The 106,563-nt window shown below is 34.7% G+C and overlaps 6 protein-coding genes and 1 long non-coding RNA gene across 12 annotated transcripts; 5 read left to right on the forward strand and 2 right to left on the reverse strand.

The window, feature by feature from the left end:
* The first annotated feature begins 4,303 nt into the window (after window positions 1-4,303).
* LOC141662038 (uncharacterized) lies at window positions 4,304-5,291 on the forward strand. Its single transcript, XR_012550227.1, has 3 exons — window positions 4,304-4,858; window positions 4,929-5,051; window positions 5,152-5,291. It is a non-coding gene; the product is annotated as an uncharacterized LOC141662038 (long non-coding RNA).
* A 7,202-nt stretch (window positions 5,292-12,493) lies between these two features.
* LOC141723642 (phosphoglycerate mutase-like protein 4) lies at window positions 12,494-16,059 on the forward strand. 2 transcript variants are annotated; one of them, XM_074525502.1, is made up of 7 exons: window positions 12,494-12,613; window positions 12,682-12,775; window positions 14,618-14,668; window positions 14,744-14,854; window positions 15,130-15,261; window positions 15,640-15,661; window positions 15,732-16,059. In XM_074525502.1, the coding sequence occupies exons 1-7, from the start codon at window positions 12,591-12,593 to the stop codon at window positions 15,914-15,916; spliced, it is 618 nt and encodes a 205-aa protein (XP_074381603.1). In that variant the 5' UTR covers window positions 12,494-12,590; the 3' UTR covers window positions 15,917-16,059. The 2 variants fall into 2 exon arrangements, with proteins under 2 accessions (XP_074381603.1, XP_074381602.1); XM_074525501.1 differs by having other exon boundaries at window positions 12,496-12,613; window positions 15,586-15,661.
* Window positions 16,060-18,556: 2,497 nt separating this feature from the next.
* Window positions 18,557-22,705, forward strand: LOC141662040 (phosphoglycerate mutase-like protein 4). 4 transcript variants are annotated; one of them, XM_074469089.1, is made up of 7 exons: window positions 18,557-18,771; window positions 18,860-18,953; window positions 19,810-19,860; window positions 19,954-20,064; window positions 20,803-20,958; window positions 21,987-22,062; window positions 22,147-22,705. In XM_074469089.1, exons 1-7 carry the CDS (start codon window positions 18,569-18,571, stop codon window positions 22,365-22,367), a joined length of 912 nt encoding a protein of 303 aa, XP_074325190.1. In that variant the 5' UTR covers window positions 18,557-18,568; the 3' UTR covers window positions 22,368-22,705. The 4 variants fall into 4 exon arrangements, with proteins under 4 accessions (XP_074325190.1, XP_074325192.1, XP_074325193.1 ...); XM_074469091.1 differs by having other exon boundaries at window positions 22,152-22,705; XM_074469092.1 differs by having other exon boundaries at window positions 20,803-20,934; window positions 22,152-22,705.
* A 3,997-nt stretch (window positions 22,706-26,702) lies between these two features.
* Window positions 26,703-40,437, forward strand: LOC141662041 (CDPK-related protein kinase). 2 transcript variants are annotated; one of them, XM_074469093.1, is made up of 11 exons: window positions 26,718-27,584; window positions 28,762-28,892; window positions 29,432-29,473; window positions 29,611-29,719; window positions 30,295-30,373; window positions 30,452-30,748; window positions 38,314-38,426; window positions 39,457-39,564; window positions 39,642-39,704; window positions 39,849-40,016; window positions 40,127-40,437. In XM_074469093.1, exons 1-11 carry the CDS (start codon window positions 27,015-27,017, stop codon window positions 40,265-40,267), a joined length of 1,821 nt encoding a protein of 606 aa, XP_074325194.1. In that variant the 5' UTR covers window positions 26,718-27,014; the 3' UTR covers window positions 40,268-40,437. The 2 variants fall into 2 exon arrangements, with proteins under 2 accessions (XP_074325195.1, XP_074325194.1); XM_074469094.1 differs by lacking the exon at window positions 30,452-30,748 and having other exon boundaries at window positions 26,703-27,584.
* A 171-nt stretch (window positions 40,438-40,608) lies between these two features.
* Window positions 40,609-44,496, reverse strand: LOC141662042 (uncharacterized). The gene is made up of 10 exons (XM_074469095.1): window positions 44,242-44,496; window positions 43,802-43,894; window positions 43,579-43,695; window positions 42,647-43,165; window positions 42,180-42,529; window positions 41,920-42,019; window positions 41,734-41,793; window positions 41,542-41,625; window positions 41,292-41,408; window positions 40,609-41,176 (listed from the first exon to the last, which is right to left on the reverse strand). Exons 1-10 carry the CDS (start codon window positions 44,281-44,283, stop codon window positions 40,874-40,876), a joined length of 1,785 nt encoding a protein of 594 aa, XP_074325196.1. The 5' UTR covers window positions 44,284-44,496; the 3' UTR covers window positions 40,609-40,873.
* Window positions 44,497-53,680: 9,184 nt separating this feature from the next.
* On the reverse strand, window positions 53,681-59,256 carry LOC141662043 (uncharacterized). The gene is made up of 3 exons (XM_074469096.1): window positions 59,074-59,256; window positions 56,520-58,323; window positions 53,681-55,786 (listed from the first exon to the last, which is right to left on the reverse strand). Exons 2-3 carry the CDS (start codon window positions 58,314-58,316, stop codon window positions 53,699-53,701), a joined length of 3,885 nt encoding a protein of 1,294 aa, XP_074325197.1. The 5' UTR covers window positions 58,317-58,323; window positions 59,074-59,256; the 3' UTR covers window positions 53,681-53,698.
* Window positions 59,257-64,054: 4,798 nt separating this feature from the next.
* On the forward strand, window positions 64,055-64,588 carry LOC141659677 (uncharacterized). The gene has a single exon (XM_074466601.1). It carries the CDS (start codon window positions 64,055-64,057, stop codon window positions 64,586-64,588), a length of 534 nt encoding a protein of 177 aa, XP_074322702.1.
* The last annotated feature ends 41,975 nt before the right edge of the window (window positions 64,589-106,563 follow it).

Here is a 106,563-nt window from a genome sequence, read left to right on the forward strand (position 1 = left end):
GGTTACTAAAAATTTTAAAATCATAGGTTTCCTAAAAGCATGTGTTTGGTTTATAACTATGTAATTGGTAGTTAATTTTTTAAAACTATCAAATTTTAATAATATTAGTATTTTCCTTACATATATAAATACTATTTGAAAATTATTATTGGGTATTAAACAAAAAACTAAAATAAAAGTATATAAATTTATTATTTAAAAATTTAATCCATTATTAACTATTATAATGATAATTGTAAAATTATTATAAACTATAATAGATATAACTAAACATTAATTATATATATTAGAGCCAAAAAATCACATTGATAGAAAATAAATTAAAGATAAAAAATTAACTACAAATTATTTTGAATATCAATAAAATGTATCAAATTTTTTATCTAGTAAATATATACCATATTTTAGAAATAGAATTTAAAGAGAGATAATAATTAAACATACAAATTGAATCACTGTGTAACTTCAAAAAACCACGGTCTCACTAGGTAACTAAGTTCCCCCGTTTTGTTGTAACTCATTATACCTTGGAAGTGTGGGTTCCCTCATTTATATTAAACCAAACGCTATAATTTACCTAAATTCCCAGGAACTTAGAGTGACTGAGCTGGGTTACAGGCAACCAAACGAGGCCTTACTGGGTATTCATTTCCCATTACTTGTTTGATTAAACCAGTCTACTTCTAATCTAATATATATACAACGACTACCATATCCTTGTGCACATGACTGTATATTGTTGGCTTTTTTACATTGTGATATCTTTTGTGCCACTATAATATCCTCTTGACACTACATATGGCTGCTTAACACTAAAAAGCATTCACGAACAAAAAATTGAATATATCCAAAATGGTCTCCGGAGAGACTCTGCACACCATTCATATTCATCAATTTCATATCTTGGAGATTAACAAGTTAATTTAAACAATATCACTTAGGTGTATTTATTGTAATGTTCTACATTTTTTCTTGTTCATGGTATTCTATATTGTGTCCAGAGATGAATATATTGACGCTAATATTTTTCTCAATTCTCAGAATGAGACTTAGAAGGGAACTAACAATACAGAGTGTGTGGGATCATATTTGAACCACCCATCATAAAAGAATGATAAGCACGATCAAACGCCTGAATACAATTTTACAAAATTTGTATTATAAGATCAGTCCTTACAAACATACATATCCCTGAACCTTGTTCTCATCTCACTAGTCGCCGGTTTCTATTCTCAATATAGATAGCTAAATCCGGCCAATTAATTTTATTACATAACAACTTTTCAGGTCACAATGGTAACACTAATCTCAGTACTTTTTATTCCTCTTTAATAAATTTCTCAGACTTGCAGCTAGCCTGTACAAATTCATCTAAAAAATAATCTCATGTATAGCTTTATTCCTCCTGAAATTTCAAAACTTTTCAACCTCACACTTCTTAACTTGTATGATAACTACATAAATGAACTATTTCAAATGAAAATACTTCTGAACTGAGCTAATGATTCTCAGATTAGGAGGGGGTGACGAGAACAATATTATCTTCACAATAAACGTCCAAACACATCGATCGGGCCTCAGAAACTTTTTCTATTGATTTTCAAAATCCAAGTGGGGCTTTGAAAATTTATATTTTAATAATTTCCGACGGGTAGCCTTCCTCCAGTCCCGCGTTAATTTGACAGAGCCAAATTGGCTTGGAGTGAAACTGAAATTGTGTTCTCTGCTTCAGTGTATGAAGTAACTATGGGCCTAATAGCGTATTAGGGGGAGCATGCATAGTTATGGCTCGGAGCTTGCTTCAAGGTCGTCCAGTTTTCAGAAATATTTTCTTACCATGGAGAAGTCTGACAGCGATAAAAACAGGTTTTGTTGTGTAGTTTAAGATCCTGGTGATCCTGTGAGTTGGTGATTTAATTAAATTTAAGGCAAAAATGTGTGGATTAAAAAAAAGATTTCCTACAATTGATGAAGCAGGAGACACAACTTTAAATTAAAAGCAATCATAAAAACTTCAAATAAATAGTGTTTAATCCATGTATTGGATACTAACACCAAAAGCAGAAGGTCACAACTTCAAAATGAGCAACTTAAATATTCTTACACCTCATCAAGCAGTAAGATAATTATTTATCTTCTTCATCCGGGATTAATAAACCTTGCACATAAGTATATTTGTAATCATCCGGAAGACTGAAAAAGAAGTCAACTTCAAGAGGATTTAGAGCAATTTTTTCCGATACCATCAATACTTGAGGATCACTTAGCCCTTGAATTTTCATTACTTCAGATGTTACCTGCATTCTTCTTTCTGCAGAATCAGACTCATGCTGAAAGAAGCTGGCAAGTCGTCTGATATGTTCACTAGCAGTCTCCATAACGCCACTCATTTTTTCAAGCTTGCTGGAAAAATCTTTTAAAACTTTAATTATTTCAGTCCTAGCCTTTTTTGTCCTAACAGAGAAAGATGTGCTTGAACCCCATTTGACGATTCTGTTTATTAGAAGTATGACTATCATATGCGAAACTGGGTACTTGTTCATCTTCTGCATCCCTTATTTCGTCCTCAAGCTCTTCAAGTGCATCCATTGCATTTGCAGACTCATTTTCTACAGCCCGGTCTTTCCCAAGTATTTTGCTAAGCTCATCAAATAACGGGAAAGGCTTATTCCTTAGACTTCCAGCATTTGGGTGACTCTATAATGCACAATCGACACACTTTTTACATGTTGTGATATTGAAAATATCAAATAAACATAATGTCAGCCATGTTTATTGTAGTTTTTTAATAATTACCTTTACCCAATCATCCCAAACAGATTTTGGACATGTGACAAACTTTCCTTCATCATTTCAGCCAAAACCATTAGCACTTGGACCTAACATCTCTGCAATAACATCATATTGTTTTCTTAATAGCTTAATTTTATATTCGATATGAGGCTTGACTTTTTATCACAACCAGGTAATTTTTGTTGCATAATAGCCTCAATTTTAGCCCAAGCACCACTTTTAACACTACGCCATAGATTGCATACTGCAACCCTTCATCATAGGGTTGCAAAGAAAAGTGTAATAGTAGCCTTCTAAATAACTGTCTATCGCAACCTCTCTCTTTTGATGTTGCGGTATAGGTATAATATGTTACCAAAATAACACATATATAAAGATGATTTTCTTTTTAATTTACTTAATTAATAATTATTTAGATATAAATGAAATAATAATTGAAATAAATATTTTATTTATTTTTGAAAGGTAATAATATTAGTGTAGTGATTTACAATATTATATTGATAAATTGAACGCTTTATAAAACTTAAAAAGCCATTAACATTTAGTTGATATATATATATATATATTGATCATTTTAAAATATTAACATATTGTTTAATTTGTTTGTTTCGGTTATTAAATGTTAAACTAATATTTATTAAAAAAGAGAAATTAATGATTAATATTGTAATATATTTAATAGGGTATTAATAGAGATATTTATGATATTTTTATAATATAATAATTTTTTAATTATTTGAAAAGGATTAAAATATTAAAAAAGTAACATATACTTTCTATAAAGGAAACAATTAATTTTGATTTCTAAAATTTAGCTATTCGTTAAATGAGCGATTTATGATAGTATTTATAAAATATTTTGTAATTTAAAATTTAAAACTTAAATGATAAAATTTATAAAAGTAATTAATAATTTTAATACCAAAATATATTTTTATCGAAAAAAATGCCAAAAAGACTTCAGAGGAAGGCCTGCCAAAAAAATTCAAAAAATCCGATATTCGTCCGAAAAATCCGCATCTGTATCCGAGAAAAAGCGGATAGTATCCTTATTCGAGAAAAAACGGAAATTATCTGTATCCGAATTCGGGATATTCGAATCCGAAACTAAATACATGTATGATATTTAAATTATATAAATATAAAATTATATATAATTTAAAATTTATTTTTTTAGTTTATAGTGTGTGTAAATGTATTAAATAATACGTTTATACAAATTTTATATAATTGTAAACATACTTTATACATATATAAATATATTATATGTATTTAATCGTAGAAAATGTTCTATAATCATCGTCAAAACGGTAGGGGCAACAACAAAATTCAAAAAATCCGGTATTTGTCCGAAATATCCGCATCCGTATCCGAAATAAAACGAATATTATCCGTATCCGAAATAAAGCGGATATTATCCGTATTCGAATCCGATGATTGCGGATGAGGATACGGTGTTTGACAGCCAGCGCCAAACTTGCTGCGTTGTAACTTTTACAACATAATTGAAAAGTCATTTCCTAGGACATTAAGAAGAATAATACTCTCGTTTTGATTTCCCCTTTTCTTAACCCGAATGAAACCCTAATTTGTAATCAAAAATTCAGGTCAAATCCTTGTTTGTTGATACAAATCGATCATGAATTCTTATATCCCTGCTTTTCTCTCTCGATTCATATACATAAATTAATATTTCTAGTTCAGAATCACTCTATCTCTCAAACCCTAATTTGTTCTTCATAGATGCTCTCTCTCTCTCTCATTATTCAATCAAATCTATGTGTCTTCTCAGTGATATAGTGTTAAACACGATGTTAAAACACTTATTATTTCACTAGTCCGAACTTCAAGTCAATCATTCGGTCATCGTTTCGAAGCTCTTCAGTTCATCAATGGCGATTTTGCATCTCTGGTGACGATTCTTGTTCTAATTGGAGTATACAGATTGAGCTCAGCATGGTTTATGGGTTTTTGTTCTCTTCTGCAGAATGTTGGATTTATTTGGGCTTTTAGCTAATTCATCTCCTCTCTCTCCTTCTCTCTCCCCTCTCTCTCTTTTAAGGTAAAGTTTGCTGCTTTTTTCAATCTTGTTCTTGATTTTTACTAAAATTTGATTCTTTATTGCTGTTTAGATCATTTTGTGCCTGTGATTGAAGTTATTAGGGAAGTTATGGTAGTGGTGGTAGTAGTTGCAAGAGTCGGGGAAGGAGTTCTTGGCTTGTCAGAACTCATTGTATAACCTTACGCTTGATGAGGTTCAGCCATCTCTTTCTCTGGGTTCAAATCCAATTTTGGATGCATATAATGAGACTCAAATGACTATTTCACCTTCCCCTTTAATGGGTACACTTTCAGATACCCAAATACCTGGGAGGAAAAGGAATGCTTCGGGAGATGTTGTTGAAAAAAATGTTGAAAGGAGGCAGAAGAGGATGATTAAGAAAAGAGAATCTGCTGCTAGGTCACGAGCTTATTATGTCATTTTACAGGCTTACACTCACGAGCTTGAGAACAAGGTGCAACGGCTAGAAGAGGAAAATGAAAGGCTCAAGAGACAACATGTATCTTTTAGTTTTGCTGTATGTTTTTCTTTTCCTAGTTTGTATTCAGCAGACCTTTTAATTTCACTAGTTGGGTTTCTTTGCTATATGTTTGTATGTGCGACAAAATTTATGCTGGACAATCATGTCTGAAATGCTTTAAAAATACAAAATCTTTTAATAACGGTTGCTTTTGCGTAAACATGTATATGGTACAATATATTCTGTATACTCCAATTTAATTAAGCAAAGCAAAAGTTGCATCTCGTTAAGATACAAGCTTTCAGAAATGAGTTTGTAGTTTATAGTTTATTCTGTTACTTTAATTAATTGGTCAACTTGGCATTTTAGTTGAGTTTTTAGTAAGTTTTTTCTATGTACGTAACTTGACAAAGATCACTGAATAATGCCTTCAAATTCCCAACCGTTTGAAATTTATACCAGCTATAACCACAATTGCCTACAAAGTACTAAGAATTTTAACCACCTGTAAAGAATAGAAAGATCAAAGACTATTAGCTCTTCCTATAAGGCTGAAGTGGCCAGAACCCAAACAAAGTCTAGACTGGAGATGTGCATTTTCTTTTTATGACTATAAAATATTATTGTTTAACTTTTTTTCTTTTTTGTGTACATGGTAGGATTGTGAATGGTTTTATCAGTAGATTTTAAAGGGTCAAATGATTCTCCAGGATGAAAGAAAACCAGTGCATCATATTCTATTACTGCACTATGAGGTCGGTGTAACCGTGTAAGCATAAATATTACTTTTTCTTCATTTTAGATAATATGTGCAAATAACCAAATTAGTTGCTGCTATTTCACATGTTATATGTTGTTGCAATTTCCTGAAATAGCTAGTTGAATGTTAATGTTGATTTACTCTCATTGTTTGGGTGCATTACTATCTGCTTGGCCAATCCTAGTCTAATGTTGTATTATCAGTGTGTGCATTTTGGTCTCCTGGTGCTATTTCTTCATCTTTGTCACACCAAGTCCCTGTTTTGAATGGGTGTGTGATTTAGTTCATTTTTACTGCTTTCATAATTGTTTTTGGCGTGCAACTCAAGTCTACAACCTTAATAGGCTACACAGCTCGTTCTGTCCATGCACATATAGTTATGGCTTAATATCCTTTGCAAACAGATGAGATAGTCCCGGACAATTTCTTTAATCATACTTAAAATATGTACGAAATAGTAAAATACTGCCCTGTTCACAATAAATTAGTTTCCAACAATGCTTTACAGAGAACTGATTATAATCCTTAAGCTCTTTCTTATAGCTCAATCATGTGCTATGCAAATGAAGCTTGCTACTTATTTTACTAATTAGTAGTTGGTAATACTCAGAGATATTAATATTAAAGATAATACTAGCAATGTACAACTAATTTTGCTAGAATTGTGACTAAAAGCTAAACTGGGTACTGAAAGAATTCTAGTAAGTGAGAGACATCGGGACTGATTGCCAGCAGTGAACTACATCGTCCCTTGGTATGTAAGTCGAACAATAACAGTCCAAAGGTAATGTGTTTATACTGATTGAATAATGTACTTGTTTATGTTTATACTGATTGAATGAGTAGAATATGATGATTCTCTCCTCTGGGTGCTTGTGTTATTAACTTACTATGCTACTGTGTACTATATCTTCACTATCTTAATGGTCCCTTTCACAACCAGAGCCTCAATGTGTCATATTTTCAGTATTCAAGTGAAATATTGGCTATTAATTTTGCAGGTGCGAATTATTAGTTTGTTTAGGAAGTATGGGGCATTGGTCCAACAGCTGCTTTAAAACTGTATGAAAAAGGTTGTCGAATGTTAGATGATCTTTTTACCCTGATTGCTTCTGTAGGTTCAAGAGATGGAGCTGCTTATACAAAAAGCTGAAGAGAATGTTCTACCTAGTCATAAGCGTTCTAGCAGCATTATCGTTCTACTTTGCTTTTCTCAGTACTACGTTGTTTATATTTTGAAGTGTGTAACTTTAACTTGTTAAAACTTTCGCTTTTATTTTATGGTTGGTTGACAATTGGTGGTATAAGGATGGTAGTATGTTGATGGTGAAGGTAGTGGTGTTTATTTGGGATAACTGATGTTATGGTTGGTAGATTGGTTGATTGTGTTGGTTTTAAGACTATGGTATTATTTATGGGAATGCCAATTTACAAACAGTTCCTTGTATTTTTTTTGTAAAAGCGTTGCAATAGGTCTTTTTAGTGTTGCTAATAATCAGTGTAAAATATTGCAAAAAATACTAAAAAACGTTACAAAAAATATTAAAAAACGTTGCAAAAGGGTTGCATCAATACCCCATATGTGGGGCCCACAATATTATACTGATAGACCAAACTCTATTGTAACACTTTTCAAGTCCTATTGCAACCCCATTGGTGTTGCAATATCATGTTTCTGTAACGGATAACCAAGGGTTGCAATAGGGTGTCCCCGGGGTTGCAAAAAACTCTATTGCAACGCCTAAAATTGCAACCCCGAAAAAGAGTCGCAATAACCTTTTTTTTAGCCTTTAGCAACGCTTTTTTGGCCTTTAGTAACGGTTTCTTGGGGTTGCAGAATCCAATGTATGGCGTAGTGTAAATTGACTATTGTCTCCTTTCTGGCCACCCAGTTCCAGTAAATCATTAATTGCATTAACAAGTGCACGATCCTCTACAGCTGTCTATCTCGAGCATTTTTGAGTACTATTGCTTTCATTTCCCTGTGAGTTTCTCGTCATCACTGAAAATTAAGATGAAACTACATAGATAAAAATACGATTTAAGTTTTAAGAAGCTAAACATAGAAAAGTAACAATGGAAATATGATAACACTGAGTGACCAGTTAAATCAAAATCACTCACATAACTGATTCACCAGTGAGTACTATTGTTTTGTCACGAAAAATCCATATTTACTATTTAAATTCAGATGACATAAATAAGTATACCAGGGAACGGGGGATGAGAATGACAGTAATAACCTGACTATAGCTACCTTTGCATCATATAGATCCATGTAATGGTAACCAAATGCATAAAATATCACAGACTGAATTTCACAGTACTACTAGTACTCTAAAACTAGAGTTTAATTAAGAAAACAAAAGCAAAACATCACAGTTAGGCCAATCAATTTTTTTCTAATAAACAAATTACAAAGCAAAATATTAAGTATACACTACAGAGACATTGTATCCAAATCAATCCAACCAGAAATATTGGTATAAATGATCAATCCAATTTCCTAGTTGAAACAAAGCAACAGAAAATAAAGTTCCTTAAAACTACTGCTGGTCTTTTTTTTGCGAAAATTATAACTGCTGGAGATGCGCGTCATACATTTCATGTGCTAAATTATTTCTAAAAGTAGACCATGCATTACTACTTTCCATATGTCTAATAAAGTTTTCATCCAAATCTTCCGTGTTATTTCTAAGCAAATGCTCCAAAGTGTCTGAATTCATGTATGTACGAATAAAATTATGCATCAGCGCGCATGCCAAAATAATTCTAACCACGGTCTTCCTAGAGTACCAAGTAATGTTTCTTAAAATCACCCACCGTATTTTAAGTAAACTAAAACATCTTTCAATTACATTCCTGGCTTGAGTATACCTCATGTTAAAATATTCTCCGCCGATTTCGGTTGAGCACCATCCTTCGACACACTCAAATGATATATTTGGGCTCTATACGGGGTCAAAAATTCGTCGCAGTTCATATATCCAGCATCACATAAGTAGTAATATCCTAGAATATCAAGTACAAAAACTTATTAACTCTTTTAATTAGATAAAATGAATTATATCAATTATGTAAAAAATACCACTAAACACATTATCCTGTGGAACTTTTAAACAATTCTTTCTAGAAAGTGCATCACAGAGTACTCTATTATCATGTGTTGAACCCTCCCAACCAGGTAAAATATAGGTAAATTGCATGTCACGAGAGCACGCGACATTAGTGGTGAGTTCTCCTATCTGTTCCTGAATCTAGCTTGGTCTTTATCGCCAACCCGAACTTTTATATGATTTCCATCCAATGCACCTAAGCAATTATGTGTACTCATAAAGAAAACATTTATATAAATTTACAACTTTGCACAAAAAAAATAAAACTAAAAGTACTTTAATATTCCATTTACCTTAAACCACATCCATCTCTCATCTTAGCAAACTTCTGTCACCGGTTGGGGCCTTTTTAGGAAAAGATGATTACATCTAATAATAGCCCGTAGTACAGAATTAAAATATCTGGATACTGTCTCACCACTTCTTCTAAAATGCAGCCGAACCCTTTGATTTTTTGTATCATGAGCAAGTATATACAAAAATATTGCAACCACTTCCTCTAAACTCGAATTCTTACTCCCACACAGTCCTCCAACATCTCCAATCATATCACATAACTTATAGAAACATGCTCCATCCATTCTCAAATTATATAAGTAAGCTACATCGCTATCTTGAATTATTGGTATAAGATTTAAATGTCTAGCCAACAATCTCTCTTGAGTGCAATTATCAAACACATATGTTATTGGCGTAGGAATTTTAATATTTAAAACAACAATTAAATGAACCAACTCAGCTATAGTTTCCATGAGCATAACCATAATATGTTTATAAGTCACAACACACGCAGCCAGAATTTCTTTACGATTACTCAAAGGTGGGCGCACCATTACTGTATAACAAAAATTCACATAAACGAATAAACTGAGATAAGAGGAAAAAATAATCACAAAATAAACTAAATTCCTATCAATATCATCACACGTCTTTTATTGATCTTGTAATCTAATAAAATCGAACAATTTGTATACAAATACACACATAAAATACGTGAATTATATGTTAATAAAACTACTTGTAAATCGAGTATGAAGAAGAAAATAATGACATGCCAATTTTCTTTGGGAAGATGTGAATGTGGACAGAGAATTGAGATGACAGTTGAGAAGATGCATGTGAATATATGCATATAAACACACCTATAAACCCGAAAGAACGCGCTCTATTTTTCTATAAACTACGCGCCTTTTATATTTTTTAGGAATAATGATATTTTTTTATCATTTTATCTACACAGGAAGTTTGAACACCCGTGAGGGGTGTGGGTTAGCCACTTCCTTGGTTGGTGGGTAATAGAACTTACCAAGTAATTTGTACTTCTTTTAGTTTTAACAACCAAACAACTCCATTGTTTGCACTTCCGGGAACTTCAAATACATGGGTAAAATAATGTTAACCAAATAAGCTCTAAGTCATAAGTTAAGTTGACTTAAAAGTTGCCCTTTGTTTGGTTAGCAAAAGACCAGATACTACTGTTAATAGGATTGTTCACGAACAGAGCTGTTCGCGAACAAACTCGAGCTCGGCTCGGTAAGGGTTTCGGTTCGATAATAACTCGAGCTCGAACACCAAAATGTGTTTGTTAACAAAATGAGCTCGAGCCGAGTTTTAACATGTTCGGCTCGGGCTCGGCTCGAGCTTGACTCGAATTCGTTCGGCTCAAGTTCGGCTCGTTAAAACTCGAAAAAAATAAAATATTTTCAGAATATTTTTAATAATTATAGATGAAGAAGATCCCCGACTCTTACCCGTGATAAAGAAGATGAAGAACAAAGATGATTCATACATACAGAAGTGATAAGAATTAGAAAGCCTTTTACACAGGGAGTCATGGCTGCTAAGTGCTAATGCTAAACCAGAGGTATCATATACATACAAAATCCACACAACACATCACAAAATACCCACCAAAATTGAACCAGCAAGAATCCAAAATCAGGTCTCCAAAATCAAGTATTTCACAAATCACATACAAAACGTACTAGGAAAATTATGAAAGAAACATTACAATGATTCAATTTGAAAGCATGTAGACATACAAGAGCAGATTAGTTAAGATAATACTTTACTAAATATAATGTGATTTAGGGATTTAGGAATTCAGGGGGATACGAGAGGTGGATCAATAGATAAGGAGGGAGAGAATAGGGTTAAGATTTTTACAAATTGAAATTTTGATAATTGGGCTGGGTTTAAATCAGGTGGGTTGGGCCAATAAAAGTTATTATTTTTAATCTGTTAACGAGCTGTTCGGTTACGGCTCGAGCTCGACTCAACTCGTTTTTGTTCGTGAACAAACTCGTGTCCGGCTCGTTAGTTAACGAGCTCGAGCTCGAACATGATTTTCTATTCGATAAGAAAGCTCGGCTCGGCTCCATTCGTTAGGGAAAAAAATGGCTCAATTCGATCAAAATTCGGCTCGGCTTCAGCTTCGTCTCGGTTCGTGAACAGCTGACTGAACCGACTAGCTGAGCTACCTATGAAGCTACCGTCTCTGCTGCTGGTGCTGGTGTAGTAACCTTACTAGAGAGGATCTCTTTAACATAATATATTATTTCATGCTACGGAGCCCGTAAGGGAGTTGTAGATACTGCTGTATAAAAGTATGCTTAGGCAGTTCTTTCGCTGAGCACAACAGAATGAAGAGGAGTCATGCCATCCCATCTTGTGAGGGGATCTTTTTTCTTTCCTCTTTCGGATAGGTCTAAGGGGGGAGGAAAGGACAATTGCTATTTCATCCGGTGCTTACTTTATCTTTGCAAGAAGGTTTGATGGAGGAATGCCGGGAATGGGAGATGGGGTACTGGGACTGGAGCTAGTGGTTAACTATTCATATTTATCTTCCTCTCCCTTGACGGGAGTGAGTGCAAAGAGAAGGAGGCGGAGTAGGAATATGAATTCGAAATATACTTTTTGAAAGAACGACGTAACCGACAGCTATTGAATAAGCCTTCCCTTCTTCCTTGACTGGTGATGTGGAATACCTGGTGTGCAAATGAATTAATTACCGAGCCTTGCTTTGGTCTCTGCTTTGATGGTTGTACGTGCTATTTTTTATCATTACTTTATAAATATAAAGTGATTTAATATTTAATTGAATAATAATAATTAAATTTTGTATTTTCGTTAGTTTAAGAAAAAATTTAGTTAATAACTAAATTCGCTTTTTTATGAGCAAGTAGGTCATATCATTTGCCCAATTGTAACTTCTTTATTTTAATATTTAAAGTATTTTGGAAAGACCCAGATAATATATAAAATTCGAACTTTAACTTCAAGTGGGCTCCCCAGTTCTGTTCTATTTTAAAATAGTTGATACGACGTCGTCGCTCAATCCAATTCCCAAACTTACCGTCCCCTAAATTATTTTGCCAAATTATACTTCATACTTCAATGGCCACCGCTTCCATTTCCAGGTCAGCAATACTCTTCAATTCTACTAGTTATTTGTTGCTTTATGTATTGAGTTTTTGTATGCAATTAGTGACGGTGATGTGGAGAGTGCTGGTTTCAATTATGCGGAGATTATTGTAATTCGTCATGGTGAGACGGAGTGGAATGCTAATGGCAGAATTCAGGTTTATTTCGTTTTCCTTCTTTTTTTTAATCTCGATAAATGAATACACCGGAAAATTTTACATACGGTTTTTCTAGCGTATGCACTTCTAAGAATCCGTGTTTGATAACTTCAAAATTTTATCGGTGAAGATTTATATGCATACAGAGTTCATCATTATTAATAAGTTTTTCACCAATAAAATCTTGACAATTTATCAAACACGGATTCTTAACATTTGACTTTGGGCACACACTAGAAAATTCGTTTTACTTATACTTACTATTAATCTTAGTACACTGTCTTTATTATGTTGGGACCGGGAAAAAATATGTGTTAGATGCCACTAAAATGTATGTTAGTATTGGTTGGGATTGTTGTATTACTAGGTTATGTACTAGTTAGGCACTTGAAGCATTGTAAGTGAGGTTTGTTCGATTGACAAATTTGTGATTTACTTACTATCGGTTAATTATGTGCATCATATTATGCGTTTTGTATTTACAAATTGTATAATGCATTCTAATTTCAACGCAAATTGTGCTTGATCATATTACTATCTTAAAAACATAACAGCATGTCCAATATTGTGCTAAATATGGTGCTATATCTATATTTTGACACCAACAACAAAATTTTTACCGGTTCGATGATATGCTAAACTTTTAGCACAATGTTGTCGTTGGGTTATATATTGAACAAAATATAGATGCTGCTATATTTGCCACACGGCTCGCATCACCAAAAAAATTGTAAAAAAAGAGAGAGGAGATAAATAAAACGAAAAAATTCTTGAGGGTGCAACTTTTGTACCTTCCTACTCGCAATTAACTCGCAGATGTTCTCACCGAAGTCTTACCTTCTCAGCAAATGCAAGATTTGTGTTCCAAGTTAGGAATCTTCATCGATCCTAACTTGAGGGGGGATATTGAGACTATTAATGCCACTTCATCTAAGACTAGTAGAATAAGTTAAAATAGTTACTTATTTTCCAGCTGTCTTCTAGATAGTTAGTTCCCGCCTAGTTTCATTTCAAGTTGATCAGTTGTATATAAGGTAGGCTACACCTTCTTGTACAGATAGACTGTTTCTCTTCTCACCGTTCTATAAACTGTTTCTTTAACAAAACTATCACGAGGTAAACTTATAGCCCATGTTTGTTTCATTGGATTATAATCCCGAGATAATAATCCGGGCATAATCAATCCCATCAAAATTAGTCCTATAGATTAAATAATTTTATCCTATGTTTGTTTGGAAGGATTAAGTGTAGGATTTGACTATAATTCTTAAAAATTTTATCCTATGTTTGTTTTGAGTGATAGTCCTTGGGATTGGAATATAATCCTTTAAACTTTTCAATATTATTTGTGTTTCACATGTGATTATAATGAGGGGATTATAATCCTTTAAAAAATGACTTGTAATGGATTATAGTAATTTTTCTCCTACCAAGTATTAGAGAGGATTATAGTAATATTCTCTACTCCAACAAAACAAACATGTGATAGGATAATTTAACGGATTATAATCTGTGGATAACCCTTTACTAATTTTTTACAAAACAAACTTGGGATTGGAAAATTTAAAGGATTACAATCCTATCCTCTGCTTAATACCATGAAACAAACAGTTATCCGAATCATAAATGATCTTCATATAAAATCAAAATGTTGCATGTTAAAGTTATACTGAATAAGATCCGATAATCGTAGAATATGTGCATTAGTTTTGGGCAGTATGCGTTACATTTGATATTGTAAGGTAAACAGATAGGGTTATCCGAATCATAGATGATCTTTATGTTTGATAATTTGCCGATACAATTTTTAAATGGACTTTAATACACTCTTGTTTACCCCAGGGACATCTTGAAGTTGGCCTAAATGATAATGGTAGACTTCAATCAGCAGCAGTAAGTTGTGGAACCATGGGTTTATTATGGTTTTCCATTTATGTTTTCTTATAAAAAGTTTTTTTCCCCTAAAAGGTTGCGGAAAGACTATCGAAGGAGCCTAAAGTTTCTGCAATCTACTCCTCTGACTTGAGAAGAGCTCTTGATACAGCAGAGATAATTGCAACCAGTTGTGGTGGACTTGAGGTATTCATCGGTTACTACTGTTTTACTCATTGACCCTCTCATTGAAATACGAATTATGTGTTATATATTAATGGTCAGCCATTGATGACATTAAAGCTCAAGGTGACGAATCACTGCCCACTTCCTGATAACTAAAGCTTTTCGCTTAACAGTACAACACCAGTCACCAGTGTGAAGTGAACCTCAGAACCTGTTATTTTGAAGCTAGCTAATTGACTAATTATTAGTTCTTTATGTCTTTTTCCTAATGCATTATATGCATGCATTTGTTTAAGGTTATAAAGGATCCTGCCCTTCGAGAAAGACATTCCGGAGATCTTCAAGGTATTGTACGTCATGAGGCAGCCATGATCAACCCGAAGGCACATAAAGCTTCACTGTCTCGTTGTAAAGATCAAGAGATTCCAGTATGTACTTCTGAATTTACCAGAGATTTTCTGATTAATTAATTTTTTGCTTATGTTTGCTGGATCTGTGGAGAAAATAATACTCAGTGAATATTTTTTTGAAAATTGAATAGGTTTGTCTTTCTCGGCCCATTTTGTTAATGAAGTTAGTCATATTGCCAGAGTAACTCTTTAATGGTTAATTTAACATGACAAGACGGCCTATTTAAGAATGTTGTATATTAGAAATGAACTACTTTAACTTATTCCAGTTTTCTTAGCAATCTGCAATAGCACTAGATTTAGAAAAAAAAAATTAGTGCTTGCAATTCATTTTACCCTCAGGGTGGCGGAGAAAGTATCAATCAGCTTAATCAGCGTTGTACCTCTTGTTTGCAGAGTATCGGAGATAAACACAGAGGTAAAGGTAGAGTCATTGCCATATCAGTAACTTGTCATGAGATGTGTAACCAAATTGATTATTTCTGCAGGAGAGCGAGTTGTTGTTGTCACTCATGGTGGTGTCATGAGAGCACTTCACAAGCGAGCGTACCCACATGAACATGCTAAGAAGGTATGGACTACATCTGTGAGTGTTTTTCACTTGTCTGATGATGATGAGTGGAACATTAAATTGTGGGGGGATGTTAGTCATTTCAAAAAATCAGCAGTTTGAGAATCAGGCTATGGTGAGGATGATACATCTGGGCAACATTATAAATTTGCTATCAGTTTTTTTTTTATGAAATTTGTATCCTATTAAAGCTATAGGGAGGTTTATTTCCACTCCTATAATTGAGTTCCAGTATTACACTCGTATCCCGCTGATGGCATTTTTCCAATGTAAATATGTTTGATTGCATATTTACGGAATATATTTTGTTCCTCTAGCATTTTCGCCTTTATCACCACAGATTTATTAAGCCCTCATGTACGTTCATACTTCAGTGTCGGTCTGTTTTTAAAAAAAATCGCACATCACAATAATAATAAATTTATTGTATTTATATAAAATAAGAGTTAAACACATCAACATATATTTTGATAGAAGAATTACAATTCAATTAAAGAAACAAAACCAAAAACTAGCAAGGGTATGAGCAAGATTTGGTACCCAAAACAGAAAATTAGACGTGCAATATACTTTGAAACAAAAATAATATAATACTAGTCTGTGACCCGTGCGATACACGGATTGTTTTTAACACTTTAATAATTTTTAATAATATAATTATATCTTAAAATTATTATATTTTGATATATATTTTCAATAGTTGAAAAATGAATTGAAGAACATAATAAGTTCTAATAATAAATGTTGTGTGATAATTTGAGATTTAACTGAAAATAAATAATATAATATAATATGTTATTCATGGGACTCAAGTCCTAAACCTATGTAAATTGTTAAAATAAAGAATATAAAAGTTTAAATATAATAAGTTGTTGACGGAGTTCGATCCATGAGAGCAGTTTAAATATTAATATAATATTATTTTATTATTGCATCAAACGGTTCCCATCTTTCTGACTTTAGATTTGACAGTTGTTATTTGTCGTATCAAACGACTGTACCGAACAACTGACTATCAAATAGAGGATGTTTTGTGATAATTTGAGACTTGACTGAAAATAAATAATATAATATAATATGTTGTTCACGAGACTCAAGCTCTGAACCTATAGAAATTGTTAAAATAAAGAAAATAAAAGTTTTAATATAATAAGCTATTCACGGGGTTCGGACCCTGATTCCATGGGAGCAGTTTAACATTAATATAATAATATTTATTATTGTATCCAACGATTCTCATCTATCTGACTTTATATCTGACGGTTGTTATTTGTCGTATCAAACAACTATACCTAGTAATCGACTACCAAATAGAGGGTGTTCTGCTTATAATAGTATAGTATACAATGATAGATTAATATATGCCAAAAAAAGTGTTGGAGCAGGTTGAGCCTTGTGAGAGGTTATTCTCTGCGTACGGGTAATCAATATGCAAAAAAAACCCAATTATATTTCATCCGTTCCCAAAAATTAGTCATTTGACTCATTTTCAAATATTTGTCCAATAATATAATGTAATCTATTTTTTTAAAAAATAAATTATAAATAATTTTAAAATTTATCTAATACATTTAAATTTAGTAAAATAATATCCGATAAAATAATAATTTAATTAAAATAATAATTTAATTAAAATAATATTTTTTCCGATTAATTTTACTCTCACAAACGCTTAATATTTTTTCTCCAGCCCAACCTTAGAGCGGTTCAACCGTAATTACATTTTGATAAAATAGGCGGCTAAACTAGTCTTGATTGTTGACTCTTGCGGTCTTGCCCTGTTTGTTACAATAATAACTAGGGCCGTTAAATGATTCGGGTAAAATTGGACACCGTGCTCAAATATCGTATCGTTTTATTTTTAGTGTGTTCAGATTGGGATTCGGTATTATATTATTCGGATATAAATTGATCCCGGGTATATGAGAAGCGGAGTCAAAACGAATATGAGGCGATACCGTATTTTCATTTTCTAACCGGGTAGTTTATGATCCACCGGATACGAGTCAAATATGATCCACTAACATTAAGTATCATTTGTTTTATAGAAAACATTAAGTATCATTTTTATTTCAACTATTTAGGTGATTATTGGTATAAATTAATATAATACTATAAAAATAATAACTATAAAAGTCATACTTTATAGAAAATTAAAATTTATATAAGATATAAAAAATTATAAAATTATTATTTAGTTACAAATATAATGGATTGAAAATATATTCTACATATGGGGTCGAATCGAATATGAGCCATGGATCATATTTGGATGTTCGGACAAAGATTAATTTTTAGAAAATAATATGAGACCTAATTTGAGCGGGCATATGAATGCTTATATCCAAAATCATATTTTATCCGAGCTTAATTTTCCGCCAGATTTGGATCGTTTATAAAACGGATATGAGACATGTATCATATTTTTGAGTCGGAAGCTCTAGTAATAACTACTCCCTCCATCCCGTTAAATTCTGTACGTTTGATTTGGTTACGGAGTTTAAGAAAATGTGGAATGTTGTGGAAAAAAGTTGAAAAGTGAGTAAAATGCTGAGATCAATCAATATTTGATGTAAAAATTTGGTGTTATTGGAAAAAAACTAGTGGATATAAGTAGGTGTAGTTAATTTTTATATTATAAAATATATATAGAACTGAATGAAACAGTAAAATAAAAAGGATATCACAAAAAGAAAAACCAAAAAGAAAATGGTATAAAAATAAACGACAAAAGTCTAGAAAAGACTAGAAATCATGCCTTGTTCGGTTAGCAAAAGATTAGAATGTACTGTTAACATCAGGTGGGCCGCCCAGTCCTCTTCTCCATCAAAACTGTTGAAACGGCGGCGTCTCTCTATCAAATTCCGAAACTTACAGTCCCCTAAATTAACTTGCCAAATTCAATTTTTAATTCCGTCGGAACTTCACACTTCAATGGCCGCCGCTTCAATTTCCAGGTCAGCAATACTCTTCTTCAATTGCACTAATTATTTCTATCTTTTAAGTATTGTGTTTTCGTATTAACTGTTGATTGCTTGCAATTAGTGACGGCGATGTGGAGAGTGCTGGTTTCGATTATGCGGAGATTATTGTAATTCGTCATGGTGAGACGGAGTGGAATGCTGATGGCAGAATTCAGGTTTATTTCGTTTACCTGCTTTTTTTTAATCTCGATAAATGAATACACTCGGGACCGGATAATTTTATTTGTTTATCGGATAATTTTATTTGTTTATCGGAGTACACTGTCTTTATTATGTTGGGACCGATAAAAAATATGTGTTAGATGTTACTAAAATAAAGTGTGTTATTATTGGTTGGGATTATGTACTACTAGGTTGTTCACTAGTTAGGCACTTGCTTAGCATTGTAATTGTGGTTTGTTCGATTGACTAATTTGTGATTTACTTACTATCAGTTATTTATGTGCATCATATTATGTGTTTTGTATTTACGACTTGTGTAATGCAATCTAATTTCGACGCAAGTTGTGCTTGATCATATTACTATATTAAAAACATAAGAGTATGTCCAATATTGTGCTAAATATGGTGCTATATCTATATTTTGACACCAAAACAAAATTTTATCTGTTCAATGATACGAGAAAGTTTTAGCACAACGTTGTAGTTGGTGCTATATATTGAACAAAATGTAGATGGTGCTATATTTGCCACATGGCTCGCATCACCAAAAAAGTGTAGAAAAAAAGAGAGGAAATAGATAGAATGAAATAAGTAAACAAAATTTGTAGGCATATAAGTGTTAGCTAGTTGAAAAAGTTTTAAATTTGAAATAATTTAGTTAAATTTAGCACTATGCATTGGTACCATGTTGCAATTTTAGGGTATCTAATATCTTTATGCATCAAGTAGAACTTATGAAATTAGGCAGATTAAGCACTATGCTTATCGTACTTAGATAATGTTCTTCCGTTGGTATTTGCCAGAATGATTTTTCACGTGGACTCTGATACTCATTTCTTTCTTGGCTAGGGACATCTTGATGTCGACTTAAATGAGGTTGGAAGACAACAAGCGGAGACAGTGAGTTGTGAATTGTGCAACTATCATGTTTCTTCTGTAACGATTATCTTGTTTTTAATGTTTTTCTGAAATGTTTTATGTTTCCTCACAAAGGTGGCTGCAAGACTATCCAAGGAACCTAAAATTTCTGCAGTTTACTCCTCCGACTTGAAAAGAGCTCATGAGACAGCAGAGATAATTGCAAGAACTTGTGGTGGACTTGAGGTATGCATCAAAGATTAATATTTCGTGGAAAATAGTTAACGTATACATCATGGGTTAATGTTTTTTACTGCTTCTAGTCGAGTATGTTAGAGATTGAGTGCATGGAGGCATCTAGAACTGTATAAGTTGATGAATCAGTTGGAACTATGTTCCAAAATAAAGTTGTTGTCCCTACTTTTTACCACATAGGAATGTAGGTTGTTTCTGATAACATCTGATTGAAATCAAATCGTTGTATTTAGATCAAACAGCTTGTCCAAATCTGCTTTAAATTTTCAAAGATGGATTGAGCTTATGAGCCGGGAGCTGCAGTTTTGGATTTATTTAAGCTAGGATTACTTGGGACCAATATTATGTACTACCTACATTTAAAAGAAAACCTTTTCCAAATAGTAAGAATCAATAAGAGATAAGAGACTTTTTTTCTTTTGGTTCCACTTTGAGGCTTTGCCTTCATTCTATCATCTACTTTTAAAATCATGTAACTCTGCAGTGGTCTTCCTTTTGGTATATTTTTATTATGTTCCCTTTCCTCCCCTTTGGTGCTCCACCTGCCTTCTTTGCTTGATCTTTAAAATGCTCTTGGATGGTACTTTAGAAAATATTTTTCTTGATACCACGTGTTCTTGAGTTTTAAAATTATCCGTGTGCGGCAAGGATCTGATAATTGGTTGACATTATCCACTATCCAATAACAAAAATTAGCTCCAAAGTATTTTATTTTGTGCATTGCTTCAGGTCATTAAAGATCGTGACCTTCGGGAAAGACATCTAGGAGCACTTCAAGGTGTTGAATATCATGAGATAGCAAAGATTAACCCAGAGGCACACAAAGCTTTTGTGTCTAAAAGTTTGGATGAAGAAATTCCGGTGTGTACGTGCAAAATAACCAGTGTTAGTTTGATAATGTTTTATTCATGTTTCTGGGCTTTGGGTCGACAATTATGCATATAAGTGTTTTTATAGTATTGGCCAGATTTGTCTTTGCTGGCCCAACTTCGGTGATTGTTCTTGCTTTAAGGAACAAAAAACTTTTATACCTCTGACAATTTAGTATTTTAAATTTCCCCAATACATGAACAAACCCCCGTTCCATCCCTAAGCAAAGGCTAGTTGTCATGGAAAGGAAATTACTTGTATTTTGGCTATAGGCTGGAGTTGACTAGATATGGTCTATTTAGATAGCAACTGGCATATGTAATAACAACACACACTCATAAGCAGTAAAGAGCTTCATATAGTCAAAAACTTTGTACCGCACCCATACTGAATGTGTAAGTGGTGTACCTGTAACTTTGATCTGTCAACTACGTAAATTCAAGTCTCCGAATTTAATAAGAATTACATAACGGTCCTTTAAAGAGAAGTTACAATCCGACACCCTAAACTACCTCCCATTTGCTCATTTTTGCTGTCAACAATTCAACATTAAGAAGAAAAAAAAAGGTAACTGAAATGTATATAATATATTCCTAAAGCAAGGTATACAGCAAGCATCGAGAAGCCTTAGATAACATGTCTTTGTGTTATCGTATGAAGCCAGCTGACTATTCTAAACTGAGATCGGGTTGCTATTTATGGTCAAACCTTGTTTACTTGATACTAGCTTATACATGTTCTATAACCTTCAGAAGCTTCTTCTTTATTTTGTGCAATCTCGAAAAGATGTAAACAATTGCTTTACCTATATTATGTGTGTTTTTGTTATTAACCAATAATCTTTTAGTACTTTTTAAATATGACGGTTTAATATTTTCAGCTATTGAGCTTGCAAGAATGGTGCTCTTTGCAATGACACCTTTTTCTTCTCTTTTGCAGTCATGCTAGAGTCATGGTATTTGTAATTAAGCTATTGTGTTAGCTTGAACTTAAAGTACACTAGAGTTCTTAATCCCCATTTTACTACTTTATTCCATAAACAGGGTGGCGGGGAAAGTCTTAATCAACTTTATCTACGTGCTACGTCTTGTTTGCAGAAGATTGGAGAAAAACACAAAGGTATAGGTGGATTCATACTTGCGCACTCACACTTGTAATAGGATGTGTATGTTCTACGATACATCATTAATTTTGCAATTGTAGGGCAGCGGGTTGTTGTAGTCACTCATGGCGGTCTCATCAGAGCACTTCACAGGCGAGCCACAACACATCACCGAGTGGGTAAGGTAGTGAATACATCTGTCAATGTATTTCACTTGTCTGATGGGGGTAAATGGACCATTAAAACCTGGGGTGATGTTAGTCATTTAAGCAAAACAGGATTCCTGAAATCCGGTTTTGGTGGTGATAGCAATTCTGGATAGCTTCCTCAAATTAATATACAAAGGGGAATTTAATTTGAAGAGCTATTTGAAACCTCCCAAGGCAGACGAATTGATACGGCCTAATTTATGTTCTGCGTTTCGATCTTAGATTTTACATAATAATGAATAATTAATATTCTCATACTTGATCGATGCAAGTTCCCCAGATAATTATCATTGCACACAACTTGTCGAAGAGGTATTGGTACCCCAATGTAATTTTAATGCTCTTGGGATTGCAAGATATAATAGTTCTGCCCTAAAAACAAGGTAGAAGATGTTTCTGTTGCATGGCCATGTGCAACAGCAAAGGCTTCATAATTGACATTTATTTATCATGACCCTGTACATGCTCATTGTTTATCTTGTTTCCTGAAATTAATCAATACCTCTGGAAGTTGGGTGATTTTGACCAACTGCTGGCTTGGATATTACGGCAATGTTTATAAAAAAATGTCACTAGTATATGAACTCTTAAACACTAAGATTACTGCAATTGATAGTGCCAGCAGTCCTTGCTTCAACTAAAGGTGTATGCGTAGTGCATACATATTTATTGTTTTTGTTTCTTAGTTTTAGGTCTTTCTAAGCAAACTCTTCCATAGTTTAATGTTTGTTGAACTGGAAGTCTGGAATGCTTAAAAATGAAAATGTGGTCCTTGCTGGAATAGCTGTTATCCTGTTGTCCATAACTATGTTACGTTATTCGACTGAATGTTGTGAATTACAATGCTGGCTTTGCCTGCTACAAAATCATCACCACTATTACGTTTTCTGCATTTGCTCGAAAACTATGTTGCTGAAATGATCAATGCAATTTTTAACGGCAAGGTGCTGAATGTATGACATGTATCAGACCATTGGGGGGGGGGGGGGGGACAAAAATCTACAAGTGGGACGTAAGAGCTGATTTTGCATAGAGATTAATGTACTTGACAACTAGGTGGATGGGAGATATATCCGTATTTGGTCCACGAAATTGTTACTATGAATCATTTCACTTTCTTTTTGTTCGACTGTGACACGGTTTTTAAACTTCTGGAAATCAACGAGAACTAGAACTACATCAAATTTTGAAAAAGTAATGAAAAAATGAGTTCAAGAATAATGCCTTGGCCTTAGAAGAGAGTGCTCGCAAGGTAAGTCTATGTAGAAAGCTCTTGCTAGACAAACCCTTCTTCGAGTTTTCTAGGGTTTGCCATGTGCACAAATTAGATAAACCCTTCTTAAATCTTGATATAAACTGTCTAGTTTACCGCTAAGAAATGAATTTATGCATTGGGTTCATGCAATTGTGAAGAATTTCCCAAAGTTCCTAAACCAACGCTTTCACCTTTCGAAAGTGGGGGATATTTTGATTATGAGGCTTAGAGTGGGATATCAATTGATTTGAAATGATTCGACAAATGTGATGGGCATAAGGGCATTAAGCTTCTTTATGGTTGAGAATGAGATGGGACATGTTTCATCCAATTTTATCTCTAATTTTAATGCGCAAATAAATAGCCTTTCACGTCAAAATTAAATGAACAATTAAAATAATTGAAACGGGAATGAGGAATAACGGTCTTAGAACTGTATAGGGAAGTATGATGAGCATTTTAGAGGGCTTTTGATAAAAGGTATTCAATAAAGGAAAAGGCAAAGAATTAGGCTCATTCCCTTTGTTGATGTTTGTTTAGTAAAAACAATCATTCCATTTCCCTTTTTTTAGTTGTAGGTTTATCCTTTATTCCTCAAACTCCATTCCCCACCTCCCATTATAATTTAAATTTTGGACCAAAAAAATACATCAACATGCAAAATTAATTTTAAAAATTAAAAATAATTTATAATTTATTTTTTATAAATTTAAAATAATTTTAATATAAATTTATATGTTAATTTATTAAAAAAGTTACTAATGCTATTAAATAATTAAATTTGTTTATTTATTATAATATTAATATATTATACAGTTATAATATAAATATATTTGACTATATTGAGATTGCTTAATATTAAAAAATCAAAAATAAATGTAATTATGTAAATTTTCATTCCATTTCTGGATCTGAACCAAACACGTAAAACAATTATGGGTCTTTCCTTCCCTTTCTCATCCTTTCCCTTTCTCGATTCCATTCCGTTTCCCCGAGATGAACCAAACGCCCCCTTAGTATATTATTGATAAATATAATAAAAACATTGATTTAGACCACTACAAGGAGAATACAACTTTAACAACACTTTTATATATGCTCATTATTAGTAATATAATATTAAATTTTTTAAAAGAGAGAAAAATAAAGGATTATAAAGAAAGAAAAATGAATATTTTATTCATAAAATGAAATAGAGATGAGATGAGATTTGATTTTTTCAAATAAGATAAAAGAGAATCATGTTAAATTTTCAAGGTACACTTGATTAATCTCTTCAAGTGACATTTAATACCAAATTTCCTATATTTTAAATGGGTTAAATCTCAAAATAGTCACTAAGAACACAGCATAAATCTAGTTAACCGTTAGTTATGGTTTATTGACTTGATCGGAAGTTGTTTTTTTATTAACATCATTTACAGGATCAACTTGTAACATCTCAGATGTCACGTGGAATTCAAATAAGCTAACCCAATATACTAACCCATATATACATACATATATTAGCAAATTAAGTTTAAGTTTACAGAGAAGAAGAAGATGATAAAAATTCTTTTCTAAAACTTCACATCCCAGACTATGATGCTCTGACCAAGGATGAAACATCCATAACTCTCACTTGTGGTCTGGCATGTCTCGATTTTGCAATTGTTATTATAGAAGCCAGCAACTTGAGTATGCATGCTACATGTTTAATTTTGAGTTTGAATTTTTTATTTTATTTTCATTTTTAGATTAAATTAAATGTACTTCTCATTTTTTTAAAACTTCATTAAAATATTTTAGTTCTTTTCATAATTTATTTGACAATTTTAATGAAATTTTTATAATAAAGTAAATGACTAAGATTTAAAATAAAAACTAAATGTTAATTTAGAAAAATATATTTTCTATAAATTTTAAAAGAAGCACTAAAATTTTGTAATTTAAATTTAAATTTTGAAGAATATGTTTCTAATTATTTTTTAATCATTTTGTTATGTCATTTAACAAAATTCACACTAATATTAAAAAATTGAATTCTTCCAAGATAGTTATTATAATTTTCAATAAATTTTAAAAGAGATTTATATTTAAAAAATAAACCTTCTCCTTTTAATTTAAAATTTAAACATTTTACTAATTTAAGAGAACATTTGTTTTACAATGATTCTATTTAGCAAAATTAATGTCTGGTTTTAGAAAATTAGAAAGAAAGATTTTAGATTTTAAAATCAAGAAACTTGTTTGAAAAACTAAAAACTGTTTTGTATTGCAAACAACCATCCATGTGGAGGTGTTACAGGTTGTTTCCAACTATAACTTCCGTCAAGGTCAACACATCTTCCGTTAAATCAACTGTGCTATTAACGGGGTTGTCATTATTATCTACTAAAATGATGCATATGAGTCTCCGATAACTTAAAGTGTGTTTTTTGATACATGACCTTCACTTCAATGACCATTTGAGATTTAACCCAATCTTAAATTTAAAGATTAACTTAGCTAGATTATTTGAGATACTCTTAATTTAGTTTCCAAAAAAGATTGCGAGTCCACAATGAAATTTAATTTTTAAAACAATAGTTTTCGAAAAAGATTATGAGTCCAAATATTTTTTTTTTTATTATAGGTAACCGCATTTAAGTGACAGACTCTGGCTTATACATTCTCCTCCTGTGGGATATTTTCCTCCCGTGCGATTCGAATCTTGTAACCAAGAGGATAGTTATTTTAAAAAAAATATATTCATAAGATTTACCTCAGGCTGAGGTGTTTTAATGGGTCATATTTGCAAATTTTTACTCAGATGTATGATTATAAATACGTTCTTTATGTCTTTATACATAAAATATTTATAATCTTCCATTACCTGAAAACGAACCCCATAATTTTTATCAAGTATAAATGAAATATTCATTCTTAAAATATAAATCCGTAATATATAATAAAGAAATTTTATAGTACCCACAATCGTTCACGAAATCGTTTCTCAATGATTGATTTATCATTATGTTATTGGATTGAATTTTTACTCATTGATGAAATAGACACGAGGTATAGTAATATTTTTTGGATAAATTCTAAATACCTAGCATTACTCGTATTACCACGAATAAAATATCGCTGCCCCAATAAAATATTGTCTCTGCCACATTTAACTTAAAAATAATTATTTTTTCAACCAACCGGATAAATTAAATAATGTTGAACACTTCCACAGATCCCCATTTATCCGTTATCTCACTCCCTCCTGTCAGTCTGTCACAACTCACACATAAACACGCACTCTCCCTGTTTTCAAATTTAATGAAACCCTACACCACCACCCCAATGTAATGTTCAACCGAACACCACACCCATTCCCCATTTCAAATCCCCTCTGACACCCCCATTATTCTCCCTCTAATTTTCCACAACCAATTCTCGTAAAAAAAATCGGTCAAAAATCGGGCAATACGAGACGGGTTAAGTCGGACACCTCCCTCGGGCATTTTAAAATGACTGCCTAAACAAATACACCATGGGGATTTGTGTTTCCAAACCCTCAACTGATCCTGATAACTCTATTCCACCTCGGCATAACACTATTCCACCTCAGCAAAACAGTGTTCCACATCAGCACAATACTATTCCACCTCAGCATAACAACACTATTCCAGGTAAAAACAGTGTTGAACCAGGTAAAAAATCTCCGTTTTTACCGTTTTACAGTCCCAGCCCTGCGCACTTTCTCTTCTCGAAGAAATCGCCGGCGGTTGGATCTCCGGTGACCGGAAGTTCGAATTCGACGCCGAGGCGGTTGTTTCCGTTTCCGCCGCCGTCGCCGGCGAAGCATATTAAGGCGGCGTGGGCGAGGCGGAGGGGATTGGTGAAGCCGAATGAGTCGGTATCGGCGATACAGGAGAATGATGAGGTGGATGGCGGTGCTAGATTGGATAAGAGTTTCGGGTTTTCGAAGAATTTTGGGAGTACTTTTGAGATTGGGGATGAGGTTGGGAGAGGGCATTTTGGGTATACTTGTCGAGCTAAGTTTAAGAAAGGGGAATTTAAGGGACTGGATGTTGCTGTTAAGGTCATTCCGAAAGCTAAGGTATCGATATTTTAGCTGGATTTTATTTTATCGCGTTTGTTTGATTGTGGAATTTTAATTATAATCGTGTGATTTGAGTACATTTTAATTGTTTAGCTGAATTTTATTGTATCGTGTTTATTTGATTAAGGAATTTTAATTATAATTGTGTGTAATTTTAGTACATTGTACTTGTTTAGCTGAAGCTTGGGTGTAGAGATTAGATCTGATTTTACTTTAGTTTAATTACGGTAGAATTAAGTGGTGTTTGTTCTGTTCATATATGAGGTTGTTAGGTTTGACTAATTTGGGGGAAGCTGATACAAGGTTCCGTGAAAGTATAGCACCTTATCTTGTTATGCAGTTATTTTGTGGAGAGAAGGTTAAAATGTTAGTAGAAGTTTTATTTCTCGTGTGAGATGTTATTGCTTAAATCGTACTCGTGGTTGGAGTTGAAGTGTCTTCATCTATACGTCTATACCTTGTTAGTTATAGCGGGTTTGTCTAAAAGGATAGACGAAGACAGTCGCTATGCATGGCGGAAGGCTGCATATATTTGCCAAATTAGTCAAAGTGTCTTTGTCTTTATCTAATGAATTTTGGTGGGTTTGTTTTGAAGAATGATTGAACATGGTCACTTTGCACAGCGGTAGGCTGGGTAAATTTAGCTATCAAGTCGCGCTGAAAGAGACTGTAGTCAGCTAACTTGTTACCCGTTTCCTGCTGTTACTACAATTGTATTACATTACAGATTTATTGCAAATTTGTTTAGGATTTATAAAATCAAAGCACAGGGAAACAATTTCCATGATTTGAAATTACTGGGCATAAATAACTGGGTGGCAGCTTTGACCGTAGCTTGATTTGACAGTTGTGGCTTGTGAATTCTTAACCTAAAAGATATTTTAAGGAAAAGAATAAACTTATCTTTCCTTTGGATTGAGCAGATGTATCCTTTAACATCTCTATGGCTATTATGAAATAGTCTGAATATTTTTATTTAATATATGAGAGAATAATATAATATTTATGTGCTTATCATGTGGATTCTTGATCAGATGTAAAATATAGAATCGTTACGGAAACATGTTTCCTTGTATGTTAAATTGTCTGACATAACCTCATTTATTTATGTCTATTTGGCAGCATATTGTTTATCCTTGTAAAAATTGTTCTCTAATTAATTTTTCCCCTCTAGATGACCACTTCCATAGCCATTGAGGATGTCAGAAGGGAGGTGAAAATCTTGAGAGCTTTGACAGGACATAACAATCTAGTACAGTTTTACGATGCATACGAAGATCATGCTAACGTTTATGTTGTGATGGAGTAAGATTTCCTACATCATTAACTGGTCTTAAAATATAGGGTAATTGTAAGTTATTAATATTGGAATATTCTTTGTTTATCTTGGACATCATTTGGACCTTTTTGTGTCAAGAAAACTATTAAATAGAGAAGGAAATTCTCCCTTACCTCACTCTAGAAAAAAATTGGGAAAAAGTAGAAGTAAAAGGATTATATGAAATATGTAACAAAATGCTGAAGATTGCATTAAGTATATTTCCCACACAAACGGAGTAACTGACAAGGCCATCTTTCCTTTGTGAACCATAACTTTTACATGAGACAGATTTTATAGTTATTTAAACCTTAAAACATCAATTTCAAGGACAAACTTTTGTAAAGCCAACTTTTTGAGAACAGGCGCTGAACAGCTTGAAAGTACTTTAATGCATAGAACTTTTATTTTTTTAGTTAAATATGCATAGAATTGTGTCAATTTGTGCTACTAGTATCAATTTTAAAAATCTGTGAGAAGCAAGTTTAAGTATTCAACACAATTTTTTCATCATCTCTATTTTCAGGCTATGTGAAGGTGGTGAGCTTTTGGATAGAATTCTTGCAAGGTATTTCTGTCACTGTAAGCTAAATTCATAAAGTTTGTGTTCTATATGTGGAACAAAAGTAATTGTAAGAGAAATATGAATTGCTCAGCAATTTAGGTCATATGAAAGAGTCAGCGAGCTGTATCTTTGTTGTGCAGAGGCGGAAAATACACAGAAGATGATGCCAAGGCTGTAATGATACAGATATTGAATGTCGTTGCATTTTGTCATTTGCAAGGTGTGGTGCACCGAGATCTTAAGCCAGAGGTGAGATATCTTGTTTAAACCACTTACACTTGCATTAAAAAATTACTGGCTGGGACACTGCTGCAGTAATTCATCTTTTTCCAAGCACATGCAGATATTCTACTTTACGATTCTTGATTGCCAAAATTGTGTTTTCTTCTTGTTAAAACTTCAGTATGGCCCTATAAACAACAAATGCTAGTACAACACCTTGCATCTGAAGTACCACAAGAAGAATCTGACTGCTGTATTATAAGCTCTATAGATCGGTTTAGACCTCTGCACTTGTCCTGGTTAAGTAGATTCTATTTATAAATGTCAAATTGACGTCAGTGTAATTTTGAAATGGTTATGGAGCGACATAGACTTTTAGTTTTTTTTTTCTTCTTCCGAGGATCCATTGATAGCCTTGCCTCAAGGCTCCTTCTGAATAATGCGTAATATATTATTGTTCATGGGAGGTTTTCACTTCTAAATACTGTCGGTGCAGAATTTGCAATTATTAAAATTTTCTTATAATTGTAATCCATCTGTTGCTTCCCTTTATATATCCACTTTGTGTGCATGGATATATGATTAGCTAATTTTTGGAACAGAATTTCTTGTTTAAATCAAAGGATGAGGACTCACAATTGAAGGCGATTGATTTTGGATTGTCAGACTATGTGAAGACAGGTTCGCCACGGATTCCCTCTTTTGTGTTAAACACTTAAACTTGAAAATCAGTTTTTCAGTATCGCCAGTGGCTTGCAGATGAAAGGCTAAATGATATTGTTGGTAGCGCATACTATGTGGCTCCAGAAGTTTTACATAGATCTTACAGTACTGAGGCTGATGTCTGGAGTATTGGTGTGATATCATATATCCTATTATGTGGCAGCCGTCCATTTTGGGCTCAAACTGAGTCTGGGATCTTTCGAGCTGTTCTAAAAGCTAATATTAGTTTCGATGAACCACCCTGGCCTTCTGTATCTTCTGAGGCCAAAGACTTTGTCAAGCGTCTATTGAATAAAGATCCAAGAAAAAGAATGACCGCTGCTCAAGCCTTGTGTAAGTCTCATAGTTTACTGACTAAGTTCTTGTTGGATATCTCACTAACAAGTATAGCAACATAGAGGCAAGTGTATAAAGAATTTAACAAGTTTAGGCCAAGACCACAGTTAACAAAACAAAACATGCAGGTAAACAAAATCAGTAACTGAAATAACGAAGAGAGAAAGTAAGATGTACCCGAAACCATAGCTTTCAACCGTGACTGAAACAAAGGTTTACAGATACAAAATGCCAAGAAAATGATCACAGCTGAGTCACCAGGCCTTGCTCGAAGTCCTGGCTGCTCTTGAAGAGATTATTGCCCCCTACCTGCTGCGTTTGGGATGTGCGCAATATCTCCACCAGGATAAAACAGCTCGGAGTTTATGTTAACAGCAGCAACAAAAGCTCCACTTCGACCAACACCTCAGTCGCCGGAAAAATATCAGCACTTCAGGACTTATGGGAGAGAAATGCAGAGAGGTTGAAGAGAAGAGATGAGAATGTAGTGTATCTTATATCATAATATTCATTCAGTTTAGCCTCTATTTATAGGAGAGGAAAAATGAAACTGTCCACACACTTAATGTCTGAATTAAACTGCTCCATTAATGAAAAAATCAAAACTGATCAGATTTTGAATTCATAAATGAAAAAATCAAAACTGAACAGCTTTTGAATTTAAATTATTTGTAACAGCTTTTCACATTAACACCCACATTATAATCAGAACTTAAGTTAAGTTCTGATTTGATTCATCAGTACTTAAGTTCTGATTCTGATATCAGAACTTGTTAAGTTCTGATTTTATTCATCAGTTCTTAAGTTCTGATTCTGATATCAGAACTTGTTAAGTTCTGATTTTATTCATCAGTTCTTAAGTTCTGATTCTGATTTCAGAACTTGTTACAGATCAGATTATTTGCAGGACTTAGCCTATTTCAGTACCCAGCCCAATAATCCAATCACCGATAAATAAATTCGAATTAAAATAATTCTCAAATAAATAAAATCCTCGCCCAGGTCGCCTCGCGTACGCGAGACGCCGAGACATTCGCCCAAATCGCCCTTCGACCCGGTCCGGTCCGGTGCGGTGCGGTGCGGTGCGGTGCGTGGCGGGGCGGGGCGCGCGTGTGTGTGTGTGCGCGTGAAGCACACAACAACACAATGGACCATCACACACCTTAGTAGTTGTATACTACTCATGTGGGTAATACCATATAAAACACACACCCTCCTTTATTTATTTCAATGTGGGACAAACATTCTCAAATTTTTCCAAGCTTTTCCAAGCTACTTTCAACTCTCATTTCATATGGATTTCATTAAGAAAATTCTTAAAACCATACATGAAAATTTAAGTTCAAATATCATTGAACAATTTCCAATCATTAGATTTTAGGATTAACATCAAGAACATAATTAAATTAAGCTCTAAAATCCTAATTTTCTAACAATCCCCCACAAATCCATACAGAAATGTGATCAATTTCCCATCATGACTTGTTTTTCAGAGTCGGTACCCTTCCGGGTTTGAACCCTCCTAATTCCTCTACTTCAATGGCTATCGGACTCAGATGGAATGTTTCACCTTGAATCTTAATCCGTTTAGTATAACCATATTCCATAGACGACGACAAGTCAAAGGTTATGGTGCCAATCTACGGCTTTGAGACATTAATGGTCATGTCTCGATCCTGTTCGTCGAATGCTTCAAGGATTAACCCAATCCTCTAATTGCGACCACACAATTACATTCGCTTAGCTGGGCATCTCCAGAGATATACTGCCTCTATCTCGTCAAATGACTTGATCCCATTCAGAGTTTCAACACTCTTGCTTTTCTGGCAGTGTCAGTACCTTCTAGGTTTACAGGGGATAGATTCAGATACTGTAGTATCATCTATGTAGCAAAGGTACTACCAACTCATCCTTACAGCTTGTTATTACCCATTGAATACACTTCAAGGGATCTCCTCTCATGTGTATTGGGTTCCCACTGTTGATGAATTATGATGGGTTGACAATCCCATCCCCAACCTTGACTTAAGGACCACTGCAGGTTCCAGTCCTTTAGTAAGAGGATCAGCTATATTATTCTGAGTTCCTATGAACTCTATAGCTATGATCCTATCAGTCACTAAACCCCTTATAGACTTGAGTCTAACTTGGATGTGTCTCTTAGTTTTAGCATTATGCTTTTTACTGCTAATCTTGTCGATAGTTGTTCGACTATCACAGTGAATAGCAATAGCAGGAAGCGGTCTGCTTACTACAGGTATTGCAGACAAAAGTCCGTGTAACCATTCAGCCTCCGTCCCTGTGGCATCAAGTGCACACAACTCAGCCTCAAAAGTAGACCGAGTAACAATAGTCTGTCTGCTTGACTTCCAGGATATTGCTCCACCAGCCAAGGTGAACACGTATCCAGTCACTCCATTGGAACCAGACTTCTTAGCTATCCAACTTGCATCACTGTACCCTTCAAGCACACCAGGAAATCTCCTGTAGTGTAAACTAAGGTACATTGTGCCTTTTAGATATCTAAGTACTCTATCAAGAGCATCCCAATGACTTCTGTTTGGACAGCTTGTATATCTCGCCAATTTAGACACAGAATATGAAATATCTGGTCTAGTACAGTTAGCAAGATACTGCAAGCTCCCAATAATCTGAGAATACCTTAACTGAGAAACAGGCACTCCTGAAGTATTCTTGACAAGGGCAACTTTCGAATCATAAGGTGTACTAGCGATTCTACACTGTGAATAACCATATTTCTCAAGTATAGATTTCTCTATATAATGAGATTGAGTCAAGGTTATTCCTTCAGTGGACTGAATCAATTTGATTCCAAGAATCACACTTGCCTCACCCATATCCTTCATTTCAAAATGCCTTTTCAAGAATTCTTTAGTCTCGTTAATAATCTCAATATTGGTTCCAAACAGTAAAATGTCATCCACATATAGGCACAAAATAACACACTCATTACCTTTAACTTTAGAGTAGACACACTTATCACTTTCATTAATCTTATAACTGAAAGGCAATATAGTTTCATCAAACTTTTTATGCCAATCCCTGGGAGCTTGTTTCAAGCCATAGATGGACTTGATCAACTTACATACTTTCCTTTCATTGCCTGTTGCAACAAATCCATCAGGCTGATCCATATAAATCTCTTCTTCAAGTTCACCATGAAGAAAAGCCGTCTTTACATCCATCTGATGGATGATAAGACCATGGACTGAAGCCAATGCTATAAGCATTCGGATTGTTACCATTCTTGCAACCGGAGAGTATGTATCAAAATAATCAATTCCTTCCTTTTGCTTAAAACCCTTAGCTACCAGTCTAGCTTTGTACTTATCTATTGAGCCGTCAGGGTTCAACTTCCTTTTAAAGACCCATTTGCACCCAATAGTAGAACACCCAGGAGGGAGATCAACCAACTCCCATGTTCCATTGGAAACAATAGAGTCAATTTCACTCTTGACAGCGCCCTTCCAGTGCCTTGACTCAGAAGAATCCATAGCTTGCCGGAAAGTTAAAGGTTCGTCCTCGATATTGTAAGTGATGAAATCACCTCCAAAATCCTTGACTACCTTTGCACGCTTACTCCTCCTTGGTTCCTCTAATTCCTTAGGAATAGAGCTACTACTAGGTTCCGCCCCCACATTTGTCATCTTTTCCACATGATCAGGAATAGAACTTGATGTGTGAGTAAGATCTTCCTCAGAAGTCGTTTCAGGTATTCCAGTCTTCATAGGGTAGACATCCTCAAAGAATGTCGCATCTCGAAATTCAACTATCGTGTTTGCCACTATACCATCTATGTCAGATTTTAACACTAAAAATCTCATAGCTGTAGTGGTTTCAAGATAGCCCAGAAAGATACAGTCAACAGTCTTTGGACCTAGTTTCTTTCTCTTGTGTTCAGGTACAAGCACCTTAGCAAGGCACCCCCACACACGAAGATACTTAAGACTAGTCATCCTGCCTTTCCATAACTCCAAGGGTGTTTTATCCATGTGTTTCAGAGGGACTCTATTCAAAATATGGCAAGCCGTATTTAGAGCCTCTCCCCACATGTATTTAGGCAATCCAGAGTTAATAAGCATACTATTAATCATATCTTTAAATGTTCTGTTCTTTCGCTCAGCAACCCCATTAGACTCAGGTGTGTATGGTGGAGTAACTTCATGAACTATACCATTATTTGCACAAAATTCATTAAAAGTATTACTCGTATACTCACCACCTCTATCAGATCTCAACCTTTTAAGTAACTTACTAGTTTGTTTTTCTACTTCAGTTTTATATATAATGAATTTAGTAAGTGCTTCATCCTTATGTCTAAGTAAATAAACATAACAGTATCTACTACTATCATCTATAAAAGTAATGAAGTATCTAAACTGGTCCTTGGTCAACACACCACCAAATTCACAAATATCAGTGTGTACTAGATCCAACAAGTCTGAATCCCTAACAACGTTATGAAAAGGTTTCCTTATCTGTTTAGCAGACACACATACTTGACATTTAGAATTCTTTTCTATGGTATATTTTGGAATCAACTCTAAGTTCATCATGTTCTTAAGAGCACCAAAGTTCAAATGACCTAGTCTAGCATGCCATATATTTGAGGATTCAATACAATTAACAGTAGGAATAACATTATTATTCAAACTTCCCAAAACGGGATTCGCATTAATAACAAATAAACCATTTGACAAGTAACCCTTGCCAAAGAATGTACCAGTGTGAATAAGAACTACTTTATTACACTTGAACGAAATTTCAAAACCACTAGAAACTAAACAGCTTCCACTTATTATATTTCTACGCATGTCGGGAACATGATGCACTCTCGTCAGAGATAGAATACGTCCTGAAGGGAACTTCAGATCCACGTTTCCAACTCCATGTACTTGAGCAGCACTAGCATTCCCCATCTTCACAGTCAAGCTATGACTCTGTTGATAAGATACAAATAAACTAATATCAGCACAAATATGTACATTAGCTCCAGTATCTATCAACCATTCATTTGACAGATAGGTAGAAAATATCACAGGGTTGTAGGATACATACCGGTCAACGTTGGTTTCAGAAGCCGTAGCCTCACCAACAACCATGTTCACTACAGGCCCACTTGCGGTTCCAAGCACAACATTCGCTTGCGCTACCTCGGTTTTCTTCGCTTTCTTCGTAGGGCAGTCCTTACTCTAGTGCCCAACCTGCCCACAAGACCAGCATGGTTTGTTTGCCTTGGGTTTCTTGGCCTTGTCCTTGTCACTCTTAGGTTTATTACTATTAGCTTTCTTAGCAAAAGCCTTCCTCTTTTGTCCTACAGTTGCTATGTTTACCTTCGAGGTACCGTGCTCAGTTGGCATCACATGTCCCTGTTTGGACTTGTGTTGTTCTTGCACAGAGATGTCCAGCATAAGGTTGGTCCAGGTGATCTCTCCTTTCTGTCTTTTCAGGGAGAGAGAGAACTCTTCCCAAGACTTCGGGAGTTTTTCAATCACACTCATCACCTTGAACTTCTCCGGGAGATTCATTCCAGACTCCTTCAAAGCATGCACTATCATCTCGAACTCATGCACCTGCTCAGTCATGGACTTATTGTCCACCAGCTTGAACTCGAGGAACCTTGCCACAGAATACTTTTCTAGACCTTGTGAGTCAGTATTATGTGTCTGGTCCAGCTTCTCCCATAAGAGTTTTGCAGAGTAGGCATCAGAAGAATAGACATCAAACAAAGTGTTTGTTAGTGCCGCCAGAATGGCCGCTCTAGCCACTCCATCCTTCTCAGCCCACTTCGCAAAAGCCTTAACTGTTTCAGCCTTCTCTTGATCCACTACTGGTTTCTCATATTCCACAACCGGCCACAGACCCTTTATAGTCAACCACAACTTCATCCTTTTCTGCCAGCGAGAAAAGCCAATGCCACCGTTGAATTTCTCCGGTAAACCGGTTAGTTCAACAGCTTGTGGGAAACTATAGGTGGTCCAATCAATGGCCCCAGCAGTTGCACCCGAACTGCTACCACCACCAACGATAACCTCACTTTCGTTAACCATTATGTTAAATTCTAAATAACTAATAATCTCTTCAAGAATGTTGGATATCTCACTAACAAGTATAGCAACATAGAGGCAAGTGTATAAAGAATTTAACAAGTTTAGGCCAAGACCACAGTTAACAAAACAAAACATGCAGGTAAACAAAATCAGTAACTGAAATAACGAAGAGAGAAAGTAAGATGTACCCGAAACCATAGCTTTCAACCGTGACTGACACAAAGGTTTACAGATACAAAATGCCAAGAAAATGATCACAGCTGAGTCACCAGGCCTTGCTCGAAGTCCTGGCTGCTCTTGAAAAGATTATTGCCCCCTACCTGCTGCGTTTGGGATGTGCGCAATATCTCCACCAGGATAAAACAGCTCGGAGTTTATGTTAACAGCAGCAACAAAAGCTCCACTTCGACCAGCACCTCAGTCGCCGGAAAAATATCAGCACTTCAGGACTTATGGGAGAGAAATGCAGAGAGGTTGAAGAGAAGAGATGAGAATGTAGTGTATCTTATATCATAATATTCATTCAGTTTAGCCTCTATTTATAGGAGAGGAAAAATGAAACTGTCCACACACTTAATGTCTGAATTAAACTGCTCCATTAATGAAAAAATCAAAACTGATCAGATTTTGAATTCATAAATGAAAAAATCAAAACTGAACAGCTTTTGAATTTAAATTATTTGTAACAGCTTTTCACATTAACACCCACATTATAATCAGAACTTAAGTTAAGTTCTGATTTGATTCATCAGTACTTAAGTTCTGATTCTGATATCAGAACTTGTTAAGTTCTGATTTTATTCATCAGTTCTTAAGTTCTGATTCTGATATCACAACTTGTTAAGTTCTGATTTTATTCATCAGTTCTTAAGTTCTGATTTCAGAACTTGTTACAGATCAGATTATTTGCAGGACTTAGCCTATTTCAGTACCCAGCCCAATAATCCAATCACCGATAAATAAATTCGAATTAAAATAATTCTCAAATAAATAAAATCCTCGCCCAGGTCGCCTCGCGTACGCGAGACGCCGAGACATTCGCCCAAATCGCCCTTCGACCCGGTCCGTTCCGGTCCGGTCCGTTCCGGTGCGGTGCGTGGCGGAGCGCGCGTGTGTGTGTGTGCGCGTGAAGCACACAACAACACAATGGACCATCACACACCTTAGTAGTTGTATACTACTCATGTGGGTAATACCATATAAAGCACACACCCTCCTTTATTTATTTCAATGTGGGACAAACATTCTCAAATTTTTCCAAGCTTTTCCAAGCTACTTTCAACTCTCATTTCATATGGATTTCATTAAGAAAATTCTTAAAACCATACATGAAAATTTAAGTTCAAATATCATTGAACAATTTCCAATCATTAGATTTTAGGATTAACATCAAGAACATAATTAAATTAAGCTCTAAAATCCTAATTTTCTAACAGTTCTTATCCTTCTGTTGTCAATGTTTCTGGAGTGCTCTAAAAGTTTTTTTTGCAGGTCATTCATGGATCAGGGATAGTAATGATATAAAGTTCCCACTGGACATATTGGTGTTTAAACTTATGAAAGTCTATATGTGTTCATCTCCTCTTCGAAAAGCGGCTTTACGGGTGTGTTTATGTTGCTATTTTGTGGAAATCAATTTCTTGTAACATGTATATGTTTTTCCCTCTTTCAGAAAAGTATTTCAAATATCTTAGGAGTCGGGACAAATTTTTGTTCTACATGCTTTAAGATTTGAGAGAATAGTTATACGAGTGTCTTTCCAAGCCAAAATTAATTATTTTCCATTTTTTCATAAATAAACATCTTTCATTTTTCCTAGAAATTTGCATTTAAGGCTCGTCGGTAGAAATTTACATTCTATTATGTTTTTTTTTCAAGTGTTTGTAAAATAACTTAAAATGAAATTCTTGCACTTCTGGAAGTGTAATAACGTCTGTCCAGGGATAAGCTTGCTCATTTTTAACCTTTTTGTGGCATAAAGTATTAAACTTCCTATTCAGAAAAAATAAAGTACAAACTTTTGTATTTTGTTGAAATTGTTTGATCTTATTGCTAAAAGAGCATGTGATGGAAGCATTTTTCTGCTCGTCTTATATTTACCAATTTGGTAAAGTGGCAAACCTATATAAAAAATAGCTCAGATACTATATGTTTTAAGTATTACCATGTTTAATGTGCGTTTATTTGGAAACCATGTATTGTCTCTTGATCAGCTATGGTTATTTTAACTAGACAATATCAGCTTATAGAAAAGTTAATGAATAATAGGAGAAAAATTACAACTTAGTAACAGTCTGGCCTCGGACTCTTTATTTTACCTTCGAGTACCCGTATCGGACACTCGACGCTCGGACTTGGACACTTATTTTATGCCAAAAACATGTATATTTTTCAAAATGTTGCCGAGTCCGATACTTGGACACGTGTCACTTGTCCATGTCGGACACTTCTAGACGAGTCCGAGTAACATACTCCGGCTGACTGTCACAACTTCTGGAATACATGTTTATTACTTGCTTATTTCTTAGTCCATGTGCTTGATAACAAAATTTACCTAATTTATTGGCACATTTTGGCAGGCACATTCTATCACTAAAATAATCTTAAATTTCCTCCCTTTTCGAAAATTGGCAGGCATTATCGAAGACATTGACAGTTGATGAGCTATTTTATTTGAAGGAGCAATTTGTATTGTTGGAACCAAACAAAAATGGAAGTATAAGCTTGGAAAACATCAAACAGGTCAGTTCATTGCACTATATTGAAATTTTGTTATGACCTTGGGTTAAATGTTTCTTATATCCTCTACAAATGACCAGGCCTTGATGAGAAATTCAACGGATGCCATGAAAGATTCTCGTGTGCATGATCTTTTAATATCAGTATGTCTTTCATTATTCCGTGGATATGCTTTCATCATTTTTGTAGGAAGTACCATGTATGAGATCAAATTTGTTGGAGTATCTACTATCTGCTATATATTTTCTTGCAAAAAACTTGAAACTCCTGCTTCACTATCTTATCAGCTCAATGCGCTTCAATATAGAAGGATGGATTTTGAGGAATTCTGTGCAGCAGCTTTGAGTGTCCATCAGCTTGAGGCACTGGACCGGTGGGAGCAACATGCTCGTTGCGCCTATGAACTATTCGAGAAAGATGGTAACAGGGCTATTATGATTGAGGAGTTGGCCTCCGTAAGTGCATTCCTTCTAGGCATTTAGACAGTGCACTATTACGATCCATTTGGATGTCAGAAGAGTTTATCACTAGCCTGGTGTACATTATTTTCAAATTTTGTTTTCAGGAACTAGGCCTGGGCCCGTCTATCCCTGTTCATGCCGTACTGCATGACTGGATCAGGCACACCGATGGAAAGCTTAGTTTTCTTGGTTACGTGAAACTGTTACACGGTGCGTCTACTCGAGCCATTGCCAAAGCTCGATAACAACGGGGCTTACCAATTGTTGACAGAGCTATATTCAAGACCCCCACTAATCTCTCTATTATTTTTCCTCTTGGTTAGTACATATGTAACATTTGAAAATTATAATTGCAATCTAACAAGTTAAACCTCTAAAATTTGTACATGTTTTGATATGCAAGGACATTCGTATATATACTTCCCCTTGTCATTTTACTCCATTCCAGCTAATGTATCACATCCGCTGAAGAGAAAAATGTTTAAATGTTCATACAGTTCTAACAGTCACATTAGGTTGATACTTGATAGCACATTATGTTGCTATTTCTCACTAAACAGTCACCACAAATACAGTTCTAACAAGCTGTCACCGAAAACTCGAAACATAAACAAAGTTAATGAAATACAAAATTTTCATTATTGTATATTTCCCCCCTAAAACCCAATCTGAATAAACCAATCACCAAGCCTCAAACTTATTTGCAGGAGAAAATTATTTCAACCTGCACATCCTAATGGACCACATTAAGTATATACACTTCTTTATTTATCTCAGCCAAACAAATCTGTCATCCCACAGTCCAGAGAACCCTGCAGCAGACTGAAGGTTCTAAATCGAAAAAACGACTCTCATTGGTGTATGAGGTACCTGAAGCTGAAATCATACGGCGTTACTTGAACCAAATGTGAAAGAGGCTCTCTTCCTTTCCTCTCGAGACATTTAACTGTTTCATTCCTAAGATCATCAGGTAGCTGGAGGCATACCCAATCCAGCATAGATTCCAAGTCCTTCGCGAAGTCAAGTAGATACCAGTCCAGTAGCTTAGGGATTATAATTTTGCTCTTTGTTGATATTCCAATAGCCGCCTGCAAGTAATCTCTCTTGGCTATTTCCAACTCCTGATCAACTTGAGATGCAGTATAGACTCTCACCTTCATTTAAAAAACATCGTCTCTTAGATGTTAGAACGTAAACAAATGTTACATTTCTTATCAACTTAATAACTTAAGACACTTAACAAATGTTAGAAAGGAGCTAACAACTTACAGCAGGAGAAGACCAGCTCCCACAAGAGAGGGCAAATGTAACCAAGGGCTCGGACCAGTCAAATCCAAATATGCTACGTGCCTTCATCTCTTCGCTTCTTTCAGATTTTGCAGAATTCTGCAAGGAACCATAACGAACTGAGCAATGAGCATTTGTGACCCGGAATGAAGAAAAACATGAAGACTCCTAAACATGTGTTTAATTTCCTTAAAAGAAGTGACTATGAAAATAGGAGGAGGATTATACTTACATATTTCAAGTGGTAAGGCAGCCTCAAGATGAAATGCTCAATCGTGATTGCATTTAGCAAATGTCCACCAACTTTAAGCGTTGCCTGAAGGAAACACTCGTGAAGCTTAGTTATGGGAAGTGCTTGTTTCTCTAATATATCAGATATACAGCTTACTAAAAATATCTTGTAAAACGAGGAATCACGACTTGCCTTTTGCATCAGTGCTACAACCATTTCAGGAGTCCTAGGTATCCCGTGCTCCAAAAATGCCTGAAGGTTAATGATTTAGGTACTAGGAGTTAGTTCAGATAACTAGAGGCAAATGAACTTATCAGCCATAACACGCAGAAATAATGAAATGCTTCTTGTGCAGTTTTTCTAAAAAAAACATCTTACATTCATCATGCATGAATTATAGGCATTAATCCAGAAAGCAAGCTTCTGCTGATGGTTTAGACCCTCTAAACTAACAGAGGCGAGCTTACTAAGAAGGATCCTGAGAATCAAATGAAGAATAGGATAAGATGACTTGAAATACAGATACAGATACAGACCTATATATGTCGATCAAGGACAGAATTAAATGAAGAATAGGATAAGAAGACTTAAACTACATATACAGACACAGAATCATATATGTCGATCAAGAATCTTACTTTAGTCTGTTGATGAGAAATGAAGCATTTGTTTTCCGTTTCAGGTCTACAGAGCAAGCTTCAATAACAGAAAGGCCTTTATATGGCCCGATATCTCTTCTTGATTCTGAGCATATATGATATGGATCCCGGAACTCATTATCACCTATAAAAGCCAAAGAAATTACAGATGACAATAGTTCTGATTCCATTGTTTTACCCTTCGACTTGCTTAACCTCAGAAATATGCTAGACAAACACTTCACAACATCCTCGGATATCTTGTTTGCTGGACTGCTTTCAGTTTCCAGACTCCTATCTGAAGAACCAGAAGAGCTCTCTTGTGCTATTTCCTGATCCACTAATCTGCACTGTACCAGGATAAATACAAGTATGATCAATTCAATTTACTGGTAAAATTCTGCAACACTGACTGTTTTGTAAAGTTAAATTGTTTAAGCACATTTACTTATTGGTAATTTATTTACCTGCTGCTTCTGAAAATCAACACATTTTTCAGCTGATTTAGATTTGCTTGGAGGCCTCTTCCCTGGGGTTCTTGCCATTGCACTACCATTCTCGAGGAATTGCTTAACCTTTGTACTATTCGTACATAATTGATTTTCTTTTCCTAACCCATTTTCCAAAGAGTTATCAAGCTTCTGCAAAAATTGTTTCCCATTTACTTGTATATCAGAGGAATTCTCATCTTGATCACGTACAGGGTCAGATGACAACAGTCTCCTCCTCGTGGTAGTCCTCGAACTAGATGGTGAAGGCCTTGCTGGGGGAGAAGCTTCGACATTGACTTCACTGTGTGAAAAAGATCTAGAGTGCTTTCCTCTAGAACTGGCCATCGAGACAGAAGTAGTAGACTTTTCTGGAGTCTTTCTGGAGGAGGTGTAAAGAGCTTCCTGATATAGTCCTTGTCTGAAATCCACAACTTGTTCTTCTAACCGAACAACCTCTTCCTCCAGTACAGCTACTTCAGCAAGAAGCTCTAGTGTCTGCATTTCCAAATATCACATTGCAAATAACAATATTAATTATCGGTCAACCTATATAAAATATCTAGATCAAGAATTGGAATGCTGACAAGGATCCAATAGCGAAAAGTCTTTAGTAAAATGCTATCACAATCAATTATAGTGGTACAAGTACCAATTCATTCACATTCTTGATAAATATTTAGAAACAAATCCAGCCCGTTTGGGAAACCGGATTTTATTTGAAATTCTGGATTTGATCAAATAAACTGTTTGGTAATTTGGAATGAAATCCAAGACATTCAAATATTAGTATAAACATGAGAATTTAAGATGACAACTCAAATCCTGTCATTTGAAATCTCTCATTTGAAATGAAATTCAAGTTTCCAAACGCCCTCTGAACGGAATTACGAATAATTAAGTAGACTAACATGCTGAGGTAGATAAGGAGGAAGACGAGGTAAAGCTCCTAAAGGTCTGCTAAAAGCCCTCTCCAATGCTCTGTGCACATTCTCTTCATGTCTCAACTTTCTTTTCAAATTATCAACCTGTCAATTAACATACAAAAATCAAATTTTCGCAAAAAAAAATAAAATCTCTAGAAATCAAAACAAAACAAAGACACAACATATAGTATTGGCACAGATTGAATACATCTTGAAGCAATGCCATCTTTCTATCTCTGCTTGATGCCCGTCTACTCGCGACGACATTGCGATGAGTCCCCTGCATTTCCATTTTCTTGTCCTGGTTTCACAATTCAAATTGTGAGACAGTACAAAACTACAATATGTAAAAATCAAGATTGTGCTAAAAGAAAGTGAACCACATATTCTTTGCTTGAAAAAGAGAAAAATATACACATGTTCTTCTAGATTTGGATCAAAAGTACACTAAAATATTCCCACTCCTTCACTTAACAATCAATCTCCACAGAACATAATCAAGATTAGTACAATTTAACTACAATGTCATTACAATAACAACTGTCTTAATCATATAAAACAGTAGTGCATATAATTCATAAGCAAGTAAGATCTATGTAGTAATCTTGCAAAGCAAGTGAAGCTGAAGAATAAAAGTAAAATACTTGCCTTTTTTTGAGGATGAAGTGAAGTTGTTCTTGTATTATTCATGTTGTAGTAAGTTTTGTTGGAACAACAAACAACATAAACAAAAAGCTTATGAGATTGGCATCAAAATGGTGAGTACAGAGGGAGCGGGAAAAAGGTAATAATAATAATGGAAGCAAGCAGCAGCAGAGTATATATAATCAACTGAGCACTCAGTCCCTTGTTCTTCTTTTTCCCAACTATCAAGTCAGTAGTGATTTTTATATACAAACCTGCTGCCGTATATATACTACAGGGAATGTGCTCCCTTTTTAACAGGGACTAAATAAATGTTGACGTTCGGTTCGTTTATAAATTTTGACAACTGAATGAAAATCTTTAAGAATGTAATGATATTATTATAATTTTTTCGTGTTTGAAATTAGATTTTTGATACGTGACTGAAACGTGATTTAACCCTCTTAAAAATTATAGATTAGATATTTTTGGTGCTAAGCTAAAATGTACTACTAACAACTATTTCAGAGTCATAATTATCTTTATTTTGATTGAACTATTATTTCTATATAGGTTTTCAGTAGGGATGGAAATTTTCTCCGCTCCGCTCCGCCCCGCCCGATCCTGATCCAATCCCTGTCGTAAATGAGACGGGAAATCGGGAATTTTTTCTGATACTGAGTGAGAATCGAGGAGATATTTGTGAAAAATTCGGGGTCGGGGCGGGGTCGGGGATCAGTGTCTCTCCGTCCCGATCCATGACCCCAAATTGTATTTTAAATAAAAATAATATTATATATAAATAACTCAAATAAATATTGAAATATATACAATATATTATTATTATTATTATTATTATTATTATTATGATTATCAATTTCTTATCGTGGTATTATTTCACTATAATATTATTATTTTTGTTTATTACTGATACTATAAACAAATATTAATTCAAATTAGGAATAAAAATTAATATTAAATTTTAAAGAAAATCGATATATTTGATTTGCTATGTGAATATTTATTGAAAATATTATTTACAATTTAAATTTAATAAATGAAAAAAATAAAGAAATTTCCCGAATTCTCCCTGGGATCCCCGTTTGGGAAGGGAATCGGAGAGTAAAATAATTTTCGTTCGGGAATCGGGGCGGGTTCGGAGATCGATTTTTAGTTCAGGGATCGGGGATAAAACTCTTGGACCACAAAATGACCCAATAGACATCCTTAATTCTCAATAAGGCGGGTTCGAGATAAGAATTGTAATTTTAAATCCGCCCCGTATTAAAAAATTATGTCCCAGATTCGACACATTTCCAATCCTCATCCCCGCTCCCCGGGGAATAACTTAGTCACCACCCCCGTCATGTCGCCGCGTTTAATAATTAAAGCTTAAAAGAAAATGGATAAAATATTATTTTATATAAATATTATATAATATTAAAGTAGATGCATACTTAACTTTAAATAAATTATTCAACATTTTTATTATAATATATATAACTGAGATAAATTTATTATATATAAATTTTGCATTACAAATATTATATTATATTAAAATAAATATATATTATAATAATATATTATATTCGGGGTGAGTCGGATTTTTCTTGCGGATATCATGTAAGTATTATATCCGCCCTATATTTTAATAAATACAATGTCGATTCATTTCCGTGACCCCTTTCTCATTTAAGCGGGACAGATTGGATTGAGACAACTGGCAAGTTCTTCATTTTTCCCGTCCCATTCAGGATCTGGACGAATCGGATTGGGACGGATTCTTCATTTTCCCTGTCCCATTGAGAAGCCTATTCCTATAGTTATTTATGGACGAATATTTTCCAAATATTCTAAAAATTTGAAAAAAGAATCTATATAAAAAAATAGAATGTATATTAGGTAAAATCAGTTGGGAGTGAGGTAAATTATAAAACTTGCAGAAGTCACCCACTACCCCCAACATGTGCAACCGAAACGTGGAAAAGTAATTGATATTTTGCAGAGGGTGGTGTAACATTCTAATATTAGAAACAACAAACTTTCTTACATACCTAACACTATCTACCCATTTTAATCACATGTCCGTTCCGTTACTTTCAATATTTTTCTTTTTATATTTTTTTTCTTTAAATTGGGAAATAAATTGTCGCGGGAGAATAATAAGAGTTATACCGATTAATTAAAAGTTCTAATTGGGTGAAGTGGCAAGAGTATAAAATTATGTAAAAGACTTTAGTGGAAATCAATAGGAAGAATAAGGATATACGTGTGTAAATATACTACTAGTATATGGGCAGCACCTCAGCCATGAATGTATTTAGGCATCACATTTAACTGAAAGCAAGCAAGACATATTATTACAACAAAATTTTCTTAAATTAGAAGTACACCATATTTATGATATTTTTAAGACATTTATTAGGTCGGTGTTTAAAAAACTTGGGAATATCGAGTGATTAAAATTTTTGAGTTTAATATCGATTAATTTTTCGAGGTACTCGAAATATAATTAATTATCTTTTATATTATTTATTTATAAAATATTTTAGGATACATACATACTAAATTTAAAAATTAATATTTTTCTTGTTCAAGTTTTTTACCGAATAATTTTTCTTCGAGTACTCATTATTCGATATTTTCGTGAGTTAAATCGAGTATCGATTTTTGGAAGGTACATTGTTGGGCCTGTCTCAGAGCTGCTCTTACCATGTCATTGCGGTTCAACACCAAGTGGGACCTCCATGGGAGCGTTGCAATTAGAGTTCCCAGCTATTATTGTAACATATTTATTAGATGAGTTACTACGCAGCAACTGATGTTACGATGGAGTATTTTAATTATCGTTCGTATTACTCATTAGATTAAAATCCAAATGAACTAGTACTGCTGCTACATACTCCTTTTGTCTCATTAAATTTTATACGTTATTTTTCGACATACTTTTCAATATTCATTTAAAATATAACTCCACGATATTTTTTTAAATTTTTTTTCCTAAATAAAATTTTATATTTAAATTTTTATTAAAAAAAAATTATAAAATTATATTTTATAAAAATATCAAAATAAGTGCAAATAATGAGAGGATAAGATCAGCACAAAACTGCCCCGAAAAGAACCAAAACAAAGAAACATCACATCAAATCAAACTAAACTGCCGTCGTGATGTTGAGTTAACAAAAATGTAGCTAAACTAGTGCAGAGAGGTAGACTCATGACTAAGATTGCGCAATATTTTAGGTAATAAAATATAATAAAATTAAACTTATAGAGTATTATTTTGCTTGGTCGTATTAAATAAGTGGTGTATAATAACAATAGGAAGGATAGAAAAATTAAATGGGGTAGGCATCAGCGTACTCAACAAACTGCTCCATCTACCACAAGTCCAGGAGGGGATTTTTATTTTAAGCTGTCACTTGTTTAATCTCTATCAAAGTTTCATTAAGAGAGGATCATGTTTATGTATGCATATATATATATAGTGAGAATTCATATAGGGCTCCCGGTCTGTAAAATTATTATTTAAGTGAGAACATAATATATACCGAAACAATGCCCAAAATACATAATTTTTCACCTTCAACGGCCCAAAATGTCCAGATGTAGGCGGACCGTCCAAAATACTCACGAAATACGTATTTCAGGAATGCGTATTCAGTCTTCTAAAATATAATAAAGACTACGCATGTCCAACATGCGTATTAACTTTTTATTTTTTTGGGAATACGGATGTTGAACATGCGTATTCTTTATAAAATGCGTATTCTTTATAAAATACGTATTCTTTGTTAAAATTTAAAAATCTGAATCCGCATCCCCCACATACGTATTCAATAGGTAAAAAAGGCGGAGCATCCCGTCAATAGGTATTTTGGGCAGATTTACTCAAATGGTGGGTATTTTGGTTTTTCACTTATGGAAGATAACACAGATATAAAGAAAATATTATTGTAAAATGACCCCCCTCTTAAACTTACGTAAATTAAACAAATAATAGTAGATTTTAATTTCAATTACTTAGCAAAAAGAGAAAAATTTAATTTCAATCTATTTATTTCAGCAGAAACGATTAAGGAGTTGATGCGTACACAACTTTAATTTATAATTTATAGGTACACACTCTTACATCCAGAATAACATACACATGGGCCACATTCGATTTTGAAACCATTTTTATTCATTTTTCTAATAATAGTTTGGTCTCTTGATATCAACAAAAAGTGTGCATCTACAAATTAAGTGTTGCACGTACTAGCTCTCATTATTTTATTATAATTTATTATAAATAATTTAATATATGTCAATATATTACTTTTGGGCATATGATATTTAATATACGTCAATATATATTATTAAATATTAATTATTATTTTGAATTTTATTTTTTTATATTTTTTTAGTTAACTCCACATTTTGATCAAATTGACCGATTTTTTTAAAAAAAAACACTTTAACTTGATTTTCGATTAATCGAGACGGACATGTCCGAACTCCCATTAATCAGTTAATCGTCCAATTTTTAGATCATTAATATATATATATATAATAAAATAAAAGCAGGTACAAAATTATACAACAAGTTGGTTAGCTGAAAATTGTTTATAAATTCCACTATTCCAGGACCGTACGCCGGGAAAAAGAGAAAAATGAAGCACGTCTGGGATACGATAGTTTAATACAGGATCCTCTTTACTCCCTCGGTCCCAATATACGTTTCCTCTTTTAACTTTCGGTATTATTCACGGTAAGCGATTGCCTACTAATTTACGTCTAATCTATAATATCAAACATAGTCATGAGTGATCTCGTTGGATTCGTATTTATCAATACTTTAATACAGTGAAATTTTTATATTTAATACTAATACAAATTTAAAGATATTAACGATCAAAAGTGTGCATTGACAAACGTGTCCAACACAAAGAGGAAACGTTTTTAGGGACGGAGGGAGTATTATTTTTCATTCGGTATTTATTCATATATTAATATTGCAGAGGTAGCTTTAAGAAGACTTTTGACACATTCCCGATGCCAACGAAATATAAAAATAAAGATCAAAAGAGAGGATTAGGTGCATAATGCATGGATGTAATCATCATAAAACCACGTGACCACCTTCCATCCTTCATACATATAAAGAATATTTAAAAATATAAAAGTCTCTGTAATAATCATAATAATAATGTAAATCTATGCTCCTTTTACTCGTCCTACCTATCACACCTCACTCACTTTATACATTGCGATCATGAGGTGCTTGTGCTGCATTTTGTCGGGCCAAATATTGTGGTGATTCAATCACCCAACAACACATAATATATCCATCCCTTTCATGATTTACTCCCTGTATAATTTTCTAGCTAGTATTTGATTGATATGCAGTTCAAACGTGAAGTTGAATCATTATCGTGTTTCCGGCTATGTTACTCGGCCACTTCTTCATTTTACCTTCAAGGATCCGTGTCGGACACACGATACTTGGACATTGATACTCGAACTCGAATACTTATTTTAGGTCAAAAACATATATTTTTTAAAATGTTGCCGAGTCTAATACTTTGACACGTGTTCATGTCGCACACTTCTAACCGATTCCGAGTAACATAAATTTCCGGAAGTATCATAGTAATCTAATATCCCTCTTCCGATTAGTCGAGTTGCCGAAAACTGGCCCCGGCAACAGGGAAAAACCCTTTTTCTATAACTAATTCAGCATGAACATGTTCACTCCATTTCATGGAAAGTGAAATACAATTGAATTATGAGGAAGTGAAAGGTTTTTGGATGCATAAAATTGTGCACTAGCTATCTCCATTCCATGGAAAATGTAAAAAAATGTCATGGACTTTGACACATTGTGGTTCATTGGTTGGGTGAACTGGTCCATGCGTCATATCATATATATGTACACACACATGTAGACACCGCATACTCGAGTTATGGTTTGTAGGCAAGATATTGATTGAGCACCGTTAGAAGCGTGAAAAAGGGCTCAATCACAGCCCCACGCTTAAATTGTAATAGTGTGCGTTCTCTTTAGGTCCCTCCAATCGACCCTCATGAAACTGACATTTCAGTTGGGTTACTCCTCCAGACAAAAATTGTATTTCACTTCATTGTCAAGTTACATGTCATAGTGTACATGCATAAACCTTCAACCAAACATACACATCTTCACGTACCAATCATTTTGGTTCTAAAATTTAACAGGCCACTACTTGGGTTCCAAATCAAGAGATTTCCGTCAAGTCAAGTCCCGGAGTTTAGGAAAAACAAGGAAACAAATGAATGCGAAAAAAACACCTAAAGGATAGTTCTACTGGTTGAGGCCGATAATTAACTTACAATCTCAACATCATGGATTCGATTTTAAGTTATGTTCAGATTTAAGTTTGGAATCATGATGATAATATTGTAAAGTAACCGGTCGCACTAAAATCTCAAAGTTCTCAAATCTTAAGGTAGCAGAGAAAGTCCCGAATATGATCTTGTACTCTTTAAGACTCTTCCTTAATTGTACGATATTGGTAGTAGAGAAAGTTATGAACATGATCTTATACTCTTTAAGACTCTTTCTTAATCATACGATATTTTTTGCTACGATTGAGAATGACAAATACTTTTCGTTATGATTGACAACAACAAATACAACCAATACCAATATTAATATAACAAACAATATTTGAATTAAATAAATGCGGGTGGAAGGATTCAAACCCGAGTTTCTCCCTAAATCAAACTCAATTACATATTAAGTATTCCGTCACAATAAATCTTAACATAATAGAAAAAGTTTCGAGCATGATATATTTTTTAACAAATATATGCTAGCACTCTTCAGAATTAATGTCGAAGGGAGAGGTCGATACAATATACCCAACCAAAAAAAGGAGGCAGGAAGGATTAAACGAGACGTATGAACGTAATGGTCCAGGGAAAGAGGGGGAGATAAAATAAAAGCACCCATATGAAAGTTTAGCACTAGTCGCTCTCTTTATTTGCTGGTGGTGGTCCACTTTTTTACCATAACCCCAGGGACCAACTCCTCGCATGTCCTTTTTCTTTAGGGGGTAAATAAAAAAGATAGCAGAAGAATTTTAAAAGTTGTTTCTTTTTTGTCTAAACATATTGAATTAATTTCATGTTCATGTACAGTGAAAGCTCATTCTTAATTTTAGCAGTGCAACTCTGGAGAATTGAGGGTAGATAGATTCTGCTTTTGGATTTACTACCGAAATATAACTAGAGGTTATTCAATTTTATACCTTAAAAAAGTTATTAAAAATAGTAAATTTTTACTCCCTCCGTCTCATAATATTCTTCCCATTTTGACTTTTCGTACTGTTCATGGTAAGCGATTGACTGGTAATTTACGTATAATTTATAAGATCAAAGATATTTATCAGTGATTTTCTTGGATTCATATTTATGAGTATTTTAATACTATGAAGTTTTTGTATTTAATACTAATACGAAATTAAAGATATTAACAATCAAAAGCGTGTATTGACAAATTTGTCCAACACAAATAGAAAACGTTTTTAGGACGGAGGGAGTATAATATAAAAATTAACTACCGTCACAGTTTTTTTACATTACATCCATCTTATACATTAAATATTAGTTGATCTCACTATTTTACCCATTTTTCATATTTTTTCTCATTAAATTTCAATTTTTCTTGGCCTCAATGTCCATTTCATCTTAATTTTCATGTTCATTTCATTCGTATAGAATTTAATGGGACGGAAAGAATATACCGATTATCTCAGCCCAACTCAGTCCAAGACATAAGAAATTATTCAGCAATTAATGAGTAGAAGGTACACAGTCATGTCGCACCAGGAGTGGAGAGAAACGTTACTGAGAGTGAAAGTACTGATCCAAATTGAGTGATCCAACGTTCGTCGAACATGTTGATTTAGTTTAAATTACCACATTTCTTAATTACGTTGCTTTTTATAATAATATCATTATTAAAAGAAAAATTTACATCCTAACAAATTAGGGAATTGGGATCGAATTTACTCTTGTCTAGCTCTTTAATGGTCAGAATTAAAATTTGTAATATTATATTTAAATATATATTTTTTTTCAAAATGGTGACCAAGGAGTATACTCTTTTCAATAGAACAACTACATTATTTATTTATTTGCTAAAAAATGATCATCAACCACCTTTTAGAATACTAAAACCCATCTTTGGCTATCATACCGTAATTATGAAATCTGTAGCCATTACTTTTTTTTTACAAATATGATTTATAATCTTACAATTGAGTGAATATATTATAATAATTCTTGGACCGAGCAAGAATCGAATTCAACACTTATAATGACAGAGGATCAAACTCTTAATCACTCGCGTCATCGTTTCTTTTTAAAGACAAAATCATATACAAATTTATTGGAATTATTAGACCAGGTTCACCATAATTTACAGAGAATATTATCAAATAACGGAGTAAACAAAGAGAATAATAATAAAACATAATAACAATAGATAGGCCCAGCCCAGGTGATTGATGATCAAATGATAGTAACAATTAATATGCCGAAACTAAACGGATCTGCACACCCGAATCTAAACATCAGTCTTTTTCTGCGACGAGAAATGTTAGATTTCCCAAAAAATTTCTTCAATTTTTTTTAATATGTTGATATGTCATGTAATAGATAGTAACCTTTCTTAAAATATTATCAAACCACGTATGTGTTCACAAATAAAAATTTGATAAAATGTTAAAACTTTCGGGAAAGATGTTTGGGTAACATAGCATTACTCGAGCTTCTAAGACTCGCACTTTAATTCTTCAATCTTTACACCTTCTCTCTTGGAAGCCTACAATTGTGCTTAATGGCCGGTTTGGGAAACTTGATTTATCAGGATTTGATCAAATAAGTTGTTTGAGAATTTGTATTTGGATTTCATTTGAAATTTAGAACATTCAAATATTAGTATAAACATGAGAATTTGAAATGACAACTCAAATTCTATCATTTGAAATGAAAGTTTCCTAACGCCCTCTAAAGTCTTTTGGCTCTAATGAACATATATTTTTAGTTTTAAAAAAAATTGAATGTCAAAGATTTGCTTTTTTCAACTTGTTCCACAAACTTTTTTAAGAAAAAAAAAAAGCAGAAACGAACCTCTGAAGATTTGAAAAAAAAAAATTCTTATATATTTGTCTCCGAAAATTTCTTCCCTATTTTTTTTTGAAACGCGACTCTTCCCACTTTTGGAAAGATTTAGAGAAAAACAGTAATATGAGACCAGAAAATACTTGAAAAATCGAGGATCATTTTACTTGCATTATTCTGAAACTAGTCAGGCAATTCTGGAGATGTTCCATAGCCTCAATTTCTAATAAAAAATAAATAAATTATTTATCCCTTGTCGTTTTTAAATTAAATAATGCATAGTTATCGTATTAATGGAAACCAGACGCGTAAATATTTTAATAAACTTGTATTAACCTTTTTTATTAGTACCAAGAGGACCCCTTACAAAGAAACTATTAGAGTCGGATTTCGAAGCAAATCCAGACTCGGAAGCTGAAGCAAACCTAGTTTCGGATGTAGTAGCAAACCTGGACTTGGTATAAACTTCTCCCGGTTTCTGCATTCGTTGGAGACCGAAGAGATGGTCACCCCAGATATCGTATCTAAAGCTATCGTCGCTTATGTTCTCATTCCTTGTTCCGACTGATTTCTGATCACCAAGCTTTGAACCAGGTGCCCGAGCATGTGGAGCAATAGGAGATGTTGAAGCGAGAGGCGGGGGAGCACTAAACATACTAGGGGAAGACTTGCCAATAGAAGGAAATGTTGCTGAAGGTAACAGAACCGGTGTAGCTATCCGTCTTGGTGTAGGAGACTTCACTTTACTATTTGAACTAGAACTGTTGTTACCATACTTTACAGAACCTATGGGGTCTAACATGTTTAACTTCGAACTCTTTTCCGTGCATGGATTCTTCTTGTCTCTCACATTGGCAAATGGACTCCTGACCTCGGGAGAAGGAACCACATCAGGGGATTTGGAACATGATTTTCTGGAATTGGAAGATATAACCGGGGACAAGGGGGATGAAGGTGTAGAATTGCCACTTTGACTACTCGAAACTTCAGTTTGACCTGTTAATCCTGCAGTAGAACTCTTTTTCTTCCTTCGACGTTTTCCTTTATCTTTTCCAACTTTAACTGTGAGTTTTTCAGGCTCGGATACATCTTGCATAGCTGCATTTTCAAGTGCGACAGACTTGGACAAAGAGGACAACCGCAATGTAGTTTCTTTCTGAGGATTTACTAATAAACATCTCTTCTGATTTAGATTACTCGAAGCCAAATTGACATCAACAGTTTTCCCCTGCTCCGGCTCATTAAATTGACCTTCAGAACATCTCGCACCAGATTCTGACACCAATGCTTCTCTGCTGAACCTTAAAAATCCACTGAATGTAGCAAGCAATGTAAACTTGTTACTCTCTCTGCCATTACAATGCCAAAAGGAAAATTCTCCTTGATGACTTGAAGTGGCAATTGAGCATTTTCTTCCACTAAATAGAAGGTTCTGGGGGTAAAAGGATAAAACCCGGGGACAGATGCGGGAAATTAGTACAAAAGTCAAGGAAGAAGCAAAGATAACCAGAAGCCATGATTTCTTCACCCTCATCCATAAAAGTGATTTTCTACAAACATTGAGCATTGACAGAGGGAAGCTTGCTTTCATAGGTATCACGAGAATACCAGTCGGCAAAGCAAGTTGAAGATCCCTCTGTACAATAGGTGCAGAGAAATCAGTCTGATGTGATATAATAAGTTTCTTGGACTCATTAGGCTGAAGAGCAAAACCTTTACAAGTATGTACAAGGAAACCATCCAACTCGCATCGGGCCCCTGAAATTTCAATTTTGCTCACCTCCACAAGCAAGTCTCCTGTGTTCTTTGCATAGAATTCTTTCACATATGGCTGTGGACAAGTGCTGTTGTTTTTTGTGTTTATCATGTCTGGAGATGAACGATTGAGTGATAAGGGTATGTTGAAATCAAATTCTATTCTATGCACTGGATTAGATCCTTCAAACAAAGCGAGTGACAGCGACCCCCCAAAACCTTGCAGAGATAGCCACTCAACACCAGAAAGATTGTTTCTAACTAGAGCCGAACTTTTCCACCAGCACCGACTTGACGGTTGAAATAGTATTGGACCAAATGTTGCCCTACCATATGGATGGACATAGGCCTCTGTTACTGCACTATCTGCTATCGAGAAGCCATACCTTGTTGGTGTAATGTCTTTATTGTGAACCAGAGAAGGCTGTAAGATCCCATTTGAGTCCCTGCACTCGTCAATAATCTCCCCAGAGTTCAGGATAAGCTGCATTACAACTGGTAGGTGGCTGGGATTTTTGACAGTGATCCATTGCGAATGATGAGTTCCGATTTCAACCATTGGAAATAGGACCTCATGCTCCTCGAGAACAGACATGTCCCTAAATCTGCCTTGAGATCTCCAATTTAGCAGTACTAGCTCATCAGCTTGTGCAATCTCCAATGCCTGCAAATAATATTAAACAAGAAAAAACGTTATTTAGAGCATAGTTCTTCCCAATGTTTTATCATCCACAAGTAACATGGGGGCACAATGGTTGTTGCTTATATTATTTACCACAAATACATGATTCAACAAGTACCACGATGGGAAGTAGAAAACCCACCAGGCAATGTGTCTTGAGAGAAGGAGTATCACAAGGTCAAGGAGTTTAAACAATAGAAAGTTAGCTTTCCCTACTGTGAACTAATTCTACCTACATCTGGCAGGTCGTCTACACAATTCTCAGTCATTCCAAGAGTAAGAGTCAGTGACAGTAAAAAAAACAAATCTTTCACTTTTCCTTCCATTTATAAAGCCGCAAATTAAGTTTGTATTTCCTATCTGACAGAAAAGCATTATATTGCAAGACCAAGTTGCCTAGTAGAAACCTTTCAAATTAGGAACTTTAAATCTATTACTAAATTTAAGGATTTTACACCGTTGCAAAATTTACTTTAAGAATAAGAATATCAACCTCAAGAATAATCGACTGCATGAGACACTGAGCAGCTGTATAAGTCATTGCCTCATTGCAGCTCCTAGAAGTAGAGTAAATGTTACTGTTATTTAAGCAGTTAACATATATCTCATTATAGACACCCTGAAAACTGGGGTTAATAATAACATTTGCAGTTCAGCACACAAAGCAGTAATACTGAAGTGATTAAGGATACATAATGAGAAAAAATGGAAGTACCTTGACTTGTGAACGCGACTGGATATCATTGTCAGTACTCACATCTTCGGAGAGATAATCAGAACTATGGCTTGAACAAATATGGATTATATCACTGCAAGGAACCTCAATCTGGGGATTGATCGAGTCATTTGTCGTCACCAAAACATTACAGTTCATGCTGATACTGGGAACATCAGACTCTGACTTGTGTGATTGATCAACAAAAGGAGCATAACTGACAGTAGCTACCTGAGTAACAGTGCCAGGAAATATTATGAGCCCTTCTACATATTTGAACTGTAAAGATTGAGCATTTTCTCCAGATGCAATGATTTTGACAACTTTTAGCAGATAGGGAACATCATATCTCAAAGACAAGGCTGCAAGAACTGTTCCACTATGATCACATGGCAGAAGCGCTTCAAGGGACACTGAAACGGGATCTGTAAGGTCACTGTAACTTGATGTGATGCTGACTTCAGCTTCAATAGGAACCATAATAATATCAGCCTTCTCTACTGAAGACCTCAGAACCTGAATGCACAAAGCACCAAAGATTTTTCCCTGACAATGCTGGAAGTCTAAATCTACAATGAGTTCAGTACTCTGAGGAGCAACCTCCCATTTCCTATGGGGTCTCATCACTATTCCTGGCATATCAACTTGACTAAGTTTCTTTCCAACCCACGTTTGCACACTAGGGTCACTAATTTCAGCATGGTCCTGTAAACTATTAATACTACAAATAGCCTGAGCCAAATGGGAAGTACTTCCTATGGAAAATGATACCCAAGCAATTACTTCTTCTACATAAAGGGTTTCGTCAAAGGGATTGAAAAAGGACAAATTTTTCCTCAACTTTCTCCCAGTAGGATCATCCAAATCAACCAAAGGTTCTATACCGTAAGGTGACTCGTTAGCAAAGCCTCTAGCCTGGATTATGAAACCGCCAAAACTTGTCTGTAAAATTAACTGGGCAGAGGACATGCCTAAATTTGTAGGTAGAAACACAAAACAAACTAAAGCAGCCTCACCAGGTTCCAAAGTCATTTCACTAAAATTGAAAGGATAAAACTGTGAACTGGTGCTATAAGGTTCATAAACATTCATACTGTTGTCACTATGTGTATTTTTCACTGTTAAGAAGGCTAACGAAGGTTTGTATAAATGATTTTCCCCCCAGTCAAGCAGTGGGGGGCTTATTTCTACCTGGAGAGAACCACCATCAGAAATATCAGATTCAATTTTGGCAGAGATCTCAATTCCTGGGGCTTTCCAATCAAGTAAAGTGCCTCTACAAGAAGTGACATCATCTTGGCCAAACAAATTGCTTTGGTGACATGAACCATCATGAGCACCCACAAGTGAGTTTAACGAGCAAGAAACAAACCTCCCATTTAATAACTTAAAGCTATCAAAGCTGGATGCCCATGTTGCATTGCCTTTACCATGAGTCGATGCTATTGACAATGTGTCATCTGACTCGACTTTAAAATCCTTTAGATCAGCCGAGTCGGCAATTTTCTCTTCTGACAAAAACCCGGGCAAAGTTGAAGGAAAGCAGAACAAATTTAAATTAGAACACACATTCTCAATACTTAGCTGAGCCACTGAATTACCCGAGAGGATTTGAGTATTAACCCCAGCTGCAAAATCATCATCATAATGCACTTTGAAATTTTCATTGTAAGGCCCACATGCATCACATTTCACTAAATTCTTCTCCTTACTTGTGGCACATGGTCCAGCATTTACAATACAGAACAGGGTGAATAGTAGTCTAAACACTCTGTGAACCGGTTTAACATGTCCCATGAAACCCCTTCATAGAAAAATTAATAAGGTAAATTAGCAAGCTGCAAGGTACTAAATAACTACAAAATTAGGCACCACATATACACCGTCACGCATGAATATATTGTACTACTACTTAATTCAATTCCGGAAAAAGAAAAACAAAGGTTATCAAATCCTAAGCCTCATAAAATCATTCAAACCACCACATTTTCTAAAAACAAGAAAAATACAATAAATCCTGCTCAATCAAATAATAACAACCCTTCAATGCATTTACAAATTTCTCAGCCTCACCGAATTAAATCCCTAAGCTCATTCAATCTAGCTGTTCTTCCGAAAAAGGAAAAACACCCCTTCATTTGATAGTACTAAAAACCCAATGCTTTAAATTCGAAAAATAAATTTCACCATCAATCCATCTATTCTTACTATAAACACTTATAGCCTAAAAACCCAAAACAATAACCATCTGCCACATAAAACTAAACCAAATGAAGCAATAAAATCAACAAAATCTAGTAAACACAAATTAGTACTATCTTCCATTTATTACACAATCATCTTCAACTGAAAAAAAACACAATACATGAAACCAACTAAAAAATGTGTACTAAAACAATAAATAAACTCTACTCTACAAGTACATAAATAGAAAACATGAAAAAGACTGAAGTACATATAAAAAACACAAACAAAAATATGGGTTTTTCAGACAACTATAAAAACAGACAAGGTACGATGTTAAGACAAGAAGTGAAGGAAGTGGAGGAGTTACCGATGATGGTCGGAAGAGTAGTAAAGTTTCAAACTTTAACGATTTAAAAGATGAAAAATGGCATTTAAGTAAATATGATGATGAAATTAATTAGGGTTTGTGATTATGGTGAAAATGGTTGTGTGTATAGGTGTATGTATACACAGAAGGGGGAGACACAAAGCGCTGATAACAGTGAATGAATGGTCTTGGAGAACGAGAGAGAATAAAGAAAGTGACATAGTACGTGAATTTACTATTTTGCCCCTGCTTTGGACTCTGCTCAACTTTATTCCAAATTTACAGCCTTTTTTATTTTGTATAGTTTGTACTGATATTGAGATGAATACAAAATTTAAAATTCCTTACCAAAAATTAATAAGATTAATTTAAATATATTTTAATATAAAAATTTTCGTTTGTAGATTTTTTATACTTTTTAATTCAATAAAAAGTTTAATTTGTTCTACAAATAATATTATGATAACCGGAGCAAGTTGTATATGTAGTTTTTAAAGAAGAATGCTTACTTCATCTAATATTTAACAATGCACTTATGTAGTAGTCCAGTAAGATTATTATTATTATGGCACTAGTAGTATTATAATAATGGAGTCTCACCTAGAATTCTGCATAAACTTCATTGGCAATAGTTTAAATTATATTAATTTTAGATTAAAAACATATTTTTTAAATAAAATTCATAACTGATTAATGTCATAAAAACACAGTTTTTTTCAGAATTCAAATAAAAATACCGAAGAAAATGACCAAAAGAATCACAATTTACGAAACAATATTAAATAAAATTGTGTCATAAAATATATAGTTTAGTAAAATTAATAAAATTATTATAGCTACCTCCTCGGAGAAAATACAAACTTTAAATTTCACCATATTGATATATGCATGCTGGGGCCAAAGAGCTGACACGGGAAGAAGAGAAGCTAAAATAAAAAATGACCAATTTAAAAATATTTTTTCAACGCTAAATATCCCAAAACATGAATTTTTAGTTTTGACTATTTTGATTTCAATTGTGTTTTAAAATAAATTTATTGAGTGATTTTTCTATTTCTAAATCAACCCTATCTCACAATATATGTTATAATCATCTAGTTTGTATTTCAAAATGAATCCACATGTGATTTTTCTATTCCTATTTGATTGAATTAGTACGAGCTCGTCATTTCTATTATATTAATAACTTGGTTTCAATTATTTATCACAAAATTGGATTGCCCTTTAATAAAGACAGCATCACAAAAATATAAAACAACATATATAATTAAAAATGTAAACAATGTCACTTACTTGGATAGAAGAGTACTTGATACAGCACACATGTACGTAACTGAAACCCTTGTGGAGTAATTAAGTAATGTGAAATATGAAGAAGTTAAAGAAAAGGTGTATTGTAAAATATATTAGTAAGCCACTTTATAGAGAAAAGAGTGTCTATTCATAAGAAGTCGTGACTACTGAGGGTATGGGTACAATTATCTTTTACCTTTTTTGTGCGTATAATTTATAAGAAAGTATTTAAATGAAAGAATAATATGACAATGTATCATTATTGTAAAAGTATTTTGACAATTTTTAGGAAAAAGAAGAAAACACTTTGCATATCATATTATTTTGTATACTCACATAAAACCATGGAGATATCTTAACTTATTGGAATGTCCATTTTTAATTTCTTTTGAAAAAGATATGTATAAATTTTAATAAATAATTAAGATGATCAAAAAGTCAAATGAAATATTTACTAGTATATATTAAAATTTCTTTGTAACAATGTAGTTAAATACAAATTTATCAAGTTTACGGTTACAACAATGTTATAACATCTATAAAACAAAATGGTATAAATAATATGTTGAAGCTTTGTGCATGCCTTTCAAAATTTTAATTTCATAAAACAAAGATAGCATGAATACTGTGATTTATTAACAAATAAACAACAGAGTGGTGACATGTTCATGTCCATTTTTTCATTGTTTATGAAAGATTCTTAGAGAACCGAGGATTGCCCACTTTTAAAGTCTTTGCACAATATTTTGGAGATGCTCATGCTATAAACCTATAGAAATTTATCCTCTTTTGCCGCAGGCAAGCAAAGTTGACTAACGAATAAATTGTATTAGAATTTTTGGCAAGATGATGAATGAATGTCTAAAATAGTCAAAGTGAAAATCTATTGTGAGACCATATATATAAATATAATATAATTATCTCAAATTTGAATTATTAAGAATACTAACTTAAAACCCGTGCAATGCACGGATCGCGCAATTTTTTTAATATTATATTATTTTTTAAATTTTTTTAAATTCAGTTCTTAATTTTTTTTATTTAAAACTTTAAATGATATGACTTCATAATAATTATATAAGTAGACGTATATGTTTATAACTTTTTAGAACATTTAAACTTATTTAAAGTGATAGCATTTGTAAGGGGAATGTTATTATAACGAAATTTTCATTTTATTGAGGGTAAAAATATAATGTCTCCATTATGTTCGGACCGTAAAATATATTATTTTAGCATGATGATTACTTAATCGATTAATTATAATTCTATAAAAGATATTTGAAAAAGACAATATTATTGATTGAACGATATAGTTTTATTGATGATTATATGTGTATTTTTTTTAAAAAATAATATTTATGTTTTAATTAAAATTTGATTTTTTAGTTTACATCAATAGGATACGAATTATACGTAGTCTAATATTAATTTGATTTATCTCGGATCAGTGGTTTACATTATTTTATTTTAGCCCAATACTCAATACACCAACCAAATCAAACTAATTATGTTTAGTTTAATTTTATTTTTTTAAAGCCTAGATCAGTAAGATAATTTTGTTTTAGATTGAATAATTAGTATCTATGATTTTATTTTTATTGGTCGAATTGTATTTATATTTTAGTTTTGTGTTAGTCTGAATCAATTGTATAATATATTTTTTTATCCTACATAAATAAAATATATTATTTTGTTTATCCAAGTTTTTAGGAGGATGGATAGTATTATTATTTTATCTTAGCCCGATTCACATGATATATCAACTAAATCTTAATAATTATATTTAGTTTGCTTAAATTTAATTTAGCCCGAAGTAACAAATTAGAATAATATAGAATTCGATATAAAATAGAATTAAAATATAAATTGGTAGAAGAAGTTGAATTTAATATAAATTATAATGTTATAAAGTTCGATGTAAAATAGAATTGAAATTAGTAAAATAATAGAGTACGTTGACTTCAATATCAATTAGAATTAGAATTGATCGACCCAATAATTAGAATTAGAAAAGGTAAGTGAGGGTAATTAAGTAATTTCAGCAAATACCGACCGACTAACTACCAATCTTTTAATGTCTCGTCTATTATAATAGAGTATAGATAGATAGATTGGTAAAACAACAGAGTACGTTGACTTCAATATCAATTAGAATTAGAATTGATCGACCTAATAATTAGAATTAGAAAAAGCAAGTGAGGGTAATTAAGTAATTTCAGCAAGTACCGACTGACCGACTACCAAACTTTTAATGTTTCGTCTATTATAATATAATATAGATAGCATTTATATATTAAAGATGTAACTCTTTAGTTTTGATGATCACAACACAGCAAACCATCATATTGTTATTTAATATTGTTTGCAGGATATATCAACTTAATGACATTGTTGTTTGAGTATCATGACAACAAGCTGTCATAAGACAGTGATCTATTTCAGCAAGCTATAATCACGTTATTCAGAATAACAGAAAGCCAAGATGGACAGTCCAGATTCAACAAAGAAACAGATTTTCAAGGAGAAATTTTAGGAATCTCTTTTAACGAATTGTAAGGACTTCTCTATTATATTATACGTGTTTTATATATAATAGAACTCAGATATAAAATGTTTTCAAACTTTAAAACAGTTCCTAATTTGTAGGAATTTGTTTTATCTTCAAACTCTATCTCCTACAAACCTGATTAAAACGTTTTATACTCATACAAAATAGAAGAGGCTTTTACTGATCGTTAAACATTCTTTCTCTCTTCTATTAAACGGATACCTAAACGTTGAAAACCATCGTAACTAATTTAAACGTTAGAATTGGATTCTAACTGTTGTAAATTGTTTTGAACGTTAGTGTATGTTTATATATGAAATTTTCTTGCGGTTTTTATGAAGTACTAATTGCAGCAAGAACACTCACAACTCACTGAACTTTATTGATTCTAAAATACTCTCGAGCTCTTAATTATATATACATGTTATATCTTAGAGAGTCTATAGTTTGAGTTGTAATCACTTTATCATTCGATTTGTATTGTTCAATTTGTATTGATTAGTTGATGGATAGTTGGCTAAGGGAAACAAGGGTTTGGTGAACTAGTGCTAGAGAAGTTTGTACTACGGGGTAGTATAGTACTTAGAGGGCAAGTTCAGAAACAGGGTTTCAGCAAGCCATTATCAACAGTTGGGATAAAGGGAGATATATTATTGTATCTTGTAATTGTAAACTTATTGTGATTCAATAATATATTCTTTTACCAAGTTGGTAAGGGACCTGGACGTAGACCATAGGGGATTAGGGGTCGAACCTGGATAAAATTCTTGTGTGTTCTTATTACTTTTCTGTAAATTATTTTCTGCATTGCATTTAGTCATCTCAGCTTACCATCATTGTCAGATTATTGAACTGTTTATAAAATCTCAGTAAGCTATTATCGGGTATTGAACTGTTTATAAAATCTCAGTAAGCTATTATCGGGTAAACTTTAAAACTAATTTTAGTTAGCCATAATCACCTATTCACCCCCCCTCTAGGTGTATTTTCAGTTGGTATCAGAGCTTTGGTATACTAATCTTTCTGTAATAGGAATAGTATTCGATCGAAATGGCTGACAAATATCCTGATGGAACCTCGGATTACCGAGCATCTCTCTTGCTTGGTACAGAAAACTATAACTGGTAAAAAGCTCGCATGGAAGTCTACCTATCCATGGAGCCACTAGCATTGAGAGTTGTTCATAAGGGTCCATTTGAGTTCAAGGACAAAGAAGATAAAGTAAAAGACATTGATGATCTCACGGAGGCTGAACTACTCAAATACAGTTTTAATGGAAAAGCTAGGAATTCTCTCATCAATGGGTTATGTCCTAGTGAATGTTATAAAGTCTCTTCATGCAAATTAGCTAAAGAGATATGGGATACTCTGGAATTGTATCACGAAGGATCCAAGAGCTTAAAGAAGGTGAAATTGAGCAAACTAATGAATGAGTTCGGAAATTTCAAACTTCGAGATGGAGAAACTATTCGAGAAAGTCAAGCTAGATTCCAGACAAATTTGAATGCCTTAAAGCAACTCGGCAAACATATCCCTCAGGAGGAAATTAACATGAAGATACTTAGTATTATGCCATTTATCTATGAACCAAAGGTAACAGCTTTGGAATCCTCTCCAACTATATATACTATGGATCAATGGGCTATTTTTTGCAAAATTGGAACAATTTGAAAGCAAAATCAAGGAAAGCCAGTCAAGTTCTATGCAAGCTCCTGTTTCTCAAATGAAGCAGTTAGCTCTTCATACTAATGACAGCTTACTAGAATCTGAAGATGAGTCAGATGAAGAACTAGCTTTAATATCCAGGAAGATCAGAAAGATGATCGAGAAGAAGAACAAGCTGAAAAGAGATAAAGGCAGATTTTCTAACAATAAGAAGGTCAACAAGGATTTAAAAGATCAGACATGCTTTGAATGTGGAAAGCCAGACCATTATAAGCAGGACTGCTACAAATTGAAGTCAAAACAGGGAACTGTCTTCAAGGATAAAAAGAAAGCTAAAGCTCTAATGACTTGGAGTGATGATGACTCAGTTTCCAGTGATGATTCAAGTGGAGACATGGTTAATCTTGCCCTAGTTGGACTTGATGATGATTCTGCTCGAGGAAATTCAGAAAGTGGCTACATAGAAAGTGATTCAGAAGAAAATCAGAGTGAGGTAAACTCTTGTAACTATAATTTATCTTCTGAAAATATTATTTTGGAACCACTAACCATACAGAAATGTGAGGATGTATCTATGGGAGAATATTATTCTCTTAAAGCTGAAAATAGCAAGCTAAAAGAGAAGAATAATTATCTCAAGACCATGGTTCAAGATTTTATGAGCAAAGTGGATACTTGGATTGACAAGAAGGCACCTACACAAGCTGACAAAGAGGCTGAAATCAAAGATCTTAAAGCTAAAGTTAGTCACGTGGAAAACTTCAACAAAATTCTCCTCAAAAGGAACAAGACTCAATTAATGAAGATCACAGAGCTAAAGAAGGAGATTGAAGCAATGGATGAATTTTTGGAACTGTTCAAACTCAGAGAATCAATCAATGCAGAACCTACAAATCAAGCAGAAGAACCATCTCAGCTAGCTGAAATCATAAGTCGGCAAGCTGAAAAGATTAATCTTCTCACAAAGGAAGTTGAGGATCTGAAAAGGGGCATGAGATCTTTTGTTCAAGGAGAAGAGAGTCTCAAATCAATGATGAACAACACAAATATTCCATTGGTCAGAGAAGGAATTGGAATGAATGCCAACAAGAAGGACAAAGCTCTAAGATATGAAGGAAAATATGGCATACCCTATGATTATGCTATGCCTTAGAAGATATGCAACAGATGTGGAAAGAAAGGGCATCTGGAAAAATATTGCAGAGTTCATAATGGACAGAAATCATATCATGGAGGAAACAAACAAAAAACAACTTACTATGGTCAGAATGGCATAACAAAGACAGCTTACTATCATCAAAATGGCAGAGTTAAATCACCCAGATTTATCCAAAAATGGATAAAGAAATCTGATTTACATGTTTTATATGTTTTATTTGCTAACCATGTCGGACCCAACAAACTTTGGGTACCAAAATGGTGAGTTTTTTTATTTATTTTGTAGATGTGTCTTGCCGCTCGAGTCAAATCGACTCAATGGATCTTGGATAGCGGATGTACTAGACATATGAGTGGAGACAAAGCACAATTCTTGTGTCTTCAGATGAAAAAGGGTGGAAGAGTGACTATTGGTGATAGCAAAACTCTTCAAATCCTTGGAAAAGGTAAAATAGGTAATAAACATATTTCAATTAATAAAGTTCAATATGTTAAAGGCCTAAAATATAATCTGCTTAGTATAAGTCAGTTATATGATGATGGTCATAAGGTTGATTTTGGTATTGAGAAGTGTATTATTACTATTGGTACTAACAAAGTCCCCCTAGTTGCTAGAAGGGAAGGAAATATATATATTTTGGACTTTGAGTTGCAGAAAACAGCTTGCTGTCTTGCTGCAATAGACACAGATCCTTATATTTGGCATAGAAGATTGGGTCATGCTCACATGGACTTGCTTAACAAGCTTTCAAAGAAGAAACTAGTCAGAGGTTTACCCAAAATCAAGTATGTCAAGACTGAGGTGTGTTCAGCATGCCAATTAGGCAAGCAAATTAGAAGTACTCACAAAGCAAAGAAAATGGTATTTACTTCTAAACCCTTAGAACTTTTGCACTTAGACTTATTTGGTCCAAAAGTTTATAAAAGTATTGGAGGTAAGCAATGTGGTTTTGTAATTGTTGATGATTATTCTCATTTTACATGAGTATTGTTTCTTCATACTAAAGATGTTGCTTTTATTGAGTTTGAGAAACTAATTAAGTTACTTGAGAATAAGCTCAATACAAAGCTTGTAGGTATAAGGAGTGATCGAGGTGGTGAATTCCAAAAAGACTTTATTTCTTATTGTGAAGAAAGAGGAATATCACACGAATTCTCGGCTTCAAGGACTCCACGACAAAATGGTGTGGTAGAAAGAAAGAATAGGTCATTACAAAAAACATCAAGGACATTGTTGCAAGAAAGCAAGCTACCTAGAAGTTTTTGGGCAGAAGCAGTGAACACAACATGCTATGTTCTGAATAGAGTCTTGATAAGACCGATTTTGGACAAGACTCCATATGAATTACTAAAGAAAAAGAGGCCCAACATCAGTTACTTCAAGATTTTTGGCTCAAAGTGTTTTGTGCTCAAGATAATTGGTAATGATGGTAAATTCGATGCTAAGTCTTATGAAGCTATTTTTTTGGTTATTCTATGAATAGTAAAACCTATAGAGTTTATAATTTGTCTAAGCATATTGTTGAGGAATCTATAGATGTTACTTTTCAAGAACCTAACAATGATCTTCCAAGAGATGAGGAAGATGATGCTGGTGAATCTGGACAACAACAAGCTGAAACAGAGAAGGCTATTCGAAAACAGCAAGCTGAAACAGAGACTGATTCCGGAAAACAGCAAGATGAAATTGAAACTGCCACTGGAAATCAGCAAGCACAAACTTCTACTCCAGTTGATGATGCAATTATAAATATGGCAAAAATGACTCTTGATGGTCCTAGAGGAAATAGAGCAAAGGATAAAATGTTAATCTATGATAGTGAAGACTTAGCTCCTCCATCTAAGATAAGGAAGACCTCTCATGAAGATATCTCAAAGCATTCATTGCCAAAAGCTACACGAACAGTGAATAATCACCCTGCAGAACAGGTTATTGGTGATATTACTGATGGACTCAGACAAGAAAAGGCACCACAAATTTTTTTGCTTATGTTGCATTTCTAGCATAAGAGGAACCCAAAAATGTCAAAGAAGCACTCGAAGATGAAAATTGGATCATGGCTATGCAAGAAGAACTCAATCAATTCGAATGATGTGATGTTTGGGAACTTGTCAAGCCACCAAAGAATGCTTCAGTCATTGGTACAAAATGGATTTTCAAGAATAAAGTGGATGAATTTGGTACTGTTACTCGAAATAAAGCAAGGCTCGTGGCACAAGGATACAATCAACAAGAAGGCATTGACTTTGATCAAACTTATGCTCCAGTAGCTAGATTGGAATCAATTAGGATGCTTCTTGCTTATGCATGCTACAAGAAGATCAAGCTACATCAAATGGACGTTAAAAGTGCGTTTCTTAATGGATTTCTGGAAGAGGAAGTTTATGTCAAGCAACCCCTTGGTTTTGAACATGAACAACATCCAGACTATGTTTACAAGCTCAAGAAGGCATTATATGGCTTGAAGCAAGCACCAAGGGCTTGGTACAAGAGGCTTAGTAAGTTTTTGATCAAAAATAGCTTCGTTCGAGGTAAAATCGATCATACTTTATTTACTAGGCAAAATGGTAATGATATTTTGATTGTCCAGATATATGTAGATGATATAATTTTGGGATCCACTAATGATTCTATGTCTGAGTGGTTTTCTAAGTGTATGAGTAGTGAATTTAACACGAGCATGATGGGTGAGCTCAATTATTTCTTGGGACTCCAAATCAAGCAATCAAAGGATGGCATATATGTTCATCAGTCAAAGTATGTGAAGAACTTGCTGACTAGATTTGGATTTGAGCATGTCAAGTCAAAATCTACACCAATGAATCAAAACAGCAAGCTGACTTCAGATGAAAACGTGATGCAAATTATGCAGGATGTCAAACTGATAGAAAGATCACAAGTGGTGTTTGTACATACTTAGGACAAAGTCTCGTATCTTGGCAAAGTAAGAAACAAACTTCAGTCGCATTACCCACGGTGGAAGGTGAGTATTTGGCAGTTGGTAACTGCTGCTCTCCAATTTTGTGGACGATTCAGACTCTACGAGATTTTGGAATCAAGTGTGGCAAAGTTCCAATCTATTGTGACAATACTAGCACCATCAACATATCAAAGAATCTGGTGAATCACTCAAGAACAAAGCATATTTATGTTCGTCACCATTTCTTGAGAGATAATACTACCAAAGGTAAGATTAAATTAGTTTTTGTGCCTACTGAATATCAATTGGAAGATATCTTTACAAAACCCCTTGGCGAAACAAGATTTTCTACCATTCTGTTAGATATATTTGAGATGTCATGTCTAATCTGATTTGTGTTTAGTTTTCAGAACTTAACAACAGGACATATCAGGACTTACTGGAAATCAGAACTTACTGAAGTCAGAACTTAATATCAGAACTTTAGGCGTCAGAAGATATATATCAGGACTTAAGTACGGGAAGACTTCAGATAAGGAATTAAGTTGATTTACAGGAGAAGATCTGGACTAAAATAAAAGAAGATATGCATTGAAGAGTTAGAGGACTAAAAGACTTGTAGAAGATATCTTATTGATATATTTTAGGAGACAGAATTATATTCCATATCAATTAAAAGATATCTTGTAATTGTGTACTATATAAACACAGCTTAGGGTTTACATTATAAGTGTTATCATCATCGAGAAGATTATACATTGTAACTTAGAAGCTCTTAGTGATATTGTTCATCACTGAGAGAGAACAACAGTTCTATTGTAACAGAGTTTATTTGAATATACTTGATCTTTGTTACATACTTGTGTTGAAATCGATTTGATTGTGTAAACACTATATTCAACCCCCTTCTATAGTGTTGTGTGACCTAACAAGTGGTATCAAAGCCTTTCTGTTAACACACATACAATAAAGATCCAAATAACAATCATGTCTGAAGAAACACAAGCCCCAACTAAGCCCACCAAAACTCAAGAAATTCAAAACACTCAAACCAACAGTCGATATGAGACAATTAGGGTTCCCATACTGAGACAATCTGAGTATCCCATATGGAAAGTAAAGATGGCTATGTTTCTGGAAGCTACAGATCCAGAATACCTTGACAGAATTAATGAAGGACCACATAAGCCTACCAAGCTCTCTGTTGCAGTTGCTGATCAACCAGGAAAGACCATACCAAAGGAGAAAAGTGAGTACACAACTGAAGACATCTCATCTATAGCCAAAGATGCTAGGGTAAGGCATTTGCTGCATAGTGCAATTGATAATGTCATGTCAAACAGGGTAATTGGATGCAAGACTGCAAAGGAGATATGGGATGCTTTGGAGACAAGATGCCAGGGAACTGATGCAATCAAGAAGAACATGAAGACTATACTCACACAAGAGTATGAGCACTTTGACTCAAAAGCTGATGAGTCATTAACTGATTTATATGACAGGTTTGCCAAACTTTTGAATGATCTGTCATTGGTGGACAAGGAATATGATCTTGAAGATTCAAATCTAAAATTCCTTTTAGCTCTTCCAGAAAATTGGGATTTGAAGTCTACTACCGTAAGAGACAACTATGACCTTACTGAAACTACTTTTGATGAAATCTATGGTATGCTCAAGACTCGTGAACTTGAGATGGATCAAAGGAGCAAGAGCCATTGAAGAAAGTCAAGAACAGTTGCTCTTAAAGCTGGGGAGGAATCTCCTAAAGTTGTTGTCTCAAAGAGGGGAAAAGGAAAGGCTCTCATCATAAAGTCTGATTCAGAATCATCAAATTCTGATGATGATGATTCAAAAACTGAAAGTTTATCTGAAATGGATGCTGATGCAGAGATGATGCAACTGTGTGCTCTTATGGTGAAGGGTATCACAAAGGTTGCCTACAAGAAATTCAGAAAGGGCAAGAAGTTTTCCAGGAAAGGTGGAAGTTCTGATAAGAAAGGGTTCAGAAAGTCTGAAGGCAAATGAGGAAAGTCTGATAGAGGAGACAGCTCAAGTGTCAAATGCTACAATTGTGGTGAAAAAGGCCACATATCTCCTGACTGCAAGAAAGGAAAAAGTGATAAAGGCAAGGCACTTGTCACAAAGAAGAAAAGCTGGACAGAGACTTCAGATTCTGAAGATGAGGTGAACTGTGTCTTGATGGCAAATGCTGATAGCAGTACTGACACTGCTGAACTGAAGGTACCTCAAACAACTTATGCTTTTCATACTGATGATATTACTGAGTTGAGATTATATCTTAAAACCATGTTTATTAGTTTTAGGGATCATACTTTAACATGTGAAAGGTTAACATCTAAAAATATTGCTCTTAGAAATAGGAATGACTATTTAGAAAAAGAGTTAGTTATGTTCCATCAAACTCAGAAAGAAAGAGATGATGCTTTTTATGTTAGAGATGAAGTGCTAAAATTGAATGAATCTCTAAAAATTGAGTTAGAAAAGGAAAGAGAAATTATTAGAACTTGGACTAACTCTGGCAGAACAACTCAGAATTTACTAAGTAGTGGAAACTAGAAAGAGGGCTTAGGTTATGGAGATGATAAAAGTGAGAAAGGAAATGTGCAAATTGAGCCAATTGTTGTTAAATAGATTGTTAAGCCCAAGATAAATCATGTTAAGTTTGTAGCAAAAACTGTCAAGTCTGATTCTGAAAAGATGATAGATTCTAAAACAGAAGTCAAAGAAAAGTCAACTTCTGACAAATTAAAACAAGATAAATCAACTGAAGTAAACATAGGTTTAATGACAAAGAAGCAACTTAAACATAAGCTGAAAGAGATTAAGAATGTGAACAAGGTAAAGGAAGCTAGGAAAAATAGGAATGGAAAGGAAGGTGTGAATAAAATCAATAATTATATGTCTGTTCCTAATGCTCCTAGAAAGAAATGTTATAATTGTAGAAACTCTAACCATCTTACTTCTTTTTGCAGGAAGAATAAGGATATAAACTCTTTACCTCCTTAATCAGGAGTTAAGAGTCAGTCTGTATACTTGTAAGGAATATCATAGTTTGTAAGGAATATCATAGTTTGTATTATGATTATTATCAAATAAAACCTTCTTTAAAGAAAGTTAGCATTTTTCCTTCTAGTATAAAGTCTGATGCAAAGTCTGATATAAATTCTGATAAACAGAAAGTTAGCATAAACTCTGAAACTAAATCCGCGGCAAATGCTAACAAACTTAATAAGGCCAAAGGATCCAAGCAAGTCTGGGTCCTTAAAACTAACCAATAGTGGTCTTTGTGATTGCAGGGCAACATGAAAAATATCCTAGTTCTGGACATTGGATGTTCATGACATATGACTGGAAATAAAGCCCTGCTATCATACTTTGTGGAGAAGGCTGGCCCAGGAGTTTCTTATGGAGATGGAAACATAGGAAAAACTCTGGGATATGGCAATATCAATCTTGGGAATGTCATCATTGAATCAGTAGCTCTTGTCTCAGGACTTAAACACACAATCTGCTAAGTGTGAGTTAAATCTGTGACAGAGGTTATCATATGGATTTCTTTGAAGAACACTGTGAAGTTGTAAGTAATTCTACAAGCAAAGTGGTTCTGAAAGGTTACAGGCATGGTAACATTTATGAAGCCAGACTTTCAACAAGTTCTGATGGTTCTGCAATCTGTCTGTTAAGTAGAACATCAATTGAAGAAAGCTGGAATTGGCACAAGAGACTCTCTCATTTAAATTTTAACAATATAAATGACATTGTAAAGAAAGATCTTGTGAGAGGACTTCCAAAATCAGTATTTTCTCCTGATGGCCTTTGTGATTCATGTCAAAAGGCAAAACAAAGAAAATCTTCATTCAAGAACAAAACTGAATCCTCAATTCTTGAGCCTTATCACTTATTGCATGTTGATCTATTTGGTCCAGTCAATGTCATGTCAATTGCAAAGAAGAAATATGCTATGGTTATAGTGGATGAGTTCACAAGATACACTTGGGTGTATTTCTTGCACAAGAAGAATGAAACAGCATCTACTCTAACTAATCATGTCAGACAGCTGGATAAGTTGGTCAAAGATTCTGTTAAAATCATAAGAAGTGATAATGGCACTGGGTTCAAGAATTCAATCATGGAAGAGTTCTGCAAAGAGCATGGAATCAAGCAGGAATTTTCTGCACCTGGAACTCCACAGCAAAATGGAGTTGTAGAAAGAAAGAACAAGACTCTTATTGAAGCTGCACGAACTATGCTTGATGAAGCAAATCTGCCAACCTACTTTTGGGCTGAAGTTGTGCAGACTGCTTGTTTTACACAGAATGCTACACTGATCAACAAGCATGGAAAAACACCATATGAGATGGTGAAGAAAAATAAGCCAAATTTGAAATATTTTCATGTATTTGGATGCAAGTATTTTGTTCTTAAGACTCATCCAGAACAGCTGTCAAAATTTGATCTAAAAGCTGATAAAGGAATTTTTGTTGGATATCTACTTTTCACAAAAGCTTTCAGAGTCTATAATTTAAGAACAAGGGTTGTCATGGAATCTATCAATGTGTCTTTTGATGATAAGTAGATTACTGGACTTGAAGATTTCAATGATCATGATCAGCTGAGATTTGAAAATGAAGATTTAAATTCTGATTTTGCAAATTCTGATGACCTAAATCCTGATCATGTAAGTACTAACGGGTTAAATTCTGATGTCATTGAAGCTGTGGTAACTGATCCAAGGGAAAATGCACCTGTTTAGGGGGAATAAGCTAATGATCCTACCACATCTCAAGACTCTCAAGAAGCATCAGAACCTGTCACTGGCTCTTCAAGTTCTGATTCATCAAGTTCTGATGAACCAAATTCTGATAATTCTAGAAACTCTTATTCTTCAAATCCTGAAGGATCCAACTCAAATTCTGAAGTCTCAGAGAACATAACTACAGGGGGAGCATCATTAAATGTTGATGGAGACGGCATGGATCATGGGGGATGATCCAGTTCTAGAGATCAACTTCCATCTGTAAGGAAGTGGACTAAGGCACATACACCTGACTTAATAATTGGAGATCCTGAAGCAGGTGTCAGAACTAGAACAACAACATCAAATGAATGTCTCTATCATTCCTTTCTATCTCAGACTGAACCAAAGAAAGTGGATGAAACTCTTCAAGATGCTGATTGAGTGCAAACATTGCAGGAATAGTTAAATGAATTTGAAAGAAATAAAGTCTGGACCCTAGTGCCAAGACCAAAGAACAGATCAATTGTTGGCATAAAATGGGTGTTTAGAAACAAAACTGACAATGATGGCATAATTACAAGGAACAAAGCAAGGCTGGTTGCTAAAGGTTACTCTCAACAGGAGGGTATTGATTATGATGAAACATTTGCACCAGTTGCTAGATTGGAAGCCATGAGAATCTTTTTGGCTTATGTTGCTCATAAGAAGTTCAAAGTCTTTCAAATGGATGTGAAAAGTGCTTTTCTCAACGGAGAATTGGAGGAAGAGGTATATGTTGAACAACCTCCAGGCTTTGTAGATCCTAAATTTCCAAATCATGTCTACAGGCTTGACAAAGCACTTTATGGCCTTAAGCAAGCTCCAAGAGCATGGTATGTGACTTTAGCTCAATTTCTTCTGGAAAGTGGATTTAACAGAGGCACAATTGACAAGACTTTATTCTACCTCAACCATGGAAAGGACTTACTTTTGGTACAGATATATGTTGATGATATCATCTTTGGTTCTACAAATGGCAAACTCTATAAAAGGTTTGCAAAGCTAATGCAGTCAAGATATCAAATGAGTATGATGGGGGAACTTAGCTATTTTCTGGGACTTCAAGTCTAGCAAACTGAAGAAGGTACTTTCATAAATCAATCCAAGTACACCAGAAATTTACTCAAGAAATTTGGAATGCAAGACTGTTCAACTACATCCACTCCCATGGCCACTGCAACCAGGTTAGATAAAGATACTGGATCATCAGTAGATATTACTAACTACAGAGGTATGATTGGCTATTTGCTCTATTTAACTGCAAGTAGACCTGATATCATGTATGCTACCTGTCTTTGTGCAAGATTTCAGGCTGATCTTAGAGAGCCTCATCTAATAGTTGTGAAAAGAATTTTCAAGTACCTCAAGGGTACAGCTGATCTAGGATTGTGGTATCCTAGAGAATCAGATTTTAAGCTAATAGGTTACTCAGATGCAGATTTTGCAGGATGCAAAATAGACAGGAAAAGCACAAGTGGAAGCTGCCAATTTCTTGGAGACAGATTGGTTTCTTAATTTAGCAAGAAACAGAAATCAATTTCCACATCAACTGCAGAAGCAAAATATATTGTTGCAAGAAGCTGTTGTGCATAGATTCTTTGGATGAAGAATCAGTTACTGGACTATGGGTTAGAATTTTCTAAAATACCCATTTACTGTGATAATCAAAGTGCTATTGTTATGACAGGTAATCCAGTTCAACACTCAATGACAAAGCACATCAACATTAGGTACCATTTCATAAGGGAACATGTGATGGACGGTACAGGGGAAATGCATTTTATTCCAACAAATCAACAACTAGCAGATATCTTCACAAGACCACTATGTGAAGCTACCTTTACAAGACTGGTAAATGAACTTGGAATGGTTTCAGGTTCTTTCTCAAAATCTGCTTAGTTTTTGTTCTCATGCATCAGACTTTATGATCAGTGTTTACATATTGTCTTATCTCTATGTAATATGTGCTTAAATTGTAATATATTAAATACTGATTATTCTTTGATGTGATTCTATATACTCTGATAGTGTTTTGAATGTTCTGTGACTATTCATTCCAATGAGGATTACTGTGCTAGATGCTGACCTAGTAGTCATTAACATACTAGAAATCCCATGTTTGAATTAGTTATTTATGTGGAAATCTTAAACACAAGCAAATTCTGATTTTGAGCTTAGTTACATTTACTTTGTGTATCTTATTACTAAGTCACAAACTAGATTCTTGTTTCTCATCTGTCAAATTCTGATGTTAGTAATTCTTAAGGATGAACTACATGCTTGATAAGCCTCACTTATCTGAAGAAAAGAAAAGAAAAGAAAAATTTAAAATCAGGTACTCCTTTGAGATCTAGAGTAATATATGTGAAAGGGAAGACCCAAGTGCATTGCTGGTATTTGTTGGATTTTAAACGCAGCGGGGGCATGGCAAAACACTTTCGCACAAATAAAATCCAAATAAAAGCATACAGATCATGAATAAAAATTCGAGGGATCGAATCTAACCTTTAAAATAATTCGGAGACAACGATCAGAGATCCTTAGCAGTTGCTCCTCAAGTGTGAAGCACTCCACCGGTATCCACCAAGAAAACGATGTTAAGGAGGAGGAAGGAGGTGGAGAGAATTGGGTTTTCCAAACTTTTTGGGTTTTTGTGGTTCTCGGGTTGGAATAAAAATAGGGTTTATAATAGTGTATTTATAGGCAAAATTTTCAGCTGAAATTTTCCCATAAATAATATTATTATTATCCCATTTATTATTCTCATTAATAATTAAAACACCTTTTAATTATTAATCCTTTTTCTAAACACTTTAGAAATAATTCTCTCTCTTGATTTAATTTCCAAAAATTAAATCCTTAATTAATAATATTAAGAACTTTTCTTAATTAATTTATAATCAATTAAATCTCATTTAATCAATTATTAAATTTGCCAATTAATTATTTATTTCATAAATAAATAATTATTAGCCATTATTAATTAATTCTTCCACCATTAAATCATTCTATTTTTATGGTGTGACCCTATAGGTTCAATATTAAGCCGGTAGTAGAAATAAATAATAATAAAACTATTTTATCATTATTTATATAAATTCTCTAATTCATTAAATATGATTAATTAATTAATCACATTTATTCTACATCATGAGGGATACTTCTCAGCATATCGCGACTATCCGGATAATAGGAATTCACAACTTAGAATACCAAGAACCTATTCAGTGAATAGTTACCGTACAATAAACTCCTTCTACCTTACAATGTCCCGATTAAATACAAGGCATGGATCTCGTGTCAAGCCTATCTAATTCAATCACTTGCTTACCATTTACTATGCGTAGTTCTATGCAAATTAGAAACTCCTTTCTAATTTCATTCACTCTGGCCAGAGATTCCTGAACTAGCATAAGTGGATCAGCCTTGAACATTCGCTTCCTTCACTGGAAGGGGTAGATCCTATATTGATCATACACTATCTTCGTGTACAAATTCCTATACCCAGTAGAGCCCTAATAATTGTCCCTGGAGACTAAGAACTAAACCAAAGCATAGTTCAGTGTACACAAGATGACTATGATGACCTCAAGTCTAAGGATACTTGTACAACTATCACTATGTGAACAACTGCTGACACGTGAGTGAACTCCATCAGTTGTTCAGCTGGGCGAGTCATGTTCAGTGAACTTATTCCATAATAAGCACCTACATACTAGCTATAGTGTCACCACATAAATGTCTATGAGAACAGACATCCTTCATAATAAAGCAAGCATAGTATGTACCGATCTCTGTGGATTATTAATTACCAGTTAGTAATCCTACGACCAGGAACTATTTAAGTTTAGAGTTATCATCTTTTAGGTCTCACTATTATGATCTCATTATAATCCATAAAAAGCTTTACTCTAAACTATGGTATATCTTATTTAAACACTTAAATATATAGAGCCCGTAATAAAAACAAAACAAGTCTTTTATTAATATCAATGAAATCAAAACAGATTACACAAGAAGTTATTCCGTAAATCCTAATTCATGATTGGACTTAGGACATATTCCTTTCAATCTCCCACTTGTACCAAAGCCAATCACTCTGGTATCTAATACCCATCTTGTCTTTATGACGATCAAAGTGACTTTCATTAAGTAGCTTTGTGAGTGGGTCTGCTATGTTGTTATGTGTGTCAACTCTAATTAAATACAATATAAGAAATGTTACCGCGCTCCCACTAACCCTTTTGTAGACGCATGGTTCATCTACGTTTTTGATAAAATCAAACTCTTTGATTGTCTCATCAAAACGAATGTTCCATCTTTCGAGAAGCTTGCTTTAAACCACATATGGTTCGCAGTAGCTTACACACTAGGCTTTCATTTTTCTTGGAAAGAAAACCATCTGGCTATATGCCAGATCTCATAGTCGTAGTAAGCAGTAATTGCAAGCAAAATCCGAACTGATTTTAACAGGGCTATAGGTAAAAAGTTTCATCAAAGTCAATCCATTGCCTTTGTTTGAATCCTTTTGCCAAAAGCCTGGACTTAAAGGTCTCCACCTGGCCATCTGCTATAATCTATCTTTTGTATACCGTATACATAGATTCCATTCCGGATTTCATGGCACTATGCCATTTCTCTGAGTCAACACTACTCATAGCCTCATTATAGGTTACATGGTCGTCATCATCAATGATCGACAACTCATTGTCATTCTCAATGACAAGGCCATATTACCTCTCAGGTTGGCGAGACACTCTCCCTGATCTATGAATGGGCTGTTCCATAAAAGGTTGTTTAGTCAGAACAGGTATTTCCACTTGAACCGTAGTAGTTTGTGCTTCTTGAACTTCATCAAGTTCAATTTTGCTCCCACTGTTTCCTTCAAGGATAAACTCCTTTTCCAAGAAGGTAGCATGTCTGGAGACAAACACCCGATGATCGGTGTAAAAGTAATACCCTAAAGTCTCTTTAGGATATCCCACAAAACTACATTTTACGGATCGATATTCCAGCTTATCTGGGTCAACTTACTTGACATAAGCTGGACATCCCCAAATCTTAACGTGTTTAAGACTCGGTTTCCTTTCTTTCCATATCTCATACGAAGTTTGAGGAACAGATTTTGGAAGGCACCATATTCAGTAAATATGCTGAGGTTTCCAATGCATAACCCCATAGGAATACTGGAAGATTTGCATAGCTCATCATGGACCGAACTATGTCTAACAAAGTTCGATTTCTCCTTTCAGATACCAATCTGGAGGAGTCCACTGGGAGACTATACCATTTACTTTGAGATAATCTAGAAACACTCCATTAAAGTATTCACCACCTCGATCTAATCGAAGAATTATAATACTATGTTTGGTTTGTTTCTCCACTTCATACTTATACTCTTTGAACTTTTCAAAGGCCTCAGACTTGTGTTTCATCAAACACATATTCGAATCTAGATCTATCATCTATGAAAGTAATGAAGTATGAAAATCCACCCATGACTTGCGTAGACATTGGTCCACATACATCTGTGTGTACCATTCCTAGCAAATTTGTAGCCCTCTCTCCATGTCTACTAAATGGAGACTGCAGTGCCACTATGAAGTGAGATTTTCATCATCCCTTTTCTTTTATTAGTTTGTTCAATCTGAAGTAAATTATGTCACATTTATACATACCATTATTTAAAGCACCACGTCCATAAAGAATATTATCTCTAAGAATAGAACATTCATTATTCTCAATAATAAATGAAAATCCAGCCAAGTCTAACATGGGAATAATATTCCTCACAATCGAGGGAACAAAATAATAATTATTTAAAACAATAGTCTTTCCCATAGGCATATGTAAATGAAATGATTCTACATCTTCAGCAGCAACTCTTGCTCCATTTACCATCAGTAGAATCACCTCCTCTTCCTCAAGAGTCCTACTTCTCCTTGGTCCCTGCAACAAATTGCAAATTTGAGAACCACAGGCGGTATCTAATACCCAAGTAGAAATTTGATTTAATGACATATTCACTTCTATCATGAATATACCTGAATCAGAAGCGGTAGTCTCACTACCCTTCTTCTTCTTCAATTCTGCAAGGTAAACCTTGCAGTTCCTCTTCCAGTGCCCCACCTTGTTACAGTGTAAGCAAACAACTTTGCTCTTGGGGTCTTCAGCTTTTGGTGGAACCGGCATTTTCTCACCTACTTTCTTCTTCTTGGAAGAGTTCATCTTCCTTTTCTTAGGATTGGAACCTTCACCAATTAGAAGAACAGAACTCTTCTTAGGGGGAAAATTCGATTCCGCAGTCTTCAACATGTTGTGGAGTTCAGGCAGGCTGACATCCAACTTATTCATGTGAAAGTTCACAACAAACTGCGAGAACGAACTCGGAAGTGATTGCAAGACCAGGTCTTGGCTCAGCTCCCCATCCATGGCAAAACCAAGTTGTCCAAGACGTTCAATCAAATTGATCATCTTAAGTACATGGTCATTCACAGATGATCCCTCAGACATCCTACAACCGAACAGCTCCTTCGATATCTCATATCGAGCTGTCCTCCCTGCCACATCATACAACTCTTGTAGATGCATGAGGATAGTGTGAGCATCCATATGCTCATGTTGCTTCTGTAGCTCAATGTTCATGGAAGCTAGCATGATGCATTGAGCAACATTTGCATCATCTATCCACCTACGATACACAACATGTTCATCATTATGTGCATCACTAGCAGGTTCAGTAGGCTTAGGTGAGTCAATCACGTATTCCAGCTTCTCAATCCTGAGAACAATTCTCAAGTTTCGAAGCCAGTCAGCATAATTAGGACCAGTCAATTTGTGAGCATCCAGTATGCTCCTGAGTGATAGTGCAGAAGACATAACGTACAAAGTAAATCTGTAAATGATAAACACATAACAACACTTAGCAAATATTCGATTTCATTTTAAAACACTACATGAATCGGGTATTTATTCATAAGTGGCTCCCACTAGTTTATCTAATTTATTCAACCCCCTACGTGAAAAATTAAGCATTCATAATGCTAGTGGGAATAGGGATCTTACATTCCATTACACAACCCCGGCTGTAGCACGAACCGCCATGTAATGTTTAATAGGCAGACAACTCTTGTCAATTACATCTATGTTATTCCCTAATCAAACTTTAGCCTCTTGAATAATTGAGTCTCGGCTGTGGCACGACAAACTCAATATTCTAAGTCAAGTCTAACCCAACATTCCTTACAGTTGAATCAGTCCCCAAAGGCCCACGGCTGTAGCACGTGCCGACCTTTAGATTCTTATTCAATGTACACATCTCTATGTAATAGACAAGTATTTCTTATTTCGAAATCAAAGCCCTCGGCTGTAGCACGAACCGACAATGATTCAAAAATAAGAACTACTTTTCTATCATGTTGGAAGGCTATGACCGACACAAGCCCGTTGTATCATTGGCCAATTACTACTTGATATTATTTAATTTTAGAGGGATTATATTACGTTACAGTCATAATCATATTATAAAGAGATTCTTCCTTTTAAATTAAATATTTCAAATCAATAATCAATAATCAGATGATTCCCAGATCGGGTGGAGCATTGTCAAGAGGCGTCACTTAATAACCCTTTCTTACAGATAGAAATCTGTTGTTGACAGAATCATCCTTTCTCTCATATCAAAAATTTATATTCAATTACGTGTTTCATAAACACAAGAATCTCATGATTGTATTCATAATATTATTCTTAAGGTTATGAAACAATTTCATTATACTAGGTTGTCTAACAAACGCCTTATGTTCATTTAAGTTCACCTAAATCTATCATCGCATGATAAACTAAGCATATATCACATATATAAACATGAATAAACATCAAGGTAGGCATGTTACATCATCTAGCACATTAGTCTAAGCATTACACATCTCTATGTATCACATGAAGCATTTAAAAGCAGTTAAAACAGTTAAAAACAGCTTTAAAACACTATCATGGAAATATAAATAGTTCAAAACTTTTATATAAACTAAAATTGATCACTCCATTAGATCCATCTCGGAAAAACGAATCCAACGGTATATTGCACGCCTAAAACGGAGTTACGAAACTCCCAGAAAATCAATTTTAATGTAAACAGTCGGGCTGTAACGCATTACAGGAATGCGTTACAAGCTCTGTAACGCATTCCGGTAATGCGTTACAGCCCTTTTAAGCAATTAAAAGGTGTAACGCATTCCGTGAATGCGCCACAGGTGTGTAACGCATTCCCGGAATGCGCGACACCCCTTTTTTTTTCTTTTTCCGCCGCCTGACAGTAATCTCGATCGCCGTGCCTGTCCTTTTACTGTACCTTTTCCGTGCATTCAACACACAACAGCAGATGTACAGCAGCAGATGTATAATATATATATACTTACTTACAATTCATATATAAATATATATATATATATATATATATATCTTTATTTAATTACGAATTTTAATTACAAGAACTTCAAAAATTCATAATAAAAAATCTATACATCATAAAATTATGAAAAAAAAACCCAGACGATCCACAACACTTGTAGAACCCAGATCAATATTCAAAATTATTCTGAGAAACAATTTCTCATCAGACAAAATTAATCCATGATATAACTTGTAAAAATCATAATTAATTCATACAAGCACATAAAATTCTGAAATTTTTACCACAGATCTATATGCATACAACCTATGCTCTGATACCATTGTTGGATTTTAAACGCAGCGGGGGCATGACAAAATACTTTCGCACAAATAAAATCCAAATAAAAGCATACAGATCATGAATAAAAATTCGAGGGATCGAATCTAACCTTTAAAATATTTCGGAGACAACGATCAGAGATCCTTAGCAGTTGCTCCTCAAGTGTGAAGTACTCCACCAGTATCCACCAAGAAAAGGATGTTAAGGAGGAGGAAGGAGGTGGAGAGAATTGGGTTTTCCAAACTTTTTGGGTTTTTGTGGTTCTCGGGTTGGAATAAAAATAGGGTTTATAATAGTGTATTTATAGGCAAAATTTTCAGCTGAAATTTTTCCATAAATAATATTATTATTATCCCATTTATTATTCTCATTAATAATTAAAACACCTTTAAATTATTAATCCTTTTTCTAAACAATTTAGAAATAATTCTCTCTCTTGATTTAATTTCCAAAAATTAAATCCTTAATTAATAATATTAAGAACTTTTCTTAATTAATTTATAATCAATTAAATCTCATTTAATTAATTATTAAATTTGCCAATTAATTATATATTTCACAAATAAATAATTATTAGCCATTATTAATTAATTCCTCCACCATTAAATCATTCTCTTTTTATGGTGTGACCCCGTAGGTTCAATATTAAGCCGGTAGTAGAAATAAATAATAATAAAACTATTTTATCATTATTTATATAAATTCTCTAATTTATTAAATATGATTAATTAATTAATCACATTTATTCTATATCGTGAGGGATACTTCTCAGCATATCGCGACTATCCGGATAATAGGAATTCACTGCTTAGAATACCAAGAACCTATTCAGTGAATAGTTACCGTACAATAAACTCCTTCTACATTACAATGTCCCGATTAAATACAAGGCATGGATTTCGTGTCAAGCCTATCTAATTCAATCACTTGCTTACCATTTACTATGCGTAGTTCTATGCAAATTAGAAACTCCTTTCTAATTTCCTTCACTCTGGCCAGAGATTCCTGAACTAGCATAAGTGGATCAGCCTTGAACATTTGCTTCCTTCACTGGAAGGGGTAGATCCTATATTGATCATACACTATCTTCGTGTACAAATTCCTATACCCAGTAGAGCCCTAATAATTGTCCCTGGAGACTAAGAACTAAACCAAAGCATAGTTCAGTGTACACAAGATGACTATGATGACCTCAAGTCTAAGGATACTTCTACAACTATCACTATATGAACAACTGATGACACGTGAGTGAACTCCATCAGTTGTTCAGCTGGGCGAGTCATGTTCAGTGAACTTATTCCATAATAAGCACCTACATACTAGCTATAGTGTCAACACACAAATGTCTATGAGAACAGACATCCTTCATAATGAAGCAAGCATAGTATGTACCGATCTCTGCGGATTATTAATTACCAGTTAGTAATCCTACGACCAGGAACTATTTAAGTTTAGAGTTATCATCTTTTAGGTCTCACTATTATGATCTCATCATAATCCATAAAAAGCTTTGCTCTAAACTATGGTATATCTTATTTAAACACTTAAATAGATAGAGCCCGTAATAAAAACAAAACAAGTCTTTTATTAATATCAATGAAATCAAAACAGATTACACATGAAGTTATTCCTAAATCCTAATTTATGATTGGACTTAGGACATATTCCTTTCAGTATTATGTAATATGCATTAGAAAAACAAATAGATTTTTTCTTGGTGACTTTTCACATTCTCTGATTACTGGAGAAATACTCTGATAATAGCATAAATTCTGATAGCAGTTGTGACTCACTTACACTGAGAAACCACTGTAAAAAGAATGTCAAAAGATGCATAAAATGAGCACAAACAGTTGAGGTGGATTCTTGCATAAATTTATTCTATAGTAGACTTCATTATTAATGACAGATTTTAAGCATTTTTCTTAATTATGCCTTATTTCTAAGATGTACTGAAGTTTATCAGACTTTAATCTTTATCTGATATTTTGCTAAATGCACACACTCTCACTCCATATGAATGATGAAAATTACTATGGTGATTATGTTGTTTTTGACAAACAGGTAAGTATTATTTGCATAAATTCCGAGGACAAGTTCTGATGGAAGTTCTGATGATTAAACTCTGAAGAAAACAAGTCAGTATTTGTGTGGAGAATTACAGAAACAAACATTCACTTTTGGAGTACAGAAGCCATATTCTGATGACTGTTAAGTTCTGATAATAGTCAAGTTCTGATGTAAATCCTGATGCTTACGTGGCATTATCTAATTACTTGATTTATTTGTGGTTTTACTGTAACAGTCATATTTATCAGAATCTATTTAAGTGAGATAAAAATAGTCATAATCATTTGGTTAGTGGGAAACGTGTTTGCCTTGACAACGGCATGTGCACAATAATTACTGCTTATTTCTCGTGCCCACTAACTACTGCTTTAACTATTTATTAGCTGACATGTGTAAAGTGTCTGTTTTACTTCCACAGAGAGTTGTTGAGCGGAGAGAGTATATATATGGGAGTTAAAAGATTTTACAATCTTTTACCTACCTTTCTCATTCTCTCATCTCTCTTATTTTCTCTCACCCACTAATATTCTCTGAAGCTCTATTTTCTCACAAGCATTTTATCAAACACTTTGTGTACACACTATTCTCACTTGATTTTTCACATAAATGGCTCCAAAAGACATCATTTTCAATGGAGCTAAGTTTGTTCCTAACAACTACATAGCTATTCTTAGCAAGGACGAAACCTTATCAGATCTTCACTTCGTTCAGGACTTCCTTGCTAACAGTGAGAATGGGTATGCGTTGACCCAACCTCAATCAATCTTAGGAAATCAAGTGTTGGAGTTCTAGAGGAGTGGTATGTATGATGATGGTGGTCCAAATGGGTCCCCTGGTCTTATTTTCACAACAGGGGAGGATGAACATGTGGTGACTGTGTCTACAGTTCGCCAAACTCTACATCTGCTAGAAGACTGCACTTTTTCAACAGTTGTGGAGCCAGCTCTTCAACAGATGATGGCTAATCTGGGTTATGAAAAATCATTGTCCAAGCTGGGACAATTAAAGAGACCCCACATCAGGAGGGAGTGGAGTTTCTTCTTTGACTGCATCACCAAGGCTTTTGCAAACAAGTGCTCCAATTTTGATGCAATCCCTATCCTAAGTCAGCAAATTGGGTATGCTCTAATTACTCAATCTCATTTTGATTATGCTAGTGTTGTACTAGGTTTCATAGGTGATCGGATGATAGAAGACAGAAATACTGTATATTTTGTTAGATTTTGCCAACTTATTTACAGTTTCTGTAGTTCTGATAAGGCTCAACTAGCAAGTGAGTTGATTGAACCTTTTAAACTTGCTAAAAGAGCTTTTACTGACTTATTATCTACTGATAATAAGAAGACTGTACTAAGACCCCTCCAAATTCCCATATCTGTCAAACAAGTCTTAGTAAATTCTGATCCAGCCACCTATGATGCTCAGTATACTGATGTACAACCAAACCAACCTACAACACCTACACAACCTACCACTTCTCAACCTCAACCAACTCAACCTACCATCAGAACATATTTCCAACATGCTCAATCTTCACAACAATAACCATCAACACCAACAATCAGAACTTCATCCTCTAGGCCTAAAAGGAATATTTATGTGCCTAAATCTCCACCAAGGAGAAGAAGGAGGATTCTTCTAAGGGATGAATCAGATGAAGAAGAAACACATGTTCATGCATCAGAACCTGTGACAGTAGAAGTTGAAAATGTAATTTTTCAGAAAGAAGATGAAGCTGGAGGTTCTGAAATAGTGAAAAGGAAAAGATCTGTAAATTCTGATACAGATCATATCTCTCCACCATCCAAAAGATCAAAGAAAAAGAGGGCAGGAAGGCACTTGACACAACCTCCATCTGAGGATTCTAATGAAGCTGAGGAAGGGGATCAGGAATCTCTGATCTCAAAGCCAATAGTAAATAAATTTCGCGGTCGAACTACCAAAATAGAATGGGCTAAAAATAAAAATATTTAAAAAATAGGACTTTGAGGTTCTTAGAGATCTAATTCATTGAAATTCCATCCAATAAAACAGAAGAATTATAAATCTCCAAAATGATAGATAGAAATATTGAAAATAGGGCCATTGCGACACCCATCAAAGGAGCTGTTCCCCATCCAGGGGCTACTTTACCATAATCCGAATTCAGTGGTTTCAATAATTCCCTACAGTAGTTGGTTTTGGACGAGACCTAGAACCGTTCTCAACAGTTTGTGTAGCCATAAATCCTATTGTATTCATTGAGAGCTGTTGACTTTGTATACCATTTCGTTGTAAATAAACGATCTTATCATAGATCCGTTGTAGTCTTGAAATTGTATAATAATGGAAACAGCAACCCTAGTCGCCATCTTTATATCTGGTTTACTTGTAAGTTTTACCGGGTACGCCTTATATACCGCTTTTGGGCAACCTTCTCAACAACTAAGAGATCCCTTCGAAGAATATGGGGACTAGTTGAAGTAATGAGTCCCCCAATATTTGGGGTCTAAAGACAGTGTTCGAGAAACAGTGGTTACACATCTTGTCTCTCCAGTTAAAGAAACAACAGTTGAAGATTCAGGATTAAGTCCTGAAATTGACCTTCAAAGGCTGATAATTCCAACTGTGCTCTATCTGGAAGCTCCAACTGCAGCTCAGCCATCTACTGTTAAATTTCCAATCTTACAGGCTGAGATACCATCTACATCAATTCTTGATCAGGAACCTGAAGATCAGAATTTAGATGAAGCTGCTACAGAATCTCCTTCTGTCACACACACACTTGTGTTGTCAGAGAATGATGAGGTTTCTGCAAGTTCTGGAGAGTCAGCTCCAGTATATACTCCAGCTCCCATTCTTGGAAAGGAGGCACTGATTGAACAGTTTGTTGAACAAGCTGCTCCTATTCCTTGGGAAGAAACTCATAGAGGGGTGGAGTGGACCAAGAAGTGGAATGACTCTGATTTCATTCCAAGCTCCAAAGTTCTGACAGAGCACATTGCCAAAGGAGATGAGTTGATGACAAATTCTGATTTGAAGCATCAACTTAAAGTTACTGCTCTAAGTACCAAATCTCTTCAAGGTCTGCACTCTCAAACTCATGAAAAAGTTGACAAACTTCTGGAATCAGCTGAAAAGCTATATATGACTCTCAAATTAGACAAGTCAAGACTTATAAGACCTATTCATGAGAAAGTTGAAGCAATTGAGAAGGTTCTGGAAAAGCAACAGGCCCAAATTACTGAGGTCCTACAGAATCAAGTCTCTCAGCAAACTCAATTGAATGAAATTCAATCTTCAGTAGAACTTCTTCTCTCTCTCCTACTATCAGATGATGCCAAAAAAAGGGGAGAAGGTAGTTAAGTACAAATGTTCTAATGATCAAGTACTAAAGAAAAAAGATGATGAAGCTGATGACCAGGGAAACCCTAGCATGGGTAGAGGTCAAGTTCAAGGTAAAGGGCAAAGCAACAAAGTTTCTTCAAGGAAACTAAATTCTGATGTTAGCAAATCTTCTTTACAGAAGAAGACAAGTTCTGAAGCTGTAGATGCTCAAGTTCTGACAATCAAAATCTGATATCAAGTTCTGATGTTCTGATCCAAGCTGAAAGTCAAAACTCTCAGAAGTTCTTGCAAACTCTGAAGCTAAAGGGAAAGCAGACTACTGTCTACAACAAAGCTCCTAAAATTCAGACACTTGATGAAGAAATTTCTAGAAGACTATTTCTAAAGCATAATCCTGGAATGGATTTGGAAACACTCAAGGAGGAAGAAGCTAGATTTGCAGCTGAGAAGACAAATCTAGAGTCTAAAGCTTCTACTGCTAAGAAACCTCCAAGACCTAAAGCAAAAGGCATTGTGATTAAGGAAAACTCTGAGGCTTCAAAGCCCAAGACTAGATCACAAGTTTATCCCAAAGATAAAGGGAAAGGAAAAGTTGATGTACCAACAAAGCCACAGGAGATGAAAACTCCTCAAATCCTGGTGAAACCTGTATGCAAACTGGTTCAAGTTTTTGATGATGCTGCTGAAGTAGATGAAACTGTTCAAACTCTGAAAAAAGGAAGGTAACTGAAGAATCTAAAATAATCTCTGACACAGCTCAAGTTGTTCAGAATGAAGAACATCAAGCTACAGAAGAAACAGCAAATTCTGATAAAGTTATCAAGACATCAACCTCTGACAAAGCTTAAGTTGATTTGAGTAAATTGACATTTACTGATAAGAGAAAACTCCTATGGAAGAATGTTAATCCATCTGATCCCAAGAAAAGTCAATTTTTATCTGATTTTATGACTGTTGGATTGAAAGCCAGAGAAGCAAGAGACAAAGCTGGATTAGGTTCTGAAGAAGCCAAAATCAAGGCAGGAGTTGAAGTACTTACAAGAGATCCATTTCTATTGACTGACAAACCTCTTGAAGAAGTTACACAGAAACACCTTGATAAGGTAATATCTGTTCAAGTGGTATTGAATTCTCATGATAAGCATAATGTCAAAGAAAATATGATTCTATTACTTGAAGATGGAAGAACATATCAAATGTCTGCATCGGATGTGCTGAACAAATCTCTGAAAGAACTTTAATTCTTTCATTATCTTTTAGAGATAAAGTCTGATATTACCAAGAGATGGCCAAACTTCATCATGAAGACCATAAGAGATAAAGCGAGAATTTATGGTTCAAGGGTTACATAATTCATTCCAAACATTGTTGAAAATGATGGAAATGAAATTCCAATGAAGAAGAATTCTGCTAAATTTGAAGTCATTCTGAAAGAGAAATGTATGTGCTATAATGAAGATTCTTCTCATCCAAAAGTAATCAGACTTGGTGATGGTCTTGAAAGAACATCCATCTCAGCACTTAGAACTGCAATCTATCAGATTGGAAGTCAAGAGGAAAATATGAAGCAAGTCAAAGCTACACTATCTCAAGTCCTGAGGAATAAAGAAGAAAAGCTGATATCAAACTTTGTCAAGAATCACTTTGGATTTAGATTGACTCAGTAAGATTGGTAAAAGCTACGAGGACTGTGTTATTCCTAGAGGACTAACAATGAGATTTACAGAAGGGGGGTTGAATGTAAATCTCAAAACTTTTTCAGGTTTTGAGAAGTTTATTAAAGCAGTGTGTTCTAGATGAACAAGTGTATGAATTGCTTTGAGCTAATGCAGACAGATATATATTCAAACACAAAATGTAAAGAACACAACAACCTTTAAAAACTTTTCTGGTGGATTTGTTGTTCCACCAGAGATGGTATATTAGAAAATCTGTGTTCAACAATGTTGATCACAGCTGCATCCTAGTACAAACTAGATGAATTTTCTCTCAAGATATTTCTTAACAGCTCTGGAAAATCTCTCTCTAATTACTAGCTTCTTCTTGGTTTATATATTACCAAGTGTACAAGTGAAAAACAATATAAAATTACAATAGTAAAATAAGTTCTTCACTTGCTTCTTTTCCTGTTCACTCAAGTACTTTGTTGACTATTGCATCTTTGTACTAAAGAAGAACGGCTGCTTTTTCTGTTGATCCTGAAATTCGGCTACCACATCTCACTTTTCTCTGTCAACCCATGTGCCTCTGTTTGTAGGTACAACTACCACTTATCAACGGCTAATTAGCAGAACATCCGTTGAAGCTTTCATCCGTTGATGACTTCATCCGTTGAAGGATGTTATCCGTTGAAGCTTTCATCCGTTGATGCTCTCATCCGTTGAAGCTTTAGAGACATCCGTTGAAGCTTAGCTTCTCATCCGTTGAAGGTCTTTAAGTCATCCGTTGATACCACTTCATTTATACAAAATTACAAGGCATGAAATATTTACAATTGGCCTTCCTATCTGCATATCATCTAGTAGTCAACATGACTTATAGTTTCTCTCAACTTCTAAGAATTACATTTTAAATACAGAGACTGAAATATGCTACAATACTAGACTTATTTCTAAGTAAAGCTACACCATCAACGGATAGCCAAAGTGGTCTTATCCGTTGAGGCTACAGACACTAAATTTCTACTTAAGTGTTTTGTTAAACATATCATCAAACTAATGCACATATATTCCTAACAATCTCCCCCTATTTATGTCTATAAGAATTGTAGGCATAAATTCAGGGTTAACTTGATGATAACAAAACACTTAACAAATATTTGAATTGAAACTAAGTAGAAATATAAAAGTGCTGCAAAAGTGTATGTACTAGGAGGTAATTGAAGATTTACAGTATTTCCAAGGGTGCTCCTCTAGCCTGAGCAAATCATCATTTTCTTCTTTGTTCCCTGGTTTTCTTTCCTAGCCCTTTGTCATTTTCCTCAAATTGGAGTTGGAGTTGTCTGAAGAATTCAGCTTCATCTTCATCACTGATATCCAACTTAGATTGCATTTCCTTGAGAGTTTCATTGCTGGCAATCTTGAGTTGGTCTTCAAGTCTGAAAAATCTTCTGACTCCTTTGTCATCTCTAAATTCCATCAACCAATGAGGTGATTTGTGAATTTTAGTTCCCCTTTCTTGTATGAGTAAGGTTCTGGGCAAAGCATTTGGTTCCCTCCAAGTCTTCCTTATGTTGGCAATCTTGTTGAGAATTTCAGTCTTGGCTGTTCTGGTAAAGCCAGAATCCTTTTTGATGGCTGAAAAGACTCTGATCAAGGTAGAGTAGCCTTCATTTAGAATCCTGTAGAGAGGCCATGTTCTTTCCCCAGCTCCCTTATATCTGAAAACCAATCTCTCTGGTAGCTGTCTGTAGGCAGCTATTCCCCTTACTTCCTCCAGCTCATCCAGATAGAGATTAATGTCCGAAGCTTCTTTTATGTCACAGATGTGAACATAATCATCTTTAGAAATGGGTGGCTTAGGGTTAGGTTTTTGTTTTTGAGTGAATTTCTTAGAGGTTAGGGGAGGTGTAGATTTAGATTTTCTTTTCTGTTTCTTTGGTAGTGGTAGAGTGGTTAAAAAGGTAGGCAATGTGATGTTGTCCCAATCAATAGGTTCCTCTTTTGGAATGATTGGTTCACCATGGATATTTATAGAGGGATCAGCAACAAAAGGTTTAGGTATGGAAGGTAGTGGTTTAGATATAGATTTGGTATCTTCAGGGTTATCTTCACTCCTTCTGTGTGCCTTGGCCTTTCTTCCGTTTCCCTTCTGCCATTCCTCTCTTTCTTCCATATTTTCACCAAATATGCTCCCAAGAACCTCATCTAAGTTAGCAATCTTTTCTTCACCCCTGACTTCAATTCCTTTCATTTCTTCAACTTGGCTTGACTTTAGCTGTTTTTCAAGCTTTGCTTGTGCTCTTTTGTCAGCCTTGAGTTTTACAGCTTCTTTCTTCAACCTTCTGGTTTCTTCCCTTTTGGCCTTTAGAAATTTGGGATGTCCTTGCATCACACAGATACTCTTTCCCTCTCTATAGATAAAGGCCATGTCCATTCTCTCACCCTTGTCCTTGGTCTCCTTCTTCTTTATGATGCTTGCACTTAGAACTTTGTCTCCATCAGGTTTTGGAAGAGGAAAGTCTACTTCCTGCATCTGAGCAAAGTCTAGGGGATTCTTTGTGGAGTCCATACTGGATCTAGTGTTAGGCTTTAGAACCATAGGTTTTAAATTCTTGAAAGAAGTCTCTCCAACCTTATTTCTCCCTACTGGCTTGAGCTCCATGTTGATTGGTTCAATCTTTGTGCTAAATTTCACAGATGTTGATTTATTTTGTGTAGAACCAAACACCAATTGCAACCTTTCATCAATTCTCCTCCATTGTTCTTTCATTTGTATTTCAGCTGCTGCTAGCTGAATCAAATCAATTCCATCAGGTTTTCCCTTGATTTGAATGATTGGAGAGGTAGTGATGGCAGGAACTAGCACTTTAGATATCTGAATCTTTGTAGAGGGCTCTCCTTCCCCTTCCCTTTTATTCTCCCCCTTTTTGTTATCATCAAGGAGAGGGGTCAAGCCTTGTGCTTTTGCCAGCTGCATTAGGAGATTGGTTTGAGATTGTTGGTTGAGAAGAAGGGTGGCCACAGAATCTTCAATTCCTTGAACTCTGTCTTCCAACTTGGCCAGCCTTTGTTCAGTAACTGATTCCTTTTTCAATCTCGAAACCAAGTCCTGCAAAGTACCATAGGGCATGACTGAATCCAATTTTTCTGAAGTGAAGGATTTCAAGTCAGCAATATCTTTCCTGAGATCATCTAGACTCATATTTTGCTTTACTTTCTGCAACTTCATGAGATGCAGTGAGTCCAGGTGAGCTTGGAGGATAGCCTTGATATTTGCATTTGAAGTGTTCTGAATGGCCTGTTGAATAGTGATGATTTGTTTGACCAAGTGGACATTGAATTCACCTGTTCTATGCTCCTTAGTCAAGGCCCATTCAGGTAGATTAGGAATGGAATTAGGGTCTTCATCTCCCCCTATGTTCATGCTTCCATCAGAAGAAATAGAGTCATCATCATCAGAATTTACTCCAAATTCCTCAGATGGCTCACCAGCTGTAGAAGGCATCCTGTTAATAGCAGCTTTATCCCTTTGAAGAGATTCTGTTGTGTGCACTAGATGTAGTGTCCTTTCTGCCTCCTCATTGCCCTGAGCAGCCAACATTTGATAGGCTGTCACAGGATGAGTAAAAGTGTCAGCATCCAAGGAAATGTTATCAATTACAGCTTTGTAATGTTGTTGTAACTGTCTTTCCTTTTCAGCATCATTCACAATCATTGACTCATGAGCAATGGCTGGTTTCACCCTTGTATCAACTGTACCTGCTTTTCTCTCTTTTTTTCTATGTTCTTGCATCAGGGGCTCCCCCTGGCTCACACATCTCACTCCCTCACCTTCACCTTCTAAGGTGGTACTCCACTCACTGACTTTTGCCATGCTGGAAGAAATAGCATGCATTTTTGTGCTCTCAATCTCTCCTTTTGCCTGGGAGCAACCCAGCCTCTCACTCAAATTTTCACTCCCTGCCCTCAATCCTAAAAGTGATTGCACAGTATTCATGTCTTCTACACTTGGAATCATTTCAGTTATTTGTGTAGAGACTATCAACGGATGTGGAATATCCGTTGAAGTTGAAACTGTTGTTATCAACGGATAACTGCTGTTAAGCTTATCCGTTGAAGAGCAACCACTTGTCAACGGATGAGTGATATCCGTTGAAGAAGGAAAAGAAGATGAAATTGAAAGTGATATAATTGTTGAATCTGTATAGATTGATTTGATATGTGTTGATACAGATCCTTCAATTATATCTGAAAGAATTTGCGGGTGATCCAACAAATCATCTAAAAGATGATGATCACCTGTATTTGAGTGGGGCTCCTCCCTGAGTTGTAAAGAGGGAGAATCAGGAATTGATGGGAATAACATATCCACATCCAGAGATGGTGAAGAAGTATTTGGTGATTGATGTGTAGTTATTGTGAGAGAATGGGGCTGTGACTCCACATTTATTGGAGTCACATCAAACTGAGTTTGAGAAGGCACAGAGACAGATGGATGTATCTGTGCAGTGTGTGCACCCTGTGTAGAAGATTGGGTTCTAGCCTTCTTCCTTCTAATAAAAGCTTTTGTAGGTGAGTGTTTGGCTTTAGTGTCCCTCCCTCTTTTGTTCTGTGTTCCTGGTTGGGAACTCTTTTCAATAGTAACATCCTTTTGGGAGGATGCTACTAGGGATGTGCTAGAAACCTTTTCAACCACCACAGCTTTTTGAGAAACTGGGGCTTGGCTAGCTTGGGAAGCACTCAACTCTCCTTCCTTATCCTGGGGGTTTCTTTGATGTTCACCCCTCCCCTCACCACTCACACCCTGTTCACTTCCCTCAGGGTTAATGGTTGTTGTTACAACTGTTGTCTTTTGAGAAACAACAGAGGTGGTTTTCTTTGTCTTGGATTTTGAAAGTTTAGATTTGGTGACCTTGGTAGAAATCTGTTGGGGCATTGACACAGATTTCATGGCCACACTAGAAGATAAAGAAATAGAGAGGTTGGAAGAAGTAGGAGTTGTAGAAGCAATTACCTCACCTACCTGAGGTGCATTCATGATTGGTAAATACACCAATGGCACACTGCTGTTAAGATCCATTCTCTTCAAGTCTGCAAGAACTCTTTTCTCTTGTGCCCAGCACTTGAGTTTATTATTCTCATTGATTATGACTAAACCTTCAGCAACATGGTTAGCCAATAACATAAAGAATCTAGCATAATAGATGTTATTAGGTCTATTAGCTTTGTTACCCAATCTAGTACCTAATTCTAGCATCACATAGTTGCTAAAGTTAAAGTACCTATCAGAAACAAGCATATAGAACATATTAACAAGAGATGAAGTTATGGCATCAAAATTACTAATTTTCCCAGAGAAAACCTTTATGAAGGCATCCCCAAGAAAACTCCATTCTTTCCTAAGGCCTTTTCGTCTAATACCCCCTAAATTAGCAGAGTTAAGAGAGTAACCTATGGAATCTAACATGCTGGATACATCACTATCAGTGTGTGGTGTCATGGCATTGTTCTCAGGTAATTTAAAACATGCTTGTAAGTCATCACAGTTAATACAGTGATTTTTACCTTTGAGAGTGAAGGAGATAGTCATATCCATGGAGTTGAACTCAGCAGTTGTCCAAATCTCCTCAACTACTTCACAGAAAATCGTTGGGGCTTCCAGCATTGCATAGCTAAGTTTACAGTTTTTGATGAAGTCCATCATTTTGTGATAATCTGAGTGGGCTTCATTCTTTTCTACCAGAGCTATGAAATTGTTCTTCTCGTAGATGAACCCAGATTGAGACATAATCTTCACGACTGGTGCCATTGTTGTGAGTAGAAATTGCAGAGGATAACTTGAAGGTTTTGCAGAGAGAAAATGGTAAATGCTTGAAATTCTAAGAAAGCGTAAAGTAATAATGAACAATCAGAAGGGCTTATATGCTTTCAAAGAAAAAGAAATAAATAAAGGATTAATCAATAAGTAGGTGTTAGTGAATTTCAGCCGTTTAAGAATAAACTGTAAGTATTCTAATAACTACCTTTAAAACCAATACACACAGATGTATGTATGGTATCAACGGTTAAGAAAATAGAATCAACGGCTGTGAAACACCTCAAACGTCTGATGTGACATTTCAACGGATAATGTAAATTGTCATCCGTTGAAAGGTACTTCAGCTTTATCCGTTGACGGATAAAAGTTCCAGAGATATACTTGTCTTTCAACGGATAATGAATATCCGTTGATAGAGCAATTTTGACTTTCAACGGATAGGGAACATCCGTTGATGGAATAAACTTTGTTAAAAGTCAAATTTGTTCTAGCAACTAATATATTTCAGGCTTCTCATCAAATTGCAAAGAAGACATGAATTTTAAGAGTAATTAAGCATACCTAGCTCACTTACCAATCTTGTGAATGTTGATTCATCAAGTGGCTTGGTAAATATGTCAGCAATTTGTTGTTCACTTGGAACAAAATGTAGTTCCACTGTACCATTCATGACATGCTCCCTAATGAAGTGGTACTTGATATCAATGTGCTTGGTCCTTGAGTGCTGTACAGGATTCTCTGTTATGGCTATGGCACTTGTGTTGTCACAAAAGATAGGTATTCTATCAACATGAAGTCCATAATCAAGGAGTTGATTCCTCATCCATAACATTTGAGAACAGCAACTTCCAGCAGCAATGTATTCAGCCTCAGCTGTAGAAGTAGAGACTGAATTTTGCTTTTTGCTAAACCATGATACAAGCTTGTTTCCCAGGAATTGGCAGGAGCCTGTTGTACTTTTCCTGTCTATTTTGCAACCTGCATAGTCTGCATCTGAATAACCAATTAGATCAAAGCCAGATTCTCTAGGATACCAAATTCCTAAATTTGGTGTACCCTTGAGATATCTGAAAATTCTCTTGATAGCAATTAAGTGAGACTCCCTAGGATCAGCTTGAAATCTAGCACACAGACATGTAGCAAACATTATATCTGGTCTGCTAGCAGTTAAATATAAAAGTGAACCAACCATGCCTCTATAACTTGTAATGTCCACAGACCTTTCAGTCTTATTTAATTCAAGTTTGGTGGCAGTGGCCATGGGAGTTTTTGCAGATGAGCATTCCATTAAGTCAAACTTCTTTAAAAGATCATAAATATATTTAGTTTGACTAATGAAAATTCCATCACTAACTTGTTTAACTTGTAAACCAAGAAAATAGGTTAGTTCTCCCATTAGGCTCATTTCATATTTACTTTGCATTAGCTTAGCAAACTTTTTGCAAAGTTTATCATCTATAGAGCCAAATATTATGTCATCTACATAAATTTGAACAAGTATACTAGAGCCATTAACATCCCTAAAGAAGAGAGTTTTATCAACAGTACCTCTAGTGAAGTGATTCTCCAAAAGAAATTTTGATAAGGTTTCATACCAGGCTCTAGGTGCTTGCTTCAGTCCATAGAGTGCTTTCAACAGATAATACACATAGTCTGGAAAATTTGGATCTTCAAATCCTGGAGGTTGACTTACATAGACTTCTTCCTCTAATTTCCCATTTAGAAATGCACTCTTGACATCCATTTGATAGACTTTGAAATTGGCATGGGCTGCATGGGCTAGAAATATTCTGATGGCTTCAAGTCTTGCAACAGGAGCATATGTTTCATCAAAATCTATTCCCTCTTGCTGAGAATAGCCTTTAGCAACCAGTCTGGCTTTATTCTTTATGATAATGCCATTTTCATCCATCTTGTTTCTGAATACCCACTTTGTGTCAATAGGACTCTTGTTCTTTGGTTTGGGTACCAGCTTCCAAACTTGGTTTCTCTCAAATTGGTTTAGCTCTTCCTGCATAGCTAATATCCAATCTGGATCCAATAGAGCTTCTTCCACTTTCTTAGGTTCCTCCTGAGATAGAAAACTACTGTACAGACATTCATCTTGAGTAGCTCTTCTTGTTTGCACTTTAGATGATGCATCACCAATGATCAGTTCAAAGGGATGATTCTTGGTCCATTTCCTTTGTGGTGGAAGATGTGCTCTAGATGAGGTGGCCTCAGTATTGTCATGATGTGAGACAGAGTGTTGACTAGTTGAAACTCCCCCTGAGTTGTTGGTCCTTTGCAGGGAACTTGGAGTTCTATCAACTGATGATGTAAATCGATTATCCGTTGATGAACTATGATCAACAGATGCTTCATTTTGTACTTCAACGGATGATGCACTATGTCTTTCAACGGATACTGCATTGCTTCTATCAATGGATGCAGTATTTTGTGCATTATCCAGGGGCATGTTTTGAATCCCTTTTGAAGTGTCATCTCCATCAGTCTCCTCTTCACTATCATCACAATATATCTCAATGTTGTCAAATTTGAGTCTCTCATTATGTCCCTCATCTGTTAGTCCATCAATCTTTTTATCATCAAACACAACATGCACAGATTCCATAACAATGTTGGTTCTTAGATTGTAGACCCTATAAGATTTTCCAGCTGAATAACCAACAAATATTCCTTCATCAGCCTTTGCATCAAACTTCCCTTTATGGTCAGATTGATTCCTCAGTATAAAGCATTTACATCCAAAGACATGAAGAAAGTTTAGAGTTGGTTTTCTTCTCTTGAACAACTGATAAGGAGTCATGCCTTTAGCTTGATTGATCAAAGAAATATTCTGAGTGAAGCAGGCACAATTAACAGCTTCAGCCCAGAAATATGTTGGTAACTTTGATTCTTCAAGCATTGTTCTGGCAGCTTCAATTAAAGATCTGTTCTTTCTTTCAACAACCCCATTTTGCTGAGGTGTTCTTGGAGCTGAGAACTCATGCATGATTCCATTTTCTTCACAGAACAACCTTAATGTCAAATTCTTGAACTCAGTTCCATTGTCACTCCTGATATTTCTAACCTTCAAGTCAGGATGATTGCTGACTTGCCTGATGTGATTGATAATGATTTCACTTGCTTCATCCTTTGATCCAAGAAAACAGACCCATGAGAACTTTGAGAAATCATCTACAATCACTAAGCAATATCTTTTTCTTGCTATTGACAATACATTGACTGGTCCAAACAAATCCATATGTAGCAGCTGTAATGGTTCATCAATTGTTGTTTCAAGCTTCTTCTGAAATGATGCTTTCCTTTGTTTGCCTTTCTGACAAGCATCACACAGACCATCCCTTGAGAATTCAACAAGAGGAATTCCTCTTACTAAGTCCTTTTTGACTAGATCATTCATTGTTTTGAAATTCAAATGGGATAGCTTCTTGTGCCATAGCCAACTCTCAACTGAACTTGCTTTGCTGAAGAGACAAGTAATAGATTCTGCATCTGTAGAGTTGAAGTCAGCTAAGTACACATTTCCTTTTCTAACTCCAGTTAGAACCACTTTGTTGTCTTCCTTACTAGTGACAACACAGGCTTCAGAATTGAAGGAAACTGTATTCCCTCTATCACATAGTTGACTGATACTCAGTAAGTTGTGCTTGAGACCATCAACTAATGCAACTTCTTCAATGATGACATTCCTTGTTGAAATCAAGCCATATCCCATAGTAAACCCTTTGCTGTCATCTCCAAAGGTTATGCTGGGGCCAGCTCTCTCTTTAAACTCTGTGAGCAGGGAGAAATCTCCAGTCATGTGTCTTGAACAGCCACTGTCCAAGTACCATAGATTTCTTCTATTTTCCTACACACCACAAAATCAATCAATTTGATTTTGGTACCCAAGTTTCCTTGGGTCCATTCTTGTTAGCCTTTCTCCTAGACTTCATTCCTCCTGCATCTTTAGACTTAGGTGAGTTTGAGTCAACCTTGGTCTTAGATGTGGTTGGTTGAGGTGTAGGGTTAGTCACAACATTATCCAGCACATTTATAGAATTATTAGGCATGGATTGTGCATACATGTTATTCCACATTGGCATATTGTATGGCATTTGAGGCATACTGAATGCAGCAAGATAAGGATTGTTAAAATATGGCATGTTTGCAAAATGTGCATAAGGATTTTGTTGAGACATAACAGGCATAGCATGTAGAGGTGATACAGACATGTTAGGCATGGAAGAGGGTACAGTTATGGGAGATTTCTTAATAGATTTACAATTAGCAGATAGATGATTAACACTACTACAATGCACACAGCTTTTTCTAGGAGCATACTTGTCAGGTGTGTAATTGTTATGTTTGTTAACTCCTACCTTCCCATTTCTGTTGGATTTCCTTTTGGATTCCTTTTTATCCTCAACCATCTTGAGCCTATTGTTTAACTGTTCTAAGGTCATGTGCCCTACATTCACCTTTCTGACATCTTTGGATGTGCTTGCTCCTTCTTTGACAAAGTTCTTTGAAGTTGAACCAAACTTTTTGTTGAGTTTCTTTAGATTTTCTCTTTTAGAAACATCTGCCTGTTTTAATTGAGGAACCTTCAACGGATGTTCCTTTTCTTCCTTCAACGGATAACTTTCATCATCCGTTGATTCCACATCCGTTGACAGTCCATCAATTAATTCCAGTTTCTTTTTATTTTTATCCCAGGCAGTTTCACAGAATGATTCAATTCCTTGGACTTTGGCAATTTGAGCACTTACATCCCTAGATGTTTTCCAGGCTTTAATCACCTCTTGCTCTTTCTCTAATTGATTGGAAAGTATTTCTACTTTCTTAACAGATTCAGCTAGTTCATTTTCAACAGATATACAATGCAATTTGGTTTTCTCTAGGTCAATCAACTTATTTTCTAACACAGTATTTCTATTACTTAAAAACAGATTGTTCTCTTTGATCCTACTATTTTCTTTAGCAAGAGATTTAAGAGACACACGCAAATGATACAATTCAGTAGACATGTCATTGAAAGCATCATTGCACTCTTCTTTAGTAAGCTGTGTTAAATCAGTAGTGATTACCTGATTGCTTGATGAACTAACTTCGTTTTCTTCAGAATCAGCCATGAGAGCAAGGTTGACATAATCCACATCTTCATCCTCTTCATCTCCATCAGCTGCCCAGTCCTTTTCTTGAGTAATGAAAGCCCTTTCCTTCTGTTTGAGTAGATCAAAATATTTCTTTTTGTAATCTACTTGTTCAAATTTCTTCTTTTCAGAGGTTGGCTTTCTGCACTCACTTGCAAAGTGTCCACTTATACCACAATTAAAACACTTGAACTTGGATTTGTCCACCATGTTCTTATAGGGTTTAGTGGCTCTAGTGTTTTTCCTGAACTTCATCTTTGCAAATCTCCTGGACAGAAATGCAAGATGCTCATCAATACCATCAGAGTCATCTTGACTGGAGTTTTCTTCATTTTCAGCAACTTGCTCTTTACCCTTGTCTGATTCTGGATTTCTTACACCATCTTTGGAGCTTGATGTAGATCTCACAGTTTCTTTTCTGCATTCTTTCTCATTTTCAGCTACCAATGCAACTGAACCTCCTTTCTTTCTCCCCCTCTCCAATACCTCATCCTGTTCCAACTCTAGTTCATAAGTCTTCAAGATTCCATATAATCTTTCAAGAGTAAAGTCCTTATAATCCTGAGAGTTTCTTAAGGAAACAGTCATGGGTTTCCATTCCTTTGGTAAGGATCTCAAAAATTTAAGATTTGAATCCTTCACCTGGTACACTCTACCATACAGCTTCAGTCCATTCAACAGCTTTTGGAATCTATTAAATGTGTCATTTAAAGATTCATTCTCTTCAAAATGAAAGTACTCATACTGTTGAATGAGAAGCTGCATTTTGTTCTCTTTTACTTGTTCTGTACCTTCACACAGCAACTGAACTGTGTCCCAAACCTCTTTGGCAGTTGAACAATTTATCACATTATCAAACATATCCTTGTCAAGACCATTAAACAAAATGTTCATAGCCTTCTTATCCTTGTGGACTTCTTCTGTGTCTTCCATTGTCCATTCTGCTCTAGGTTTTGGAATGGATTGACCAACAGCAATTGTGGCCGTAGCAACTGTGGCTACTTTGTGGGGAATGTGAGGACCATTCTCAATGCAGTTTACATAACCTTCATCTTGGGAGAGTAGATGAAGGTGCATTTTCACCTTCCAGTGGTGATAACTGTCTTTGTCAAGAACTGGGATCTTTACTCCAATATCCTTCTTACTCATCTTTGTTAGATTCCAAGATCTTTAAACTCTTTGTATGTCAAGAGCCTGCTCTGATACCAATTGTTATTCCTAGAGGACTAACAATGAGATTTACAGAAGGGGGGTTGAATGTAAATCTCAAAACTTTTTCAGGTTTTGAGAAGTTTATTAAAGCAGTGTGTTCTAGATGAACAAGTGTATGAATTGCTTTGAGCTAATGCAGACAGATATATATTCAAACACAAAATGTAAAGAACACAACAACCTTTAAAAACTTTTCTGGTGGATTTGTTGTTCCACCAGAGATGGTATATTAGAAAATCTGTGTTCAACAATGTTGATCACAGCTGCATCCTAGTACAAACTAGATGAATTTTCTCTCAAGATATTTCTTAACAGCTCTGGAAAATCTCTCTCTAATTACTAGCTTCTTCTTGGTTTATATATTACCAAGTGTACAAGTGAAAAACAATATAAAATTACAATAGTAAAATAAGTTCTTCACTTGCTTCTTTTCCTGTTCACTCAAGTACTTTGTTGACTATTGCATCTTTGTACTAAAGAAGAACGGCTGCTTTTTCTGTTGATCCTGAAATTCGGCTACCACATCTCACTTTTCTCTGTCAACCCATGTGCCTCTGTTTGTAGGTACAACTACCACTTATCAACGGCTAATTAGCAGAACATCCGTTGAAGCTTTCATCCGTTGATGACTTCATCCGTTGAAGGATGTTATCCGTTGAAGCTTTCATCCGTTGATGCTCTCATCCGTTGAAGCTTTAGAGACATCCGTTGAAGCTTAGCTTCTCATCCGTTGAAGGTCTTTAAGTCATCCGTTGATACCACTTCATTTATACAAAATTACAAGGCATGAAATATTTACAATTGGCCTTCCTATCTGCATATCATCTAGTAGTCAACATGACTTATAGTTTCTCTCAACTTCTAAGAATTACATTTTAAATACAGAGACTGAAATATGCTACAATACTAGACTTATTTCTAAGTAAAGCTACACCATCAACGGATAGCCAAAGTGGTCTTATCCGTTGAGGCTACAGACACTAAATTTCTACTTAAGTGTTTTGTTAAACATATCATCAAACTAATGCACATATATTCCTAACAGACTGTAAGTTGTAGTTAGTTGTCTTAATAAACTCTCATTACATTTGTACTTAAATGTTTTTGACATCATCAAATCTATTAACTTGTATATTTTTCATAATTTACAAGTTGGGGGAGATTGTTAGATATATTTGAGATGTCATGTCTAATCTGATTTGTGTTTAGTTTTCAGAACTTAACAACAAGACATATCAGGACTTACTGGAAATCAGAACTTACTGAATTCAGAACTTAATATCAGAACTTAAGGCATCAGAAGATATATATCAGGACTTAAGTGCGGGAAGACTTCAGATAAGGAATGCAGTTGATTTACAGGAGAAGATCTGGACTAAAACAAAAGAAGATATGCATTGAAGAGTTAGAAGACTAAAAGACTTGTAAAAGATATCTGATTGATATATTTTAGCAGACAGAATTATATTCCATATCAATTAGAAGATATCTTGTAATTGTGTACTATATAAACACAGCTTAGGGTTTACACTATAAGTGTTATCATCATCGAGAAGATTATATATTGTAACCTAGCAGCTCTTAGTGATATTGTTCATCACTGAGAGAGAACAATAGTTCTATTGTAACAGAGTTTATTTGAATATACTTGATCTTTGTTACATACTTGTGTTGAAATCGATTTGATTGTGTAAACACTATATTCAACCCCCTTCTATAGTGTTGTGTGACCTAACACATTCGAAGGGAACTTGGCATGTGCAGTGTATAATGGCAAGCTATCTTTAGAAATTTGGTAATGTTAGCTTACTATCAATTTTCATGTTAGCTTACTATGATTGTTTCTTAAATGTAGTAATTTGCGTTTAATATGATTTATTAATTTGGACATGCCATTATCTGTTTATTGTTGCTTACTTGTTTGTGTGTTTTGATGTTTTATCTTATCATTTTTTTAAACTGATAACAAGTGGTCAATCTATTAGATAGATATTATATTTGGATCATTGTTAGATTTAGGATAACATCAGACTTCAACGTAGATCTTTTTGATGCTTTAAGGGGGAGAAATTTAGGAGATTTATGTTATGTTTATGTTTGTTTAGGGTTTGTTTAAGACTTTTTTCATCTGTTGGCTTATGTTAATCTTTTGTGGTTTGCTACCTGGTTTTGTTGGTTTAAGACTTGATTTACTTTGTGATGTTAAGACTTGATTTACTTTGTGATGTTAAGACTTGGTTTTATGTTGAATCTTATGCTGGTATTATGAAATGATTATGTTAATTTAAGATTTGTGTTATTCTGAGGTATGCATAGATTTAGGGGAAGTTTTTATAATTCTCCTAAATTTGTGTAATCATCAAAAAGGGGGAGATTGTAACTCTTTAGTTTTGATGATCACAACACAGCAAACCATCATATTATTATTTAAGAATGTTTACAGGATATATCAGCTTAATGACATTATTGTTTAAGTATCATGACAACAAGCTGTCATAAGATAGTGATCTATTTCAGCAAGCTATGATCATGTTATTCAGAATAACAACAAGCCAAGATGGAGAGTCCAGATTCAACAAGGAAACAGATTTTCAAGGAGAAATTTTAGGAATCTCTTTTAACGAATTGTAAGGACTTCTCTATTATATTATATAATAGAGCTCATATATAAAATGTTTTCAAACTTTAAAACAGTTCCTAATTTGTAGGAGATTGTTTTATCTTCAAACTCTATCTCCTACAAACCTGATTAAAACGTTTTATACTCATACAAAACAGAAGAGGCTTGTTAGATATATTTGATAATGTCATGGCTAATATGTTTTATGTTTAGCTTTCAGATTTTACTGAACATGATAAATCAATACTTAACTGTTGATCAGTACTTATACTGGAAGTCAGGACTTAAGGATATCAGTACGAATGTTATCAGGAGATAATCATCAGAAGATAGATATCAGAACTTAAGTGCTGAAGGATAATCAGATAAGGACAATAGCTGATTAAAGGAAAGAAGATTGAGATAAACATAAGAAGAGATATGCATGAAGAAGGAATTCCGTGAAGAATGGAATACTTGGAAGAAAAGATATCTGATTGATATATTTTAGGAAGCAGAATTATATTCCATATCAATTAGCGATTATCTTGTAACTGTGTAGTATATAAACACATACATAGGGTTTACACTATAAGTGTTATCATTATTAGAAAAGATTATTCATTGTAACCCTAGTAGCTCTCGTGATATTTGTTCATCACTGAGAGGTAACAGTTCCATACTGTAACAGAGTTATTATTTCAATAAAGTTTGTTTTCTGTTACTTAAGTTCTTAAAGTTCGATTTGAGTGTACTATACACTGTATTCACCCCCTCTACAGTGTGTGTGTGACCTAACAATTGGTATCAGAGCTACTCTGTTAACACACATACAGTTAAAGATCCAAACACAATCATGTCGGACACAGAAACTCCAATTAAGCCTACCACAACTGAGGAACCACCAAAGACACAAATTCAGAGTCGGTATGAGACCATCAGAGTCCCCATACCGAGACCATCTGAATATCCCATATGGAAGGTAAGGATGACCATGTTCCTGGAAGCAACAGATCCAGAATACCTTGATAGAATCAAGGAAGGCCCTCACAAACCAACCAAGCTCGCTGTTGTAGTTGCAGGTGAAGCAGCAAAGATCGTACCAAAGGAGAAGAGTGATTATACTGCTGAAGACATAGCATCAATTGCTAAGGATGCTAAGGTACGACACTTACTGCATAGTGCCATTGATAATGTAATGTCAAACAGGGTAATCAACTGCAAGACTGCTAAGGAGATATGGGATGCTCTGGAAACAAGGTGTCAGGGAACTGATACAATTAAGAAGAACAGGAAGACAATACTCACTCAAGAGTATGAACACTTTGACTCAAAGGCTAATGAGTCATTGAATAATTTATATGATAGATTTGTCAAACTTTTGAATGATTTGTCATTGGTTGATAAAGAGTATGATCTTGAAGATTCAAACCTTAAGTTCCTGTTAGCTCTTCCTGAATGCTGGGATTTGAAGGCAACGACAATAAGAGACAACTACAATCTTGATGAAACAACTCTTGACGAAATCTATGGAATGCTCAAGACTCATGAGCTGGAGATGGAACAAAGAAGCAAGAGGAAAGGAGGAAAGTCAAGGACAGTTGCTCTTAAGGATGAAGAAGAATTCCCCAAAGCAGCTTCCTCAAAGAAAGACAAGGGTAAAGCTCTTTTCATAAAGTCTGATACTGAGTCATCAAGTTCTGAGAGTAATGATGACTCAGATTCTGAAAGCTTGCCTGAGACTGATGCTGATGAGGAGATGATAAAGCTGTGTGCTCTTATGGTGAAAGGAATCACAAAGATTGCATACAGGAAGTTCAGGAAGGGAAAGAAGTTTTCCAGGAAAGGCATAAGTTCTGATAAGAAGAATTTCAGAAGATCTGAAGGCAGAGGAGGAAAGTCTGACAGAGGAGATTACACTAATGTTAAATGCTATAACTGTGGTGAGAAAGGCCACATATCTCCTGACTGCAAGAAGGTAAAGGGTGACAAAGGCAAGGCTCTTGTCACAAAGCAGAAAAGCTGGACAGACACCTCAGACTCTGAAAGTGAGGAGAACTATGCATTGATGGCAAATGCTGATAAATCAAGTGCTGAGAGCAGTTCTGAAGCTGCTGAAATAAAGGTACCTCAGACTACTTATGCTTTTCATACTGATGATATTAATGAGTTGAGAAGATATCTTAAAACTATGTTTGTTAGTTATAGAGATCAAACTTTAACATGTGAAAGATTAACTTCTGAAAATCTTGCATTTAAGAAAAGGAATGATTTCTTAGAAAAAGAGTTAGATGTTCCATCAAACTCAGAAGGATAGAGATGATGCCTTTTATGTTAGGGATGAAGTGCTAAAAATGAATGAATCTCTAAAAACTGAGTTAGAAAAGGAAAGAGAGATTATCAGGACTTGGACTAACTCTGGCAAAACAACTCAAAATTTGTTAAGTAGTGGAAACTGGAAAGATGGCTTAGGTTATGGAGAAGATAAGAATGATAAAGGAACTGAAGAAATTAAGCCTGTTGATAAGCAAAAGCCAAAGTT

This window comes from Apium graveolens, chromosome 5 (assembly GCF_009905375.1).
Source record: "Apium graveolens cultivar Ventura chromosome 5, ASM990537v1, whole genome shotgun sequence".
Classification (NCBI taxonomy): Eukaryota; Viridiplantae; Streptophyta; class Magnoliopsida; order Apiales; family Apiaceae; genus Apium; species Apium graveolens.

Coding starts and splice junctions, on each gene's coding strand:
- LOC141723642 (XM_074525501.1), top strand. CDS start 12,591: ATGGCCACCGCTTCCATTTCCAG. Junction 12,614..12,681: donor GCCACCGCTTCCATTTCCAG/GTCAGCAATACT, acceptor GTATGCAATTAG/TGACGGTGATGTGGAGAGTG. Junction 15,662..15,731: donor TATCGGAGATAAACACAGAG/GTAAAGGTAGAG, acceptor TTATTTCTGCAG/GAGAGCGAGTTGTTGTTGTC.
- LOC141662041 (XM_074469093.1), top strand. CDS start 27,015: ATGGGGATTTGTGTTTCCAAACCCTCAACTGATCCTGATAACTCTATT. Junction 29,474..29,610: donor TTGGATAGAATTCTTGCAAG/GTATTTCTGTCA, acceptor TTTGTTGTGCAG/AGGCGGAAAATACACAGAAG. Junction 39,565..39,641: donor GCTTGGAAAACATCAAACAG/GTCAGTTCATTG, acceptor ACAAATGACCAG/GCCTTGATGAGAAATTCAAC.
- LOC141662042 (XM_074469095.1), bottom strand. CDS start 44,283: ATGAATAATACAAGAACAACTTCACTTCATCCTCAAAAAAAG. Junction 43,166..43,578: donor CTCCTTATCTACCTCAGCAT/GTTAGTCTACTT, acceptor TTGGAAATGCAG/ACACTAGAGCTTCTTGCTGA. Junction 41,794..41,919: donor ATAATTCATGCATGATGAAT/GTAAGATGTTTT, acceptor ATTAACCTTCAG/GCATTTTTGGAGCACGGGAT.
- LOC141662043 (XM_074469096.1), bottom strand. CDS start 58,316: ATGGGACATGTTAAACCGGTTCACAGAGTGTTTAGACTACTATTCACC. Junction 55,787..56,519: donor AGTCGCGTTCACAAGTCAAG/GTACTTCCATTT, acceptor TATTATTTGCAG/GCATTGGAGATTGCACAAGC.
- LOC141662040 (XM_074469089.1), top strand. CDS start 18,569: ATGCCTTGTTCGGTTAGCAAAAGATTAGAATGTACTGTTAACATCAGG. Junction 18,954..19,809: donor ATGCTGATGGCAGAATTCAG/GTTTATTTCGTT, acceptor TTTCTTGGCTAG/GGACATCTTGATGTCGACTT. Junction 20,959..21,986: donor GTACGTGCAAAATAACCAGT/GTTAGTTTGATA, acceptor TTCCATAAACAG/GGTGGCGGGGAAAGTCTTAA.
- LOC141659677 (XM_074466601.1), top strand. CDS start 64,055: ATGGAAGTCTACCTATCCATGGAGCCACTAGCATTGAGAGTTGTTCAT.